Genomic DNA, 144,179 nt, shown 5'->3' with positions numbered 1-144,179 from the left:
TTACCTTCACCCCTACCAAGCCTAAACCCAACCCTCTTGAGAAAAAAGCCTTGAGGTGCCTGCTATGTGCCCAATGAATGACTGTTCCTGAGGAGGTTACCCTTGGACTATCTGTTGGGGCCAAGTAATATGCTGCAAAGTCAGAAGCTATTGTTTATCACAAGCCTCATTTCCTGTTATTTCTTGTTACATTGCCAAATTGAATTGCACAAGAGAAGTATCTCATTTATGATTAAAAAGTTTTACTTCCACAAAGTTTGACCTACTATTATTTTCATGTACAATTCATTGTTTTAAAAAATTGTTAGTGATGAAAATGTTCTTGATTACATTTATATCAGTAAATACAAACCATTTTAGAAATTACATTTTTGTAAAGTCCAAACAGTAGGAAAAAAATCAAATGAAGTGGGTATTAAAAATCATCATTATAGGGAAAAAAATCAAATGTAGTGGGCATTAAAATAATTTACACCGAAAAATGCAATTGATATTTATATTTTTAAGTGTAAATAGAGGTGTGTTGATTTGAATGTAGTATGTTAAAATACCACACATTTGTACTACATATTAAAAATACAATTTCAGTTCAATTTAATAACATACAAAAAATGCACTAGACAAAGAGAAATGTAACATAAGTAAAAATTTGATTCAAGTTTAGAACTAAGATTGATTAGACATTACCATTTCTAGTGCTATTGCTGAATTATATTAAATTTAAATCATTTAAAAAGATGTGGAAGGCATATGTTTATAATGTGTTAGTTTACTGTAAATAATTAAACACTCCTGTATGAACTCATTATGTATTTTTATATATGTCAAATGTTTCCCATTATCATAAAGTGAGCTTGCACAAATTGTGTGAAAAACATAAATAGTAAATGTTATTACAGGTTTGCACTTTGCGGAGACAGAGAAATGGAAGATTCTTAGACACCCCAAGGGCACAGACATGCACATGTATTCATTTTTTTCTCATAAATCTGTTTATTGAGGTTTTATTACAACAGTACATCATATATATGAATCGTCAGCATTTTAACACAATGCGTTATGAGGCAACAGTATTACTAACCACTGTTTGACTGAAATATTACATGGCATTACATTGTGAGTTACAACATACCCTGCAAACCACTCATGTGCCTGGTCTTATTCCTGGTCCATTTACAGACTGTGTCCAGCAGCACTTGTCCATTTAGAATACTCTACCAGTACTTTCTTAATGTGCCTTGTGGACCTAGTGTGAGGCGTTCTGCTTAACATCTAGGGATGAGCTCGTCATTTGGCAACATTTACTTGTGCAATGCTTTTACAAACATAGAATTGTGAGTTAAGTGTCATTGTTGAGTAGACAGATGCTATTAACTCTGTGTGAACTAACCATGCAAACCAATAACAACTATTGGTTGCGAACAACTACACTATTATTTTCACATACTTGCTTCCCGATCAAGCTGAGGACCAAACTGCATTGTTTTAACTTGTTGGCGGAGAGGTTAGGTCAGGCACCAGGCTTAATAAACTATGTCTTGCAATCTTCTAGCAGTGCATCAAAGCTCATCAATTCCCATACCTAATCACCCAGCACAGCACAACACTCCCCCAATGGGCACTCAGGCGAACTATTCTAAGCCTCCCTCCTCAGGATCCCCGCCTATGCCCCGCAATCTTATCATCATTTCTTCCCAGCCAGTCGACAGTGGAAATTGGTGCAGTCCCAGCGCCTCCTCCCTCCTCAGCTCTGTGCCCTCTGCTCCCGCCCATACCTCGAGGGAGCGTCTCCAGGTCTGCACCGGCGGTGGGTCCGGTGATTTCCACCTACAAGTCTCCAGTCGCCACAATGAGTCCCAGGTCCGTGAAGCGCACCTCCGCTCTATGCCGCTTACATCTATGGAACAACCCCAGTATGCATGCCTCCCAAGTAAAGGGGATCTGTCGAGCCATGCAGTCAGACAGATTATCAATTACCGCCATCCAGTAGGAGCATAAACTAGGACAGGACCACACCATATGTAACAAATCTGCACCAATCTCATGGAATTGGGGACAAGCCGCGTCCCGACGGGCAAAGTATTTATTCACACGGGCTGGTGTGAGATAGGCTCTGTGGACCAAGTAGTATTGTATGAGGCAAAATCTGGAATTGCGGGGTATGCTAAGGTGCCCTGAAAGAGCTGACCTCCACTGCGCCTCCGCAATTGGACCGCCTACATCCACTTCCCATGCCGCACGCAGCGCCCCACTTTCCAGGGCGGTTTGAATTTGCAGCCCATCTGCAAGCCAATTAATCAGGCGACGACTCCGACCCATCACTTGCAGATATTGTATCAGTAAATGGGTGGGGGGAGCCACCGAGATATCTACCCACCCAGTTCTCAGGGCCTGTAACAAGGAGTTGTATAATAGGAACTGACCGGGAGACAGTCCCAGGTCTTGAAGCCTAGCGAACGGGACTAACTGATCCTCTTCATAAAGATCGCCCAGAGTGAACAGTTCTGCTTCATGCCATGTCCGCAATTCAGATCTCCCATCTCCCCTCTCCTCAGCATAGCATCATCTCGACAGTTGCCCACACCCAGCTATCAATCGGGTATGTAATAGACGCATTCCAGCAGAACCAAAACATAACTAATACCATTAGAGCAGATAGACCACAGGTTACCGCTCAAACCCAACAATGAAAACAGTAGCGTGCAACCACACAACCACACATAATGTGTCTCCACTAATAAGAGTATGGGGTAGGCCAACCCCATAGAGGAGCAATTCCCACACAAGCCATACAGCCCAGCTATAGCATATAACAGAACGGTAGAGGGGAGCATAGGGGAGAGTCCACATCTTTCATCTGCATGGGGGCGCAGAGTGCTAGGAAGGGCATCATGTCATCGGCCGCACACACGGCCACTCTACATCAGACACTCCCTCCCGTAGACCGTATCCGCCCCGGTTCGCTTCCTCAAATCATACTGATGGGGATCTAGTTCACCAACAAGGGAGTTCCAACAGTATACAATTTCTCCATACAACCCAATAGTCTTTTAAAAGAGCCCATCTGCCGTGGCTGGTGTCACAGGGGGGACCCCAGCAAGGCTCAATTCCGACAGGTGGTCCGGAGTAGCAGGTCGGTCACTTGCCGGTTGTGAAGTTCAGGGTCCGATTCTGACGCCAATGGGGACGTGCTTATCGCCACAGCAGATTGAATTGCCTCTCTTCTCTCTTGCATTAATTGTTCCAGATCTGGTGCGCATGTCACAGGGCTAGCTCGGGTTTCACCTTTCCTTCGGGCACGCCTGGTCCGGCGGCACCCGCTCCGAGGCATCGGCACGGACCTCTCCACGACTCCACTCGTGGCCAGCCCTGATGACTCAAGCCACTCCCATGCCGCCTCAGGTGTGGTAAAGAAGTGTGACTTGTTCTCCGCCACGACACGCAGCTTGGCAGGGAATAGCAAAGAGTAATATAAACCGAGGGATCTGAGTTTGCGCTTCAGTGGCAGGTAGGAGGCCTGGTCTCTCTGCACCGCTAGGGTATAGTCCGGGAACAGCAAGACCTGCGCTCCATCCACACGGAGGGGTGAGGCGGTCCTCACAGTTCGCAGTACAACGTCTCAGTCTGCGTAGTGGAGGAGACGGATGATAAATGGACCTCGACCGCTTGGGGATTCGGTGGGCGCGCTCCACAGAAAAGAAGGGAGTGAGTCTGCCTGTTGGCACCAGACCCCTCAGCCAGTTCTCCGAGTAGGCCACTGGGTCTTGGCCCCCTGCACCTTCCGGAAGACCCACAACTCTGCTATTGTTCCTCCTGGAGCGGCCCTCTGCATCTTCTACTCGACGCTCCAACTCTTCCACCCGGGCCTGTACTTCCTCCATCTCTGATTTCAGGCGGGAGGTCGTCGGCGCCAGTTCATCCACTCTCACGTCAATCTTGCCAGTTTTGTCCACCAGCTTGCGATGGTCGGCGTACAGCAGGACAAGATCACTCGCCACTCTGTCTATCTTGGCTTCCAGCGATGCACGGGCGCGCTCCAATGAGTCTCCAATGCATTCCACTGCAGTGAGGACCGCATCTAATTTCTGGCTATCTTGTGCCACCGTATCCTGTGATTTCCCAGCACCAGCACCAGAGCGCAAGCGCCCCGTCCCGGCCATGCTCCAGGTCACAAGTAATCTGCTCCCAAGCCGCTACACACCACCTCGTCGGTCACTGTATCCTCTCCACACCTCTGACGGCCTCAGTCAAGGTGAGGGCACCGAACGGGTGACCTAACACCCGGGGGCGCATCCATACGGCAAAAAGGACCACCAGGTCCCGTTTCCAGCTTCACACCTCTGACCCCCAGGTGGGGCCAGCTCCGCAGCAATCAGCACCAGGTGTTGTTCCCCATGCGTTTCCCTCTTCGTTGTTGACAGGCAGCTAGTCGCCGAGGTTTCTCTGTATCCTGCTTTCGTGCGGGGGTCCAAGATGATGGGGCAGGCTGGGCCCGCTTGTCGGGTTCATCAGCTCTCCACCAACCGACAGCACGAGCAGTCCGCTCTACTGCCCCCTCGCCTTCAGTCGTTTGACACTCTCTTTAGTCTTGCGGGGCACTCCTAGAGTATACAAGTTGGTGGCAGACCAGGCAGGCTCCAGATAGGTGCAGGCGTGGGTCGGCAGCTCCACGGGGCCCAACCAAACCGTGAGCACTTCCCACTAGAAGCTTTTTATTTTTGCCTAAGCAAAGGGTCCAGCTCTCCGGAGGGTGCCCCCCACCCCCCTGCCACAGTCAGAGTTCCTTAAATGCTGCCTGGTCCCATCTGTTCTCTGGGACTCTCCACTGGGCCGTCCCGGGCTTACCCTCTGCTCCTAGTAGGACCCGCACGGATCGCGTGCCTGTTCTGCGTTCTTCTTCCCCCGGGGGTATTTCCTTACCTCCGCGGGGGACAGCCAACAGTAATGGATCACGCCTCAAGGTCGCGCCGGCACCGGAGCGCGCTCTTCACTTCTCGTGCTGCGCCCTTCCACGCAGCTGCGCCGCCCCGCGGCTCAGCCCTGCAGGCCCGGCTCGCTTGGATACGCCGTATCTCCGCCGCGTATCTGCTGGGGGTCCGTTTTCATCCCCAACAGGTTGCGGGGCCGTCGGGGTTCGGATTCAATTGCCCACCGGGTACTGCCGCTCCCCGTCCCACTCAGATAATGCCATATGTGCCGGGCGCGACGTGGAGCTCTAGTAGCTCGTGTCCGCCATGTTAGATGGCTTGGCCACGCCCCCCAACATGCACATGTATTCATAACACATATTCCTAGAATTGAGGGGAGTAATCGCTCTCTTACTCTCACTCTCTCACACGCACATACACCAACACAAACACACACACTTATTTGATTGGACAATGGTTTTCATGGATACCTATTCGCCAGTGGTTCAATGTAGTCAATGCTGGTGTTTTATTAGTAATATACATTGAAATCTGTTGGTTAATAACAGTGAAAAAGATAAGCATAATCCTGGCCTCCGTGTCCTTAATAGAAGTGAAACATTCCTTCTCGTCAGCTCAAAAATTTTTCATTTCCTCATTTACTACAGTGTCCCTCTGTACAAAATGCTTTCAGTTTTTAACTTCTAGCCCATCAAGATGGCCACACTTTTGGCATCCATTAAGAATGTTAGCACACTACTTGCTCCTTAGAACACTGTTGTAAAGCTGATGATCACTAGAAAGCTAACTGGCAGTCTGCTTCTGGTGTTGAAAGTGCATGTTTCGGTCTGCAGGTCAGAATGTTTTAATGAAAAAAGAGGGAGATATTCAGGAACTCTTTGAAAATGTGCCCTAATTTTGCTTTCTGCAGGACTAGCCATAATTTCTATGATAAAATGAACTCCCTCATTTGGTTCCTTTCTAAACGAAGTGGTTTAACTTTTACCAGTTTGATTATATGAAGATGGCATCCATTAAGCCATAACTAAAGGCCTAATTTAGGGCCTCATTACGAGGCTTGCAGTTCAAGGACCAACAGCCTTGTGGTGATGGTTAGACCGCCGCAACTGTGGCAGTCCGACTGCCACATTACAACCCTGGTCGGCAGATCAGCCATAACTCACTTTACCACCAGCCTTTTCATGGCAGTCACTCCACCATGAAAGGGTGGTGGTACGGGTGTGCTGGTGGTCCCCCTGTTCAGCACCCTTAGAAAGCGCACTGGCTGCTTTGTTCACATTCTGAAGGTGCAGTGTGCGATGAAATTGTTGTCCTTGGCTCTGTTAAAGGAGCCCAGGCCAATATTGTAGCACTATCCCTGCTGTAACACATATTACAATGTTCCTGCTGGTCAGCCCAGAAGGAACATTGTAATATGCTTGGGAGGCGATGGTGTCCTCCCCTGTGAGTTTGGCGGTCCTGTGATGGGACCGCCAAAGTCAGAGTTAGGCCCTTAAAGTTTGATGGATGGGTTACTCCGACACAAGTGAGACAGATATCCCATCCCCATATTACGATTCCCATAAGATACATTTGTGACAGAGTAAGGGCATTCGCCATTAGCCAACCTCTAAATCAGGCCCTCAGGTTGTTAGAGCTCGAGTTATTCTTTAGAACCGTCAGTGAGGCTACAGTAGAACACAGGGCAATCAACTGACAGGCTGCTCGTGTTGGAAGTTTATGTTTTACTCAGTGTTGCCACATTGAGCTATTTCCCACACAAATAGATAACATTTTCCCATTTGTGCTGGAATAACATGTGTCTGGTGACTGATTTTTCGGCTGGGTATTTGCTTTTCTGAAATGAGGTGGTGCCCCATCTGTGGTTTCACACTGAAGCTGGACACAGTGCCCTGAGCTCAATTGGTTGCTTTCCTCATTCTATCTGCCTGCTATTTAGCCTGCCCATCTCCCCCAGGCCAGCACTGAGCCAACAGTCTGTCACATGCTCACACAATAATGATAAAAGCAATTACATTAAGGTGCAGCAACACTTGCACATTAATGTAACTACTTGTACCATTATTGACACCGCCCTCCAGTAGTTTACGGTTGCATGTCACTCATTTAATTCTTGCGGCAAAAGCGATTCTGGCCCTGATTGAAGAATCGCCAAGTACTCCAGTGCATGGGAGGTAGGCGGGGCTGGTTCTCTAGAAGAGAATGGAGATTCAAGTTTGGCAGCAACTCAGTGACCAAGCCTGAAAGAGAAAGATTTATCTCCTCTTATATCTTTCCGGTCATGGTTGAGGGCCTGCCTGACATGAACAGTGATTAAGGGCTAAACTCAGGCACTGTAGGTCGAAGTAGCAAGATTCTAGCAAAATATCTGGAGCTCTGGGCGATGGCTGACTGCACTAGTACATATCAAGCACGGTGTCCATGCTGCTATTCATTTCCATCATAAGTCTTCTTGTGGCACATGTTTTCTAAATTACACTGCTACTGTAGTCAAAGAGAGCAAGTGCTTCAAATTGAAATTCTGAAGCTCAGGTACTCACTTTCCCAGAATAGTTATGTTGATTCTCCCTGGTTTAATGTATTGCACCAGCGTTGACTATTGTAGGTGCTCTCTCTTTGAAATTAAAGAAAAAGCGCATTAGAGTCAAGGCCACTGGAATTAAACAGCATGAGAGGACTAAATTATGTGGCAGGGTATGCTAAATTATGCCGCAAGAAAGTGCTAATTATGTGTGTTAGAAATGGGGTCTTTGGTTGACAGTCAGGTTACCCCCTGTTCAAGCAAGGACCCTCACTCTAGTCATGGTAAAAGAGAATCACCCTCAGCTAACCCGTGCTTACCCCCTTGGTACTTTGGCAGAGCAGTAGGCTGAACTTCAGAGTGCTAGGTGTAAAGTATTTGTACCAACACACACAGTAACTCAATGAAAACACTACAAAATGACACAAAACCAGTTTAGAAAAATAGGAAATATTTATCTAAACAAAACAAGACCAAAACGACAAAAATCCGCAATACACAAGTCAAGTTATGAATTGTTAAAGATTAAACTCAAAAATAGCGCTTAAAAACACAAAATGCTTCGATGAGGTGTTAACACAGAGTTGTGATGAAGTCGTTCCCAACAAGCCAACACCAGCGTCGCCGGACACGGAGTCCCATAGACCCCCAAGTACAGTACCTTTGGTAAAGAGTAAAAACAAGTCGATGTGCAAAGTCGGGGATCGCGGTGCCTGTGCGAAACCTTGAATCTGCGCACTTCGAGCGGCGGCGGTCACGACGTGGTGCGGCGACTTCCACGGAGTTGCGGACTTCAGCTGGGCTGCAGCGGCATCAGTCCTGTGAAGGTCATCGCATTCCAGCGAAGATCACAGAGTTGGTTGCAGGCGGCATCACCTGATTCAGCAGCAGCAGCGGTCCGAAGTCGTCCGAAGTCGATTTCCTTGGATTTCCACTATCTTTCCTTTCAAGGGCCCAGGGACTGGATAGGGTACCACTTGTCAGAGCAGGATTCTCTCCAGAGACTCCAGGTGCTGGCAGAGAGAAGTCTTTGCTATCCCTGAGACTTCAAACAACAGGAGGCAAGCTCGAAATCAAGATTTCTTCACAAGATGGAAGGCAACCAAAATCCAGTCTTTGCCCTCATACTCTGGCAGAAGCAGCAACTGCAGGATAGCTCCACAAAGTACAGTCACAGGCAGGGCAGCACTTCTCCTCAGCTCTTCAGCTCTTCTCCTGGTAGAGGTTCCTCTTGATGTCCAGAAGTGATCTAAAGTCTGTGGTTTGGGGTGCCCTCTTATAACCAATTTCTCCTTTGAAGTAGGCCTACTTCAAAGTAAAGTCTCTTTTGAATGTGAAATCCTGCCTTGCCCAGGCTAGGCCCCAGACACTCACCCGGGGGTCGGAGACTGCATTGTGTGAGGACAGGCACAGCCCTTTCAGGTTTAAGTGACCACTTCTCCCCTCCCTCCTAACACAGATGGCTCCTCAGGAAATGCAGACTACACCCCAGCTCCCTTTGTGTCACTGTCTAGTATGAGGTGCAACCAGCCCAACTGTCAACTTGACCCAGACAGGGAATCCACAAACAGGCAGAGTCACAGAAATGGTGTAAGCAAGAAAATGCTCACTTTCTAAAAGTGACATTTACAAACACACAATCTTAAAATCAACTTCACTAAAAGATGTATTTTTAAATTGTGAGCTCAGAGACCCCAAACTCCACATGTCCATCCGCTCCCAAAGGGAATCTACACTTTAATCAGATTTAAAGGTAGCCCCCATGTTAACCTATGAGAGGGACAGGCCCTTCAACAGTGAACAACGAATTTAGCAATATTTCACTGTCAGAACATATAAAACACATTACTATATGTCCTACCTTAACAATACACTACACCCTGCCCTTGTGGCTACCTAGAGCCTACCTTAGGGGTGCCTTACATGTAAGAAAAGGGAAGGTTTAGGCCTGGCAAGTGGGTACACTTGCCAAGTCGAATTTACAGTTAAAACTACACACACAGACACTGCAGTGGCAGGTCTGGGACATGATTACAGAGCTACTTCTGTCGGTGGCACAACCAGTGCTGCAGGCCCACTAGTAGCATTTGATTTACAGGCCATGACACCTCTAATGCCCTTTACTAGGGACTTACTAGTAAACCAAATATGCCAATCATGGATAAACCAATTAACAATACAATTTACACAGAGATCATACGCACTTTAGCACTGGTTAACAGTGGTAAAGAGTTCAAAAGCCAACAGCAACAGGTCAGACAAAATAGGAGGTAGGAGGCAAAAAGATAGGTGATGACCCTGCATAAGCAAAAAAGTCCAACAGTGTGGCATCAGTGTGCCACATTTTATAACATTGTTACTTCCCATTTTGTAATATTATTACTTTCTCACATTTACACTTTTTAACACTGTCTGGGCATAAGTTGAGCCTCCTTAACACCCCAATATAGCGATAAACAGAAAGGTAACCAGTCAACCTTTGCAAAGGGTGTTCCACTGGACAGCAACATGTGGTGCTGCGTTTTTAGTAACATGTGAACTATTTGAGTTTGAAAGAAAGTTTATTGCAGCAGATGATGTAAGAAATGCGGCACAAAACACTGCAGCCGCTCAACAACACAATTACACTGGCCCTAATTAAAATACTAAAGAGAGATTCTTTTGGATAGTAATATCTTTTTTGTTTACACAAACCCAACTAATTCATTATACCTTCAATTTGGGTGCTGTATTTCTCCAGACTAAACATGCTAAACATATAACGCATACCATAATGGATGATATGTGTCTCCTACACCTTGTAACTGTCATTGTCTTATGTCAATCTCCCTTGTACATTGATTTGCACACTCCTATAATTGATTGTATAAGTGTGTGAGATATAAAGCACTCTTACAGCCTACGCTCAGCCTGGGATTAGTAGCACTACAAAAGAAAATAAATAAGAAGTACTATTTAACCCCTTCTGTGCCCAGGACGTAATGGTTACGTCCTGAGGCACAGTGCTGCTGTGCCCAGGACGTAACCATTACGTCCTGTGCACAGAGCCCAGAAGGAGCGCTAGCGCTCCCTCTGTGGGGTTCCCCCCCACCCCCCTAAGTCAGGGATGGAAAGGGAAGCCCTTCCCCTCCCACCCCCTACCCCCCCCAACCCCCCCCAACCCGCCCCTGTGACGTCAGCGCGCGAGTGCGCGCTGATTAGTCACAGGGTCTCCCCCATCGCGCTGCAAGCAGAGCTTCCAGCGCGATTGAAAGAGAAATGCTTTTGCATTTCTCTTTCAATCCCATGGGGGAGGCCCCGAGAGGCTTCAAAGGGAAGGAAATGTATTTGCTTCCCTTTGAAGTCTCTCACAGGGTTTCAAAAGCCGGATTGCTTGCAATCCGGCTTTTGAAACCCCACTAGACACCAGGGATTTTTTTTTTTTTCAATGAAACTGTCAAAAGGGAGCGACCCCTTGGGCAAGGGTCGCTCCCAGGGGGGGCATTTTTTTTAGGAAGACCTTTTATTTAGGTGGGGAGCGATCCCTTAGGCAAGGGTCGCTCCCCTACGGGGCAATATATATTTAGGCCATTTCTGCCCCCCTTGGGGGCAGATTGCCCTAATTTGATGAGGCCAATCTGCCCCCAAGGGGGGCAGAAACCATTAGACACCAGGGAGTTTTTTTTTTTGCGCAAATTTCACGCAACGGGAGCGACCCCTTGGGCAAGGGTCGCTCCCAGGGGGGGCATTTTTTTGGGAAGGCCTTTTCTGCCCCCCCTGGGGGCAGATCGGCCTATTATTAGGCCGATCTGCCCCCAGGGGGGGCAGAAACTTCTAGGCACCAGGGATATTTTTTGTTTTTTTCATTTTGTTATGTTTTCTTTTTTTTTTTAGGTGGGGAGCGACCCCTTAGGCAAGGGTCGCTCCCCTAGGGGGCAAATTATATTTAGGCCATTTCTGCTCCCCTTGGGGGCAGATTGGCCTATTTTGATGAGGCCAATCTGCCCCCAAGGGAGGCAGAAACCATTAGACACCAGGGAGTTTGTTTTTATTGCGTGAATTTCACGCAAGGGGAGCGACCCCTTAGGCAAGGGTCGCTCCCTGGGGGCAAGGGGGATTATTTTAGGTCATTTCTGCCCCCCTGGGGGGTAGATCAGCCTATTTTGATTCGGCTGATCTGCCCCCAAGGGGGGCAGAAACCACTAGGCACCAGGGATTTTTTTGTTTTTTTGTTTTACAGATGGGGAGCGACCCCTTGGACAAGGGTCGCTCCCCTGGAGGGGCAAAATGTATTTGGGCCATTTCTGCCCGCTTTGGGGGCAGATCGGCCGATTTTAGGTCAATCTGCCCCCAAGGGGGGCAGAAACCACTAGGCACCAAAGATCTTTTTTTTGCGCCGTCACGCAAGGGGAGCGACCTTGTAGGCAAGGGTCGCTCCCCGGGTGGGGGGGGTAGGAGGGGGCAACATTATTTTAGGCCATCTCTGCCCCCCCTATTGGTATTAGGCCGATCTACCCCCAGGGGGGCAGAAACCTCTAGGCGCCAGGGCAAATTTTTTTTGTGTGTTTTTTTTTTTGTTTGTTTGTTTTTTTTTAGAGATGGGGAGCGACCCATCAGGCAAGGGTCGCTCCCCTGGGGGGCAAATTGTATTTAGACCATTTCTGCCTATTTTATCGATATTAGGTCAATCTGCCCCAAGGGGGCAGAAACCACTAGGCACCGGGGATTTGTTTTTTGTCGCCAATGTCACGCAGGGGGAGCGACCCCGTAGGCAAGGGTCGCTCCCGGGGGGGGTGGGGTTCGGGGGGCAAATTAATTTTAGGCCATTTCTGCCCCCCCTGGGGGCAGAAACCTGTAGGCGCCAGGGCAAATGTTTTTTTTGTGTTTTTTTTTTGTTTGTTTGTTATTTTAGAGATGGGGAGCGACCCATCAGACAAGGGTCGCTCCCCAGGGGGCAAACTGTGTTTAGACCATCTCTGCCCCCCTTGGGGGCAGATTGGTCGATTTTAGGTCAATCTGCCCCCAAGGGGGCAGAAACCACTAGGCACCGGGGATTTGTTTTTTGGCACCAATGTCACGCAGGGGGAGCGACCCCGTAGGCTAGGGTCGCTCCCGGGGAGGGGGGCGGCTGAGCTAGAGGCCAAAATCCACAGGTAGGCACTGTTTTCTATGAAAAAATGAGATGTGTCCTTGTTGTGTTTTGGGCCGTTTCCTGTCGCGGGCGCTAGGCCTACCCACACAAGTGAGGTATCATTTTTATCGGGAGACGTGGGGGAACGCTGGGTGGAAGGAAATTTGTGGCTCCTCTCAGATTCCAGAACTTTCTGCCACAGAAATGTGAGGAACATGTGTTTTTTTAGCCAAATTTTGAGGTTTGCAAAGGATTCTGGGTAACAGAACCTGGTCCGAGCCACACAAGTCACGCCATCTTGGATTCCCCTAGGTCTCTAGTTTTCAGAAATACACAGGTTTGGTAGGTTTCCCTAGGTGGCGGCTGAGCTACAGGCCAAAAATCTACAGGTAGGCACTTTGCAAAAAACACCTCTGTTTTCCTTCAAACATTTGGCTGTGTCCACGTTGCGCTTTGGGGCGTTTCCTGTCGCAGGCGCTAGGCCTACCCACACAAGTGAGGTATCATTTTTATCGGGAGACGTGGGGGAACGCTGGGTGGAAGGAAATTTGTGGATCCTCTCAGATTCCAGAACTTTCTGCCACAGAAATGTGAGGAACATGTGTTTTTTAAGCCAAAGTTTGAGGTTTACAAAGGATTCTGGGTAACAGAACCTGGTCCGAGCCACACAAGTCACCCCATCTTGGATTCCCCTAGGTCTCTAGTTTTTAGAAATGCACAGGTTCGGTAGGTTTCCCTAGGTGGCGGCTGAGCTACAGGCCGAAATCTACAGGTAGGCACTTTCCAAAAAACACCTCTGTTTTCCTTCAAAAATTTGGCTGTGTCCACGTTGCGCTTTGGGGCGTTTCCTGTTGCGGGCGCTAGGCCTACCCACACAAGTGAGGTATCATTTGTATCGGGAGACGTGGGGGAACGCTGGGTGGAAGGAAATTTGTGGCTCCTCTCAGATTCCAGAACTTTCTGCCACAGAAATGTGAGGAACGTGTGTTTTTTTAGCCAAATTTTGAGGTTTGCAAAGGATTCTGGGTAACAGAACCTGGTCCGAGCCACACAAGTCACCCCATCCTGGATTCCCCTAGATCTCTAGTTTTCAGAAATGCACAGGTTTGGTAGGTTTCCCTAGGTGGCGGCTGAGCTACGGGCCAAAATCTACAGGTAGGCACTTTGCAAAAAACACCTCTATTTTCCTTCAAAAATTTGGCTGTGTCCACGTTGCGCTTTGGGGCGTTTCCTGTCGCGGGCGCTAGGCCTACCCACACAAGTGAGGTATCATTTTTATCGGGAGACGTGGGGGAACGCTGGGTGGAAGGAAATTTGTGGCTCCTCTCAGATTCCAGAACTTTCTGCCACAGAAATGTGAGGAACATGTGTTTTTTTAGCCAAATGTTGAGGTTTGCAAAGGATTCTGGGTAACAGAACCTGGTCTGAGCCACACAAGTCACCCCATCCTGGATTCCCCTAGGTCTCTAGTTTTCAGAAATGCACAGGTTTCGTAGGTTTCCCTAGGTGGGGGCTGAGCTACGGGCCAAAATCTACAGGTAGGCACTTTGCAAAAAACACCTCTGTTTTCCTTCAAAAATTTGGCTGTGTCCACGTTGCACTTTGGGGCATTTCCTGTCGCGGGCGCTAGGCCTACCCACACAAGTCAGGTATCATTTTTATCGGGAGACGTGGGGGAACGCTGGGTGGAAGGATATTTGTGGCTCCTCTCAGATTCCTCAACTTTCTGCCACAGAAAATGTGACGAACATGTGTTTTTTTAGCCACATTTTGAGGTTTGCAAAGGATTCTGGGTAACAGAACCTGGTCCGAGCCACAAAAGTCACCCCATCTTGGATTCCCCTAGGTCTCTAGTTTTCAGAAATGCACAGGTTTGGTAGGTTTCCCAAGGTGGCGGCTGAGCTACAGGCCAAAATCTACAGGTAGGCACTTTGCAAAAAACACCTCTGTTTTCCTTCAAACATTTGGCTGTGTCCACGTTGCGCTTTGGGGCGTTTCCTGTCGCGGGCGCTAGGCCTACCCACACAAGTGAGGTATCATTTTTATCGGGAGACGTGGGGGAACGCTGGGTGGAAGGAAATTTGTGGCTCCTCTCAGATTCCAGAACTTTCTGCGGCTCAGAAATGTGAGGAACGTGTGTTTTTTTAGCCAAATTTTGATGTTTACAAAGGATTCTGGGTAACAGAACCTGGTCCGAGCCACACAAGTCACCCCATCTTGGATTCCCCTTGGTCTCTAGTTTTCAGAAATGCACAGGTTTGGTAGGTTTCCCTAGGTGGCGGCTGAGCTACAGGCCAAAATCTACAGGTAGGCACTTTGCAAAAAACACCTCTGTTTTCCTTCAAAAATTTGGCTGTGTCCACGTTGCGCTTTGGGGCGTTTCCTGTCGCGGGCGCTAGGCCTACCCACACAAGTGAGGTATCATTTTTATCGGGAGACGTGGGGGAACGCTGGGTGGAAGGAAATTTGTGGCTCCTCTCAGATTCCAGAACTTTCTGCCACAGAAATGTGAGGAACATGTGCTTTTTTAGCCAAATTTTGAGGTTTGCAAAGGATTCTGGGTAACAGAACCTGGTCCGAGCCACACAAGTCACCCCATCTTGGATTCCCCTTGGTCTCTAGTTTTCAGAAATGCACAGGTTTGGTAGGTTTCCCTAGGTGGCGGCTGAGCTACAGGCCAAAATCTACAGGTAGGCACTTTGCAAAAAACACCACTGTTTTCCTTCAAAAATTTGGCTGTGTCCACGTTGTGCTTTGGGGCGATTCCTGTCGCGGGCGCTAGGCCTACCCACACAAGTGAGGTATCATTTTTATCGGGAGACGTGGGGGAACGCTGGGTGGAAGGAAATTTGTGCTCCTCTCAGATTCCAGAACTTTCTGCCACAGAAATGTGAGGAACATGTGTTTTTTTAGCCAAATTTTGAGGTTTGCAAAGGATTCTGGGTAACAGAACCTGGTCGGAGCCACACAAGTCACCCCATCTTGGATTCCCCTAGGTCTCTAGTTTTCAGAAATGCACAGGTTTGGTAGGTTTCCCTAGGTGGCGGCTGAGCTACAGGCCAAAATCTACAGGTAGGCACTTTGCAAAAAACACCTCTGTTTTCCTTCAAAAATTTGGCTGTGTCCACGTTGCGCTTTGGGGCGTTTCCTGTTGCGGGCGCTAGGCCTACCCACACAAGTGAGGTATCATTTGTATCGGGAGACGTGGGGGAACGCTGGGTGGAAGGAAATTTGTGGCTCCTCTCAGATTCCAGAACTTTCTGCCACAGAAATGTGAGGAACGTGTGTTTTTTTAGCCAAATTTTGAGGTTTGCGAAGGATTCTGGGTAACAGAACCTGGTCCGAGCCACACAAGTCACCCCATCCTGGATTCCCCTAGATCTCTAGTTTTCAGAAATGCACAGGTTTGGTAGGTTTCCCTAGGTGGCGGCTGAGCTACGGGCCAAAATCTACAGGTAGGCACTTTGCAAAAAACACCTCTATTTTCCTTCAAAAATTTGGCTGTGTCCACGTTGCGCTTTGGGGTGTTTCCTGTCGCGGGCGCTAGGCCTACCCACACAAGTGAGGTATCATTTTTATCGGGAGACGTGGGGGAACGCTGGGTGGAAGGAAATTTGTGGCTCCTCTCAGATTCCAGAACTTTCTGCCACAGAAATGTGCGGAACATGTGTTTTTTTAGCCAAATTTTGAGGTTTGCAAAGGATTCTGGGTAACAGAACCTGGTCCGAGCCACACAAGTCACCCCATCTTGGATTCCCCTAGATCTCTAGTTTTCAGAAATGCACAGGTTTGGTAGGTTTCCCCAGGTGGCGGCTGAGCTACGGGCCAAAATCTACAGGTAGGCACTTTGCAAAAAACACCTCTGTTTTCCTTCAAAAATTTGGCGGTGTCCACGTTGCGCTTTGGGGCATTTCCTGTCGCGGGCGCTAGGCCTACCCACACAAGTGAGGTATCATTTTTATCGGGAGACGTGGGGGAACGCTGGGTGGAAGAAAATTTGTGGCTCCTCTCAGATTCCAGAACTTTCTGCCACAGAAATGTGAGGAACATGTGTTTTTTTAGCCAAATTTTGAGGTTTGCGAAGGATTCTGGGTAACAGAACCTGGTCCGAGCCACACAAGTCACCCCATCTTGGATTCCCCTAGGTCTCTAGTTTCAGAAATGCACAGGTTTGGTAGGTTTCCCTAGGTGGCGGCTGAGCTACAGGCCAAAATCTACAGGTAGGCACTTTGCAAAAAACACCTCTGTTTTCCTTCAAAAATTTGGCTGTGTCCACGTTGCGCTTTGGGGCGTTTCCTGTCGCGGGCGCTAGGCCTACCCACACAAGTGAGGTATCATTTTTATCGGGAGACGTGGGGGAACGCTGGGTGGAAGGAAATTTGTGGCTCCTCTCAGATTCCAGAACTTTCTGCCACAGAAATGTGAGGAACATGTGTTTTTTTAGCCACATTTTGAGGTTTGCAAAGGATTCTGGGTAACAGAACCTGGTCCGAGCCACAAAAGTCACCCCATCTTGGATTCCCCTAGGTCTCTAGTTTTCAGAAATGCACAGGTTTGGTAGGTTTCCCTAGGTGGCGGCTGAGCTACAGGCCAAAATCTACAGGTAGGCACTTTGCAAAAAACACCTCTGTTTTCCTTCAAACATTTGGCTGTGTCCACGTTGCGCTTTGGGGCGTTTCCTGTCGCGGGCGCTAGGCCTACCCACACAAGTGAGGTATCATTTTTATCGGGAGACGTGGGGGAACGCTGGGTGGAAGGAAATTTGTGGCTCCTCTCAGATTCCAGAACTTTCTGCCACAGAAATGTGAGGAACATGTGTTTTTTTAGCCAAATTTTGATGTTTACAAAGGATTCTGGGTAACAGAACCTGGTCCGAGCCACACAAGTCACCCCATCTTGGATTCCCCTTGGTCTCTAGTTTTCAGAAATGCACAGGTTTGGTAGGTTTCCCTAGGTGGCGGCTGAGCTACAGGCCAAAATCTACAGGTAGGCACTTTGCAAAAAACACCTCTGTTTTCCTTCAAAAATTTGGCTGTGTCCACGTTGCGCTTTGGGGGGTTCCCTGTCGCGGGCGCTAGGCCTACCCACACAAGTGAGGTATCATTTTTATCGGGAGACGTGGGGGAACGCTGGGTGGAAGGAAATTTGTGGCTCCTCTCAGATTCCAGAACTTTCTGCCACAGAAATGTGAGGAACATGTGCTTTTTTAGCCATATTTTGAGGTTTGCAAAGGATTCTGGGTAACAGAACCTGGTCCGAGCCACACAAGTCACCCCATCTTGGATTCCCCTAGGTCTCTAGTTTTCAGAAATGCACAAGTTTGGTAGGTTTCCCTAGGTGGCGGCTGAGCTACAGGCCAAAATCTACAGGTAGGCACTTTGCAAAAAACACCACTGTTTTCCTTCAAAAATTTGGCTGTGTCCACGTTGTGCTTTGGGGCGATTCCTGTTGCGGGCGCTAGGCCTACCCACACAAGTGAGGTATCATTTTTATCGAGAGACATGGGGGAACGCTGGGTGGAAGGAAATTTGTGCTCCTCTCAGATTCGAGAACTTTCTGCCACAGAAATGTGAGGAACATGTGTTTTTTTAGCCAAATTTTGAGGTTTGCAAAGGATTCTGGGTAACAGAACCTGGTCGGAGCCACACAAGTCACCCCATCTTGGATTCCCCTAGGTCTCTAGTTTTCAGAAATGCACAGGTTTGGTAGGTTTCCCTAGGTGTCGGCTGAGCTACAGGCCAAAATCTACAGTTAGGCACTTTGCAAAAAACACCTCTGTTTTCCTTCAAACATTTGGCTGTGTCCACGTTGCGCTTTGGGCCTTTTCCTGTCGCGGGCGCTAGGCCTACCCACACAAGTGAGGTATAATTTTTATCGGGAGACTTGGGGGAACATAGAATAGCAAAACAAGTGTTATTACCCCTTGTCTTTCTCTACATTTTTCCCTTCCAAATGTAAGACAGTGTGTAAAAAAGACGTCTATTTGAGAAATGCCCTGTAATTCACATGCTAGTATGCGCACCCCGGAATTCAGAGATGTGCAAATAACCACTGCTTCTCAACACCTTATCTTGTGCCCATTTTGTAAATACAAAGGTTTTCTTGATAGCTATTTTTTACTATTTATATTTCAGCAAATGAATTGCTGTATACCCGGCATAGAATGAAAACCCACTGCAGGGTGCAGGTCATTTATTGGCTCTGGGTACCTAGAGTTCATGATGAACCTACAAGCCCTATATATCCCCGCAACCAGAAGAGGCCAGCAGACGTAACGGTATATTGCTTTCGAAAATCTGACATTGCAGGAAAAAGTTACAGAGTAAAACGTAGAGAAAAATTTATGTTTTTTTCACCTCAATTTCAATATTTTTCTTTTTCAGTTGTTATTTTCTGTAGGAAACCCTTGTAGGATCTGCACAAATTACCCGTTGCTGAATTCAAAATTTTGTCTATTTTTCAGAAATGTTGCGGTTTCTGGGATCCAGCGTTGGTTTCATGCCCATTTCTGTCACTTACTGGAAGGAGGCTGAAAGCACAAAAAATCATAAAAATGGGGTATGTCCCAGTAAAATGCCAAAATTGTGTTGAAAAATTGGGTTTTCTGATTCAAGTCTGCCTGTTCCTGAAAGCTGGGAAGCTGGTGATTTTAGCACCGCAAACCCTTTGTTGATGCCCTTTTCAGGGAAAAAACCACAAGCCTTCTTCTGCAGCCCATTTTTCCAATTTTTTTGAAAAAAACAAAATTTTCACTGTTTTTTGGCTAATTTCTTGGCCTCCTTCTGGGGAGCCCACAAAGTCTGGGTACCTCTAGAATCCCTAGGATGTTGGAAAAAAAGGACGCAAATTTGGCATGGGTAGCTTATGTGAACAAAAAGTTATGAGGGCCTAAGCGCGAACTGCTCCAAATAGCCAAAAAAAGGCTCGGCACAGGAGGGGGAAAAGGCCTGGCAGCGAAGGGGTTAAATTATTGCTAGTGTCATTATTTATAATAATATATACATTTGACATCCTTCCAGTAAATGCATATCTTTTACATACAGGGGTTGAATAAAGTCAAAAACTTGCCTCCAAATCATAGGGCCTTATTACCGGTGTGATGGTCCAACCGCTAATGTAATGAGGCCCATTGATTCTGATAAGCACTTATGAAGTGATAACAAGATGAGTGTCTTTTCTCCTTGTTGCATTGGCAGCTAGATTTTAGGCTACTGATACTTCCTAGTTAGGATGAGATGCCAGCAAAAGGAGGCTGATGGCCTTTTAAGTGACCTTAATGTTGGTCTCTCCAGCTGGAATTGACAGAAAGAATCCCCTTACTCTACAGGCTGGTGCTTTGAAAGGAAAGCAAACAAGTTGTCAGTGCTGCTGAGTGAGTTCTAGTGTCAGCAAATTACACTGGACAAATGTATCATATTTCACTGATGCTGGCCCAGATCCTGACAAATACTTGGTGCCAGAACTGGTTGGGTACCATCATATCCTGCACTAATTAAATGGTAAATAAAAAAGAACAAAGTGAATTTCCGGTCCTGAAGAGGAAAGCAATGACGTGAGATATGCCGATGTAGTCAGTCGTGCCCCATCATAAAAAACAAACCAGAATCTGATCTGACCTAGATTCCTGGACATGACTCAGTTCACAATGTGCACTACACAAGAGTCATATGTTGCATGAAAATGAAACTACAGATACACACCTAATAAAAACAAATACTTCTAGGAAATTAAGGATGGAATGAAAATGAAGGTAAAATGTAAGCAGTGATTGCTTTGCAGAAATGAATGACCTTATTGTAATTGTATTTATTTGGCGCTTACTACATTGACACAGGAGTCAATGTGAGTCCGTTTGTTGGATTGAATAGAATATCGGTGGGATAGATGAGAGAAGAATCTTAAAATGTGCTGATTGGGAGATCATAGCAGTAAGGTGAGGTTTGGGATGAGTAAAAGGAGAGATAGAGAAGGGAAGAGTCTGCAGGAAGGGATTAGGAATAACATAGTAGTCAATTGAAGCTTGGGATGAGTCAAAGGAGAGATACATGAAGGAAGAATTCAGAAGGGTTGTTTGGGAGATAATAGCAGTAAAATAAGGTTTGGGGTGAGCCAAGAGGGACAGAGGAGGGAAGAGTCTAGAAAGGGTTAATTTGGAGATCGTAGTGGTAGAATGAGGTTTGGGATGAGTACAGGAGTGGAGATAGAGGATAGATTGAGAGAGGTATATGTTGAGACAGAGTAGTGCATTGGAGAGCATGAATGTTTTTTTCTCTTCTACAGTAGGAGTAAAGTAAATAAATATAGAGATACATGTCTACATAGAAATGTATATATGTATAAGGATGATAATAGATTGAGATTTAAAGTTGTATAGTATGAACACAGATGTTCAAGTGTGGAGGGGACCTTTGGACTACTCAAAGGACACTTGAGGTGTCTGCACAAGAATGGTGGAGCTCTCCAGTACTGCCAGAAGATCAGCTGCAAAATCATTCTTACATGTGCAATGTTACATAATGTTGCTATGAAGAAGAGTCTTCAAAATGTGAATATTGAATCTATATTCTGATCCAGAGGAAGGAAAACTGCAGCAACAACAGCAGTAGTATGCCTCTTGTGGTGCTAAGGGTAGAGCATGTCATACAGAGATTAGTAAAATGATTTGTACGGTAAGTAACAACAAAAGATGGCAAAGAAGTATCACACTACAAGTTTTTTAGTGCTTTTAAATGGAAAGAAGTCATTTTTTGTGGAATCGTGACACATTTTGGGGGTCATTCTGACCCCCGCGGGCGGCGGAAGCCGCCCGCCTGGCGGGAACTGCTAGAAGACCGTACCGCGGTCAAAAGACCGCGGCGGTCATTCTGACTTTCCCGCTGGGCTGTCGGGCGACCGCCAAAAGGCCGCCCGCCCGCCCAGCGGGAAAGCCCCAGCAACGAGGATGCCGGCTCCGAATGGAGCCGGAGGAGTTGCTGGTGTGCGACGGGTGCAGTTGCACCCGTCGCGATTTTCAGTGTCTGCCAAGCAGACACTGAAAATCTTAATGGGGCCCTGTTAGGGGGCCCCACGACACCCATTCCCGCCATCCTGTTTCTGGCGGTGAAAACCGCCAGAAACAGGATGGCGGGAAGGGGGTCGGAATCCCCATGGCGGCGCTGCTTGCAGCGCCGCCGTGGAGGATTCCCTGGGGCAGCGGGAAGCCGGCGGAAAACCGCCGGCTTCCCTTTTCTGACCGCGGCTTTACCGCCGCGGTCAGAATGCCCCCGGAAGCACCGCCAGCCTGTTGGCGGTGCTTCCGTGGACTGCCAGGGTCAGAATGACCCCCTTTGTTCTTTAAGCCAAAGAGATGCATTCAGACAAACAATTTACAATACAGTTTTTTGTTCTGCAAACAAACATAATAAGAAGTAAATTGCAGAATAAAAAACAAACTCATTAGAGCTTTCTTCTTCCTCTGCTTGCACTACTTTTTTCAACAGCTCTACAGACTATCACAAACATCAATATTAGGCGTATGTGTCTGTGTGCACCTAAGGTTTGATATAACAGGCACAGTGAGTCTACTTAGGCTTGATGCCTCTTCACTATCACCAACTCCTAAATCTACATGTCCTAATATAATCCTGATTTGTATATTTTCTAGGGCAGATATATTCTGCAATAAGCCATGTGCAATATCTCTACAGCCGTGACCCCCCTCAGTTTGTACATTTACAGTGCACCTGGATAAAGTAGTAGTAGCTGGTACCAAGTGGCTAATTCATCTAGTCACTAAATCGAACCACAGCATGTGTTGGTGCTGCCTAAATCGTTGCATTGTATGGCCTTTTTGAAATGTTGTTTCAAGTTTTTCCCCTGATTCAGTGAGTTTTGCAAAGTTTTAATTCATCAAAATTTGACCATCCTCCACCCAAATGTTCTTGCCCTTCAATCAGTAGGAACATTGTGTGATTCAAACACAATAGCTGACAATTTACACTATTTATATTTGTATCTGGCAGGTGCTGTATGGACAGGATTGAGGCCTCTAAACCCCAAAACAATGATGTTTCTGTACTATTATCCATAGCAAGACCTGCATTTTGAGAAGCTGTGGTTTTACGATAACACTGGGAAACTCTGCAAACCATTTGTTTGCCTCCCAAAGATGTTGGGGTGTTTTCCCTGGCTTTGGGTGTTTCATCTACTACATCTTCCATTTCAGGGAGTGGTAAAACTATGGGGGTCATTACAACATTGGCGGTAAAAGCCACTTACCGCCGTGCAGAAGACAGCCAACCCCCCGCCGCAGCCACGGAATTCCGTAACAGCTATTACGACCCACATCTCGAAATCCGACAAAATCCAGACACCCACACAAGTCCGCCACACCAAAGGTCAGTGATAAACTGGCGAAAACAAATCCTCCACCCTCACGCCAACAGAAATACGCCCATGCTATCATGACCCACGAATACACGCGGCGGTCTTTCAACCGCGGTATCCCATTGGCGGTACACACCGCCGCGCTCAAAATACACACACACATACAAAACACCGCCACATTGGACAATTCGAAATACACACACCTGATACACATACACACACCACTCCCACACACCCAATACAATATAAAACACATACCCACATCACCTACGACCACAATTACAGAGAGAAGGCCAGAGAGAGACACTACAAACCACTACCAAGCATCCACAGCACTACTTCCACGCACATAACATCACACACCACTATATATCACCACATTTATCACCACATACACCACCCCACACATCACCTACACCACCCCAAGGCACGGCAAAGACACCCCAGGTTCTCGGAGGAGGAGCTCAGGGTCATGGTGGAGGAAATCGTCCGGGTAGAGCCACAGCTATTCGGATCACAGGTGCAGCACACCTCAATTGCAAGGAAGATGGAGCTATGGAGAAGAATAGTTGACAGGGTCAACGCAGTGGGACAGCACCCAAGAAATCGGGACGAAATCAGGAAGAGGTGGAACGACCTACGGGGGAAGGTGCGTTCCGTGGTCTCAAGACACCACATCGCGGTACAGTGGACTGGCGGCAGACCCCCACCTCCTCCCCCACAACTAACAACATGGGAGGAGCAGGTCTTGGAGATTCTGCATCCTGATGGCCTCGCAGGAGTCAGTGGAGGAATGGACTCTGGTAAGTCAAATCTTAACTATTACATCCCCCACCCTACCTGCATGCTATCACAGACCCCCACCCTCGCCCCCTCCCCTATCACTCCAACTCCTCACTAATGTACTAATAACACAAACCACACATCCCAACACCAAGCCCTGCATGACACAACAAAGCATGGACACCCATCACTAAAGCATGCCCACTGAACATACCCAAACAAACCCCCTCAACCATCTTCACACAAGCCCCCACACAGGAATGCTAGCACTAGGGTACACGCTCACCCACCCATTGCACACCATGACACACACAGATGCAATAATCATGCTTTTACACCCCTGCAGGACCACTACCCAACGTCACCAGACAGGAGGGTCCAGACATCTCCACCCCACCCACAGAAGAGGCCCACAGTGATGACAGCAGCTCTGTCCACCTGGATCTAGATGACCAGCCCGGACCATCGTGGGCCTCAGGACAGTCGGTTCCCCACACCCAGTCACAGGCCACCACAGAGCTTCCACCCTCTTGTAACCCCAGCACAGCACCCACCCAGCGGGCCCATACCTCCGTCCCCAGGACACGTCAATCAGCTGTGTGTCCACCACTCCAGGGAACCCAGGATAACCCACCACTCCAACAACAACAGGGACCTGGGGGCAGTGGTAGTGGGCACACGGTCCAGGGGACGGAGGCCCAGGAACACAGGGGAACTGGGAGGGCTGCTGTGCGACAGGGGGCGGACAGGCCTAGGGAACCCACTCTCCACGAAGCCCTCTCCTCCATCATGGGAGCATACCACCACTCCCAGGAAACGATGGCAACGGTACTGGCCAAGTTTCAGGAGACCCAGCGCATGCAGGAGGAACAGTATTTGGGCTTCAGGGAGGAACTCAGAACCATCAGCTCCACCCTGGGCACCATCGTAGGGGTGCTGAAGGAAATACTCACCACTAGGAGGGACACTGTGGCACTCCAAGGGGCCCCTGACACTAGCATGGACGATGAACTACCCACCACCTCCGCCGGCGCTAGTGGGCAGGAGGCACCGCCACAGGACCACCACACCAGCACCCCATCCCCTGCAGATGGAGAACCACCCCGCAAGCGGTCCCTGAGATCCAGGAACAAGACAGAGCACAATGCCAAGACCCCGCCAAGAAATGAGACCACCCTGATTGTCATCCCACTGTCCCACTTTGTAACACTGTCCAAATTACAACTGCCCCAACTCCACTTCCTATGCCCATATGGGCAATGCACCTGTGAGACTAATAGACTGGACTCTGCCATGGACATTCCTCCACCATCACCCCAGCCCATTTAACAACCCCCCTCCAATATTTAGCACATCAATAAACACCCTTGAAGCACAGAACAATCTGGAGTCAGTCTGTGATTTCGAAAATGTGTATTAGCAATGACAGTGACAAAATGCGTTTTCAAATGTAATGTCAACATACCTATGTCACACATCTCAAGTCCATGAGGAATCTAAGCAGATGACACACGTTGGAAACCACACCTGTGAAACCATAAGGGAAATGTACAACTCAGTTACCATATACTGGTTGAAATCGACAGACAGGATAGAGGTAGAAGTGTGAAAGTACTCGTAGTAGGCAGGAATGTGTTCTCACCTGTGTGTCACTGGAAATATTTCTGGATAACTGAGTCCCTGTTGTCAATGTCTTCTTCCTCTGCTTCCTCCTCATCACTGTCCACAGGCTCCACAGCTGCCACAACACCGCATTCTGGACCATCCTCCTGCAGAAAAGGCACCTGTCGTCGCAAAGCCAAGTTGTGAAGCATACAGCAGGCCACGATGATCTGGCACACCTTCTTTGGTGAGTAGAATAGGGATCCACCTGTCATATGCAGGCACCTGAACCTGGTCTTCAGGAGGCCGAAGGGGCGTTTGATCACCCTCCTAGTCCGCCCATGTGCCTCATTGTAGCGTTCCTCTGCCCTGGTCCTGGGATTCTTCACTGGGGTCAGTAGCCATGACAGGTTGGGGTAACCAGAGTCACCTAATAACCACACCCGGTGCCTCTGGAGTTGACCCATCACATAAGGGATGCTGCTATTCCGCAGGATGTAGGCGTCATGCACAGAGCCAGGGAACATAGCATTTACCTGGGAGATGTACTGGTCTGCCAAACATACCATCTGTACATTCATCGAATGATAACTCTTCCGGTTCCTGTACACCTGTTCACTCCTGTGGGTGGGGACCAGAGCTACATGGGTCCCATCAATGGCACCTATGATGTTGGGGATATATCCAAGGGCATAGAAGTCACCTTTAACTGTAGGCAAATCCTCCACCTGAGGGAAAACGGAAATGACAGACCTTTGATTCACATTTTGAAACTAGCATGTGCCAAGCACGGAGGGCCTCATTATGACTCTGGTGGTCACCAGACCACCAGGGTCACGGTCGTCGTCAGACCGCCGCCAAAGTGGTGGTTCAACTGCAACATTATGACTGTGGCGAAAGCACCACGGTCGGCTTGCCGGCACCGCCAGGTTGCCACCAGTTTACAGCTTGGTGGTCTTGATGGTTGTAATCTGCCAGGGCAGCACTGCAGGGCCATAGCAAGGAGACCCTGGGGATTGCAAGTCCCCTTTCTGCCTGCCTTTGCAAGGCTGGTGAAAAGAGACTTTAGTGGGCCCACCGGGGGCCTTTGCACTGCCTATGGACTTGGCAGGGGCAGTGCAGGGGCTCCCATGGATAGCCCCGTCACACTTTCCACTGCCCCAATTAAGGGCAGTGGAAAGTGCTATGGGTGCTGCTGCATGCACCGCCACATTGGTGCTGGCTCGATTACAAGCCGGCGTCAATGTTAAGGCCCTGTTCACCGCCAGCCCTGAGGTGAACTCCTAATAGGGCTGGCGGTGTTCTGGCTGCACAGGCAGCCTGATGGTGGTACGAGTTTGGCAGGCGGCCTCTGCCCCCGCCAAACTCGTAATGAGGGTTTTCTTTCATCATAAGCAGTGGTTGGTATCACAAAAATGCTACATAAAACTCAACTATAACAAACATTTTCCTAGTACATGGTTAAAATAACAATTGTCAAACATGCGCTTGAATCTGTACTGTTATTGCAAGCTAACAACAATAAGGCCCTCATTCTGACCCTGGCGGATTGAATCCGCCAGGGCCGAGGGCAGCGAATGCACCGCCAACAGACTGGCGGTGCATTCATGGGCATTCTGACCACGGCGGTAACGCCGCGGTCAGAAACGGGAAACCAGCGGTCTCCCGCCGGTTTCCCGCTGCCCATGGGAATCCTCCATGGCGGCGCAGCAAGCTGCGCCGCCATGGGGATTCCGACCCCCTTCCCGCCAGCCTGGTTCTGGCGGTTTACACCGCCAGAACCTGGCTGGCGGGAACGGGTGTCGTGGGGCCCCTGGGGGCCCCTGCAGTGCCCATGCCGATGGCATGGGCACTGCAGGGGCCCCCTAACAGGGCCCCACATTGCTTTTCAGTGTCTGCTTAGCAGACACTGAAAAGCGCGACGGGTGCCACAGCACCCGTCGCACACCTTCCACTCCGCCGGCTCCATTCGGAGCCGGCATCCTCGTGGAAGGCGCTTTCCCGCTGGGCCGGCGGGCGATCTTTTGCAGATCGCCCGCCGGCCCAGCGGGAAAGTTGAAATGCCCCCCGCGGTCTTCTGACCGCGGGGCGGTGTTTGGGCGGTTTCCGCCCGGCGGGCGGCGTCCGCCGCCCGTCCGGGTCGGAATGAGGCCCTAAGTGTTAATATTCAGCTGACAGCAAGTTTTCAAGTAACCTAGGACACTGATAACATGCACTTCTAGTGCTCGCTGCCAGTCTGAACATCCAGCATCAACTATCAAAAGTAACCGGTAAGAAGCCTTTCAAACGTGTGCAGCACATTACTGCCTTTTATGAAGCTATTCCTCTTGATCTCTTCTTTTTTAGGATCGGCATCTTTGACGCTGGACTGTGAAATAAACAATTCAGAGTTAAGCGCAGAGGAGCAGAGAATCCCACTCTGCATTGGAAGACCTCTGACAGCAAGTAGTCACCTCAAGACTGGTGTGGCTTTAAATACCTGCTGCACCTGGCCACACCTAGTCTGAGCCATGAAGCTGCTGTACCTGGCCACACCCAGTCTGAGTCATGAGGATGCCACAAGCTCAGACAACAAGTTGACACGTGCCCCAGATTCTTACACAAGTTCTAAAACAAGTATTGGCTCAAATATACATTTCTCAAAGGCAACAACAATCATTGGCCCATGCAAGGGCAGGTGATTTGCTTAGGGGCACACTTTACTAAAAGTCAGATCGGAGTTCTTGAGCATATTCAGGTTTGCAGTCCTGACATGTTTAATAACAATTAAAAAAACATTATTTTAACAACTTACATAACGCATAAATAAGTTAAAACAAGCTATAAAATGAAGTTTTTCAAATCTACATGGAAAACATATTTTTATAGAAAATCCAGAACATTTTAAACAATTTTAAAACCTCACCTAGTCATGTAGATGGTCGATTTGAAGGTATCTATGTTGGAAACAACAACAGTGCTTTTGGCTGAATTGTTGTCTCAATAGGAGTTTCCATTGGTGGTAACTGTTGAGATGCATATGGCACACAACTAAGACACCATCACTCAATAAGGGGAAAACAAGCCTCATTCATGAGGCAGTCAATGTGCTTTGGCATCAGTAACAGGAATGCCTGACCAGACCCTTGACAGCAGTAAGTCCAACTGCATCCAATATTTGCAAGGAATATCTGTGACCAGAGTCCCATACAAGCAGAAGAGAGACAGCACAAGTGCCACACATATGAGCAGCATTGCACACATGACATTCCATGTACATGTCAGCCCATTTCCTAACTCCTGACACACCCATGCTCCTGGTATCAACCCACCATGCTGAAGAGGTCCCTGGAATGGTAATATGTGTACCCCGATATTCCCTCCTCTACACACACAGACCAACATTAGCAAACCAGTGTGCTACACCCTTCCTATGGTATGCCATTGTCATAGAACATCTGACTGCAAGGACGTCAGGTCAATTTATACACTGTCTTCTAGTTTCAAAGCCCTGTTAGCACATGTAGATTGCTTCCCCTGTGAAAATGTCTGTTGGCCCTTAGAATGCAAGTCTCACCTACAGGACTGGTGAGAAACAGATGCAGGCCACACCTGTGATCACCTCCATGCACACCACCCATTTAAAAAAGCACTGCCCCTACTGATGCCTGGAACAGCATAGGATTTGCCATTATGTCAAATACACCGTTAAGCATTGATACTAATTAAGCCGTGTAACACAGCCACTGGGTTCATTTGTCACCTTCAAAAACACAAGACATACACAGTTATACATGTCAACTGTCTAGTTTGTCCTCCAAACAGTCTCAGTCAGACCACTGATTATGTAACTTGTCAAGTAGCTGGATCCTGAATCACCTTGCATTCTGTCAGCCTGGCTGGGAACTGTCTGTGCATCACACTAAAGTATACCTGTGTCTACATATGTACCACACTTGCGTTAGCAAACCTCTCATTCATCAGGGGGCATTGGGCATGGGCTTCTTCCCTGCATACACAAATACATTGTATAGTATCATCTGCCTTTTAACTGTACCATTTGAGTTACATCCTCTTGGAAAAGCAAAATTCATGGCCCATCCCTTGTCTGGGTTGCATTTATGCATGAATGACAAAGTGTGACAGTGTCCCAGGGCCGTAGGCAGGGATTGGGTACGGGGCTTTCAGCACAACCAGCAACCTCTGATAATGTCCATGAATAATACACAAATGTCAGGACCAAGACAGTTCACACACAGAATCACAGTACGCACAACATAGTGATGGGCTGTGTGTGGTGAATAGCTGCAAGAATAATCAGCACAGAGGCTATGATGTTCCCAGATGCAATGGGAAGTGCAGAGGCCAACCTGTGTACAAATGTTGTAATGACACCTGCTGGAACATGACACCTGTGACATTATCTCACTCAGCACACCAAGGTTGCCCTGTTGCCTGTCTCATTACACGTCTTTGGTGACAGGGTGGGACCATCCACATGTTGGTTCACATGTCCACATCCACTTTACTCACATTGATCAACCAAGGATACTCAGTAGATACAGGAATAGCTGCCACTGACTCATGATGAGTCCTGGACCGAATTGTGACAAATTACACCCCAAAAAATATACAGGATCATCATTGGACCACACACATGAACAAGACACCTATGTGCAATTGATCACTGGAAATATGTGGACACGTGCTGTCTTGTATGCTGGTCCACCACAGCCACTTGATAGTTGGGGATCACTTCTATGGCCTCAACTGTGGTGTCATCATACATTTGAGATTCACCCTTGTCTGTCTGTGCAAACAACATGGTACCCACTTCCTCAATGCATGTGTATGACTCACTGTGGGATTCACCAAGTAGTGCCTAGGAAGCTCTTACCAATACTGTAGGACATAGGATGTAGAAAATGTGGACCATTGACATGAACAAGCGTCTGCCATCCATCTGGTGCATGCTATGTCACATGTGGTGTCTACGTGACCCTAAAACTTGGAAGTACACTTTACGGGTGTTGTTACATGTATGACTAACACATGCCCTGGTTCATTTCCAATATGACTTGCATCTAAGGATTGGACACATGTACGTCACATTCATACAAGCATATGTACAATTATGCTTCATGTGATACAAACACACTTGGTCAACAAACACATTAGTTGCCAAAGCACACAATTTGAGCCAAAGGCATTTAGGTATTGTACATATGTGCGTCATATGGCTATCCTCTCCTTATGCAAAACATGCCCAATTTGTGCAACACATATATGTAGGCCACACTTATGACCATCTATTGCATCAGCCAACCATAAAAATACTGTGAAGGGACTAGTGGATCATGTTCCGCTACAGTATGATGTCAAACATGTGAACATACACCATCAACATCATACTGTCTTCAATCAGCCTATCTCTGATGTATCCCAAATGTAACATAACCAAAAAACAAGTAAAAATGCCCCAAACCAGTTAATGCACTGTAATTTTGACGTCCCAGGCGTTATGCGTAATTTTTTGACTACCAAAACTGTATTTGCGTCATTTTTTTTGACGCACAGGAGTGAAATTTAGCCCGCATCCAGATATTTGTACAGTCCATGTACTATTATGTGGATGCGGATTAATTTTCACTTCTGTGCGTAAAAAAAAATGACGCAAATACAGTTTTGGTAAACAAAAAATGACGCATAATGCGAAAAAGGTGGGACTTTTCATACAGGAAGTGATGTAATAGGATATCCTGTTTACAGATCATGTACAGTGGTTGTACTTTCACTTTCACTTTGCAGTCTATGATCCTTCTAGACTGTGTGGCTGTGTAGAAAGTGTTGTCCTGAGATTTTGTGCTGTTTTTGTCCTGTGTGCTATCTGTATTGTCAATTTGTGAAATAAATATTGTTGGTGCATACTGTACTACTGTGTTTTGTCTACATTTGTCCATTTATCTTGTGTTTTTGTTGTTTGTGGGAGTCTGTTGTGGGTAGTGTTAGTTTGGGGATAGTTGGGCTCTTTTAGTGTTTCGCTTTACTTTTTTCTGTCTTTGTACCCCTACTTTCCCCCTTTTCCCCTTTCTATTTCTTTTACCCCTATTCCATTTCACTTCCAAGTATGTCTGGTAGGCCACGTCTTGGCAGGATGGGGGAAGAGGAGTTGGGGGGGTTGTTCTGGCTTGTGACGCATTTCTTGCTGCTCGTGATCCAGGCAGGGGGCAGGGTGATACAGGGGTATCCAACAGAGGCGCGCACAATCCGGTGGGGAAAGGTGCTGCATCACCTGCAGCGTGTGTATGCCAGCCAAAGGAGTGACCACCAGCTGAAGCACCGGTGTGCTGACCTCATCACCAGGGAGCAGGATCTCTTGGACCACCTGGGAATCATGATTGGTGGCACTGTTGGTGAGTACGAATCATGTTAATGTGCACGATTAAATGCTCTGTAGTGACATAAGGGGATTATTACAATGTCTGCCAGCTAACTTGCTGACTGTGTGTAATGCTGGGGAAATATAAAGGGATAATTGATGCAGTATGGCAAGGATCACAATTGCTAGCTGTCAGGTAGCACATGCTCAGCAAACTTACAGGTTACTTTTCCATGAAGGAAATTGGTGCAGCCTTTTTGTCAGAAAAGCTAACAAAATAGGAGCCAATCATGTCTATATAGGGTACTATTGACAGAGAAGTACAGATGTACCAACATTTAGGCCAACTTTGTTGACGCAATTGCTAGACTGACTTTACAATCACTACATGATGCAGAAAATGAGTGCTGCCTTCACGTCAATTGATAATAGCAAAGTGGCTCAAACATATGTCTCATGTGAGTCTTGTGAGTGTGGAAGGAAAGCATTCATGGAAGTACTATGAATGTGTGGGATTATTGTGTTCCTTGATCTTTTTTGATACATGTCAGTTCTGGATTTGAAAACATTGTGAGAAGGTGTAAGGTGCCCTCAGCTAACATCTTAAAATGTTTGTTGGAGTTAGTTGTGCCACAATCCAAATATGGATGGCAGTCCAAGTGCATGCACATGGCCTCACATCTCCATGGTTGGTGCAAATCACCATAGCTGGGCCACATCAATTGAATAAACTGTAACAACAGGATGGCTCACAAAAGTCCCTGCCCCTCCCTCTGTACATTGGACCTATGTGCAATAAATGTGTCATGGCCACAAGGCATGTTTGACTGGTAATGCAGTCCTCAAGTAACCAGGCTTTGGATGTCTCTCCTGGATGAACATGACGAGACGATTACACTCCATATTTTTTACTGCTCACCAATTACAGGGCAAATTTGCAACCACATGATAGTTAGGGCCAATGTATGTGTGCAGATATGTGTATAACTGTCACAGGAGATCCATGCTATGTACAAGTTGGCCGTAATATATCAGATGCAGTACCATCATGTCTGAATGGCTGCCATTTCCTTATTCAGCCTACACATTGTATATGTTTATGAAATTGTTGCGCTGTGCACAGATTTTGAGCACATTTCTTCCTTCCATACCTTACAGGTGGACCGGCACCCTACACTGTGGGAGAGGTGGCGACATTTGAGGACCCCGACCACTCCAGTAAGTGTTGATATGTCTGTTATGTGTTGTGTTTGCAGGTTATGGACTCGTGTGAGTTGGACGCATAGCAAGGTGTGATGCGTTGGGCAAGCTTTTCTCTTGTTCCATGAGTGGGAATGCAGTTCTCACATGTTTTGAGTTGGCAAATGCGTATCCAATGGTATCATGTAGGGATTGTAGGCCATTCCTGTAGGCCCCACTGTGAGTACAGGGTTTAGTCATGTGGATGACACTTGTATCACCAAAAGTCGCAATGGAAGTCAGCCCCGATTTAGTCAGCCTGTCAGACCCACATTCTCTAAGATTGGTACAGCAAATAGCTTTCCAATAGACATCTGCTTCCCTATTTACCTACGTTATTTTGAAACAGTAGGTAGAACCTCCTAGCAGAATGTACTTCCACATATAGTGCTACAAGTATGTGGAACTTGAGTGCAATGGCCTAGGTGTGCATGCAATTCATGATCATGGGTGTTCTAGCAACTCTGTGTCTGATGTAAGTCAGGCCTCACTGGAAGTATATGTTGTGTACCAAGTTCTGCATTTCCTGACATGTCTGACCCTATGAGTGCTCTAGGGTTTGCTGACTCCTAATTGTAGATAGACCTTACCTATGGTGTGTCTGTAGAGACAAACATGTGTGGAGTTTCTATACACTCCTAGGTGTACATGTTGTTGGCAAATTATAGTTGTTTATCCACTCCCCTCAAACACGGGCATGGGTTTGTGAATGGGGTACCTAGTACTGATGCTACCAGTATGTTACACATACATGTGAATAAGTGACGGTTTGGTTGCAAACTAGTATACACACTCAGGTTTAGCACTTGGTGCTATACTGGCAAGTCCAGTTACAACTTGCAGACCATGTGGCTTTAATTTTGCTTTCCGTACACTGACATTTGTAGCCCAGGTTTTGGCGGAGGATATGCAGCATGATTCTTAGCTGATAACTGGCAGAACTCAGATTGCAAGTCAAAGCCAGTTGTTACCCATCTTGTAGGTTATGGAGGTGTAGTAGATGTAATGTCTGATAAACTTCCTATGCCATTTCACACAATGCAGTTACTAATGTAGAATATCTGCATTTGTCTTCACAGCTGCTAACATGACTCCAGACCAGGTCCGTGAATTTCAACGCCGGGCCATGCGATATCAGCACATCCTGCTGGTGGAGTCGGGGTTCTGGAGGATGGCCCGGCGATATTGCCATGAACGGGCCTCCAGGGCATGGAGAGCCTTCCCACAGGGTGGGCCTACTTTGCCCACCACAGCCACCACCAGCACAACCACCAATCCGAGCCAGGTGGCCCCACCCAGGGCTGCCACTGTTGGTCCAACATCTGCTGGACTTCCAGGCCCCAGCATTGCCACCGGTGCAGGACAGCCCACTAGGCCTGGCACCACACCCACAGAGACCTCCTCCACCGCTACCCAGACTGCCACTGCTCCATCTGTTGACCCTGCAGCCTTCAACCAAATGGATCGTAAGATGGACAAAGTGCTGCGCAAGTTGAGCCACCTGAGCCGGGATGTGCGGAACATTAACCGGCGGGTTAAGTCCATTAAGAGGACCCTCTGGAGGGCCAACCTCTAGAATTTTTGCTATGGACATGATTCCCTCCCCTCCCTCCTCTTTCCTTATTCTTATAGTTAGTGGGTTTAGGGGGCTCAGTGTTAGGTTAGTATAGGCTGTTAGTTTCGTTAGTGTTAGTGGGTGGGGGGTCCTGCTTGTTTCTATTTTTACTTATTACATGTGTGGGTGGGTGGTTGGGTGGGGGGCTATGTTGGGGTTCTTGTGTGTTTAAAAAATAAAAAATAAAAAAACAAAAAAATACAAATAAAATCCCCAAAAATACAAAAAATATATATTTGTATTGGATAGTATAGTATGTGTTTAGGTTAGTATGTGTTGTCCTCAATGTGTCCCGTCTCATAACAGGGGTGGGGGGGTAGATGTTTATAATGTTTCGTTACATGTGATAAGTAAGTGTAGCTTAGGTTAGTTAGGGACAGTTGTGTGTAATGAGTAGTTAGGGTAGGTAAGATTTTTCCCTTTGTTTCCTCATCTGTGATTAGCATTTAATAAATATTTGGTTAACCCTTAATAGTATGTGTTGAATGGTACTTGATCGTGGGTTTGGATTCAGTGTACATCAATTTTGTACTATAACATCCGTGTCCTATGCTACAAACAAATCCCAACTGAGCTGTACGATTGGCAGCTAGCCCAGAGCTACCTTGCAAAGTGTTGACCCTTCGTTGCAACCCCCAATCACAGTTAATATGGATCCCAATGTGTTTCTGTTGATAAGTGTGTTTTGAAAGTCACAAACAGTGCTTCCGGACTTGGTATTGGGGAAACAGTTTTAGGTCTGACTGTAGTGTGATGATCAAGGACACCCTTATAAGATGAGTTCTCATTGGCAATCTTGTATTCTTGTCTTCATGACCCTCATACATCATTTGTGACACAATTCGGCATGATTACCTATTTGCATGTTAACTCAGACACCCTCATTTATGTAGTTTTTGTAGTGTTTACTTAGATTGGTTTGGCATGTTTATTGTGTTATTTTTGCATGTTGACAACATTTTGCGGCCACTATTTGATGACTTAGTTATCCCCTAAGGAAGCATTCTTCTGTCCAACACAGCATGGTGGTGTATGGTTTCCCACTTCATATGATTTGTCCCTCAGGATGGGCAGAGTATGATGCAATCATGGGCACTGTACAGAATTCTCTGACTACATATTATCAGGACGGTTGTACACATTACCCAGAGACAGATTTGTTGTGTAAGTGCTATTTATTGAAACGTGCTGTAGTGCTATCTGTACATTGTCCATGATTGTGAGTCCATTATAGTGACATCTTACATTGTGATCCAACACAAGGGGTTACGGAAATGTTTTTGACATGTTGGGGTTGATGTTTCAGACAGTGCAGAGGGACAGGATTTGGCAATGAGTAGGAGAGAGACAATCACTGGGCTGGGTGACAAGATATACAGTGGTTTGCAGAACAGTGCTTGAGGAAAGTTGTTGCAAGACTGGCAAGTTACAAAGCGCAGGACCTTGGTAAATGTGGGCCATGTGGCAGGGACTAGTGCTTCCGGGTCATTTTCCTTGTGAATGTGATCTGTTCCATGTCCTCTTCTTCTGATGTGTGTGTTGCCTGCTCTGTCCTTGTTGTTGTTGGTTGTGAAGGGGCAACACACACCTCAGTGTTAGAAGACGTGGAGTCAGACATCCCGGTCGCTGCTCCCTGTGAAGGTCTTATGGGCAGTACTGCAGCAAGGAGGGTCTGCTGGTTCTAGAGAATAGCAGCCACATCACGATGGTAGGCAGCCAGGTCGGCCCTGAGGGAGTCATGATTGCATGATTGCATTCGTGAATGCAGTGGAAGGTTTGGGGTGCGAGGTGTTGTGGCAACTCCCTTAATACAGTGGTGAATTCCTTGACAGTTTCTTGTAGTCCTTGCAGTATGGATGTTAGGGCTTGCATAGCTGCATAGCTGCTGCCTGGTCTGCAGATGACATCATGCACAAACGCATCCCCTCAAGGCTGGCTGCCATAGTTTGCATCCCCACCCGCACGTCCTTGGCCAGCTCCCGCTGTACTCCAACTACAGTTCTCTCAAAACTGGTGCCTGTGTCATCTGAGTCCTCAGCTGTATTGGAGCTGGCAGGTCTTACAATTGGGGTGGTGGGTGGATCCTCTGCCATGGCTGCTTGTTCTGTGCTCCTCCTTGTGACTGAAGGTGGCGTCTGGAGGGTGTCAAGGACCTTTTGGATAGTCTCCTGGGGAATGTTTATCAGCTCGTCATCCATGTCATCAGGGAAATCTGGGACAGGCATATCGGCAGGAGATCCATCTTCCTCTGCAATGAAACAGGGTACAATTAGTGTGTCTGTGTTGTGGCAATTTTGATGTGACGTGCCTGCCTTTTGATGAATTCACTTTGTGATCTTGTTTTGTGTTAATTTCTCCAGTCCTTCAGATGGGCATTCTTCCATGCCTATGGCCCACCTGTGTGTCACATGTATGTTATTGAGTTATCAGACTTGTCAGCCTCATCGCCTCTAGGTGTTGGTTTATGCCAAATAGAGAATTGCCACCTTCTTTTCCTACTCAGCCCTCCGTGTACATCCATTCTCATGGTGAGACCTTTCACTGGCTGTGGGTGTACTGATGGCCCTGGCAGCACACTTAAAAAACTGGACCTGCCCCAATCTCTGATCTTTCACATCCACTTAAATGTAATTGACATGTGGCATATCCTATGCATGGCAATGTTATGATCCAATATGGATGTTGACATTGGTAATGTGTCCTGCTGATGTTGGGGAATGTGTGTTACATTGGATTGCCCTGATAATCGTATCCTATTTCCTCCTCTGACTGTGCAGGTGTATTTCAGTGACCAGTTACATGTGTCCCCCCCTCAATGCTGTTGTCTGAGCAGTATGACATTTGGGATGTTGCATTGTTACCCAGGCACAGGATGGACCCAGACATATGCAGCATGAGTGTGTCCTTAGTGCTGTGTAGCTCCTATTGTTGTTTACATTGGCTGATGTTTGCGACAACTATGGGCATTGACATTTGTGAGTACTGGGGCCTTTGTCTTGTTTCTGGGGATTGTTGCAGTTGTCATCCTCACCCCCTAATTTAGGTGTGTATGATCCATGGGGAGGTTACTGCCATTGGCTACTTGAGCTGCACACAGAGCAGAGGTGGTAGTGGCAACTGTTGTTGCAGTTGCAATCCAGTTGTCGGTATGGTTAGAGGTTGTTAATAGGGCCCTAGTTAATGTAGGGGGTATGGTGGCTGACGTGTGCCGGGATGTCAGTTTGACGTTGTGGCCTTCCCTCCTGGCGTGGCTTTCCCTTTGCTCCATCGTTGGCATTACAGCATGCCCCCATGGGACTGTTGTTGGTGTTGTGTAATGGTGTGCCCCAGGTCTTCTCAGAACGGGCCATGCCCACATGCCGTGCCCCTTTACCCATGCCACTCCATGTATTAGATGACTTCCGTGCATTTAATGGTCGGTATCCCCCCGCTCACAGTTGACATTAGTGCATTTTAATTCCCCATGCGACTTACCCTGCATGTGCGTTGTCTTGTGGTAGTCTGCGCTGTCCTGTCCTTGAATCCCTGTGACGATCTCCTCAGGGATGATGGCTGCGACCATCTCCTCCATGTGGTCCAGGGCCTCCTGGTGTGCTGGACTCCCACCTCTAGTCTGCAGTGCTGCCTTCCCATTCCTGGCCATCTTTTCCTTGGTCCTGTGCTTGCAGTCATGCCAGCGTTTCCTGCACTCGATGACTGTTCTGCGTACTTCAGCCACACTGTTAATCTTGTCGACAATTTGTTGCCATATAGCCTCTCTCCTACTGATTGGCAACTTTGAGGTGACAAACAGTTGGTGCTGGTGTTCCGTCACCTTTTTAACCAGAATTTCCTGCTCCTCTGCACTAAAGCAACACTTTCTTTTCTTATTAAAAGTGTCCTGGTTCTTGTGTGGGTCATCCTGGCTGGTTCCTGGTCTGCTGTCATCTTCCTTGGGTCTGGAGTAGCATCTGGGATCCATTTTGGCTCTCCTCTGGTGAAATGGTAGTGTTTGCTGGTTTTTTTGACGCTATTGCGTCGAAAAAAATGGCGCATATCCGGTTTGCGGCGTCGTAAATCGACCCACTGTCATTTCCGCCGCGCAAACGTCGTTTTGCTTTACGACTTGACGCTGCGGTGTGCGTAAAAAATAATGACTCCCACCTGTGGTTTGCGCGGCCGTGCGTCAAAGTATAAATATGACGCCCGCACGGCGCACCAAAATGGTGATATTTTTTACACAAAACTGCGCCGTATAACTATAAATATGGGCCTTTGTGTTTTATAGGGGTACTGGAGGAGTCAAATGTTAGGGATAATTTCCTGCATGTGTTTTGTTGTTTACCATTGTTGTCTTAAGGAACTTTTCAGTGGATCTAAAGCAACTATGGGCAGATACGTTTGCTCACAGGTAACACCCCAAAAGATTGTAATGGTTAATGATAACATATACTCACAATACATGAGTACAGCTGACATGATTGATTGAAAGGCAGCTGTGACTTGACTAATAATTTTGAACAATTTGGCAGCCACTTTTCCTCAAGGTGTGGCCACTACAGTGTTCTTGACATCTGCCAATGCGTGACCAAAAATGTAGGCAAGACAGATGGATACTTTGTCACCACATGTGGACGGGTGGTGACTTCAAGAAGATCTAAGAGAAGTATTGTGATGGTGACAGCAGTAAGTCAAAACAATGTATGCACCTAAGTGTAATTTGCAAGTGTAATTGTAATTTGCTTGTGACTGTGTGACTATATTTTGTATATCTTTTAGTACATGCATTATAACATCACAAAACCTATTTGCTTTCCAAAAGTTTGGTTTTACCTCCTTCATTCATATAAGGGAAATTGAATGCTGCTTCTTCTTTTTCTGCACTCCCCCAGCTCTGTCTTTTTCTACCTCGCTAGTTAATGGTGCACACAACCCAACTTACTTTACGTTGCCTCCCACTTTGTTGTGATTTTGTTTTGCCTTTTCATTTACTGGCTCTCCATTGCAGTAGGTTGAATAGAATAGCCCTCTGAATACCTGAGTTGGACAGTAGTATGCAAACTATAGTGATAAATGCAGTACTTTATGATCTCTTTTTTGACTTCTTGAAAAGCAATTTTTACTGTGCTTCTCAGTCCAGACATTTAATTCTCTCCCACACCTCCCCATGTTTTGGAATATTTAATATTGAGATGGAAAATGTAAGACATTTCTTAATCTCAAAAGAATGGCTTGTTGGCATATCGTTGAGTCTTTTCAAACTTAGCAGCATTTAGACTAGACTACTTCCACTTTTGTGTCTGACAAATGTCGGAGAACACAAAATGTGTGTCTGGAAACATACACAAGAAGCTGGAAAATGTCTCCTTCATGGCAGTTTCTAGTTCAACTCCAATTAAGTGGCCTATATTATTGTCACCACAGTGGATAACTGTTAGACCTGACAGCCTTATGGAGGTCATTCCCCAACGTTATGCCTGACTCCCTCCATTTTTCGGACCCTGTTTTTGCTAGTTTAGGACTCTGCGCACTTTACCACTGCTGACCAGTGCTAAAGTGCATATGCTCTCTCCTCTAAAAATGGTAACATTGGTTCCAACCCAAATACCATATTTAGTTAACCTATACGTCCCTAGTAAAGTGCACTACATGTGCCCAGAGCCTGTAAATTAAATGCTAGTAGTGGGCCTGCCATTGCAAAGCCTGTGTGTGCAGTTTCACTACCACTTCGACTTGGCATTTAAAACTACTTGCCAAGTCTTAAACTCCCCTTTTTCTACATATGCATCACCCCTAAGGTAGGCCCTAGGTAACTCATAGGGCAGGGTGCAGTGTAAATTAAAGGCAGGATATGTACTTATGTGTTTTAAATGTCCTGGTAGTGAAAAGCATACAAATTCATTTTCCACTACAGTGCGGCCTGCTTTTCTCATAGACTAGCATTAGAATTGCCCTCATGTACTATTAAGTGTTAGATTCTGATCTGGAAGGAGTAGCCCTATTATGTTTAGTATTGCTAGAATGGTAATAGAAAATCCTTCTTACTGGTGAGGTTGGACTTTTTTTTAATTTATTTTTTTATTATTATTTTATTCATTTAAACACAAACCAAATAAACATACATTAATACAGCAGATCTCTCGACGAAAGGATAAGGATATATGAGAACCATTACAAATCGTATAACTACTGTGGAATCCCAAATCGCAGGCGGGTCTCTGCCAGTATCTCTCTCTATATGCTGATATCAAGAGATCCGTTCCAAAAAAGAGCCTCCACACCGGAGGAGCGCAAAGTCCGCCGCCCCAGAGTAGGACAAGGACAGACACACCCAATGGTATTAATCTGACATCGTCGAGCAGGAAGAACTGCAAAAAATAACAGTTGCAAAAACCTCTAAAAAGAGGCAGGTGGAGCACACATTCACATTGCGCAGGATTATCATACAACAAGGTAACTCGCATGATCCGAGGGGGAATGAAACGCGCAAATGGGAGACATCAGTCACACAGCACCCTCAGTCTGCGTCGCCAGATATTCATTTAGAGGGGCCCAGATATCTTTGGGGCGGGATCCCTCTGGCATAAGTTCCCAGAATACTAACAGCTGATCATGACAAAAAGCAGCATCTCGTAACCAATCAGACCTACGGGGGGCTCTCCCCCGGCCCCAGCACATCGCGACTCTACGCTTAGCCAGCAGCATGAGAAGGCCCACCAAGCGTCTATGCGGGCCCTGAACCTCGTCCATATATCCCAACAGCGCTATCTTAGGGGAGAGGGGGACCTCCACCTCTATCATTTCAACAATCGACCGTCTTATCTCCTCCCAAAACGTATACACTTTCGCGCACTCCCATGCCAGGTGAAAGAAGCCAGCGTCCCGAGCCCCGCAACGAGTGCAGCATGTATCCGCTAGCAGCCCCATGGAATGTAGTTTCTTGGGCGTATAATATAGTCGGTGCAGAAACTTAAAATGCAGCAGGCGCAGTCTATAATTCGGGGACAGTGTCCTCATATGAGCACAACAACTACGCCACATTGCCTCCGGGATAGGCTCCCCCACATCTCTCTCCCATGCAGTCCTAGAGGACACCACAAGGCCACTCCCCTGCTCCTGCACAGCATTATACAGCTTAGTTATCAGCTTGGAGGGGGATCTCGCGCTACAAAGTGCCTCCAGAGCACGAAACTCCAAGGGAGCATCCAGCACTTCAAAAAATCGATCTCGCAGCAAAGCGCGGACCCGGAGAGCACAAAAACGTTGCAACAGGGTGCCATCGCATTCCGAGAGTGCATCGGGAATATCCAACAGCCGACCGTCCACTACCCAGTCTCCCAGCACCGTCAAGCCAGCGTCTCGTAGAAACGCGCACACCCCTCCATCACGAAACATCTGGGCATCAGCCACTGCCATAACAGGCAGCGAAGGAGCAAAGGGTGCAGATATCCCAGCCCGCTGCATTAACGCTCTCCATGCTCCCGCAGTGCAGGAGACTGTGTCAACTCCTCCAGAACGGGGGGGAACCCGACCACCAAGCGTGCATACCAAGCCGTCAGGCCAGACAGAATCACTCTCCGGTGCAAGGTGTGGCATATAACGGGTCGGATTCAGCCAATAGTACGCAAAATGCGCCTGTGCACAGTGATAATATAACTCCAGGTCTGGGGCTGCCAATCCGCCCCGCTCAAATGGCAGCGTCAGTTTCTCCCAAGCGATACGGGACTGTTGCCCCGCCCACGCTAGCCGAACAAGCGCAGATCTCAGGCGCCGGAAATAGGCCTTAGTAAGTGGAAGGGGAAGATTCACGAATAAATACAAAAATTTAGGGAGTACCACCATCTTGGCAATAGCAATGCGACCAGTCAGCGAAAGTGGCAAAGCTTTCCAGACCTCTACCTTTTCCTCTAGCCATGTCAGCGCTGTCCCATAATTAGCAAGCCGAAGCGATTCCGCGTCGCAGCACAGGTGTATGCCCAGATAACGCACCGGTCCATCTGCCCAAACCAACGGGTATCGCGAGTCAAATCTCTCCACGCTAGTAGTCTTGGCAGGATCATTGATTTCGACCAATTAATAGTGACCCCAGAAAAATTCCCGAAGCGAACAATTTCATCTAATAAGATGTCTAATTTCTGCCCGGGGTTTCGCACGTATATCGCGATATCATCTGGATATAAAGATATCAAACAGGGCGTTGCCGGAACTGTAAGCCGCTATTTCTATATTTCTGTCGCAGTCCCGCCGCCAGAGGCTCCATCGCAGCCGCGAAAAGAAGCGGAGACAGCGGGCAGCCCTGTCGCGTACCCCGCGAGATCAGGAATGGGGCCGATACACCTCCGTTAAGGCGCAACCTGGCAGTGGGCAGGGTATACAGCAACCTGATCCAGTTCACAAAACGCGCGCTGAGACCCACCCGGTTCAGAAGCGCAAACATATATTCCCAAGCCAGGGAATCAAAGGCCTTAGCTGCATCAAGAAACACTGCAGCTACATCATCGTCTGTCTCTAATGATCCCAGCACCGCAAAGAAAGTACGCAGATTATGGCTCGTGGATCTCCCAGGGATAAAGCCTGATTGATCCGGAAGCACCATTCTAGAGAGTAGTGGCTGTAGTCGAGTCGCTATCATTTTTGCAAGAATCTTGTTATCAATGTTTATCATGGAAAGTGGGCGATACGAATCGCATCGTGTCGGGTCCTTCCCAGGCTTCAAAACAGTTATTATTAAAGCCTCCCGGAGGACCCAGTCGCCAGAGACTCCTCATACACCTCCAACAAATAGGGAGCAAGGATGTCCACATATTCTTTATAAAAAGCAGGGGTTAAACCATCAGTGCCCGGAGATTTATCTCCGGGTAGGCTTTGAATCGCCGCCGCCACTTCCTCTACTGTGAACGGCATATCCAGATACATCCTGTGTGCCTCCTCAAACCATACTAGCGCAATGTTTTCAAAATACTCCTTCATATCTGCCTCCCTAAGATCCACCGGTGGCGCGTATAGCTGCGAGAAATATTCTGTAAATACCTGCATCACGCCTCCCGATCCGGTCACCCTGCCGCCCTCAGTATCTATCGCCTCAGTAACGTAATTACTGGCCCAGGGGCCACGCAATAATCCCGCTAGTGTCCTCCCGGCTCTCTCACCCTCACCATATCTGCGAGCCTGTGCGTGTCTCCCAAGGAAACATACCTCTCTTAGAGAGGCCTCCTCATATAGGGACACCTCACGCCTGATTTCGGCAAGTACCTCGCTTGACCATGTCACCTCTAAGCGCCGTTCCAGATCGCCAAGCCTCCTTTCGATATCAGCCATCTCCTGGCTTAAAGCTTTCACTATCCCATGCTGCTTTGCAAGACACACCCCTCGGATAACCACTTTAAATGCCTCCCATACAGTGCCGGGGGAGTCCACCGAACCTCGATTCTCCTCAAAAAATAACCGAGCAGCCTCCCGTACTTCCTCTCGGAAGATGTCGTCCCGGAGAGCACCGCTGGGCAGCCGCCACATCACTATCGGTTGTAAGTCACTAGGTATCGCCAGGTCTAATAACACCGGTGAGTGGTCTGACAGCGTACGGGGAAGATGGTCTATTGCTCTAGTCCAAGCCTCCACATCTCTAGTGCCCAGCCATCGATCAATACGAGACCAACTGCTATGGAAGTAATTCAAGCAGGTGCCCTCGCGCACTCCTATATGTCTCTGCCTCCACAGATCCACCAGCGCACCGCTATCCATTACTGCTGTCAGAGATCTCGCTGAAGAAACATGTTGCATCCTAGCCGCACTCTCTCGGTCCAGCCAAGCATCTAGGACTACATTAAAGTCACCGCCCCAGATCACAGCTCCAGCTCCCAGCGACTCCACTAGGCGCCATATCTCCAGGAAAAACTCTGGGTCATCTACATTCGGCCCGTACACAGCCACTAGCCGGCAAGCCCTGTCCAACAACACTCCACTCAGTATTACGTATCTGCCATTGGGGTCAGAAATAATTTCGCGCGTACGCCACTGCAACCCCTTACGGATAATGATTGCAACCCCACGAGCGTAGCTAGAGTATGTAGAATAGTGAGCCTCCCCGACCCAGCCAGCTTTCAGCCTGCCAACCGTCGATGCCATTAAATGCGTTTCTTGTATCATACAGATGTCAATACCATGACGCTTAACATAAGCCATCACCAGCCGGGCCTTTCGGTTATCATTAAGTCCCCGCACATTCCTTGTCAAGCATCTCACAGCAGAGATAACATCATCCCCCATCCAGAACCGCAGTCATACAACACTGCACATGAACACAGCTCTCCACCTGCCAAGAACTTAACAAATAGGGAACCTGATACATTCCCCAATTAGCCCCATCCTCCCACCACCCACCCAGGCCCCCCAATCGGACCCTCGTAGTGACCCACCCAACCAACCCCAAAGCCCACACTGCAAACATAGAACAGGTAGCAACCGGACTCATCCGTGGGGGCAGAAGCCTGCCAATCGACTCTCCACCCAGGTGTTCTAGGGGAGAGGGGCCACGGGCCAAGCAACAGCTACACATCAGGGGTCAGATCGCGGGGTGTACCCACACACCTCCACAGCTTCAGACGTAATGGTGTCTCGCACATGACACTTAATCATTGTCACTGAGAGAGGCGTCCTCAGCACCCACTTCCCCCGACCCCCCCGCCCGACTGCTTGGGTAATCGCCTAGCGAACTTAGGTGGTCATTCTGACCCTGGCGGTCTTTGACCGCCAGGGCGGAGGACCGCGGGAGCACCGCCGACAGGCCGGCGGTGCTCCAATGGGGATTCCGACCGCGGCGGTAAAGTCGCGGTCGGACCGGCACCACTGGCGGGCTCCCGCCAGTGTACCGCCGCCCCATTGAATCCTCCACGGCGGCGCAGCTTGCTGCACCGCCGCGGGGATTCCGACCCCCCCTACCGCCATCCAGATCCCGGCGGTCGGACCGCCGGGATCCGGATGGCGGTAGGGGGGGGTCGCGGGCCCCTGGGGGCCCCTGCAGTGCCCATGCCACTGGCATGGGCATTGCAGGGGCCCCCGTAAGAGGGCCCCTACATGTATTTCACTGTCTGCTGCGCAGACAGTGAAATACGTGACGGGTGCAACTGCACCCGTGGCACAGCTTCCACTCCGCCGGCTCGATTCCGAGCCGGCTTCATCGTGGAAGCCTCTTTCCCGCTGGGCTGGCGGGCGGTCTGAAGGCGACCGCCCGCCAGCCCAGCGGGAAAGTCAGAATGACCGCCGCGGTCTTTCGACCGCGGAACGGTAATCTGACGGCGGGACTTTGGCGGGCGGCCTCCGCCGCCCGCCAAGGTCAGAATGAGGGCCTTAGTCTCCAGCTTTGGATCCGAGAAGTACAGCACTTTGCCTTCATGTCGCACCCTTAGTTTAGCTGGGTATAACAGGGCAAACCCAACTCCAGCCTGGCTGAGCAGGAAAGCTGCTCAGCCTGGCTGAGTCGGTAGGAAAGCCCGCCTCTGGGCCTGTACACCTGGGGTATAATCGGGAAAAAAGTTAATTTCGGAGTTCTTATATACTAGAGGTCTTTTCTCACTAGCTAACCGGAGCACAGTATCTCGGTCCCTATAATTCAATAGTCGTGCAATAATTGGGCGTGGAGGAGTGCCAGGAGGGGGGCGAGGGCCCAAGGAGCGATGTGCCCTCTCAATCACCAACAGCTGAGAGAGCTCGCCAGCAAACAGCTCTTGTAACATATTCTCGACGAAGTCCTCCATGCGGCCCATGTCGGTTGCCTCCGGCAGCCCCACGATACGGATGTTGTTGCGTCGGGACCGGGCCTCCAGGTCCTCATTTTTGTTTCGTATCACCTCCAGGAGACGCTCCATCTGCGCAATCTGTTCTCTATCACCACTGCGCGCATCCTCTACCTCAGATGTGCGAGTCTCCAGAGTCTCAAACCTGGCATCGTGGTCATCCACCCGGGCTCTGATGCGGTCAAGCCACTCCGATACATGGTCCAGCTTAGCGTCTATACCTGCCAAGCTGGTCTTAAGTTCCATGAACATGGATCTCACAGACATCTCTGGAGACTCCCCTTTGGCGTCTGCGTCTCCAGGCTGGGAGGCGGGAGGGGCACCGCGTTTTTCTCCTCCAGAGAAGGAGAGTTTAGACTGACGCTTATCTGCCTTGCCCATCTTGCAATACTTCACGGATAATGCAACTAGCGCCAGTCCAAGTGGACCTAACCAAGACTGCGGATCTCTGTCTCCGAAAATTCACCCGGACGGCAACTTCGTTCTCCTCACCAGGCCACCAGGCAGCCCTCAGGCGCACTTTACAGTCTCTCCGCCTCCCGGGTCAAATCCGTTTCCAGTATAGGGGTTCCACAAACCCCTCCCGCAGCAGGGAGTTCCACACAGCACAGGAGGAAAGGGGGAAGGGGGCCAGCCGGGCACCAGATTCCAAAACCAGGATGTTTAAGCCCCACGAGCCAGGGGAGAACTCAGGAGCACGCTGCCGTACCAGCCAGGGCCTCCGCCCCCAGCCACACCCCTCGCATCGCCCCTCACCTGGATTTGTGCTGCAAGGCAGTGCAGGGGTCCCGATGCAGTCCGCAGGGCACCAGCAATGTTCGTATGGAGGCAACCGGGGGCCAAACCGAGGTCCCCCCAGGTCGTCTCTCCACCAGGGCCCCGAATTCAGGCCCTCGCCTCCTCCAGTCTCAGCGCGCTCCGAGAGCACTTATTATCGACCGGGCCCAGCGCGCACCTGCCGGGGGCCAGGGAATCGGAAATCTCGGAAGAACTCTCTAGTTGAGGGTCGGAAGAGGCCCAGGGGGTCGGCGTCCCCAGCTGCCGCGCACACCAGAAGCAAACAGCAAAAGAAAGGGGGGGCGCGGCCCGAAGCAGCCGCCGATCAGGCTCCCCGGGCTCCCCCGCACTCCCGTCTCCTCTCCCCTCGGTCGGGAGCAGCCGCAGCGTCTCTCCTCTCCGCACGCACTGCAGGAGTCAGCGCGCGCGGGCGACCGCCGGCGCCAGGCCCCTCAACACAAATCCAGCTCCCGGGCACCCACAGCAGCCAAACCCGGCTCGCGTAGCGTCGTTGGGGTCCCCAGGGGGGAGTCTCAAGGGTCCGCTCCCTTCACCGCCGCCTGCAGGATAAGTTATATCGCTTAAATTGCCCGGCCCCGGCAGAGCCTCACAGTGTGGCGGCCATCTTGCCCGGTGGTCAAGCCACGCCCCCCTACTGGTGAGGTTGGACTTAATATTGTTTTTTTAGAAATGTCACTTTTAGAAAGTGGCCATTTCTCTGCGCTTACTGCCAGCTGTGCCTTACAGCCTGCCTCCACTCCACGACTGGTCCGACCTGGTTGACAGCTCCCCTTCTGCATACCACTCAGACAACAATAAACACAGGACAGTCAGCCACAGCTGCAATCATCTGAATACTGAATGGGTCTCCCTGGCAGGAAGGGTGGAGGGCCCCTCTCTTACACTTCAAAGGTCAGTGGCATACCCACACACAAAGGACTGATAACACCCCAAAGGAATCCTGGCAGACAGGACTGGCTGAAAGGGGGACTTGTGCATTTCACTTCAAAACTACTCTTTGAAGCTTCTCCCACTTCAAAGGCATTTTGGGTATATAAACTGGGTCTGTGACCCCACCAAGTCAGACACTTCTGGATCTACACCTAACTCTGTCAGACGAACTGCCTGGCTGCCCAAAGGACTCATCTGGACTGCTTTGCTGAGAAGGACTGCTGTCCTGCTTATTGCCCTGCTGCCTGCTGGCTCCTGACTGTGTTGGAAGGACTCTGCCTTCCCTAAAGGTTCTCGCCAATGGCTTGGATTGAGCTTGCCTCTTGTTCTGAACTCTCAGGGCCAAAAAAGACTTCATCTACTAGCTTTCAGCTAATTTGCCAACTTCAGCGGTGCCTGGAACGACTTCAGCGACACCAGCACCGACACTGCAGCTGCTCCCGCCCCGTGGACCTCACTGCACGCAACAACTGCGGCCTGCAATGTAAGTTTGACGTGGTCGTGTTGCTGCTGCCATCATACAGTAAGATTGCAACACTGCGACATTGACTCATCACATCTTGACCCACTGGATTCATCGACCCTGCAGGACACAAGAAACTGGTGCCTCACTACTGATGCCGCACCACCTACCCTTGCAACTGGATGGATCAAATGCCTCGCCTCCCCTGCCTCTCAGAAGGGAACCAACGCCTCACCTCCCCAGATGTCATAAGGGATTGACATTGATGCTTCACCTCCACGACTTTGCAACATCTTTGTTTTCTAATTTTCAAGGGTACTGTACCTTGGGGGGGGCCTTGCGTTGGATTATTGGGAACGACTGCATCAATGATGCTGTGATAGCTCGAATTGGAGCTATTGAGTTTCTATGCGCTTTAGTGTGATATAGGCCCGCATTATGAACACAGCGCTAAAAACCGCAGTGTTCATGCTAGCAGTCAAAACACTGACCGCCAGCACCCCCGGATCCCTGCCGGCCATATTAGGAACATTCCTGTGGGCCGGCGGGCGGAAATATTGTTTCCGCCCACGGTCCCACAGGAAGGCCTGGCCGGGACATTGATGGCGGCTCCACATGGAGCCGCTGCCAATGCCTCTGTGTGGCGGGTGCAGCTGCACCCGTCATGCAGATCACTGCCTGAAAATTGGGCAGTGACCTGCACATTGGGGCACTGCACCGGGGCCCTGCACTGCGCATGCCAGATGCATGTGCAGTGCAGGGGCCCCCAGTGGTGCCCCCGGTGCACCCCTTCCACCAGCCTTTCCCTGACAGGGAAACCTACCAGGGAAAGGCTGGTGGCTGAGGAATCATTATCCGAGGGGAAGCACCGCTGCCCTGTCGGATTATGTTTCCGACCGCCGCCAGGCTGCCTGACGGAGGCAGTCTGGCGGTGAGTGAGGGCTGCCAATGGCGGCCCTCATGGTGTACATTATAAGGCGGTGTGGCCCGCCATGCAGGCTGGCGGTTTTACCCGCCACCGCCAGCATGGCGGGCCACACCGCCATGTTCATAATGACTGCCTGAATCTTTAAAAATTCATAACTATGCTTGTGTACATTGGATTTTCATAGTTTTTACCTTATTTTATTCAGAACAATATTATCTATTTTACCAAATGTGTATGGTTTATTTTTGTGGTGTTTTCACTGTGTTACTGTATAATTTATAGGACAAATTCTTTATGAATTTCCTTCTAAGTTAAGCCTGACTGCTCAGTGCCAAGCTTCAGAGGGTGGGCACAGGATTATTTGGATTGTGTTGTGACTTACCATGACTAGGATTGTGGTCCCTACTTGGAGAAGGATGTATACCTGTGCCAACTAAAGACCCCAATTTCTAACAATAACCATAAAGTTTGCATGGTAACATACACTAACAGAGGAAAGTAAAAGGAGCAGCTGATTCCATCTCAAACCAGTTTCCTCAATCTATGTTCGTCTATTCCTTTCAAACCTAAATGATCTTAATCATCTCCTTTCTTAGTAGGCTCTCTGGCCCAACATATTAAATTGTGTCAAACAAGCCAACATACCAAGCATGTTGTACTGTATTGACATACAAGAATGAGAAACACAGAGTTAGAGAAACAAAGAAATATCCAGTTACATGATTGGCAAGTAGAAAAGTATGCTATGTGAACAAGTCTAATTTTGAAAAGTTACAGTCATTGGCTTAAATATAAATTGGGCTGCTAATGTAGCACACTACTAACCAGCAATACATATTGCTTTCACAAAATAAACTAGATTGTACAATTTTTTTTCCACAGGTATTACAAAAGTATGCAAAACACCCCCCATTTTTGGTCTCATGACAATAACAACCAAAAGAAAATTAGATATGAAATACACAAAAAAAGCAAAGCATTATGGCCCTGATTACAACCCTGGTGGTCAGTGATAAAGCAGCAGTAATACCGCCAACAGGCCAGCGGTAACAAAAATGGAATTATGACCACGGCGGAAACCGCTCACACAGACAGCCACTTTAACACACTGACAGCTACGGCGGTAGCAACAAGCACCGCGGCGGTAACCGCCAACTGCCAGGCAGAAGACACTGTATCTCCCACAGTATTACAACAGGCCTATAGGCCACCTTTTCTGGGGTGGTACCAATGACATCAAAAGCACGGCGGAAACAGTACACAGAAGGCAAAGGCCTCACCCCTGGAGACACAAGGAAGAACCACGTCACCATGGAGCCGGAGTTGCAGGTGTTTCCCATGCTCGTCTATCTCCTTCTTCGCTATGAACACCAACGCCGGCAAAGACGACCACGGTGAGTACTTCAGTCTAGCACACACACGCAACACCCCCAACACCATACACATAAACTGATGCAGCAATAAAAAATATTCAACCTGTACTCCTCAGGAATAATGCAAGGACTACAGGAATTGATTAAAGTGAGTGTAATAATATAAAATTGTAGAAAATCATTCTTCAAAATAAAAACAGTATATACATATATACAAATGGAGGAACATAGTCTAGTCCACAATGTCAGTGGGCCACGGGGCCACATCACATAGACCGAGGCCCCACTTGACTCCTGCAACAACACAGAGAGAACACCGCAGCGGCACCAGGTCGAAAATACACAGGCACCTCAGAGGGACGGGGAACAGGGGGGACCACAGCCAGAAGATGGTACAACACCACTGGTCCTGAAGGGGGCTACATGCCCTGTGCGATGTCCTGGGGAGTGCAAGGCCACAGTCTCTCTAGTGGGTGGTCTGCCCACTGCTTGGTCCTGAGGAGTGCAAAGCCACAGTCTGTCTAGTAAGTGGTCTGCCCACTGCTTGGTCCTGGGGAGTGCCAAGCCACAGCCTCTCTAGTGGGTGGGCTGCCCACTGCTTGGTCCTGGGGAGTACACAGCCACAGTCTCTCAAGTGGATGGCTTCTTCACTGGTTCTAGAGGGGGCATAGTGCCCAGTGTGCTTCATCCTGGCTAGGATGGGGTGAGTGGATGGCTTCTTCCACTGGTTATGGAGAGGGCATTGTGCCCAGTGTGCTTCATCCTGGCAATGATGGGGTGAGTGGATGGCTTCTTCCACTGGTTCTGGAGGGGGCTTTGTGCCCAGTGTGCTTCATCCTTGCAAGAAGGGGGTGAGTGAATGGCTTCTTCCACTGGTTCTGGAGGGGGCTTTGTGCCCAGTGTGCTTCATCCTGGCAAGGAGGGGGTGAGTGGATGGCTTCTTCCACTGGTTCTGGAGGGGGTGTTGTACCCAGTGTACTCCATCCAGGCAAGGAGGGGGTGAATGGATGGCTTCTTCCACTGGTTATGGAGGGGGGTGTTGTACCCAGTGTGCTCCATCCAGGCATGGAGGGGGTAAGTGGATGGCTTGTTCTACTGGTTCTGGAGGGGGCATAGTGCCCAGTGTGCTTTATCCTGGCAAGGATGGGGTGAGTGGATGTCTTCTTCCACTGGTTCTGGAGGGGGCTTTGTGCCCCGTGTGGTTCATCCTGGCAAGGATGGGGTGAGTGGATGGCCTCTTCCACTGGTTCTGAAGGGGGCTTCGTGCCCTGTGATGCAGCACTTGGACAGTGCAAGGTCACAGTCTCTCACCTCGGTGTCACACCCACAGGATTTGCAGGGTCCAGGATGAACTACAGTCCATGGAGGCAGGACTACACACTGCCCGCTGGTGGTGAAGGCTGCTCAGTGGTGGCAGCGGAGATGCTGGTGTTGGTGGTGGCAGTGGTGGGGGGAGGCTCCAGCCCATCCCCTGCAGCCTCAGACGGCTGCCTACTGGGGCTGCTAATGGTGCTGGCAGTTGGGGAGGGAGGCTCCAACCCATCCCCTGCATCCTCGGACGGCTGCCCGCTGGGGCTGCTGGTGGTGTTGGCAGAGGTGGGGGAGGCTCCAGCCCAACCCCTGCAGCCTCAGACAGCTGCCCACTGGGGCTGCTGCTGCTGGCAGTGCTGCAGGCAGCGGTGCTGGTGGCGGTGCTGGTGTCAGGAATGACAGTGGTGGGGGAGGCTTCAGCCCTTCCCTTGCAGCCTCGGACGGCTGAGCTGCCAAGGTTGGTGTTGGGGGCTCAGAATCTGTCCCAGCACCAGGCCTCCTGTCCTTCCTGCCTGCAGGGGCAGGCCCTTGCCCTTCCCAGCTGGTGGTGCCTCCTTGCCCTTCCCCTTGGCAGCTGGTGGTGCCTCCTTGCGCTTCCCCTTGGCAGCTGGTGGTGCCTCCTTACTCTTCCCCTTGGCAGCTGGTGGTGCCTCCTTGCCTTTCACCTTGGCAGCTGGTGGTACCTCTTTGCTTTTCACCTTGGCAGCTGATGCAGGCAGACTGTCAGTGCTGATGGCTGGTTCCCTGGAGCCTCTCCCACCTGCAGTAGCTACCGACACTACTGTGGTCGTGGGCTGGGTGGCTGAAGTGCTCGGCTGGATTCTGACCACCCTGGCCCGACGTGAAGGATGGGGGTAGGGGGTAGGAAAGAGGTCGACGGGGGAGAGGAAAAGCTTCTTAGGGACACTGGGACGGGAAGAGGGTGAAGGTTTGAGATTGGAGGAGAGGGAGTGGTTGTAGGAGGTGTCTGTCTGCTGTGTTTGGGTGCAGGTGCATGGGATGGATGCTGTTGTGAGGTGGATGGCTGTTGGGTGTCTGAGTGCCTGCCTTTGTGTACTTTGGGAGGAGGGGGCACAGACACAGTGGAAGAGGACACAGGGGGTGTGTGCATGGATGTGGGGGTGGTGACTGCCAGTGAGGGGTGTGTAGTGATAGGCGTGATGGTGAAGGGTGTAGTGGATGAGGAAGTAGTGCATGCATGTGTGAGTGTAGACGCTACTGGGAGGGTGGTGGACGACGACGAGGAGGGGGGCACAGTGGAGGCAGTGGATGTTGGTGTGTCTGCATCTGGATGGTGTTTATGTGAGTGCCTGTGGGATGGTATGTGGTGCTTGTGTTTGCCTGAGCCACTCCTGTGTGTTGTGTTGGGTGCATGCTGGTCTTAATGTGTGCTTGGGATAGGTTGGTGTTGAGGGGAATAGGTCTGGGTAGAGAAAGTTGGAGGGGGGAGGCTAGAGACAGGGACAATGGCTGCCTTCAGGGAGGAGGCCAGAGTCTGGATTGATCTCTGCTGGGCCGCAATGCCAGAGTGAATGCCCTCCAGGAATGCATTTGTTTGTTGCAAATGGCCTGCCAGCCCCTGGATGGCACTCACTATGGTTGACTGCCCAACTGAGATGAATCACAGGAGGTCAATAGCCTCCTCACTCAAGGTAGCAGGGCTGACTGGGGCAGGGCCTGAGGTGCCTGGGGCGAAGGAGATGCCCACCGTCCTGGGTGAGTGGGCACGGGAAACTCGCTGAGGGGCTGCTGGGAGGGCGGTGCTGGTACAGAGGGTGGTGGCTGTACCTGTAGTTGGGGTGGCCACAGAGGTATCCGCCACCACCAGGGAGCTTCCATCGGAGGAGGTATCACTGTCAGAACTGTCCCCTCCTCTCTGCGCCGTGGTCCTCCCCTTGCCCTCCGTCCCACTGGTCCCCTCACCGTCAGTGGATTCGCCTCATGGGCCATGTGGGATGCAGCTCAACTCTGTCGCCGGCTCCTCCACCAGATTATGCTAATGCACATAAGGACAGGGTAACAAAACAAAAAGGTGGGGTAAGAGACAAAGGATACACTTGGTCAATGGCTGCCCCAACACCACCACTGCTGTACATAGCACCCTCATACAGGGAACAGGCCTACACACTATGCAATGTACTACCAGTCACAATGCTAGTCACCAGCCCAAGGACAGGAATACCTAACACCAATAGCAGCATACCTGATACCCACAGACCCCTGTCCAGTAGTGGATGCCTACCAGCTTTGTAGGAGGTGATGTACCTAAGCCCCTGCCCAACATGGGATCTACCCTGCAATGTCCAGCCTGGCCTAGGGGAACCCACAGTCCCACATCCTCCACCCGTAGACCACCCCACCACGCGCAAGTAGTACATTTGGAAACTGTACTCACCCCCTTGTTGCTGATGTGATGCCCTCAAGCGCCCATCCAGCTCCGGATAGGCCACCACCAGTATGCAGAACATCAGGGGAGTCAGGGTTCGACGGGCACCTCTTCCTCGTTGCGAGGCCATCCCCAGATGGGCCTTCACCGTCTTCCGTGCCCAGCATTCCAGGTCCTCCCACAGTTGGTGACAGTGGGTGCTCCGCCTGTCGTGGATCCCCAGGGTCTGCACGTCCTTGGCGATTGCATGAAAGATACCCTTTTTCTGATGGGCGCTGACCTGCAGACAAATAAACATAGAAAAATGTATCAGCCATACCGTCCGGCCTGTTAAAATCATGTCTCACCATAGCCCTCCCATCTCCTTACGCACAGACATTGCCCACCATACATGCAGCACGCTGCCTAGGACCCTTCCATCAACCCCCCTTACATGAGGCCCTTGCACACAGCACTACATTCATTCATGTCCCATGCATTGTGCTCACAGTGTACTCACCTGTTGGTCTGGAGGCCCAAACAGCATTCGGTACTGGGATAGGACTCCATCCACCAGTCTCTCCAACTCCACAGCGGTGAAGGCAGGGGCCCTTCCCTCAGTGACTTGAGCCATGGTCAGATCCAGACACAGGTCACAGCAGCACTTGCAGTGTAGGTCCTCCCCTAATGAATGTCAGGTAGCAAGTGAGAGAACAAATAGAAAATGGCGGTCATGTCCACGGTGGTGCGTACCGTCACTGCCGACGTACTTCAGCATTGACCTGGGTAACCCATAGGGCCCAATGATAACCGATGAGGAGTTGCACGGCGGTACTCGCTCACCTCCCGCAACGGCGCACAATGTCAGTGGCATTACCTCATTTTCACATGTCCATCCACACAGGACAGACAGGTGCCATTTCAGGGGGGGCAGGCCATGGCACCTAACTGCGTCACAGTACACTTAGGCACCATTTGGGCCTATCCAAAAACATATTGTTTCTGTCACAACATGCAAATTCACTCCATGAATGTGCAGATAGTGTGCCTGGCGGACCAGTACATCTCCTATGTCAATGCAAAGTATCCTGGGTCTGTACATGATGCCTTTATCCTGAGGAATAGCAGCATCCCATGTGTGATGGCTCAACTCTAGAGGCACTGGGTGTGGCTAATAGGTGAGCCCATGTTTCCAACCCAGTACATGTTGGTGTATTGGTAAGGTGTTGGCCCTACGGGTTAGTGTTTGGCTAACAGGTATCCATCAATATTTGCAGGTGTCTCTGGTTACCCCAACCTCTCATGGCTACTGACCCAATGAGGAATCCCAGGACAAGGGCAGAGGAATGTTACAATGAGACACATGGGCGAACAAGAATAATAATAGAGAGGACATTCGGCCTTCTGAAGGCCAGGTTTCATTGCCTCCATCTAACAGGTGGTTCCCTGTGCTACTCACCCAAGAAGGTCTGCCAGATCATCGTGGCATGCTGTATGTTGCATAACCTTGCCTTGAGGCGCCAGATGCCCTTTCTGCAGGAGCATGAGGCTGGAGATGGGCGTATGGCAGCAGTGGACCCTGTGGACAGTGATGAAGAGGAGGCAGAGGATGAGGATGAGGACAACAGAACATCAATCATACAACAGTACTTCCAGTGACACACAGGTAAGACACTGTAATTTCACCTTCCATTGAAAGTTTTGTGTTGGACATTGTACATGGCAGGCTGATTTTCCCACTACTATGGCCACTTACTGTACCCTTTGGCATCTCTATTTTCAGATATCTGTGCCCCACTGTGGCCCTTGGTGTGTTGACTGCTGCCAACTATAGGTCATACCTATGTATACATTACCGTACATTAGAATTGCAATATTTACAGCTTGTTAAACAAATACATATTTCAATCAGTTGACAGACTCCATGCTTGTATTTGTTCTAAGGGTGTTTATTTAGGTGCTAAAAAGTGGACGGGGTATTGCAATGGGCTGGGTTGCTGATGGAGGAAAGTCCAGTGTAGAGTCCAGTCTATTGGTGTCACAGGTTTATTGTCCAAGGGGGCATAGGAAGGGAAGCAATGGCAGTTCAAGGTGGACAGGGTGACTGAGTGGGGCACAAGGGTGACAATCAGGAGAGTCTTATTTCCTGGCGGGGGTCTTGGCAATGTTTTTTGGCTTCTGCCTGTATCGCACGGACCGTTTGCGTGGTGGTTCTCCTTCTGCAGAAGAAGGGGTGCTGGTGGCCTGTTATTCCTGTGGCAGGGCCTCCTGTCCACTAGCGGCAGCGGAGGTGGAAGGCTGTTCATCATTTTGGCTAGTGTCAGGGGACCGTTGGTGTGCCACTGCCTCCCTCATGGTGTTGGCCATGTCTGCCAGCACCCCTGCAATGGTGACCAGTGTGGTGTGGATTTCCCTCAGGTCCTCTCTGCTCCCCAGGTACTGTCCCTACTGCAGCCGCTGGGTCTCCTGCAACTTGTCCAGTATATGGCCCATCGTCTCCTGGGAATGGTGGTATGCTCCCAGGATTTTGGTGAGTGCCTCCTGGTGAGTTGGTTCCCTGGGCCTGTCCTCCCCCTGTTGCACAGCAGTCCTCCCTGCTTCCCTGTTGTCCTGTTCCTCTGTCCCTTGAACGGTGTGCCCACTGCCACTGACCCCAGGTCCCGGATCATCCTGTGTTTGTGGGGTGTCCTGGGGTCCCTGTAGTGGTGGACACACTGCTGATTGAAGTGTCCTGGGGACAGAGGTATGTGCCCGCTGGGTGGGTACAGTGGTGGTGTTTCCGGAGGTGGAGGCTCTGTGGTGGTATGGGAGTGTGCCTGGGTTACCAACTGTCCGGAGATCGCTGATGGGCCAGGTTGCTCATCCAGATCGAGGCATCCAGAGCTGCTGTCATCACTGTGGGCCTCTTTTGGGGGGAACTCAAAGTTACTGGCACCTCCTCTCCGGAGACGTCGGGTGGGGGACCTGTGGGAATGTAAATGCAGTGTTATTGTTTCTGCGTGTGACATCTTGTGCGTGGGTGTCTTGCCCTCTAAAGTTGTTGTTGCCCTGGCAGATTTGCCTTTGTGTGAGTTGCTATTTGGTGGGCTAGGTGATTCTCTCCAGTGTGAATGCAGTGGTGATATGTGTCCATGGAGGTCTGTGATGGGGGTCCATGCATTGGTGTTGCATGCAGGGCTTGGTATTGGGAGGGATGGGTTGTGATGTTGGGGTGTGTAGGAGGTGGTGGAGTGATGGGTGTGTGGGTAAGGGTGGGGGTTTGTGATGGCATGCAGGTGGGGGTGTGATAGTAGTAAAGAGTTGACTTACCAGAGTCCAGTCCTCCTCCTACTCCTGCCAGGCCCTCAGGATGCATGATTGCCAAGACTTGCTCCTCCCATGTTGTTACTTGTGGGGGAGGAGGTGGGGGTCCACCGCAGTCCTCTGTACAGCTAGTTGGTGTCTTGCTGCTGTGGAACGCACCTTCCCTGGTAGGTCGTTCCACCTCTTCCTGATGTCATCCCTTGTTGTGGGGTGCTTTCCCACGGCATTGACCCTGTCCAAGATTCTCCACCATAGCTTCATCTTCCTAGCAATGGATGTCTGCTGCACCTGTGATCTGAATAGCTGTGGCTCTACCCGGCTGATTTCCTCCACCATAACCCTCGGCTCCTCCTGAGAGAATCTGGGGTGTCGTTGTGGTGCAATGGGTGTAGTGTGAGTGAGGGTGTGTAGGTTGATGTGTTGGGGTCTGTGATGGGAGGTGCGTGGATGGTGTTTAGGTGATGGTGGTGTGTGGCTGTGGTCTTGTCTGCTGTCTTGCTATCTCTCTTGTGGCACTTGTTTGTTGTCGTAAAGGTTGTGGATAGTGTGGGTGTGTGTTTTATAGTGGTGTGGGTGTGGTGTGTGTATGGGTGTCAGGTGTGTGTAGTTTTAATTATCCAATGTGGTGTTGTTTTGTATGTGTGTGTATTTTGAGCGTGGCGGTATGTACCCCCAATGGTTTACAGTGGTTGAATGTCTGCCTCAGTGATTTGTGGGTCAAAATGCTGTGGGCATAGTTCTGTTGGCATAACTGTGTGGGTTTTGGTACCGCCAATTTATCACTGACCTTTGGGCTGGCGGACATGTGTGTGTGTCTGTATAGTGACAGATTAGTATGTGTGTGTCATAATATGGGTAGCGGTAATTCGCCGCGGCGCCGGTATGTTGGTGGCGGTCGGCATAGCGGTAAGCGGGACTTACCACCAATGTCATAATGAGGACCTATGTCATTGGTTAATAGCACAAAGCGGGCTGTAAGCACAGCCTAATGCTACAAAATACAACCCTAGATACTCTGCTGATTGCTGGAAAACAATAGAGCTATATTTTTCCAAATAACATAGATATAGTTGTTGGTGGAAAAGAGGGCCTGATTTAGAAGTAGAAGGTAATGGTTCCACCACCAGTTGTCTGTCAGAAAAGCTGTCCACCGCCTTGGCGGTTTGGCCGCCATGTTTAGATATTGGCGGGATCATAGGCAAAAGAGCGCCTGAGTTGCACCGACTCTGACAATAATCTCTAGTAACCTCTGTGGCAGCATTGGGAATAGGGGTTGACAGCGTGACTCCAGCCACCTTTACCACTGAGTAGATTTCGATGTGCCTTACTGCCAAGCCAACTGTGGTGGTCCAACCTCTGCACCTTAGTTGGTGGATTAGAAGGGAAAAGGAGTACAGACATACTCTTTTTTCCCATTCCACTTCTGTTTTTTTGACTGGACAAGACCTTTCTGCTGCCACTGGATCGCAAAGAAAACACAACTCCTCCAATGCCGAACTTAAAGGTAGGGCCCTCTCATTGGCTGTGTGGTCACCGCATATGTGCTCGGGACCATTGCATTTATATACATGTCACAGTGATTATTTTAAATTACTGTGCCATGCATATGTCGGGAGAACTTTTTTGTGGCACATGGATGGGGACACAATGGTACATGACACATATCACACACATACACAACTGTCATTTTGGGCTCAGTATTCACTGCCAAATAAATGCTGCCACCACTCTTACATTCTATTCACACCCATTGACTATGTCCATGTGTGCACATAGCAAGGGGACCTGTGTCTTTGATGCTGTGCTTCTAGTTCTGTATGTGAATCATTAGGTCTACGTTTGTGTGAGATTCAATTGGCTGGTTGAGGCGGAGGAGTTGGAGTGGTTGATGTTGTTGTTTATGTATGTGTGCGACTTGCATTTTGTTTCATTGTTGTGTATGTTTGGTTGTGTGTTGTGTTGCTGTGTGCAACATTCAGGTAAGTGCTGTTGTTGTGTGGTTGTCATTGTCGTGATGTGTGCAGTTGTGCTTATGTATGTGTTGTGTGAATGTGTTGTGCAATGGATATACAGCAATGTGCGTTTTTGGCACATTTGTGTTGGGTGGTGTTCAAATGAAAAATGGATTACAGTGTGTATGTGGTATGCTATGAAGTATAGTGTGCATGGGGACACATATAGCTAAGGTTGAGTGTTTGTGCATGACTTACATCTATTCCATGGTCAGTGCCATTATACAATGTCCCTTGGGTCCAGCAATGGGCTCCCTCCGTCAGCAATCCACAACCAGTACACCGTCTGTAGGACTGTAACATCTAGATAGGGACGGAGGGAGCCCGTCAGCCTGATGGATAGGAAGAGCACTCTATCATGCCGGGCTGTGACTCAGCTGCAATACATCTAAATACAGTAGGCAAAACACCGTCAACTTGATAGTGTTTTCGGGTCCGCCACTGTGGCAGATTGGCGGTAATACCACCAAGATCCAAATGAGGCCCAAAGTTTGGAAAATCATACAGGGAAAATATTTAAAAATATTAAGACTTGTCTGACAACAATCAGGACTGTAACCATTGCTTTTGTATGTCTTTTCTACAACACATTTGTTTACATTCAACACAATGCCTGCAAGACAGTACCTGAGAAGCAAAACAGATTGTATTACAGAGAGAGGAAAAACAAAATCATTGAATACACAGAAGGAGGCCACCTACAGAGAACCAATACTACTGCTAAAACTACTTATAATGTTTTTACTGTTTCTACACACTCTAACAGTAGCAGTGAAAAAGATCCAAAGGAAACAATTGAAAAACAAGGCAACATTTACAGTTTACAACTCAAGCAAACAAAATAATGCTCAATCAAAAAAATACACTGTTACAAGAAAGGACAAGATTAGGAATATAACTGCAGAGCATCGTAAAATTGGTGTCCTCAAAAATCAGCTTCAAACACTTCGGCCCAAATTTGAGAGGGCCTAGAGCCTCCTTATGCCACATTAGTGTAATATTTTCATGCTAATGTGGGCCAACAAGACGAAAATCAGTGCACCAGATTTACAAAGTACCACTATGCCTGCATGGCGCCATTCTGTAACCCCTTTTGTCACATTGTGCCTGTACCAGGCATAATGTATGCAAGGGGGGGCATTCCCTTGTCAGAGGGGGCTGAAAAAATGGTGCAAAGAAATCTAAACGATTTCTTTGCACCATTTTGCTTACAATAGGCCCCTATGTACTGTTCAGGGTTGGCGCTCCCCATAAATAGTACATCAATAGAGTAAAAAATTCTGATGCTGTTGCCCCCTACCCTGTGTCATGGTGCGTTGTATTTTAAATACGGTACACACATGGTGGAAGCAGGGGGGCTAAGAGGCACAAGTAAAGTGGCACTGTACTGGGTGCAGTGCCACCTTTCTTAAATCAGCTCCTTCCTTTCTTAAAGAAAAACACTGAGAAACTCACACAGAAAAAATATGACAAATGTGAGTTGGGATTCCAAGCTACTAGTACTAGGGCACTCTCCAGCGATCGCGTCTCACTTGGAGTGATTTCTTTTTTCACAATATCCCTGGCAAGATTAGTGCTGGCCCAACACTGGCTTTTCATCAAGATCACAAAGCCTTTTCTCTGGTGGCATGAGTTTTCGAAAATTGATTTCCTTGAAATCACTTTAATTGACAATGATGAGAAGAGAGGGCTTGGTTAAGCAGTATTTAGGCCCCCCTGATGGTGATGCTTAGCCTTTTTCAAGCTGACAAAGACTGGTCATGTCCTTTAATTGACAAAACTCTTTCTTTCTTCACTTTGCAATGGTTTGTTAATCCGATGCACCCTGTATTTTGCTTTATTTTGATCATCATAGTACTTTGTTTCATAGTTAATGTACTTCTCGGATGATGGCTTGTGCTTCTTTTTGTAGTGTGATTCGTTTTGATTTCTGTGTACATCCTCTGTGGAATTCAAATCTACTCCAATAAAAAAGAAACTATGGGCCAAAGTTTTGCTAGCCTTGCACCGATCCAACTCCGCATTAGCGTCGTTTTTTTAAAATGCTAATGTGACGTTGGAAGGGGAAAAACGCTGTGCCATATTTACAAAAAGAGGCCCAGTGCTTGCATTGTGCCACTTTGTAACTCCTTGCACCACATTTTGTCTGCACCAGCCATAATGTATGCAAGGGGGTTATCCAGGGCTGGGGGGGGGCATAAAAATGGCACAAAGGAATCTATGATATTCCTTTGCACCATTTGTATCTGCAGTTTTTTAATGACTGCTAAGTGCAGGCATTAAACAGAGGCTCCCATTGATTTCAGTGGGCTTCTGGGTGCTTTACAGGATTAGCCTCATTATTTTTAATGCTAATCCTGCAAAGTGCTGGACTAACGTAAAAAATTATGACGTTAGTTACCCTAACTATGACCATGGAGCGTTGGGGGCACTAAGGGGTGCAAGAAAAGCGGCACTGCATTAGGTGCAGCGCCACATTTCATAAATCTGCCTTAATATTTTCAAAATATTGTTGAAAAAGCATTTCATGTGATAAGAAAACTTTTCATTTTCATTATGAATCCTGTAAAGGCCCTAGACCATTTAATTTCAACCTATAAAATATAAAAACTCCAGAAGAAAGAAACATTTAACCAGACTAATCTTTTGCAACAGTTTCCAGAAAACTTGGAGACCTAACCAAAGCACAGAAACATACTTTCATTAAGAAACATACCACCAATATAACATTTATGTACTTTCAGTCACTCCTGAAGGCTGATGTTATGAAGTCTTACCTAAAAATGTGAAAAAAGAATTAAAAAGAAAACAGAATATCTACTGACTATGCTATGTGGTGGAGAAAGATAAAAAACATATATGCATGGAATTGCACTTCTGTTTGTAATATTAGAGATTCATCCATTCAAAAGCTAGGCAAATTTAAAAATGAAACTGCTACCAACCTCAGATGTCTGACCACTTAGGGCCATTGCTAACCTACAATGACATTCTTTAGGTTGGCTCAGAAATCTCATATGTGAGACCACATTCAATGATACCAAAATGCTCCTGAATGTTTTCTCCAACAGTAAGAAAACGTGTACAGCCATTATACTCTATTAAAACATCATCATTGCAATTGGAACATCTAAATTATATTCTACATCACTCTAATTCTGGTTCAGCACAATTCAATAGTATCCATTCTAAAATCCTGGTTGTCTGAGAACAATAATCGCCCAGAGGTGGTCTTTGATCAGAATGATTTGGACAACCCATTAATGGACTTAGCCAATGACTAAATGTATATTTTTCAATTTCAAGAAAACCCTAATCAGATTTGCATTTGTTGCTGAAGAACACATGAGAAGAAGCAAGGAAAAATTATTGATCTCCTTGAAATATCAAGTAGGGGGATAAATTGGAATGCAGAAATCTAAGTTCCATTCTATTTGGAGTCCGATGTCTTTGAATACCATGACTAGACGATAACTTGATGCCATCATATGAAATTCAGAACAATCTAGAAATGTATCCAATTCTTCCAGAACTACAGCAACTGAATTTATATAAGAGCCATCAAACCATTGTTAGAATAAAACCACAATCTGGAAATTTCAGACACATGAATTATTATTGACACTGAAAGGAGAAGTTGTTTTCCGACCAACAGATTTTGGAATTGAATGCAAAACTGATAAACCTTCAGTGATTTTAGTCAATGGAGTACCTACAAGAGAAAAAAGGGTTTGACAACAAATAATAAGCACAGAAAAAGTTCAGAAGGCAAAACATTACCTTCAGAAAAACAACATATCCTATAAAAATGTTGATGTTGCTATCTCCATCTAGTCTACATACTTATCATTTGGAAAAGATGATCCATCCCGACAATTTGAACAGAATCATGAGGAACAAGCTGGAACAAAAAAGATGAATATTATACCATGCACATACTATACTCCAGAGACATGATGGGTGATGTTTTAGCAGCCACAAATTTCAAACAATACTCCACTGCTCAATAAACAGCAAATAATTCTGTTGGAGAAGTACGTGATTTATTTTGGTGAGAAGAGTATGTAGCAAGAGGTGTGCCTTACATTAATATGCTTCTCTGGATCAAAGATGCACTTAAGCTTGGATACGACTGTGATGAATCAATTCTAAATTTTATTTAATTTCTTGTCACTTGTCCCATCCTAGAAAAAGAGGAAAGCAAGAAATCCCTTGAGCAACTTTTACATGTTCAATCACATAAGTGTGGTAAATACTGTTTAAGAATATATTGGAACAAATCTAAATAAAACTCAAAATTTCACTTTGGATTCCCAAGACCAATTGTAGAAAAAGGTGTAATAAACAGTTTATTGTCATCTGTAAGTCATGTGGTTACTGGCAAATCACCCAAAAACTCTTACAATCTTAGATAACCATAATGCCATAGGCTGAAGGCATCAATGGTTGTTTATTATTATTTTAAAAGTTTTTTTTATTCAGTTTTATACCATAAACTATGAAGAACCATGCAACACAATCATCAGTGGTCACGGTAAATCATAAGCATTGTGCAGGACATTCCACTGGAAGAATATGACAGTATCCAGGAGATAAGTATCTAGCAGCAGATCACTGACACATCAAGGAAATATAAGGAGGTACAGTTATAGACAGAGCTCTCACCACCGTCCCTCGCATCTGCAGAACCACCGCTGGAGGCAAATCCTTCTCCTACCTGGCAGCCAGGACATGGAACTCCCTCCCCGTTCACCTTAGAACCACCCAGGACCACCTCGCTTTCAGGGGACGCCTAAAGACTTGGCTCTTTGAGCTGCAGTAACCCCCCTCCCCTAGCGCCTTGAGACCCTCACGGGTGAGTAGCGCGCTCTATAAATGCCTTGATTGATTGATTGATTGACAGAAGAGATGACATTGCCTCTACTTTTTCGAGCTAGTAACCTCCTCACTTAGGTGCAACTCTTCAGGAGTCCTAAATCTTTCACACAAGGCCTCCCATACATCTAAATCATCCACAGAAGCGGCCTGAGGGGCCATCGGCATGCTCTCCACTGTCATCAAGTAGGTTAATAGGGTAATGGCCGTCTCCCTATGCAGGATTTAGGCCAGAAGCCTATGAGAATTATCACCCTCTCTATGGAACTATTGGAGATATTGTTTCAAGGTGAACCTATTTAACCTATCCCACATCCAAAGTGTGGCAGCACATATCAGATTCCTACCCTCCAAAGCCTTGGATCAGACAAAACTCACTTCTGCAAGTCAGCCACTCCAGCCTTGTCTGTCTGGAGTTCCTTCTGCAATTGTCACTGCACTCCACATGTCAGCCACATGCGCTGCCCATGAAACAGGGCCTTGAAGGCCACCCATTCAGGTGCCCTACACGAAGTCAATTCCCAAATATGCTCAATATAATCAGTCAGTGCCTTTTACAGAAACCCCTTACCTGCCACATTTGCTAGGACATCACCAGGAATTGCCACACCGACTGTGCCACAGCACCACCCAATCACAGCTCACAACAGCCAGGAGTCTGATCAGACAAGAACCTTGCCACATGCAACATAGTCACCTGCTCATGCAGGGGGATACGGGCCACCAACAAATGGACCAGTCTGCTTAATGTGTTATGAGTGAAATGTGTGTGCCTTATGTAGTGTGCGAAGTGTGCGCCAAACATCCAATGCCCCACATTGTGCATCATCGCTCTCAAGGTGGCTTTGCCCAGGCAAGGGGGAACCTGTTGAGATCCCCTTCAAATAGACAATTAAAGTCCCCCACCCAGAGAAGGGGCACATCCACATCCTGAGCAACTAGATCCTGTATGCCAGAGGAGAAATTTGGGTCATCCTTATTTGGAGCATAGGTATTAAGCAGGGAAATGGCCCTCTTATTTAGCAGACCATGAATTAGCAGATAATGGCCCTCAACATGAGCCTCTGAATAGGTAAGAGAGAATGGGGTCTCTAGTACTACCCAAACCAAAATACCCCATACATGGAGTATGAAATGTGGAATACATGCCCTTTCCACTTCTTAGCCACCTTCTGTAGGAGGCTGGCCTGGTTTGTAGTGGGTACCTTGGGTACTTACACCTTATACCAGGTCCAGTTATCCCTTATTAGTGAAGTAGTAGTGTTCTAGCAGCTTAGGCTGATAGAGGTAGCTGTAACAGAGCAGCTTAGGCTGAACTAGGAAACATGCAAAGCTCATGAAATACCACTTATAGTTACACAGTACTTATACACAAGTAAAGACAATACTAAGTGTTACCAAAAAAAGGTATTTATTTGGGTGACACAGTACCAGAAATATATTAGAGACAATACTCCTTCTAAGTATTATACACAATATATACACTAAACACCAAAATTAGACAAGTAAATAGTCATAGAACCATGTAAACAATAGGAAATGCTATAGAATGTAATGGGAGAAAATAGGTCTAGGGGCAACACAAACCACATACTAAGAAAGTGGAATGCGAATCACAAATTCCCCCCTAGACAAGTGTAGTGTGTGCATAATCACTGGGAGAGTAAGAATACAGTAAAGGTAAGTAAATTATCCCACCCCAGAGCCCAGAAAAGCAGGAGTAAAGTACTGCAAGTTTCCTTAGGATACACTACACCTCGGGATTGGGAGTTTGGAAGCAACCAACCAAGTCTATAGACAACAACTGCTGGATTCCTGGACCTGAAGACCTGCAAAGGAAGGGGACCAAGTTCAGAAGTCGAAAGAAGTTCCAGGAAGGACAGGAGCCCCTGCCAACCCAGAAGAGGGTGCAAAAGAAGAGTCCCTGGTTAGTCCAAGACTGCAGGAATGCACCCTAGGAAGATGCCAGCGGGTTCCTGCATGATGCAAAGGATGTCCCACAACGTGAAGATCGTTGCAGTTGTGATTTCGTGTTGGAAGTCACCAACAAGCCTTGGTTACGACAAAAGTGGGTTTTGCGTCAAAATGGTACTGGATGGACCCAGGAGAAACCTTGGGCCTCAACTCTGTGTGAGGAGGAAGAGGGGGCTCCAAGCAACTTAGAGAGCCCTCAGTATTCCGATAGCACCTCCAGGAGTCCCAGAACATGGGGACAAAGGAGGTGCAAAACGTGGTTGATGCAGCAGAACAAAGGAAGGTCTCGCCGCTGGAGAACAACTCAGTGAGTTGAGCATCACAGGATGGATTGCTGGGGACCTGGGCCAGGCTGTGCATGAAGGAATTTTGCAAAGGGTGCACAGAGGTGCCAGGAGGAGAAGAAGCAGCTGTACACAGGGGTACCATCTCTCTCAGGGAAGGCAAGGTCTCACCTCCTCCAAATTGCATCAGCAGGACCTCAGGACAGTCTATGTTGATGATGTCTTCCCTCTGTGTCTTTAGGAGCGCACTCGTCACTGTGAGAGGAGTCCAAGGATACCGGTCGTCATCTTTGAAGGTGCCTGCTGGAACAGGGGAGTGACTCTGTCACCCCACGGGAGATTTCTTCAGTCCTTCTGGTGCAGGATGAAGACAGGGAGTCCCCAGAGTGTGCACACCATGGAAACTGTTGCAGTTGCTGACTTGGAGCTAAGGTTGCAGAAGAAAAGTATCCCTTGTGGATACTTTGTTGCAGTTACAGCAGTTCCTGGAGTAGGATGTGGTTGATCCGAGGTCAGAGGATGATGAAGTAGTTGCAGAGGATTCCTGAAGGAAACATGCAAGCAGAATCTGAAGAGACCCCACAGGAGAGACCCTAAATAGCCATGAGAGGGGGCTTGGTTACCTTATCAGGTAATGACCTCTCAGGAGGGGTCTCTGATGTCACCTGCTGGCACTGGCCACTCAGAGCCCTCAAGAGTGCCCCCACACCTTGCAAAGCAAGATGGCTAAAGTCTGGAACACACTGGAGGAACTCTGGACCCCACTCCTAGGGTGGTGATGGACAGGGGAGTGGTCACTCCCCTTTCCTTTGTCCAGTTTTGTGCCAAAGCACGGGATAAGGGGTCACTGAATGATGTAGACTGGTTTATGCAAGGAGGGTACCATCTGGGCCCTTCAAAGCATTGCCAGGGGCTGGGGGAGGCTACCCCTCCCCACCCTGTAACACCTATTTCCAAGGGGAGAGGGTGTAACACCCTGCTCTCAGAGGAAATGCTTTGACCCCCTGGGAAGAGGTGCAAACTCTCCCAGGAGTTAGGACAATGGCCTGGTTGGGAAGGAGGTCACATCACCCTCCCTTCCAGGAAGACTAGTAAAGTGGCACATCAAGGCAGAGAGCTTCAAAGGGCACACTGACTCTGGTATGTAAGCAGGATATTGCCTAGTACAGGACAAAGCTGTCCCACTGCTCCTGGCACATTTGCACCTGGGCAGGTTTGAAATGTATTTAGTTAGGAGGCACACACCCCTAGAAGGCCAGCCACTCCTCTAAGGTGGGCAGCCTGGTCTGTATAGCCAAGGAAGACTTCTGACATCTTGAAAAGAGCTTCTGTTAGAAAAGGTGCCATAACCCACCGGGTTTGGTCACCAGAGGGTGGGGATAAGCCACTGGGACTAGTAGCCCATTGGCTACTTGCAGCCACATCCCTAACACTCCTAAGTCTAGCTTTAATGGGCTCCCCTGGCACCAGAACCTCAGATCTGCATTAATGTGCAAAGAAATGACACAAGATGGCCATCGGGTCCTCTGAGGGATTGCCCAAATACAGATGGTGCTAATATTGGATTAATTGATTTCGATGTGCTCAACAATACATTTTCATACATGAACAAAGTTGCATCACCATCATTAGATTTCCCTGTTGTGAACCCTCTGTCAACCCCACCACATAGGTACATGATCAGGCAGGCTCTGATACCCAGGCCTGAAGGTTAATGACTGACAGGTCACAGGTGGGGTGACACTTACCTGGCAACCAAACATACAAACAGGAAAACTTAGATCAGATCCTACAGATAGGCAGCAACACTACAATGGTCTCCGGAGACTGGCCCCAATAAAACACACATGGCCAGAGGGATGGGTGCATTCCCAAAAACACCATAAAGTTAGATATCACATGTGGTTAGGTACACTTAGCCAATCAGGAAACAGCACACACAGCACACACAGTGACCATGAGCCTCTCAGGTCGGACATCTGGCACGTACTCGCTGGTCCACATTGTGTTAATGCCAGGTCGGGGCTCAGCTGCCTCCACTATCTGGAAGTGTAATTACGACTCCTTGACAACTGTTTGCATTTTTTACCAATAAAAGAAAGAATGTCTTTTATGGTTTTCTTGCACTCAGAGAAATGAATAAAAACTTGCTTCAATCTGATGTTCAACGAGAGACAGTCCTCAGACCTCGATTCTGTAACTGCTCTCCTGGCTGTAATGTTTAATTAAACAAACCATTTCTGTTTTGCCAGACCCTATTTTCTTTTGTTTTTTAAGGTACATTCTCATTCAAGCAACAGTGGTCCAGAGATTTGTGGAAAGTGTATTTCAGCACCCTGCCAAGTTACAGCAGGTTCCCAGTTTTCCACTGGACCACCAGAAGGGAAGATAGCTTCTCCTCCACCATACCTCTGCCAAGGCTTGTTGGTGGCCAGTCTGGTCATCACTACCTTTGCTCTATGCTGCAGCTCGAGGACAAACTGCAACATCTTCATCCAACATCACCTGTGGCTCAGTTGTTGAGATTTTGCATCCACTTCCTCACCTACCCTGTCTTCAGCAGCAAGGATAGCCATGCAAACCTCTGCACATGAGACAATGAGTCTGGGTGGAGTTGTCCTGCTTGGTGAACCTTGGCCCCGTGGTCCACCCAAGCTTAACCTCCAGTGGGTTCCCACAAACTCGATTTGCATGTAACCAAGGATCACAAGTACCATTTTTCAGCACCCGCAGCTCCCGCGTTCAGCACCAAGGATATCCACGACACCTTTGGGACCCGCACAACCTTAACTATGAATGGGTTCCTCTGAACTCACCCCGCAAGTGACATTGTGACTTTTCTCATTGACCACAATGGTGATTTGACAGCTTGCAAATGCACTGATTTTATTTCTGTTTTTAAATTCATAACTCTGGTTATATATAACTGACTCAATTTGTTTTGGTGTCCAAAATTATAAAAAAATCTGCTCTATTTTTATAAATTGGTGTTGAATTTCTTTCTAGTCATGTCAATTACCCATCGTCCATGTTGGTATTTTGAAATGAGTAACCCAAGTTCCTCTAGCAAAGTCTGGCTGCTCTTTGCCACACTACCAGGACTGAGCTAAGGATTTATTATTGTGAATATGAGGGACCATCTTTGAGGTATGTGAGAGTATTCCATGTACAGAGAAATAACACAGAATATCAGGCAATCGAACAATGAAGAATATGCCAACATACTGAAAGACATTCACCTTGGCATTGTGAAAAAATGAAGTTAAGAGTATGCTAAGGGAATGACATACAAGTAAAGCATTTCTTAACCCTCAATCAATGATTTAACAATCAGAACCCATGGTTCGTTTAATGCCAATTGTTAAAGAATGTGCTCAAATAAAGTATGAAGTGCTACATCTGGGAAAAGAAAAAATGGTATACCTTCTTTGTAAAGATAAAGTGGAGAAACACAGAACAAACATTCCTATGACCAAACTTTTAGCTACAAAATTACCAAAGATGGAAAAATCAGTTTCACATACTGTAGGATTGGAGAAAGATTTACATCTTTATGAAAACGGTTTTGTCATTTTACGTCAAAATTCACATGTAAAAGAAGGACTAGTAAATGGAGCCATGGGATTTGTAGTGGGCTTTGCAACATCTGGAAAGAATGAAAAGATTGATTTTATTGTGGTCAAATTGGTGTGCAACAAGATTCTTACTTCTGAAAGATTTATATACTTGTAGAGAACAGTTTCCTCTTTCTAGGCTTATGGAGTAATAATACACAGATCACAAGCACTAAGGTTAGATTATGCACTAATCAACATTGGCTGTACAGTATTGAAAGAGGAAATGGCATATGATTTTCTATCTCACAGTAAAAAAACTAACAAGACTATATATTACAGATTTTGATGACACAAGAGTTAATGCAAATAGTAGCTATGTGAGTGGATAGAGTCATTTGCAAAAGAGACAGGCTCCTCATCTTGGTCACTATCCCATTGTGGCAAAACCTAAACTGTCTTTCAAAATAAATGATTCAAACTACAATTACAAAGAAGAATTGGAACAAACTAACAAAAATAAAGAACATGAAACACACAGAAATTACAGGACATCAGTTTCAAAATCAGAATATCATTATTTGAATAGCAATGTCAATGTTAATCTACTTTTGTAATTACCGTCTGTGAAGACACTAATAAACCAGCATGTACAGCAACATTTCTGCAACATCTTAATAAATCTTCTTCTGCAAATTTTGTCAGACATGCACATATGACATTCCCCAAGCGGCATAAGAGATATGATAGATATGTGTACAGGTCCTATTCAGTTTCCTATCAATAAACAAAAGGATGCTCAAGAATTCTCTATGTCCTTTCTCGAAATATTACCTAATGACACTTGAAGAACCAGAACCTTTTGGGCCTGGCGGCGCAGGGTACGCCTAAAATCTCCTTGGATTCACCTGCCTCAACTAACAGAGACACGGGACACTCTGTCAGGCGTAAAAGATCAGATTTTATTAGCTGCAGCTAGTACAGTTGTCCAAGAAGTACACAAGGTATGTTCTCAGGAGACTGCCACTTTACTTTGTGGCGCACAATCTTATATACCGTATAAAAACACTTATTAACTACATACACTCCCAGAACACATAGAAAGGAGCCAGTAAGAATGATGTAAAGATAGAGCAGAGTCAATAGAAATGTCGGAAAACAAGACAGAACAAAGTATCAAGTGACTTAAGGTTGCCTCCCCTCCAGCTGTGTTTGTCACCCCTCCCTTGAACTAATTCATTAACCGATCCACAACGAAGTTGCATGTGGTGCGATAAGTTTGTGTGCGTTTGGAAAACAGTTGTATAATGAGAGAATACTAGCAAAGGACAGCGAAGGCCAGACGATAAGATAAGATCGGCGGAGAATAGTGTGAGCCTACAGATAGTTGAAACAAGGATTAGAAAACCAGACATGGATTAGTGTACTCGGTCAGACCTTAATACCAGCCTTGTAAAGATAGAGGCAGAAAGCTGTTTTGAACACCATGTTGCAGAATAAGCAGAAAAGGCAGAATGGACTTCGTTCGCTGTGCTGCCTGAGTGAAGGCAACATAAAATGGCGGCGGGCCACAAAATGACGGGTCGATACGATCGTATTAAAAATCGAATTTCCTCAGACCCTCCTTTTGCCAGAACTCAGGCAAGATACACAAACTCATGTTAATCTGAGTCGATGTCTATGGCCATGAGGTCATCAAGCTGTTGCTGTACCATCATTTTGATATTCTCTGTTCTTTGTGACTTGGGTTTGGGAATACATGCAGTAGCACATAGGTTACAGACGGCAGGACCGCAGTGCATACAAAGGCAACAAGAGAATATAAAAGCTAAAATTACTCCAAAGAATGTCAATACCTTCCAACCCCATTTGGACAGTAATCCCCAAAACCACTCTGAAAAGGACCAATCTCCTTCGTCCTGATGAATCGACTCGGAGATTATGTGTAACTTAGAGATAGCTTGGTATACTGTCGGAGCGTCATTAGGTATGAAAATACAGCAACTTGATCCGATCAATTTGCATACTCCACCACGGTCCGCAAGAACAAAGTCTAAGGCAACACGGTTCTGCAAGGTCATAAGACGATCAGCCTGTAGTTCAGCTGTAATGTTACTTAAAGCTCCTACAGAGATGTCTATGGTGGTTTCTACGACACGAACCAATTGCCTTATATTTCTGCTGTTGGCCATTGGACCCCAGAAGGGAAGAAATCCTTTGAGGAAATCTCCTCCCTCTTGTCCTGCTGTGTCTTTCGAATCCACAATCCCTCTGCCATATCTATTTTTATGATGGTTCGCAGGAGCGGTGTATGTAGGGGGAAGAAGAAAGGCTATATAACAAGTACCAGAAAAATCAGCTGGCAACCATGTATAAGCCCTATCGTGGCAAACGAAGTATGTACCTTGAGATGGTACTAACGGCGGTGAATTCAGGGCTGAATAAACATATGTATGGGAACATAAACTTTCTCTTTGTCCGGTGTTTGGAGTTCTACCATTTATTTGCAGACAGAAATTTCCTTGTTGGGGTATGACCTGTATCGGAGGAGATTTTCCTTGCTCAACCTTATCATTGAGGCTGGAAATGTAATTAGTTATGTTCCAATTGGTATATGCTTTTCTTTCATCTATGGAAGCTTCACTTTTTTCCATGATTTTAGCCATAGCTACCATTCCCTTTATCAATAAACTATGACTGAAATCTGAACCAACACTATGTGAACTGACAGGTTGTTTAATTTTACTTTGATATGCATTATTGAAAATGACAAAATAAGCCCAAGCGGAACCTTCATAGGAGAATGGAAGAACTAAATATGGCATTCCTTTTTCTACCGTATGTGGTATGAGTCCACACACCCAACAGTCAGTTGTATTGATCACTAACTGATGTTGATGTAACAACTGGACGAAGGAATTGTTAAAGTATTCAGTTCTTCTAATGAGTTCATGCTGGGGAAGAGTGTGGAATAGGTGCGGAGAGATAGTAGAAGGAGATGTAGAGGTAGGAGAAGAGACAACTTTTTGCTGCAGAGTAATAATGATCCAGTTTACAGATGCCAAAAGAATACACGACAATATAATGACGCATAGAGCAATACTACAACGACTACATATTTCTTTACAATTATTCTGTACATTTTTACTTTCTCTTTTATTTAATGTAGCCTCCATCTTTCTAAGTGGATGCTCACGGCAATCTTCCTCAATCACTGTAGTCACGATTATCTACCGTCCTATGACACTGTGAGGTCCTGCAGGCCTATTGCCACTTACTCAGGTCGTGACTAAGACTCCTACCGTGACCCTGCAACCGGGATAGAGTACTACATAGGAGAGAAAGTTACAAGTTCTTTGGTCTTGGTCTCAAAAGAATTTTGGCAGTTGATAAAGCAGTATTGTCCTTCAGAGGGTAGGCTTCTACCCATCTAGAAAAAGCACATACTACCACCAGAACATATTTGAGGTTGTTGCATCGTTCCATGTGAATATAATCGATCTGCAACACCTCAAATGGATATGTTGGAGGAGCAAAATGACCTGCTGGAGTTGGGGTTCCCTTTCCCGGATTGTACATCAAGCAAACAATACAATGTTTTACTACATTATTTGCACACTTTGGGATCCCCCTCACTTTGCCACACTGGAGCCAGAAGTCTACATATTCCTTTTGCACTTAGGTGAGCTGGACCATGTGCCATAGTAACTACAGGTAGTACATAAGCATCTGGTAACAGCCAACGTTGATGTTCTGATAATTCAACCCAACATCCCATCTCATCTAACATTCCTGTACTTTCCTTCCACTTTCTCAACTCATTCTCCGTAGCCTCTCCTTGAATTGATTTCACACTCTCTACTGTATCTTCACACATTCCCTTTTCTCTTATGCAGTTTGCGGGACCTGCAACATACATTCGACTTGTGTTGTCTCTGGCTGTCTTTTTCGCTACCTCATCTGCAAATGCATTTCCTCGACCAACATCGTCCACAATCTTTTTGTGTGCACTACACTTCACGATCGCTATCTGAGTAGGCATTGTAAGTGACTCAAGAAGTTCAGTCACTAATTGACCATGTTGTATCTTAGTACCATGGGAAGTAAAGAATCCTCTTTCCTTCCATAAACGCCCAAAGTTAAACGCTACACCAAAAGCGTATTGGCTATCAGTGTACACGTTTACTCTTTTTCCTTCGGATAACACACACGCTCTAGTTAAGGCTATCAATTCAGCTGCCTGAGCTGAATTATGTCTAATGCGTGCTGTCTCCACAATCGTATGCAAAGTGGTAATAGCGTAGGCTGAAACTGTATCTCCATTCGGGAGCTTGAAACAAGAACCATCTACCCATAGTGTTCCATCTGGATTCACCAATGGCGTGTCTTTTAGGTCAATTCTACCCTTAGTCTCTTCTTCAGTACGGAGAAAACAATCATGCTGTTCAGAGACATCTCTCTCTTCTGGAAGAGGCAACAAAGTAGCTGGATTCAGGGTATTACATCGTTTGATGTGTATGTGACTAGCCAAAAGCGTCAACTCATATCCGGACAACCGAGCACTCGTAAGATGCTGCGTTTTTGTCCTATTTAGTAAAATATCCACTGCATGTGGCACCATAACAATGAGAGTATTATCTAGCACTACTCCAGCAGACTGTCGGATAGAAATTGCTGCTGCCGCTGTCGCCTTAAGACAACTAGGCAATGCTTTAGCTACTGGATCTAACGTAGCTGAGAAATATGCGCATGGTCGCTGTTGATCTCCAAAACGCTGCGTTAAGACTGACAATGCACAACCCTCTCTTTCGTGGACATAGAGCGTAAAGGGCTTACTGTAATCAGGAGTACCCAATACAGGAGCAGAACACAAAGCAATACGCAAATCAGTAAAACTCTTCTGACACTCGTCAGTCCACGGAAGAGGCTGAGGCGTATTTTTTAAAGTTAGCGCCAACAGCGGTTTAGCCAATAAAGAGAAACTCGGAATCCACTGTCTACAATAAGAAGTAATGCCCAAAAAGGCACGTACCTCTCTTTGTGTGGATGGCACTGACATTTGTGCAATTGCCTGAATTCGTTCGGGGGTCAATCGTCGTCCCTCCTTTGACAAGAGATGACCCAAATAAGTCACCTCGCGACAGACATATTGTAATTTAGAAGGAGAAACCTTGTGATTTAGATCAAACAAATGACGCAACAGTGCAACGGTCACGTTTTTGCAAATCTCCTCTGAATCAGCTGCAACTAATAAGTCATCCATGTACTGAATGAGAGCGGCACCGGACGGTAAGGAAAAGGCATCAAGATGACATCTTAGAGCTTGACTGTAAACAGAGGGACTTTCACAATAACCTTGAGGTGCGCGTTTAAACCGGAAGCTTCGGCCTCCGAGGGAAAAACCAAAAATATCTCTACTCTCTTCGGCGATGGGAATACTAAAGAAAGCATTCTTTAAATCGATAACTGAAAACCAAGTCGCTGTAGAAGGTATCATCGTCAACAGAGCAGTGATATCTGGGACTACAGGAAACTGTGGTACGACAATCTTGTTTACCTCCCGAAGATCAATTACAAAACGATAAACAGGAGGCTGAGAAGGATCAGTGCGTTTAAGAACCGGAAGAACAGGACTGTTACATGTATTTCCTCTCGTTTCCTCAACCACACCCTTCTGAATCAAATCATGGACAATTTCCAGAAGTGCTTTCTCACCTTCAGTAGAGATTCTGTATTGCGGAATACGTGGCATTTCAGCATTGGGCTTAAGAGTAACAACATAAGGTGGGATCTCAAGACAACCAACGTCATTCGGACCCGTAGCCCAAAGCGTTTCGGGAAGAGAAAGCAATTCAGGTGGAAATTGATCTTTTGATAAGTACATTGGACTAGTCATTTTCTGTCCTAGAGTGAGGTATACACCAGAAGGTGAACAATATATCGTAGCATGCATTCTTTTTAATAGATCTAAACCCAACAGATTTTCACCACAACCATTCGTCAGAAGAAGCGGAGCTTCTAAATCATAAGGGCCTATTGAAACAGGCAAAGGGCAAGAAACTGGATTGCGAACAGGGGCGCCAGAAAATCCTACAGATACATTCGTTAAGCCAGACAAAGGTGCGCCAGGGAGTTTAGAATGAATGATAGAGCTTCTCATGGCACCAGTATCTAAAAGAAATGGCTCTGAAACACCCATTGTAGTGACATTAACATAAGGTCCATTCTGATCCACTGGAATTGACGTAACCCCCTTACTTTGTCCATGGCTGTCCTATTCAAAATGAAGACTTTCATTCCCTCCTTCAATATACTGATCCTCACTGTAATACTGTGTAGACCTTACATTTTGCTGGTCAAAGTAATTTCCGGAATTTGGAGGAACAAAAGAACGCTGCCCTTGGGTTAACACACCTCGACCTCTACCTCTATTTGCTGACTGAAGACCACCACGACCTCGTGAAGCAGATGTTGCTCCATTACGCTGCAACAATGCCGGACAATTGTTCTTAAAATGACCTTCCTCCCTACAATAAGCACATTGATTGGGACCTAGCAAAGGTCTTGGAATGAATGGTTCAGGCTTTTGATACAACCTCTGAAACTGCGGAGGCTGTTGAAACTGAGGCTGAACATGACGAGGAGGATAAGCCTGTTGCAAGAGAACTTTAGTTTTTAATTCTTTCGTCTTTTTCTCTTGTTTTTCCCTTTCTTCTTTGTCTCTATTTTCATAATATTGTGCAGTAGCCAATATCTGGGCGGAAGAAGAAACTGCCCATGAACTCTCGGAGTCTTTTAGCTTGTGTGATAGTTCAGGAAGCAAGTTATATACGAACTTATCCACAAATAATCGTTGTCCCCCTTCTGTAGCCATATCTTGACCACTGTGATCAATGAATGTCTCCTCAAATCGGGTAAAGAAATCGGAAACACTTTCATCTTTCTTTTGTTTACATGCTGCTAGCTTATCCCAATTAACTCTCAAAGCAGGCATCATTGTTTTCATTAATGTAATAATCCTACCAGGGAGTTCTGAGATCAAAGCGTCGGGTTTTGCACCACCTACTTGACCTCTATCTGCGGCAATAATAGCGTTCCAATCGCCGCCTAATTCTTGAGCGTGATCCTCTCTACGAATTTTAGCCCATATTGTCTGTGGAACTACATTTCCCATCAACATGTCAATATCTGCTAAATTCATAGTACATGCATCAACTGTTTGCGACAACTCTTTATAGTAACCAGCAGGATTTTTGCGTGAATCTGGTAGTGACTGTTTAAGTGCTAAAACTTCAGACCTTTTCCAGGGGACATGTATCCATATGCGCTGAAAATGCGCAGGAATAGCTGGATTAGCACCTGCTGCTGCAACTTCTTCCTTCCATATTGGAGAAACCTCTCTCATGGGATAGTTTTTCAGTACTGTCCTAACTGAAGGATCAGAATCAGGAAAAGTCTGTGAGAACAATAGGGATCTGAAAGAAATAAGTGTTCTGACAGCGTTTTCAACCTTAGGACCCACAATAAGTCCTTTGTCAAAGTCAGCCTGAACATCTAACAGATCCTGTGGGACCGAACCCAAATTCATATCCTCCCATTCTTTAGCGAGAGTATCGCACATAACTTTAAAAACATATCTCTGCGTAGGTGCATTCCATTGCAGAAAGGTGGACATAATATCAGACGTACTATATTGGGGACCCTTCTTGATCCATCTACAAGCAAGTGAGTCCAATTTTTCTCGCTCTTCGGAGTCTGGGAATTGACTACGAGACTGTCTTCGAGAAAAAGCTGGAGACACGTTTAAAGCTTCAAAGAAAGGTGATAAGAGACCAGAGACAGTATCAGTAAATCGCTTACGCGTAGATGGAGAATTTGACATAAGGATAGGGGACAAGGTATTAGGTGAATTAACTAAAGGAGCATTAGGAATTGCCAAAGGAGCAGAAGGCAAAGGAGTTAAAGGCAAAGCTGGCATAGGCAATACTTGAGGAGGCAAATGTGGAAAAGCTGGAGCAGGCGGAAGCACAACTGGCGGCTGAACAGGCTGTAACATCTGGGGTGCATTAGCACCTTGTACATAGGGCGGAGGCAATTTCAATAAGTGGGACATTAAGGAATCTTCCTCAAAATCTTTTCTTTTATCAAGGGAAGAGATAGGCAACGTCGGATAGCATTTATCTATTGCCATTCGATGCTGTCTGTCTGAAATTTCCATTGCATTATCTATTTCATCATCTTTGAATTGCTGAGCAGCCTGTATAATCGTCATTCCCTGTGTTTTCCTATCTCGTTTCGCTTGTTTAATTTCTCTCTGTTTGGCTTCCTTACGCCAAAGGCGAAAAGAGTCAAACATTGCCGGCCGGGCTTTTCTTTTAAATAACGTTGCTTCCAAATTATCTAGCACATCAGTTTCGAAACTACCATTTTCTGGCCATTTTAAAACACCATCTTTCTTTGTATATCGGGTCCATGTCTTATTAAAGGCAATAGGACCAACACCATGTTTAGAATAGAGCTCATATGTGGGAGTTCCAACCGAAGGAATCGGACAGGAGTCCTCAAGCTGGGAGTCCCTATTACAACCAAAGCAACAAAGTTTTCCAAACTTAGTCAGACCAGACATCTCACGATTTTACTGGCTGTTCACAAACATCAAGGGGGTAAAACTTTCAGTTTACACAGCACAAATGCACTTACCCCTCGGCTTTGGCCACTGCAATGGCCAAATCTAAGAACCTAAGGACAAAACAAAGACCAAAATTTGTGGGCGCGACCCACCAAATACTTAACTAAGGATGTCTTCTTACACCAACAGAGGCCCGTCTATCGTCTCGCTTTACCATACATCATCAAAGAAAGGGCCAAGGCAGGGCGGCAGTCAGGGCAGCAGTCGTCAGTAGCCGTCAGGAAGGAGTAACCGCGCTGAAAAAGACCTTCGGACCACTTCGACATACAGGGGTCGCTTGACGTGGCTCGCGATTCCTCCAGAATTTTCTTGCGGGGTTCCTCACGACCTTCAGGCAGAAACCGGTACCGCTGAAGCCGCCCCACGTTGGGCGCCAGTTGAAGAACCAGAACCTTTTGGGCCTGGCGGCGCAGGGTACGCCTAAAATCTCCTTGGATTCACCTGCCTCAACTAACAGAGACACGGGACACTCTGTCAGGCGTAAAAGATCAGATTTTATTAGCTGCAGCTAGTACAGTTGTCCAAGAAGTACACAAGGTATGTTCTCAGGAGACTGCCACTTTACTTTGTGGCGCACAATCTTATATACCGTATAAAAACACTTATTAACTACATACACTCCCAGAACACATAGAAAGGAGCCAGTAAGAATGATGTAAAGATAGAGCAGAGTCAATAGAAATGTCGGAAAACAAGACAGAACAAAGTATCAAGTGACTTAAGGTTGCCTCCCCTCCAGCTGTGTTTGTCACCCCTCCCTTGAACTAATTCATTAACCGATCCACAACGAAGTTGCATGTGGTGCGATAAGTTTGTGTGCGTTTGGAAAACAGTTGTGAAATGAGAGAATACTAGCAAAGGACAGCGAAGGCCAGACGATAAGATAAGATCGGCGGAGAATAGTGTGAGCCTACAGATAGTTGAAACAAGGATTAGAAAACCAGACAGGGATTAGTGTACTCGGTCAGACCTTAATACCAGCCTTGTAAAGATAGAGGCAGAAAGCTGTTTTGAACACCATGTTGCAGAATAAGCAGAAAAGGCAGAATGGACTTCGTTCGCTGTGCTGCCTGAGTGAAGGCAACATAAAATGGCGGCGGGCCACAAAATGACGGGTCGATACGATCGTATTAAAAATCGAATTTCCTCACACTCACCCATGTTCTGATCTCTTTTGCCTAAGGTACTCCTGGGAGCATGAGGTGCTCATTCTGAGTTTGGCAGTCATCACGAAGACCGCCGTGCAAACAGAAGCCATTACACCACCAGCGATGGTGGAGTGAAGACCGCCGCATTATGAGTGACCCACACAACACCTCCAAAAATAGACTGAAAAAACAACACCGTCAGCCCAACGACAGTATGAAGGAAGTGGCTGCACCACCACCACAGCCACACTGAGAAAATTCCGCTCGCCAAATTCCGATTCACAAATCAGAATCCCGGAACCAAACACGGCTGTAATCCATTAGCGGTCCAAACTGCTGCGGGGAAAAAAATAGCCACCACTACATCAACACTGCACCTGATGGTATAACACCAATAGCAACACCTGAAGCACATGCACACACCTGTCCACGGTGCTACAAAACACCCCCCCACACATACCCAGAACCCTTTGCAACTAAAAACCCTGACAGAGCGAGAGAAGAGCACACTGAAAGGAGGCACTGCACCTAGATACTACAGGCACCATCATACTAAGCACGCATCACTCAACACACCACTGCACACAAACACCACAGAGCACACTCACATACCATTACACATACTCACAACTACAAACAGCACATCTAGAATCCCCGAACACCGTACACACCCACCCACAACACAACCGCCTTGGCACCACAAAAAAAAAACCTGATTCACAGAAGAGGAGCTCAGGGTAATGGTCGAAGAAATAGTCCAAGTGGCCAGCATACATCCATTGCCCGGAAGAATGACTTATTGCAGAGGATAGTCAACAGGTTGAATGCAGTGGGGAACCATCCACGCACAAGGGAGGACATTAGGAAGAGGTGGAATGACCTTAGGGGAAAGGTACGGGCCATGGCTTCCAGGCACCAAGTAGCCGTCATGAGGACTGGTGGAGGACCCCCACCACCTCCCCTAAAAATGGCACCGTGGGAGGAGATGGTCTTGGCCATACTACATCCGGAAGGGCTGACGGGAATTGCGACTGGACTGGACACTGGTAAGTCTGCTGTACTCACTGGCCAACATGTCCCTGAGCACAGCATGTACCTCCACCACCTTCTCATCCCCTCAAACCACCCGAACATGCACAAACCCACTATTGGCCCTATACCCACACTTGCGTGCCACAGCACCCCACTGACGCCATTCCCTCACAGCCCTACCTAGTGCATGTATGCCTCATACAACAGTAAGTACCACAACTACTACAATGCAACACTCCTTACCCTTGCCTGACTTCTACGTCCATATAACATCTCTGCAACTGCACGTTAAACCATGTCACTCCCCATCACAAATATGTGGTAGGAATGCACATCAGTACATGGCAATGACAGTAGCAAGACAAATGTAAACTGTACTCCAAAATAGGGCCATTGCAACCTTCCACTGATGGGAACACAAGCAGTGGAATGGAAACTGTCAATGCCATTACTGCCCTTCAATTACAGTAAATGACAACATACAACCATTTGTGTCACTGCTACAATACCATCATCTGACACAATACCTCTCATCCCACAGGTCTCCCAAGTACTGAAACACAGCAGAGGAGTCCAGTGACAGGACCCCTAGGCCTGGATACAGCACCCAGAGGGAGGATTCACCTGTAAGTCTGGAGTCGGACCACGAACCTGGCCCATTAGCCATGAGTGGTCAGTCCACCACCACCAGCCTCACCATGCCCACAACTCAAACCACCTCCGCTGTGGCAGCCAGTGAACAGCAGAGCCCACCTTCCCACACCCATGTCCCAAGGCCACATCAATCATCAGTGTGCCCCAAGGGGGCAGGAGTCAAGGGTGCAAACCCAAAACAATGACGGTCCTGGTGTCATTCGGAGGGGGCACGGACACAGGGGGCAAGGGCCAGTGGGAGGTCAATCGTGGGACAAGGGACGTGTCAGGAATCCCCAAGGTGCCTCCTGCATTATCTGTCAGCATCCCCAAGGATTATGGTTAAATCACATCTCTGTTCTTGGTTAAACCTTCATGTTTCTAAGTAAACATAATTTGCTGTGTTGCACAATTGGTTTTATCAATGCTTGTTTTACCAATGCTTGTTTGCTAATGTGAGCAGATGTAGACATGTGCTTCTAATTGGGGGTGGTGATTCATCTCAACTGCTTTCCTGATTGGCTATAAATAGCAGAGTGAAGCATGCCTCCCTGCTTGGCTTTGTTGAGCTTCCTGATCTCAGCATCAGACTTGGCAGTCCAGTCCCTGTTGTCATCCTCGTATTCAGGACTTTTGAGGCAATTCTTTTCTTCGTTCCTATACCAGCTGACACCAGACATTCCTCCAGCACACCGGAAAAGACTGCAGCTAAGTGACTAGTATTGTTCTTTGAGTGCTGCACTTTCCTAGAACAACTGGTGTATTTCAGACCTCGTATTTTGGCAGAGTGCTTATCTTGAAGAGACAAATGCATTTCTGAAACTTCTACATTATTATTGTAGTTACTTACCTAAATGTGCTTCAGGAAATCTGCTTGAGCTCAAGTACTACTAAAAGTGACAGTGCAATTTTAAAAGAGCATGTACGTGACCTTTCATTCTCTAATAGCATAAACTTGGATTTAAATTGCGTCATTCATGCCTGTGTTTCAGGTTTGAGGAATTTGCTTTTTGAAGGGTTTTTCACACACAGAGTGAAACCAAACCAAACTGTGCCACCCTAACTGTTCGAACCCAGAGTGGACATTTGTATTTCTTGGATTGTTTTTATTCCTTTTAGTTTAACCCTATGCATGCAGGAAGGTTATATGTGATATAATTAATGCCCTTGTATGTCTTTCTTGTGCATGATAAGTGCAACCACAGTTCTAAGTATAGTGTGAAACAGTGAATCTCTGTGAAGTCAGCCCTAGTGTCGCAGTACTTATTGTTATGGTACTCAGTATGGGTTTTTGGCAATGCAATGTTAGTAATTGTACCAACAGTTATTATTATCCAAGAAAAGTGCTGGAGCATCCCAGTGTTCTTCTTTTGCTCCCGTACCCCTATCAGAAAGAGAGATTCAGTTTCAAGGAAGTTGAGTGCACTAACTCTACTATCACTCTGTCAACAACGACCTGCCCCCCTGAAGATACAGGGTGCCTGGCTGGACTGGCAAGACATGGCAGTGTTTTGTCTCTTTCTCTTCCACTCCCCCTTTCCTTTTGGAACACCTGCTGGGGTTTCTGTGTCCACCAAGAAGTGCTGAGAGGTGTTCTAGGAGGTCGGGGGCCTACCATCGCCCCTGCAGACATCCTGCTTTTCAGGTGAGTGGCCCTGTCTTGACAGGACGAGGCAGGTACAGGACGCGACTGGTCAGGAAGCTGTCTCCAGAGTCCTGGGAGCCTACCAGCAAACCCAGGACCCTTTGGGCCAGAAACTCACCACCTTGCATGACACACAAAGGTTGCAGGAGGAATTCCACCATGAAGCCAGACAGCAGTGCAGGCACACAATGCCACCATGGCCTCCATATTAGGGGAGTTCAAGGAACTCAACTGCATTCTCCGGACATTCTCCACCCAACAACAGGCCTCTCTCGGTAGTCAGTCAACACCACTGCCCTCAACATCAGCACCTGCTACTGGAATGGAGGCACAGGAAGAGGACCCACAGCACACCAGTACCCCTACCCCTGCAGCTGAGGAACCTCTCCCATAAAAGAGGTCACCCATCTAAACATCCTGCAGGACCTCAAGCCAAGACCAGTCCCCCCAACAGGAAGTGATCCCTCTTCTAAAATGTCACCCTTGTGTGCTTCTGTTACACCCTGTTGGCTGTCCAATACCAAGGTCATTATTCCAAGGCAAATGGACACAGGACCTATGAACCTAACAGCTGGACCACCCACTCTGATCATCACCTAGAGCACAACCCCACTCCCATGGACTGTGAAATGCTACAGTAAATAAACACCTGTTATCACATGTCATGGTGCATGTCCCTTTATTGTTTGTATTGCCAAATTTGTTACAGAACAACAAAAGAATACACATGCCTACACAACAATAATGTCAAAGTTACTGAAGTAGTGGGATACTCCAGCAGGTGTGTAAGTACATCCATATTGTTTTAGCATCCACTGTCAACTATGCCAACAGGCAGATCAGCAAGCAGGCTGCAAACAGAGACGTCACCTGAAGAGAGATAAATACATGGAATGAGGTACAATGTTGTAAGGAATGTAATCCCAGCAGCTATGTTACACCATATATAAGGGTCTGCATTGGCATTCACACACGTGTGGGACAGGAAAGTTGAAACATAGGTAACATCCTCAATTGCACAACTCCCTGAGAAGTCAGGAATAGGTACTTGTCACACAGCAGATGACAATGCATGACATGCCTACACAGCAGGACAAGACTGATAAGTCCCCCTAACATATCCCCAAACAGGCAGCCTGTGGACCCTAAACCTTTAGTACAACTAGAAGGCTGTACCGAAATGGGACCAGCATTTCACAAATGAACTTAGCAGCTGTGCATTTCCACTACCTCTCATGGTGAGTCACCTACCCTTCAAGGTCGTTAACCAATATGTAAGGCTCTAGTCACCACACATACCTTGATGCATGCAAATACTGGCTACAAATTGGCTTCAGCAATACATCTCCTACGAGCAGATGATATGTAATGCAGAGATACCTGTACATCAAGGAAAGTAGTGATGATTCACGTCAGTCCTGTTGTCATGTGCTTCATCCTCATCAGCCTCCCCCTCAGCATTAGAGTCACCAGCCACTCACACTGCTCCAGCATTAATGTCCCCCTCCTCCAACAGTGGGATGTGCCTTCTGAGGGCCAGATGATGGAGCATGCAGCATGCAACAATGATCTTGCAGACTTTCCCTGGATTGCACTGTAGGGCACCACAAGACACATGAAGACAATGAAATCTAGCATTCAAGAGACCGAAAGTCCGTTCAAACACACACTTCGTCCAGCCATATGGCTCATTGTACCTGTTCTCCCCTAATGTAGTTGGATGTCTCACAGGTGTCAGGAGCCAGGGCAGGTTGGGGTATCCAGAGTCACCTGTGTGGAAAAGGAAACATGGCCATAGGTAACATTGCTAGGCGGACTGCTGAATGTGTCATCAGGGGTATGAACATCTGACATGGAGAGCAGTACACATACCTATGAGCCAGGCCCTGTCTCCCTGTAGCTATGACATCAGTGCAGGGAAAATGCTGTTCCTCAGGATGTAGGAATCATGTACTAATCTATGGAATTTAGGCACTAAACTGGCGGTAATACTGCCATAGGTCGGCAGCCAAAAAAATTGAATTATGACCATGGCGGAAACCACTCACACAGACAGCCACTTTAACACACCGGCAGCCACGGCGGTAGCAACAAGCACCATAGTGGTAACTGCCAACAGCCAGGCGGAAGACAATATACCACCCACCCATTACAACAAGGCAATCGTCCAACTTTTCCGGGGCAGTACCAAGGCCATCAAAAGCATGGCGGAAACAGTACACAAAAGGGAAACGACTCACCTCTTGATACTCAAGGAAGAACCACGACGCCATGGAGCCTGAACTACAGGTGTTACCCATGCTGGTGTACCACCTCCTACACCAGGAACACGAACGGCGGCGAAGACGACCACGGTGAGTACCTCAACTAGCACACAAGGGAGGGGGGAGGAAACAGAGAGTGACACACACACACACACTACCAACACCCCCACCCTCAACACCATACACACAAACAGATGCAACAACATTAAATGCACACACCATACCACACAGGAATAACGCAAGGACAAAAGGAAGTGAGTAAAGTCAGTGTAATAATATAAATTTCAATAAATACGTCCTCAAAGCACAAAACAGTATCTACAATATATACAAATGGAAGGACACTGCCCAGTCCAAAATGTCCGTGGGCCACAGGGCCATATCACATAGGCCAAGGCCACATCTTACTCCTGCCTCAATACGGAGAGAACACTGCTGGGGCATCAGGTCGAAAATACACAGGCACCTCAGGGGGAAGGGAAAGGGAGGGGCACCTCAGATGGAAGATGGAACAACGCCACTGCTCCTGTAGGGGGTCACATGCCCTCTGTAATGTCCTGGGGAGTGCAAAGCCACAGTCTCTCAAGTGGGTGGTATGCCTACTGCTTGATCCTGGGGAGTGAGAAGCCACAGTCTCTTAAGTCGGTGGTCCTCCCACTGCTTGGTCCTGAGGAGTGCAAAGCCACAGTCTCTCTAGTGGGTGGTCCGCCCACTGCTTGGTCTTGGGGAATGCAGATCCACAGTCTCTCAAGTGGATGGCTTCTCCACTGGTTCTGGAGGGGGCATTGTGCCCAGTGTGCTTCATACTGGGAAGGATGGGTTGAGTGGCTGGCTTCTCCACTGGTTCTGGAGGGGGCATTGTGCCCAGTGAGCTTCATCCTGGCAAGGATGGGGTGAGTGGAGGGCTTCTCCACTGGTTCTGGAGGGGGCAACATGCCCTGTGATGCAGATCTTGAGGAGTGCAAGGTCACAGTCTCTCACCTGGGTGTCAGACCCACAGGATTTGCTTGGGACAGGCCGCACTACAGCCCATGGATGCAGGAATACACACTGTCCGCTGGTGGTGATGGCTGCTCAGTGGTGGCAGTGGCGGGGCTGGTGGCGGTGCTGGCTGTGGTGTAGGGAGGCTCCAACCGTTCCCCTGCAGCCCTGGACGGCTGCCCACTGTGGCTGCTGCTGATGGCAGTGTTGCTGGTGGCGGTGCTGGCAGTGGTGGGGGGATACTCCAGCCCTTCCCCTGCAGCCTCAGACGGCTGCCCACTGGGGCTTCTGCTGTTGGCAGTGGTGCTGGTGGTGGTGCTAGCAGTGGTGGGGGGAAGCCCTTCCCCTGCAGCCTCGGATGGCTGAGCAACCATGGTTGGTTGTGGGGGCTCTCGCTGAGTTCTAGCACCATGCCCCTAGCCCTTCTTGGCTTCAGCTGGGGACGGCTCCTTGCTCCTTTTGGCAGCAGCTGGGGACAGCTCCTTGCCCTTCCTTTTACCAGCTGGGGGTGCCTCCTTGCCCTTCTTTTTTGCAGCTGGGGGTGCCTCCTTGCCCTTCCCTGCAGCTGTTGGGGTGCCTCCATACCCTTCCTTGCAGCACCTGTGTGTGGCTGCCTGGTGCCCGGGATCCTCTCCCACCTGGTGTAGCTGTGGACACTACTGTGCCCTGAACTGGGTGGCTGAGGTGCTTGCCTGGGTTTTGACCACTCTGGCCTGACCTGAGGGATGGGGGGGGGGCTAGGGAAGAGGTTAATGATGGAGAGGAAAAGCTTTATACAGACACTGGGGTGGGAAGAGAGAGAAGCTTTGGGAGTGGAGGAAGAGGGAGTGGTTGTAGGAGGTGTCTGTCTGCTGTGTTTGGGTGCAGGTGCATGGGCTGGATGGTGTAGGGAGGTGGATGGCTGTTGGGTGTCTGAGTGCTTGCGTTTGTGTACCTTGGGAGGGGGGTGACAGACACACTGGGAGACGACACAGGCGGCGTGTGCATGGTTGTTGTGGAGGTGTCTTGGTGATGCTGGTAGTGGATGGTGGTGTAGTGCATGCAGGTGTGAGAGTAGATGCAACTGGGAGGGAGGTGTGGAGGCAGTGGATGTTGGTTTCTCTGCATCTGGATGGTGCTTGTGTGAGTGCCTGTGGGATGAAATGTGGTGCTTGTGTTTGCCATGTTCACTCTTGTGTGTTGTCCTCGGTGCATGCTTGTCTGCCTGTGTGCTTGGGATAGTTTGGGGTTGAGGGGAATAGGATTGGGTAGAGGAAGTTGGAGGGGGAGGCTAGAAACTGGGACAATGGCTGCCGTCAGAGAGGAGGTCAGAGCCTGGATTGATCTCTGTTGGGCTGCCATGCCAATGTGAATGTACTCCAGGAATGTCTGTTGAATTTGGGCTGCCAGCCCCTGGATGAAATTCACAATGGTTTACTGCCCAACAGAGATGGATCGCAGGAGGTCAATAACCTCCTCACTCAGGGCAGGGCCTGAGGTGCCTGGGGCGAAAGAGATGCCCACCCTCCTGGGTGAGCGGGCACGGGAAACTCGCTGAGAGGCTGCTGTGAGGGCTGTTCTGGTACAGGGGTTGCGCCTGTACCTTTAGATGGGGTGAGCACAGAGGTGTCCACCACCACTAGGGAGCTTCCATCGGAGGAGGAACCCGTGTCCAAACTGTCCCCTCCTGTCTCTGCCGTGGTGCTCCCAGCGCCCTCTGTCCCAGTGGTGCCCTCACCATTGGTGGATTCGGCCTTTTGGGTCCTGTGGGATGCAGCTCCCTCCATTGCTGGTGCCTCTGGTCTTCTGCCAGATGATGCTAATGCGCATAAGGACAGGGTGACAAAACAAAAAGGGGGGAGACAAAGGATACACTTGGTCAATGATGCCAGCAACACCACTGTTGGCGTACACGACACACACACACAGGGAACAGCCCTACGCACTAGGCAACGCACCAGTCACAATGCCAGTCACAAGGCCATGGATAGGGACAGGTAAAGCCAATTGCAGCATACCTGAGACCCACAAACCCCTGCCCAGTAGTGGATGCCTACTAGCTTGGTTAGAGGTATTTTACATCATACCCTACCCAACATGGGACCTACTCTGCAATGGCAGGCCTGGCCTGGGGGCACCCACAGGCCCACATCCCCCACCCGGGTACCACCCCACCAGGCAGAAGTTGTATATTGGGGAACTGTACTCACCCCCTTGTGGCTGCTGTGATGCCCCCAAGCGCCCATCCAGCTCCGGATAGGCCACCGCCAGTATGCAGGCCATCGGGGGGTCAGGTTGGGAGGCCATCCCCAGCTGGGCCTCCGCCGTCTTCCATGCCCAGCATCTCAGGTCCTCCCACCGTTTCTGACAGTGGGTGCTCCGTCTGCCGTAGACCCCCCTGGTCCGCACGTCCTTGGCGATGGCACGCCATATACCCTTTTTCAGGTGGGCGCTGACCTGCAAGGAAATGGACACAGGGAAAGGTATTAGTCCGACCGTCCAGGCTGTTACACTCATGGCCCACCATGCCCCTTCCCATCCCATTTAGCACAGACATGGCCCACCATACATGCTCTATGCTGCCCAGGGCCCATCCACCAACTTCCCCCTACGTGAAGCCTTCACACACAGCACTCCATGCACACACACCCCATGCATCGTACTCAGGGTGTACTCACCTGTTGGTCTGAAGGCCCACACAGCCTTCGGCACTGGGGTAGGACCCCATTCACCAGTCTCTCCAACTCCAGCAAGGTGAAGGTAGTGGCCCTTTCCCCAGTGACACAAGCCATGGTCAGTTGCAGACACAGTTCACAGAAGCACCTGCAGTGTAGGTCCTCTCCTGTTGAAGGTCAGGTAGCAAGTGAGTGAACAGATAGAAAAAGAAGTGACATCACCATTGGCTACTGTACCCCATAGTGGCCAATGTTAACCAATGAGGAGTTGCACAGCGGTTTTCGACTGCCTCCCGCAATGGCACACAACGTCAGCTGAATTACCTCATTTCCACCTTTCCCTCCAAGCAGGACAGGTGGACGCCATTTCAGGGAGGGTGCAGGCCACGTCTCCTAAGTGCGTCATAGTACACAAGTGCACCAGTTGGACCTCTCCATCAAAATACTGTTACAATCACAAGATACATTGAAGTGTAGTGGTTGGAAATAAGAGATACTTTCCAGCTGCTCACCATTTTTCCCCATAGATTGCAACCACTGCGGATGAATAGGAGATGGAGACATCCCCCGTGTACAGACCCCTGTGGACTTGGCAACAATGGAGGAAAGGCACATTATCCTCACCTACAGACTGGACAGGGCCACAATTACAGAGCTGTGTGCCCTATTGGAGCCTGACCTGATCTCTGCTATCCTTCACCCCACCGGGATCCCACCTCTTGTGCAAGTGCTATAAGTGCTCCATTTCCTGGCAACTGGCTCCTTCCAAGTGACAGTGGGCTTTGCAGCAGGAATGTCTCAGCCAATGTTCTCAATAGTACTGACCAGAGTGTTGTCTGCCCTGATTAAAAACATGCGCAGCTACATCGTTTCCCCCAGGTGGAGGATGTGAACACAGTGAAAGCTGATTTCTATGCAATGGGACATATTCCCAACACTATTGGGGCAATTGATGGTACACATATTGCATTTGTCCCCCCTCCACCCCCCCGGCAAAATGAACAGGTGCTCAGAAATCGAAAAAGCTTTCACTCCATTAATGTGCAGATGGTATACCTGATGGACCAGTACATATCCCATGTGTAGGAAAGTACCATCTTGCCTGGCATGTTACCCCCATATTTTACATGTATGTTAGTTTGTTTTTGCCTGTCTCACTGGGATCCTGCTAGCCACGACCCCAGTGCTCATACTTTGTGGCCTGAATGTGTGTACCTGCGTAGTGACTAAGGGCCACATGTATGTATGTTTGGTTTTGCAACTTGCAATTTGCGAGTCGCAAAGCCTTATGCACAAAAGTATCCATTACACTGTTAGTGATTTGCAAGGGGGTCGCAAATGCCCACCTCATGTATAATCATGAGGTGGGTCGCAATTTGTGACCCCCTTGCGAATGGCGGACCTCACAGGGATGGTGGCCGGAATCGGACAGCAGACCATTATATCTGTGACTGCTTTTCAATAAAGCAGTTTTTTTAATGCAGCCCATTTTCCTTAAAGGAAAACGAGATGCATTACAAAAACAAAAAATGAAATGTTTTCTTTTCATTTTTTCAGACCAGGCACAGTGGGGACCCCTTCCCTTTTGCGAATGGGTTAGCACCCATTTGAAATGGTTGCTAACTGCTATTGTTTTGCGACCGCGTTCGTGGCTCTCAAAACAATCCTACATTGCACTGCGAGTCGCAATTAGGAAGGGAACACTCCTTCCTAATTGCAAGTCGCACACCCATTTTGCAATTCGGTAACCAGGTTACCGAATCGCAAAACGGGGTTTGTGCATCACAATGTGCTTTTTGCACGTCCAAACAGCCAAATTCGCTGTTTGTGAGGTGCAAATAGCTACCTACATGTGGCCCTAACTGTGTCACTGAGGCTCTGCTAACCAGAACCTCAGTGCTTATGCTCTCTCTGCCTTTAAAATTGTCACTATAGGCTAGTGACCATTTTCACCAATTCAAATTGGCACACTGGAACACCCTTATAATTCCCTAGTATATGGCACCTTGGTACGGAGGGTATTGGGGTTCCAGGAGATCCCTATGTGCTGCAGCATTTCTTTTGCCACCCATGGGGAGCTCAGACAAATCTTATACAGGACTGCCACTGCAGCCTGAGTGAAATAACGCACACATTATTTCACAGCCATTTTACACTGCACTTAAGTAACTTATAAGTCACCTATGTCTCTAACCTTCACTTAGTGAAGGTTAGGTGCAAAGTTACTAAGTGTGAGGGAACCCTTGCACTAGCAAAAGTGCCTCCACATAGTTCAAGGCAATTTTCTCCAGACTTTGTGAGGGCGGGGCGCCATTACACGCGTGCAATGCATATAGGTCAACACCTATATGTAGCTTCACAATGGTAACTCCGAATATGGCCATGTAACATGTGTAAAATCATGGAATTGTCCCCCCATGCCAAATCTGGTATTGGGGTGCCAATCCCATGCATCCCCGGGGCTCCACTATGGACCCCGGGTACTGCCAAACCAGCTCTTTGGGGTTTTCTCTGCAGCTACCGCTGCTGCCACCCCATAGACAGGGTTCTGGCCTCCTGAGGTTTGGGCAGCCCAGTCCCAGGAAGGCAGAACAAAGGATTTCCTCTGAGAGAGGGTGTTACACCCTCTCCCTTAGGAAATAGGTGTTAAGGGCTGGGGAGGAGTAGCCTCTCCCAGCCTCTGGAAATGCTTTGAAGGGCACAGATGGTGACCTCCTTGCATAAGCCAATCTACACCGGTTTAGGGAACTCCCAGTCCCTGCTCTGGCACGAAACTGGACAAAGGAAAAGGGAGTGACCACTCCCCTCTCCATCACCACCCCAGGGGTGGTGCCCAGAGCTCCTCCAGTGTGTCTCAGACCTCTGCCACCTTGAATCCAGAGGTCTGAGGGCACAAGGGAGGCCTCTGAGTGGCCAGTGCCAGCAGGTGATGTCAGAGGCCCCTCCTGATAGGTGCTTACCTGACTAGGTGGCCAATCCTAATCTGAGGGCTATTTAGGGTCTCTCCAGTGGGCTTTTCCTCAGATAACGACTTGCAAGAATTCACCAGAGTTCCTCTGCACCTCTCTATTCAACGTCTGCCAAGGATCGCGTGCTGACTGCTCTAGGACGCCTGCAAAACTGCAACAAAGTATCAAGAAGACTACTAGCGACATTGTAGTGCCTAATCCTGATGGCTTTCTAGAATGTTTCCTGGTGGTGCATGCTTTGGGGGCTGCCTGCCTTCCTCCTGCACTGGAAGCCATAAAGAAATCTCCTGTGGGTTGATGGAATCTTCTCCCTGCTCCAGCAGGCACCTAACTTCAGCGGTCACCGGTACTCTGGGACCCCTCTCATCATGACGAGCATGGCCCCTGGAACACAGATGGTAGACCCAAGTGACCCAGACTGTCCAGTGGTCCAACTGTCCAAGTCCTTGCCTCCCCTCTCCAGATAGTAATCCTGTGCACCGCGAGAACTGCAGCTGCTAGGGTTTCTTTGCACTTTTGCAAGAAATCTTTTGTGCAAATACTAGCTCAGGTCCCCAGCACTCTGTCCTGCATTGCTCAACTCGCTGAAGTGACCACCAGCTTTGTGGGACCCTCTTTTGTAGTGTTGAGATGATCGACGTGCCCATTCTTCTTGAACCCATGTTGAAGGACTTCTGTGGGTGCTGTCTTCTTGTGCATGGGCTCTCTGTGTTGCTGAGGGCCTCCTCTGTCTCCTCCCCCAAGTGGTGACATCCTGGTCTTTCCTGGGCCCGGCAGTACCTTTTTACTTCAACCTCAACCTTTGCAGCCAGCATGGGTTGTTTGCGGTCTTTCTCCAAACAAACAACTCTGCATCCTCGCCATGTGACATCTTCTGCACAAAGAAGAAGTTCCTAGCAACTTTTGTTGTTGAGGAATCTTCAGCTTCTTCCAACCAGAGGCAGCCATTTTGCACCTTCATCCAGGGTTTAGTGGGCTCCTGACCCCCCTGGACACTTTCACGACTCTTGGACTTGGTCCCCTTCCTTTGCAGGTCCACAGGTCCAGGAATCTGTCTTCAGTGCTTTGCAGTCTGCTGTGGTCTTTGCAGAATCCTCTATCATGAGTTTAGTGTGTTTCTGGGGAAGTAGTAGCACTTTACTCCTACTTTTCAGGGTCTTGGGGTGGGGTATCTTGGACACGCTTAGTGTTTTCTTCCACTCCTAGTGACCCTCTACACACTACACCAGCCTAGGGGTCCATTTGTGGTTCGCATCCCACTTTCTTAGTATATGGTTTGTGTTGCCCCTAGACCTATTGCATCCTATTGTATTCTACAGTGTTTGCACTACTTTCTGACTGTTTTACTTACCTGATTTTGGTTTGTGTTATTTTGTGTAGTTTACTTACCTCCTAAGGGAGTATGTCCTCTGAAATATTTTATGGCACATTGTCACTAAAATAAAGTACCTTTATTTTTAGTAACCCTGAGTATTGTGTTTCCTATATGATATAAGTGGTATAGTAGGAGCTTTGCATGTCTCCTAGTTCAGCCTAAGCTGCTCTGCCATAGCTCCCTCTATGAGCCTAAGCTGCTAGAACACTACTAATCTACTAATAAGGGATAACAAATGTGATGGCTGACCTCCAGAGGCACAGGGTGTGGCTAATAGGTGAGCCCTGGTTCCCACCCAGTATATGCTGATGTGTGGGTGTGGTATGAGCCCTAAGGGTTGGTGTGTGGCTAACAATTGTCCCTCGATATTTGCAGGTGACTCTGGTTACCCCAACCTATCATGGCTACAGTCCCCTGTGAGGAATCTCAGGACAAGGGCAGAGGAAAGTTACAATGAGGCACATGGGCGAACAAGAAGAATTATTGAGAGGACCTTTGGCCTCCTGAAGGCCAGGTTTCATTGCCTACATCTAACAGGTGGATCCCTGTACTACTCATCCAAGAAGGTCTGCTGGATCATCGTGGCAGGCTGTATTTTGCACAGTCTTGCTTCACGGCGCCAGGCGCCTTTTCTGCAGGAGGATGAGGCTGCAGATGGCCGTGTGGCAGCAGTGGATCCTGTGGACATTGAAGATGAGGAGGCAGAGGATGAGGATGAGGACAACAGAAGTGCAATAATTCATCAATACTTCCAATGGCACACAGGTAAGGCAGTGTAACTTCACATTTAATTGACAGTTTTATGTTTGACAGTGTCACTGGCAGGCTGGTTTCCCACTTCTATGGTCACTCACTGTACCCGTTGGCTTCTCTATTTGTAGATATTTGTACCCCACTATCACTCCTGGTGTGTTGACTGCAGCCAACTACAGGTCATTCCTATGTATACATTCCTGTACAGTTGATTAGTAATGTTTAAACCTTGTTAAACAACATGTGTTCCTGCAACTTGTCCAGTATCTGGCCCAGGGTGTCCTGGGAATGTTGGTATGCTCCCAGGATCGCGGTGAGTGCCTCCTGGAGATTCAGTTCCCTGGGCCTGTCCTCCCCCTGTCGCACAGCAGTCCTCCTAGCTTCCCTGTTGTCCTGTGCCTCTGTCCCCTGGACCGTGTGCCCACTGACCCCAGGTCCCTGATTGTCCTGTGTTTGTGGGTTGGCCTGGGGTCCCAGTAGTGGTGGACACACTGCTGACTGACGTGTCCTGGGGACAGAGGTCCGCTGGGTGGGTGCTGTGGTGGTGTATTCTGAGGGGGGAGGCTTTGTGTGGTGTGAAAGTTTGCCTGGGTAACCAACTGTCCAGAGATCTCTGATGTGAAAGTTTGGTCATCCAGATCCAGGCAAGCAGAGCTGCTGTCATCACTGTGGGCCTCTTCTGGGGGGGCTGGATGTTGCTGGCACCTCTTCTCCGTTGACAGTGGCTGGGGAACCTGTGGGGATGTGAATGCAGTGTTCTTGTTTCTGCGTGTGACATCATGTGCATGGGTGTGTTGCCCTCTATGGTTGTTGTTGCCCTGGCTGATTTTCCTTCGTGTGAGTTGTTATTTGGTGGGCTAGGTGATTCTCTACATGGGCATGCACTGGTGAAAGGTGTCCATGCAGGTTTGTGAGGGGTGTCCATGCATTGGTGTCACATGCAGGGCTTGGTATTGGGATGAGTGGGCTGTGATGGTGGGGTATGTGGGAGGTGGTGAAGTGATGGGAGTGAGGGTACGGGTGGTAGGGGGGTGATAATAACAGAGATTTGACTTACCATAGTCCAGCCCTCCTCCTACTCCTACCAGGCCCTCAGGATGCATGATTGCCAAGACTTGTTCCTCCCATGTTGTTAGTTGTGGGGGAGGAGGTGGGGTTCCACCGCCAGTCCTCTGTACAGCTAGTTGGTGTCTTGCTGCTGTGGACCGCACCTTCCCTCGTAGGTCATTCCACCTCTTCCTGAAGTTCTTGGGTTCTGTCCGACGGCGTTGACCCTGTCCACGATTCTCCACCATAGCTCCATCTTCCTAGCAATGGATGTCTGCTGCGTCTGTGCTTCAAATAGCTGTGGCTCTAACCAGATGATTTCCTCCACCATGAACCTCAGCTCCTCCTCAGAAAATTTGGGGTGTTGTTGTGGTGCCATGGGTGTAGTGTGAGTGGTGTGGGTGAGGGTGTGTAGGGTGATGTGTTGGGGTGTGTGCTGTAAGGTGCGTGTGTGGTGTATAGGTGATGGTGGTGTGTGTCTCTGGTCTTGTCTGTGGTCTTGCTGTCTCTTTCTGTTGGCAATTGTTTGTAATGATAAAGGGTTGTGAGTAATGTGGGTTTGTGTTTTTTAGTGGTGTGGGTGTGTTGTGTGTATGGGTGTCAGGTGTGCGTAGTTTGAATTATCCAATGAGGTGTAGTTTTGTTTGAGTGTGTGTATTTTGAGCACGGCTGTATGTACCACCAATGGTTTACCACCATTGAATGTCTGCGGTGGTGATTCTTAGGTCATAATGCCGTAGTTCTGTTGGTGTAACGGTGTGGGTTTTGCTACCACAAGCTTATTACTGACCTTTGGGCTGGTGGACTTGTGTGTTTGGCTGTGTAGTGACGGATTGGTATGTGTGTGTCATAATATGGTTGGCGGTTATCCACCGCCGTGACGTTAGGTTGGCGGCAGTCAGCATGGCGGTAAGCAGGATTTACCGCCAATGTCATAATGAGGGCCATAATGTCATGTTTATTACATACATTCAGATATCACTGTAATATTGTAGTATGAACATACCACCTTCAGCCAATGCAGATGTGGAACAGTTGTGAGGTGGCTTCAGAAAATAATTTTTTTTTTACTTTCAAGCTCCCCTACCTTAAACTACAAAAAATACTTTATGTGTGAATAAGAGACGTACAGTTCCTGCTTAGTACAATTGGGTGAGCTATAAGCAAATGACATAATAATGTTTAGAAAGCCATAAGTACAATCAAATTCTGTTATGTAAAAGCAAAAGCAGGGATGCCCCTCTACTGTGTGCCGCAGTACGCTACTTTGTGACAGAGTACAACAAGCCTTTAGACTGTGCTGTATGACACAGCACTCTGTCCTGCATTGCCCAACTCTCTGAGTTGGACTCCGACTTCGTGGGACCTTCTTTTGTTGTGCTGAGATGACCGTCGTGCTCAGATCTTCTGAACACCTGTTCAGCTGCTTCTGCGTAGGTGCTTTGTGTTGTTGAGCACCCCCTCTGTCTCCTTCTCCAAGGGGCGACCTCCTGGCCAGTGGGACTGCTGGCAACAATCAAAATAAGGGTGTAGTTGGGTTCACCTATGGGTCCATCATAGAAACTGGGGTAGTCAGTCCCAAGACAGTTTCTGTCACACCTGGTGGCAATGGCCTTGCCGCACTGGCTTCTTGTCCCCTGACAGTGGATAAGTACAGGCAGACAATAAATGGTGTTGAGGCTCAGGCTTACAGGGACACAGGTGCCAGTATCACTTTGGTGACTGAAAACCTAGTGTCTCCTGCACAACACATCATTGGACAACAAAACAAGATTATTGATGTCCATAACTCCACTAAGTTATAATTCAGTTTAGTTGGGGTGGAGTTACTGGACCTAAGCAGGTGGTAGTATCACCGAGCTTACCTGTAGACTGTCTCTTAGGTAATGACGTAGAGGCCTAAGGTTAGGCTGAGGCAGAGTTTAATACCCATGTAGCCATGCTGGGTATCCCTGAGGAATTGCTTCCTCTCATTTCAGCTGAAATGAAAAAGCAAAGGAGAGAAAAAGGCCTGGAAACTCAGGATCCTTTTCCAACAACAGGTGAAAAGGGCATCAAAGTATGCCCTAACCACCCTGCCATACAGGATACCATTCATGTGGTGGGAGAAACCTCTCCTGGGGTGGCACCTGTACCAAGGGAATCATCAGCTAACACAGCTGTACTCTCTGAGGTAGAAGTACCTCTCTGTGGGATAAGTAATATTGGTGAGAAAAAGTGCACCATTTTAGTTAATATGGAGCATCCCTACAACCCTCTCAGAGAAACTTTAGTGCAGCAACCCTGCACTGACTCAAAACACTTAGGACAGCAGCCCTGCCCTAATGGTGAGCTTAGAGGACAGCATCCCTGCTCTGCTCCAACTCAAGAGAAACAGCAAACCTGTTCTCTCTTACAGCCATATGGACAAAGTTTTTACCCAGCTATGACTTTACTGAGACACCATCCCTGTCTGGCATTTTCATCCGTTGATATAGGTCCAGTGGACATTTCCCACTGCTCTAAACTAAAACATACTAATAGGAACTCTAAAAATATATATTCACATTGCTGGCTAGCTAAAAAACTTCAAACAGGGTGGTTCACATCCCCACAGGAAAGTAACCATATAGTGGATGATAGAAGGAGTAACCAATCTATTACAAAGCTACTCTCCACTTATCACCACTTAGACAATAAAGAATCAACTGGCCAACGTTAGCCTTATGGTCCTTCGTTTGGGGGGGGTTGTGTAGGAAGGTAGCCTCTTTCTAGCCTTGTTACCCCCCACTTTTGGCCTGTTTGTGAGTATATGTCAGGGTGTTTTTACTGTCTCACTGGGATCCTGCTAGCCAGGGCCCAGTGCTCATAGTGAAAACCCTATGTTGTCAGTGTGTTTGATATGTGTCACTGGGATCCTGCTAGCCAGGACCCCAGTGCTCATAAGTTTGTGGCCTATATGTGTTCTCTGTGTGGTGCCTAACTGTATCACTGAGGCCCTGCTAACCAGACCCTCAGTGTTTATGCTCTCTCTGCTTTTAAAATTCTCACTGCAGGCTAGTGACAAATTTTACCAATTCTGATTGGCACACTGGAACACCCTTATAATTCCCTAGTATATGGTACCTAGTTACCCAGGGTATTGGGGTTCCAGGAGATCCCTATGGGCTGAAGCATTTCTTTTGCCACCCATAGGGAGCACAGACAATTCTTACACAGGACTGCCACTGCAGCCTGAGTGAAATAACGTCCACGTTATTTCACAGCCATTTTACACTGCACTTAAGTAACTTATAAGTCACCTATATGTCTAACCCTCACCTAGTGAAGGTTAGGTGCAAAGTTACTTAGTGTAAGGGCACCCTGGCACTAGCCAAGGTGCCCCCACATTGTTCAGGGCCATTTCCCTGGACTTTGTGAGTTTCGGGGACACCATTACATGCGTGAACTACATATAGGTCAATATCTATATGTAGCGTCACAATGGTAACTCCAAACATGGCCTAGTAACATGACTAGGATCATGGAATTGTCCCCCCAATACCATTCTGGTATTGGGGGGACAATTCCATGCATCCCCGGGGCTCCAGCATTGAGCCTGGGTACTGCCAAACTAACTCTCTGGGGTTTTCCCTGCAGTTAGAGCTGCTGCCAACCCTCAGACAGGTTTCTGTCCCCCTGGGGCCTGGGCAGCCCAGTCTCAGGAAGGCATAGAAAAGGATTTCCTTTGAGAGAGGGAGTTACACCTTCTCCCTTTGGAAATAGGTGCTAAGGGCCTGAGAGGAGTAGCCTCTCCTGGCCTCTGGAAATGCTTTGAAGGGCACAGATGGTGACCTCCTTGCATAAGCCAGTCTACACCAGTTCAGGGATCCCCCAGCCCTGCTCTGGCGTGAAACTGGACAAAGGAAAGGGGCGTGACCACTCCCCTGACCAGCACCTCCCAAGGGAAGGTGCCCAGAGCTCCTCCAGTATGTCCCAGACCTCTGCCATCTTGGATGCAGAGGTGTGAGGGCACAATGGACACCTCTGAGTGGCCAGTGCCAGCTGGTGTCGTCAGAGACCCCTCCTGATAGGTGCTTACCTCTCTCTGTAGCCAATCCTCCTCTAAGGGCTATTTAGGGTCTCCCCTGAGGGTTTCTCATCAGATAACGAATGCAAGAGCTCACCAGAGTTACTCTGTAGTTCCCTCTTTGACTTCTGCCAAGGATCGATCGCTGACTGCTCCATGACGCCTGCAAAACCGCAACAAAGTAGCAAGAAGACTACCAGCAACATTGTAATGCCTCATCCTGCCAGCTTTCCCGACTGTTTCCTGGTGGTACATGCTCTGAGGGCTGTCTGCCTTCACCCTGCACTGGAAGCCAAGACGAAATCTCCAGTGGGTCGACGGAATCTTCCCCCTGCCAATGCAGGCACCAAACCTCTGCATCACCGGTCCTCTTGATGAGCGTGGGCCTGGAAAACAGGAGCTGGATCCAAGTGTCCCCTACAGTCCAGTGTCCCTTCTGTCCAAATTTGGTGGAGGTAAGTCCTTGCCTCCCCACGCCAGACAGTAATCCTGTGTCCTGCGTGAACTGCAGCTACTAGGGCTTCTGTGCACTTTTGCAAGACTTCCTTCATGCACAGCATATCCCAGGTCCCCAGCCCTCCATCCTGCATTGCCCAACTCGCTGAGCTGGACTCTGACTTGGTGGGACCCTCTTTTGTTGTGCTGAGACAACCATCATGTTCAGATCTTCTGAACGCCTGTTCAGGTGCTTCTGGGGGGGGGGCTGCCTGCTTCTGCATGGGCTCTCTGTGTTGTTGAGTGCCCCCTCTGTCTCCTCCTCCAAGGGGCGACCTCCTGGTCCTTCCTGGGCCCTGGCAGCACCCAAAACCTTCAACCACGACTCTTGCAGCTAGCAAGGCTTGTTTGCAGTTTTTCTGCATGGAAACAACTCTGCATCCTCCAGTACACCATGGGACATCTTCTGACCAAAGGAGAGGTTCCTAGGCACCATCCGTTGTTGCAGAATCTTCAGCTCCTTCCACCCAGAGGCAGCCCTTTTGCACCTGCATCCGGGGTTTAGTGGGCTCCTGCCCCCTCTGGACACTTGCGTGACTCTTGGACTTTGTCCCCTTCCTTTGCAGGTCCTCAGGTCCAGGAATCTGTCTTCAGTGCTTTGCAGTCCATTGTTTTCCTCGCAGATTCCTCTATCTCGACTTTACTGTCTTTCTGGGATAGTAGGGTAACTTTACTCCTACATTTCAGGGTCTTGGGATGGGGTATGTTGGACACCCTTAGGCCCTGATGTATACTATTTTTGCGCGGCATTAGCTTCATGTTTCGACACAAAAGCGTCGTAAATTTACAAAATACTGTTGCATTTTGTAACTTTGCGCCACTTTTGTGTCAAAACGTGACGCTAATGCAGCGCAAAAAAGTATAAATCAGGGCCTTAGTGTTTTCTTACACTCCCAGCGACCCTCTACACGCTACACTAGGCCTCGGGTCCATTTGTGGTTCGAATTCCACTTTTGGAGTATATGGTTTGTGTTGCCCCAGGCTTATCGTCTTCTATTGCATTCTATTGTGTTCTACAGTGTTTGCACTACGTTTCTAACTGTTTGCTTACCTGATTTTGGTTTGTGTGTATATTTTGTGTATATTACCTACCTCCTAAGGGAGTATATCCTCTGAGATACTTTTGGCATATTGTCACTAAAATAAAGTAACTTTATTTTTAGTAACTCTGAGTACTATGTTTTCTTGTGATATAGTGCTAAGTGATGTAAGTGGTATGGTGGGAGATTTGCATGTCTCCTAGTTCAGCCTAAGCTGCTCTGCTATACCTACCTCTATCAGCCTAAGCTACTAGAACACTACTAATCTACTAATAAGGGATAACTGGACCTGGCACAAGGTGTAAGTACCATCAGGTACCCACTATAAACTAGGCCAGCCTCCTGCAGCAGTTTGTCCACCACTACAGGGACCCCAGGAAACCCCACTAACACAGGAGGATCAGGGACCTGGGGTCAGTCGCAGTGGGCACATGGTTCAGGGGACAGAGGCACAGGACAACAGGGAAGCTGGGAAGACTGCTGTGCGACAAGGGGAGGATAGGCCCAGGGAAATGACCCTCCACGAGGCACTCTCAAACATCATGGGAGCATACCACCATTCCCAGGAGACCATGGGCACGGTACTGGCCAAGTTGCAGGAGACCCAGCGGCTGCAGAGGGACAGTGCCAGGGGATCACAAAAATCTGCACCATCCTGGTCACCATAGCAGGGGTGCTGGCTGACATGGACAAGACCATGAGGGAGGCAGTGGCACAACAAAGGGCCCCTGACACTATCCAAACTGAGGAACAGCCTTCCACCTCCGCCAGCGCTAGTGGACAGGAGGCCCCACCACAGGACCAACAGGCCACCAGCACCCCACCTTCTGCAGAAGGAGAACCACCCCACAAACGGTCCCTGCGATATAGGCAGAAGGCAGAGAACATCTCCAAGACCCCCACTATTAAATAGGACTCTCCTGATTGTCACCCTTCTGTCCCACTCTGTCACCCTGTCCACCTTGAACTGCCATTGCTCCCCTTCCTATGCCCCATTGGACAATGCACCTGTGATACCAAGAGACTGGACTCTACCCTGCACCTTCCTCCACCATCACCCCTGCCCCTTGCACTTACCCCCATACTATTTAGCACAAAAAATAAATACCATTGAAATATAAACCATACGGGAGTCCTTGTAATGATTGGAAAGATGTATTCTTACAACATTCTCAAAGCATTGCAACGTCTATGTTCATTGAATTATACCAATGTATGACAGTTGGTGGGCAGCAGTACATATAGCAGGAGCCAGAATGGGGCACACAGAGCTGAAAAAAGGGAATCCAAAGGGAACAGTCAGTGACCATAGACAGAGGGTAAGAGGCTGCCGTGTACAATGTCCAAAAGATTACTGAAAAGTAAAGCTGAGTTACAGTCTCTTACCTGTGTGTCAATGGAAGTACTGCTGTATAATGTTTGTTCTGTTGTCTACATCTTCTTCATCTGCCTCCTCTTCCTCACTGTCTACAGGCTCCACCGCTGCCACAAGACCATCACCAGGCTCATCCTCCAGCAGAAAAGGCATCTCGCATCTCACGGCCAGGTTGTGCAACATACAGCATGCCACGATGACCTGGCACACCTTCTTTGGTGACTAGTGTAGGGATCCACCTGTCAGATGGAGGCACAGGAACTTGGCCTTTAGGAGGCCGAAGGTCCTCTCAATAATCCTTCTTGTTCGCCCATGTGCCTCATTGTAACGTTCCTATGCCCTTGTCCTGGGATTCCTCACTGGGGTCAGTAGCCATGAGAGGTTGGGGTAACCAGAGTCACCTTTAAATATCGAGGGACAACTGTTAGATACACACTTACCCTTAGGGACAACCCCATACTCAGATCTCAACTTATACTGTGTGGGGACCTTGACCACACCCGGTGCCTCTGGAGTTGAGCCATCACATAAGAGATGCTGCTATTCCTCAAGACATAGGCGTCATGCACTGAGTCAGGATGTTTGCCATTCACATGGGAGATGTACTGGTCTGCCAAGCACACCATTTGCACATTCATCGAATGATAGCTTTTTCTATTCCTGTAGACCTGTTCATTTCTGCTAGGAGGGACAAATGCCACATGTGTACCATAAATTGCACCAATGATGTTGGGGATATGTCCCAGGGCATAGAAGTCAGCTTTCACTGTGGCCAAATCCTCCACCTGGGGGAAGATGATGTAGCTGCGCATGTGTTTCAGCAGGGCAGACAACACTCTGGTCAACACGTAGGAGAACACTGGCTGAGACATCCCAGATGCCATGGCCACTGTTGTTTGAAAGGAACCACTTGCCAGGAAATGGAGCACTGACAGGACCTGCACTAGAGGGGAGATTCCTGTGGGCTGGCGGATAGCTGACATCAGGTCTGGCTCCAACTGGGCACACACTTTGTGAATTGTGGCACAATCAAGTCTGTATGTGATGATAATGTGTCTGTCCTCCATTGTCGACAGGTCAAACCAGGGGTCTGTTCACCGCAGAATGCTGCCATCCACATCATCTGCCTCAGCGATTGTAGCCTACGGAGGAGAACGGTGAGCAGAAGGTCATTTACCACATAAATAACACAACTGTTTTTGAATTTATGTCACAGAAGCAGTGTGTGAATTTGAGAGTCAGTATATGTGCCAATATGTGCTGTGACGCAGTTAGGTGCCATGCCATGTGCGCCCCTGAAATGGTGGCTGCCTGACCTGTGAGGAGGGACAAGGGGAAATGAGGTAACTGCGCTGGTGTTGTGCTGCGTCGCAGTAGGCGGTCAATGACCGCCGCAAAACTCCGCATTGGTAATGATTGGGACCTATGGGTCCCAGGAGCCAATGGCGATGTTCACCGGCGGTGACGGTACACACAGCAGCAGAAATCACCGCCATTTTCTAGCTATTCACTCACTTGCTATCTGACCATCAACAGGAGAGGACCGACACTGCAAGTGCTGCTGTGACCTCTGGCTGGAAGCAACAATGGCTAGAGTGTCTGGGGAAGGGCCCCTGCCTTCACTGCAGAGGAGTTGGAGAAACTGGTGGATGGGGTCCTCCCCCAGTACACGTTACTCTACGGTCCTCCAGACAAAGAGGTGAGTACACTGTGAGCATGATGTGTGGACAATGCCTGTTTGGAGTAGTGTGGATGTAAGGCACATGTTGGGGGGTTGCTAAGCCATCCTGGCCTGAATGCTGCATGAGAGGTGGTCAGTGTATGTGCATCAGGGCATATGTGGGAACTGGTGGGCAATGAGTATGACGGTCCGGATGGGTGAGTACTTACATTTTCTGCTGCCTTTTCCCTCTAGGTCAGCGCCCACCAGAAAAAGGGTATTTGGCATGCCATCGCCAAGGAAGTGCGAACCGTGGGGGTCTATCACAGGCGGAGCACCCACTACTGCAAGAGATGGGAGGACCTGCGCCGCTGGACAAAGAAGATGGCGGAGGCCCAGCTGGGGCTGGCCTCCCAACGTGGAAGGGGTGCTCGTCGCACCATGATGTGCCGCATCCTGGCAGTGGCTATCCGGAGTTGGATAGGTGCTTGAGGGCATCACAGCAGCCACAAGGGGGTTAGTACAGATTCAGAAAGCTGAAGTTGCGCGCTTTAGGAACTAGCTGGGTGGGGGATGTGGGCTGTGGGTGTCCCTAGGCCAGGGCGATCAAGGCAGGGTAGGTCCCTTGTTTGCAGGCTCTGAAGCACTCCTACCCCAATGGTACAAGTGGTCAACTACTACTGGGCAGGGTCCTGCAGGTGTCAGGTGTGCAGATGCTGGAGTTAGGCATTGTACCCCATGAGCTGGTGACTACCTTAGTGACTGGTTGGTCATGGCCTAGTGCATAGGCAGCTCAGTGTGTGTTGTGTATGCCAACAGTAGTGGTGTTGCTGGCACTGACCAAGTGTACCCTCTGTCTCTCCCCCCCCTTTTTGTTTTGACACCCTGTTCTTGTGTGCATTAGCATCATTTGGCAGGGGAGCAAAGGCACCGGCGATGGAGGGAGCTGCATCCCACATGGCCCATGAGGGCGAATCCACTGAGGGTGAAGGCACCAGTGGGATGGAGGACGAGGGGAGCTCCACGACGGGGACAGGAGGGGATACCAGTGACAGCGACTCCTCCTCTGATGGAAGCTTCCTGGCAGTGTCGGACACTTCTGTGCCCACCCCAACAACAGATACAGCCACCACCCCCCCACCAGCACCGCCCTCCCAGCAGCCCCTCAGCATGTTTCCCGTGCCCGCTCACCCAGGAGGGTGGGCATCTCCTTCGCCCCAGGCACCTCAGGCCCTGCCCCAGTCAGCCCTGCTGCCCTCAGTGAGGAGGCTATTGGCCTCCTGAGATCCCTCACTGTTGGGCCGTCAACCATTCTGAATACCATCATGGGTGTCATGAGGCATTTGCAACAAACAAATGCATACCTGGAGGGCATTCATTCTGGAGTGGCGGCGCAACAGAGAGCACTGATGGCAGTCATTGTCCCTGTGTCCAGTCTCCCTCCTCCAACTTCCACTACTCTGACCCAATTCCATCTACCTCACCCTATCCCAAGCACACCTTCAGACCAGCATGCACACACATCAACACACAAAAGTGGCTCAGGAAAACATAAGCACCACACATCATCACACAGGCACTCACACAAGCACCATACCCATGCACATATACAAACCAACATCCTCCACTGTGTCCCCCTCCTCCTCTTTGTCCACCTCCCACTCAGTAGCATCTCCACTCACACCTGCATGCACTATATCATCAGCCAGTGTCTCCATCACCAGCACACCCATTACAACACACCCCTCATGAGCCATCACCACCACCACAACCATGCACACGTCCCCTGTGTCCTCTCCCAGTGTGTCTGGGAGCCCTCCTCCCAAAGTACACAGATGCAGGCGCACACCCACCTAACAGCCATCCACCTCACAACAGCCTCCAGCCCATGCACCTTCACCCACACTCAGCAGACGTACACCTCCTAAACCATTACCTCTTCCGCCACTCCCACACCCCCTTCATCTTCCCATCCCAGTGTGTCAAAGAAACTTTTCCTGGCTAACGTTGACCTCTTCCCTATGCCTCACCCACCCCCCCGTCCGTCCCTTAGGGCCAGGATGTCTAGATCCCAGGCCAGCCCCTCAGCCACCAAGTCAGCATCCACTGTGGTCACTGCAAGTCCGAGAGGATCGAAGGGGCACCCGTCAGGGCTGGCAGTGTGCCACCTACCAATGCAAGAGACCAGCAGATTCCACCACCTGCCAAGGTTAAGAAGGGGCTGGCATGCAGCACGGACAAGACACACCACCCACCCAGCAAGGCCTCATCCAAAACAAAAGAGGACAGTGCCAAGGGCCCAGCAGCAACTATCAAGGTGGGGAAGGGACAAAAAAGCAAAGGCAAGGCACTTCAGGGCTCGGAGCTTCCAGGTGAGGGACTGGTGACCACCATTTTTCCTGACAGGCCAGCAACCTGTACCACGGTAAGCACCGACGCAACAACCGCCACCTGCACCGCCATCTGCACCTCCCCCTGCACCGCCGCTGCCACAACTACAGTAACCAGCATCATCCCCAATGGGCAGCCATCCGAGGCTGCTGGAGACAGACTGGTGTCTCCCTCCACTACTACCAGCACCTGCACCACGGGCAGCACTGGCAGCATCTCCGCCGCAGGCACTGCCGCAGACACCGCCATATGCACCGCCACATGCAAAGGTGGTGCCACTACACCGGACATCAGCAGCATCCCCAGTGGGCAGCCGTCCAAGGCTGCAGGAGATGTCCTGGACCCTGCACCCACCACTTGAGGCACCACCACCTGACACTGCACTGGCACTACCAGCAGTTTGCAGCCTAAGTCAGTTGTCTGTCTCTGCATCCATGGAGTATCATGCTACCTGTTCCCTGCACATATCGTGCCTCAGACACCCAGGTGAGGGAATGTGAACTGCCACACTCCAGGTGCAGCATCACTGGGCACAAGGCCCCCTCCAGAACCAGTGGAGAAATGTATCCACTCACCCAATCCTTGGCAGGATGAAGCAGACTGGGCACAAGGCTCCCTCCAGAACCAGTGGAGAAATGCATCCACTCACCCAATCCTTGGCAGGATGAAGCATACTGGGCACAGAGCCAGTGGAACATGTCACCCCCTTGCATTCCAAAGGACCTAGTAGGGGGCTAACCACCCACTTGAGAGACTTGAGAGACTGTGGCTTTGTACTCCCCAGGACCAGGCAGTGGGCAAACCACCCACTTGAGAGACTTGAGAGACTGTGGCTTTGCACTCCTCAGGACCAAGCAGTGGGCAAACCACCGCTTGACAGACTTGAGAGACTGTGGCTTTGCACTCCCCAGGACATCGCTGTGGGCATGTTGCCCCCACGAGGAGCAGTGGTGTAGTACCATCTTCCGGCTGAGGTGCTCCCCTTCCCCCTGAGGTGCCTGTGTTTTTTCGACCTGATGCCCCTGTAGTGGTCTCTCCATTTTGAGTCAAAACCAACAACATCAAAAGCCTGGCGGAAACAGAACACAGAAGGGAAAGTACTCACCTTTAGAGACACAGGAAACAATCATGCCGCCATGGAGCCTGAACTTCAGATCTTCCCAGTGATTTTCTACGTCCTGCTCCACCACGAACATCAACGACGGCGAAGACGACCACGGTGAGTACAGTCGCCTAGCACACAGGGAAGGGAGGGAAGAAAAAGAGAGTGACACACACACGCACAGCACACACCACCACCCCCAACACCATACCACCACCCCCAACACCATACGCACAATCAGATGCAGTAATAAAACATAATTACCCTGTACCCCTCAGGAATAATGCAAGGACAACAGGAATTGCTGAAAGTGAGTATAATAATATAAATACAGTAGAAAATAGGCAGGCACCTCAGGGGGACAGGGAACGGAGATGCACCTCAATCGGCAGATGAAACAACACCACTGGTCCTGGTGGGGGGTAACATGCCCTGTGCCTGGTCCTGGCGAATGCAAAGCCACAGTCTCTCAAGTGGGTGACTTGCCCACGTGCTCTGGAGGGTAAAACATGCCCTGTGCTTGACCCTAGGGAGTGCAAGGCCACAGTCTCTCAAGTGGGTGACTTGCCCACGTGCTCTGGAGGGGGCAACATGCCCTGTGCTTGATCCTGGGGAGTTCAAGGCCACATTTTCTCAATTTGGTGACTTGCCCACATGCTCTGGAGAGGGCAACATGCCCTGTGCTTGGTCTTGGGGAGTGCAAGGCCATAGTCTCTCAAATGGGTAACTTGCCCACTGGTTCTGGAGAGGGCATCTTGCCCCGTGCTTCTGATCCTGGGGATGATGGGGTGAGTGGGTGGCTTATCCACTGGTTCTAGAGGGGGCATCATGCCCTGTACTTCTGATCCTGGAGAGGATGGGGTGAGTGTGTGGCTTACCCACTTGTTCTGGAGGGGGCATCGTGCCCTGTGCTTCTGATCCTGGGAAGGATGGGGTGAGTGGGTGGCTTACCCACTGGTTCTGGAGGGGGCATCCTTCCCTGCGCTTCTGATCCTGGGGAGTGCAAGGTCACAGTTTCTCAGCTGGGTGTCATTCCCACAGGATTTGCACGGGGCAGGCCGCACAGCAGCCCATGGAGGCAGGACTACAGACCATCCGCCGGTGGTGACGGCTGCTCAGTGGTGGTAGTGGTGCTGCTGCAGCCGCTGGTGGGGGAGGTTCCAGCCCATCCACTGCAGCCTTAGCTGGCTGCATACTGGTGGTGGTGTTGCTGCTGGTGGTGGTGGGGGGAAGCGCCATTCCATCCCCTGCAGCCTCATACGGCTGCCCACTGCTGGTGGTGGCAGTGCTGCCCCTGCTGCTGCTGCTGGTGGTGGGGGAAGTGGTGGGGGAAAGCTCCAGCCCATCCCCTTCAGCCTCGGATGGCTGTCCACTGCTGGTGGTGGCGGTGCTGCTGCTGCTGGTTTTGGTGGGGGAAGCTCCAGCACATCCCCTACAGCCTCAGACGGTTGCCCACTGCTGGTGGCAGTGCTGCTGGTGCTGCTGCTGCTGGTGGTCGTGGGGGGAGGCTCCGGCCCATCCCCCGTAGCCTCGGATGGCTGCACAACCATGGTTGGTGGTAGGGGCTCCAAATGAGTCCCGGCACCAGGCCCCTTGTCCTTCCTGGCAGCACTTGTGGTAGGCTTCTTGCCCTTCCTGGCAGCACTTGGGGCAGGCTCCTTGCCCTTCTGGGCAGCGGCTGGGGCAGGTTCCTTGCCCTTCCTGGCATCAACTTGGGCAGGCACACTTTCTGCGAGGCTGGCTGGTGCCCTGGATCCTTTCCCACCACGAGTGGGTGTTGAAACTACTGGTCTCATGGACTGGGTGGCTAAGGTGCTTGCCTGGGTTTTTGGCACCCTGGCCAGACTTGAAGGATGGGGGGGAGGGGTAGGGAAGAGGTCAATGGTGGAGAGGAATAGCTTCTTAGGGATACTGGGGTGGAAAGAGGGAGAAGGTTTGGGAGTGGAGGAAGAGGGAATGGTTGTAGGAGTTGTCTGTCTGCTGTGTTTAGGTGCAGGTGCATGGGCTGGATGCTATTGTGAGGTGGATGTCTGTTGGGTGTCTAAGTGCTTGCATTTGTGTACCTAGGGAGGGGGGTGACAGACACACTAGGAGAGGACACAGGGAACGTGTGCTTGCTGTTGTGGCGGTGTCTGCCAGTGAGGTGTGTGTTCTGCTAGGTGTGGTGGTGATGCTGGTAGTGGATGATGGTGTAGTGCATTCAGGTGTGAGTGTAGACGCAACTGGGAGGGAGGTGGAGGAGGAGGAGGAGGGGGACACAGTGGAGGCAGTGGATGTTGGTATGTCTGCATCTGGATGGTGTTTGTGTGAGTGCCTGTGAGATGATGTGTGGTGCCTGTGTTTGCCCGTGCCACTCTTGTTTGTTATCCTGTGTGCATGCTCGTCTGCCTGTGTGCTTGGGATAGGTTGGGTTTGAGGGGAATGGGATTTTATAGAGGAAGTTGGAAAGGGCAGGGTGGAAACAGGGACAATGGCTGCCATAAGAGAGGAGGTCAGAGCCTGGATTGATCTCTGTTGGGCTGCCAAGCCAGTGTGAATGCCCTTCAGGAATGCATCAGTCTGTTGCCTTTGGGCTGCCAGCCCCTATATGGCATTCACAATGGTTACCTGCCCAACAGAGATGGATCGCAAGAGGTCAATTGCCTCCTCACTCAGGGCAGTAGGGCTAACTGGGGCAGGGCCTGAGGTGCCTGGTGAGAAGGAGATGCTTACCCTCCTTGGTGAGCTGGCACAGGAAACTCGCTGTGAGGTTGCTGGGAGGGCAGTGCTGGTACGGGGTGGCGGCTGTACTTGTATTTGGGATGGGTACAGAAGTGTCCACCTCCACCAGGGAGCTTCCATTGGAGGAGGTATCTGTGTCTGAACTGTCCCCTCCTGTCTCCGCCATGGTGATCCCCTCGCCCTCTGTCCCACTGGTGCCCTCACCGTCAGTGGAGTTTGCCTCCTGGGTCCTGTGGATGCAGCTCCCTCCGTCACAGGTGCCTCTGCTCCTCCGCCAGATGATGCTAATCCACATAAGAACAGGATGCTAAAACAAGAAAGTGGGGGAGAGAGACAAAGGATACACTGGGTCAATGACTGCAACAACAGTATGCGGGCCATCAGTGGGGTCAGGGTTCGACGGGTACCCCTTCCTCTTGGGAGGCCATCCCCAGCTGGGCATCCACGGTCTTCCGTGACCAGCATCTCAGGTCCTCCCACCGTTTCCGACAGTGGGTGCTCCACCTGCCGTAGACCCTCAGGGTCAGCACATCCTTGGCGATGGCACAACATTTACCCTTCTTTTGATGGGCGCTGACCTGCAGAGAAATACACACACGAAAAGGTATCAGTCAGACCATCTTGCCTGTTACACTTATGGTCCATCATAACCTTTCACATTGCCATTTGCACACACAGGGCCCAGCACACAAGCTGCACACCTCACAGGGGACATCCACCAACCCCCCTACACGAGGCCTTCACACACACCACTCCATGCATTCATGTCCCATGCATCGTGCTCACAGTGTACTCACCTGTTGGTCTGGAGGCCCATACAGCAGTCTTTGGTCAGTAACTCGCTCCCCCACGACCGCAGCACCACCTTGCTGTGTCCGTGTCCCTGACCCCCGCCCACGCTGCTACTCGCATGTTCGAGGCCCTCCTCCACCCGCAGGCACCCGCCTGCGCCTCATCCCTGGTGTCTAGTGGGCTTCTGGTAAGCGTCGCTAGACTCGTGTGCATTGTGCCGTTTTCCTTTTTTTGTGACTGTTTTTCTGTGCCTTGTTTACAGCGTTTTATTGTGCCACTGTTTACTGTGCCTTGTTTATAGTATTGTACCTTGTGTATAGCGTTTTATTGTGCCACTGCTTACTGTGCCTTGTTTATAGCATTGTGGCTTGGTTATAGCGTTTCATTGTGCCACTGTTTACTTTTTTTGTGCCTACTCACTTTTGCGACTGTTTTTCTTGCCCCTTGTGCGCTCCCCCGCCGGCCTCTGAGCCGCGTTTCCCCGCCGTTGCTTTCCCCGCGGCCCCGCCCCCCTCGCACTCCCATTCGCCGATCCCTCCCGCCTCCCAGCTGCTCCTCCCTCCCTTCTTAAAGGCGGGCGCGTGCTGCGGGCACGCGCCAGAGGCAAGCCCATCCGCGCCCATCCGCGCCTGGACCGCGCCAAGCGCCACCCCCCCTGGTCCGCACGACCCCCACACCACCAGACGCATCTACTCGCCCAACCAGCTCAACGCCCTCAACCCCAGCCGCCTCACAACCTGCTTCCAAGCCTCTCCGAGGAACACCAAAGGACCCTTCTCCTGCCGCGCCTGGAACCTCACCTGAGACAGAACTAGGAAACCCACAACAACCGGTACCAACCACCTCCACTGCATACTCCTCAACACATGTTCCGCACGCAAGCACGCGATTGAACTCTGGGACCTGCTCGACACCATCGCCCCAGATGTAGCCTTCCTGACCGAAACCTGGTAGAATGACGCCTCAGCACCTGACATCGCCATAGCTATCCCGGACGGCTACAAGATCACCAGAAGAGATCGCGCCAACGGAATCGGAGGAGGAATAGCCATCGCCCACAAATCCACCCTCAAAATCCACACCCACACGGACGACACCCTCAAGACCGCGGAACACCTGCACTTCCGAATCCACACAGACCCCAACACCACTCTCAGAGGAACGCTCATGTACAGACCCCCTGGGCCACGAGCACCCTTCAGCGACTCCATCGCCGACCTGACCAGCACCCACGTGCTCCCATCAACAGACTACATCCTCCTTGGAGACCTCAATTTCCACTTGGAGAACAACAATGACACTAATACCGCATCTCTGATCGACAACCTCTCCAACCTCGGCCTCAGACAACTCGTCACCACACCCACCCACATCGCCAGACACACGCTTGACCCGATCTTCTCCGCAAGTACCCACGTCACCTTCAACCACACCACCGAACTGCACTGGACCGACCACCCCTGTGTCCACTTCACCTTCAAGAAGAATATCAAGCACCACCGCACCCAACAACCCCCCCGCCGTCACTGGGGCAAAGTCACCGAAGACCAGCTAACCAGCACCATCGCCCAGAACCCACCCCCGACTCCACCGACCCAGACACCGCCGCACTCAACCTCCGACGGTGGATCTACGACTGCGCCAACACCCTCGCTCCACTCAAGAGACCCACCGCCAACCAAGAAAGGAAAAAAGCCGCCTGGTTCACAGACAAACTTCTCACCTCCAAACGCATCTGCCAGAAACTACCTACCTATGACAGACCAAGGACCTACACGCCTTCAGGAGACTTCTTAAGACCTGGCTCTTCGACCAGTAGCAGCTCCCCCCCCCCTCAGTGCCTTGAAACCCTAACGGGTATGTAGCGTGCTCTACAAATTCTGTGATTGATTGATTGATCTGTACTGGGTAGGACCCCATCCACCAGTCCGTACAACTCCGCTGAGGTGAAGGCAGGGGCCCTTTCCCCAGTCACACGAGCCATGGTAAGTTCCAGACACAGGTCACACCAGCACATGCAGTGTAGGTCCTCTCCTGTTGAAGTTCAGGTAGCAAGTGAGTGATCAGATAGAAAATGGCAGTCACGTCCGTGGCGGTGCATACGGTCATCGCTGGCGTAAATCACCATTGGCCACTGTACCCCATAGAGCCAATAATAACCAATGAGGAGTTGCACGGCTGTTCCCGACCGCCTACCGCAACGGCACACAACGTCAGTGAAATTACCTCAATTCCACCTGTCCTTCCACACAGGACAGGCAGGCACCATTTCGGAAGGGGCAGGCCCTGGATAATAACAGTCTCACCTTTAAAATTTGGACATACAGGACAAATGCCACTTATACATTCAAATTTAACATCATGCATTGCACTGTTGTGGCTATGATGCACAGTTTGTGACCAATTCCTCATTATTTTGCCCCGTAGATTGCTACAGCGGCAGATGAACAGGAGATGGAGACATACCCCCATGTACGGACCACTGATGGACTTGACAACAATGGAGGACTGGTACATCATCCTCACCTATAGACTTGACAGGGCCACAATCACAGAACTGTATGTACAATTGGAGCCTGACCTAATATCTGCTATCTGTCTCCCCACTGGGATCCCCCCTCGTGTGCAAGTCCTATCTGTGCTCCATTTCTTGGTAACTGGTTCTTTCCAAGTGACAGTGGGCTTGGCAGCAGGAATGTCACAGCCACTGTTCTAAATAGTGCTCACACGAGTCTTGTCTGCCCTGATTAAACACATGTGCAACTATATTGTTTTCACCCAGGTGGAGGATTTGGCCACAGTGAAAGCTGACTTCTATGCAATGGGACATTTCCCCAACATCATTGAGGCAATTGATGGTACACATATTGCAGTTGTCTCCCCCCCCCCGGCAAAATGAACAGGTGTTCAGAAATCAAAAGTTTTCACTTAATGAATGTCCAGATGGTGTGCTTCGCGGAAAAGTACATCTCCCATGTCAATCTAAGTATCCAGGGTAGTGCTTGATGACTTTATCCTGAGGAATAGCAGCATCCCAAATGTGATGGCCCAACTACAGAGGCAAAGGGTGTGGCTAATAGGTAAGCCCTGGTTCCCACCCAGGATATGTCGGGGAATGGGTATGGTGTGGGCCATATGGGATAGTGTGTGGCTAAATGTTGTCCCTCGATATTTGCAGGTGACTCTGGTTACTTAAACCTATCATGGTTACTGACCCCTGTGAGGAATCCCAGGACAAGGGCTGAAGAACATTATAATGAGGCACATGGGCGAATAAGAAGGATTATTGAACGTACCTTTGACCTCCTGAAGGCAAGGTTCCGGTGCCTCCATCTAACAGGTGGATCCCGGTGCTACTCACCCATGAAGGTCTGCCAGATAATCATGGCATGCTGCATGTTGCACAACCTGGCGATCAGATGCCATGTGCCTTTTCTGCAGGAGGAGGAGACTGGAGATGGCCATGTGGCAGCAGTGGACCCTGTGGACAAAGATGATAAGGAGGCAGAGGATGAGGATGAGGACAACAGAACTGCAGTAATTTCAACAATACTTGCAATGACACACAGGTAAGCCAGTGTTACTTCACATTTCATTGTCATTATTCAGATTATCTTTGGCACTGGCATGCTGTTATTTCCCACTTCTATGCCCACTCACTGTACCATTTGGCAACTCATTTTTCAGATGTTGGTGCTCCACTATTGCTCCTGGTGTGATCACGGCAGCCAACTACACGTCTTTCCTATTTGAACATTAATGTACAGTTGAATTGCAATGTTTGAACCTGGTTAAACAAATACATACTAAAACAAGTTTAACATACTCCATACTTGTATTTTTTCAAAGAGTGTTTATTTAAGTGCTAAGAAGTAGAGGGGCACGTGCAATGGGCTTGGGTGATGATGGGGGAAATGCCATGGTATTGTTCTAGTCTATTGGTCGCACAGGTGCATTATCCAAAAAGACATAGGAAGGGGAACAATGGCAGTTCAAATTAGAGAGGGTGCCAGAGTGGGACACAAGGGTGACAATCAGGAGAGTCTCATTTCCTGGTGGGGGTATTGGCAATAGTCACTGGCTTCTGCCTGGTCGCAGGGAACGTTTGCGGGGTGGTTCTCCTTCTGTAGGGGGAGGGGTGCAGGTGGTCTGTTGGTCCAGTGGCAGGGCCTCCTGTCCACTAGCGGCAGTGGAGGTGGAAGGCAGTTCAGATGTCTGGCTAGTGGTAGGGGCCCGCTGTTGTAAGACTGCCTCCCTCATGATGTTGGCCATGTCTGCCAGCACCCCTGCAGTGGAAACCAGGGTGTTGTTAAAGGCCTGCAAGTCCTCCCTGATCCCCTGGTACTGTCCCTCCTGCAGCTGCCTGTTCTCCTGCACGTTGGCCAGGATCTGGCCCAGCGTATCCTGGGAATGTTGGTATGCTTCAAAGATCTCGGTGAGTGCTGCCTGGAGAGTTGGTTCCCTGGGCCTGTCCTCCCCTGGCGCACATCACTCCTCCCATTGTCCCTGTTGTCCTGTGCCTCCGTCCCCTGAACCGTGTGCCCACTGTCACTGATCCCAGGTCCCTGAATGTCTTGGGTGCGAGGTGTAGCCTGGGGTCCCTGTAGTGGAGGACACATTGCTGAATGACGTGTCCTGGGGACAGAGGTAGGGGTACGCTGGATGGGGGCTGTGGTGGTGTTTCCTGATGGGGAGGCTCTTTGGTGGTGTGTGACTGTGCCTGTGTAACCGGCTGTTCTGAGGTCCCTGATGGGCCAGGTTGGACATCCAAATCCAGGTGACCAGAGTTGCTGTCATCACTGTGGGCCTCTTCTGTTAGGGGACTGGACAGTGCTGGCACCTCTTCGCCGCTGACATTGGCTGGGGTACCTGTGGGGATGTAAATGCAGTGTTATTGTTTCTGTGTGTGACATATTGTGCATCTGTGGGTTATATTTGCCCTGGCAGCTTTCACTTGTGTAAGTTGGTATGTGGTGTGTTGGCTGATTCTCTCTGGTGTACATGCTTTAGTGATAGGTGTCCATGCAGGTCTGTGAGTGGTGTCCATGCATCGTTATGGCATGTAGGGCTTGGCATAGGGATGAGTGAGATGTGATGGTGGGGGGTGTGGGTGGTGGTAGAGTGATGGGAGTGAGGGTGAAGGTGGGGGTATGTGATGTCATGCAGGTAGGGGGGTGATAGTAGTAAAGAGTTGACTTACCAGAGTCCAATCCACCTGCTACTCTGGCCAGGCCCTGAGAATGCATGATTGCCAATACTTGCTCCTCCCATGTTGTTAGTTGTGGGGAGGAGGTGGGGGTCCACCACCAGTCCTCTGTACAGCGAGTTGGTGTCTTGCTGCAATGGAACGTACCTTCCCCTGTAGGTCGTTCCTGATGTCATCCCTGGTTCTTGGGTGCTGTCCCACGGCATTGACCCTGTCCACGATCCTCCACCATAGCTCCATCTTCCTTGAAATGGATATCTGATGTACCTGTGCTCCAAATAGCTGTGGCTCTACCCTGATGATTTGCTCCACCATGACCCTTAGCTCCTCCTCTGAGAATCCGGGGTGTCTTTGTGGTGTCATGGGTGTTGTGTGAGTTGTGTGGGTGACGGTCTGTAGGGTGATGTGTTGGGGTGTGTGATGTGGGGTGCGTGGATGGTGTATAGGTGATGGTGGTGTGTGGCTCTGGTCTTGTCTGTGGTTGTGGTGTCTGTATCATGCCAATGGTTTGTAGTCGTAAAGAGTTGTGGGTAATGTGGGTGTGTGTTTTATAGTGGTGTGGGTGTGTGGGTGTGGTGGGTGTATTGGTGTCAGGCGTGTGCTGTTTGAATTGTCCAATGTGGTGTTGTTTTGTATGTGTGTGTTTATTTTGAGCGCAGTGGTTTGTACTGCCAATGGTTTACCTCCGTTGAATGCCAGCTGTGGTGATTTTTGGGTCATAATGTGGTGGGCGTTGTTCTGTTGGTGCAATGGTGTGGGTTTTGATACCTCCAGTTTATCACTGACCTTTGGTGTGGCGAAATTGTGTGTGTGGCTGAATAGTGACGGACTGGTGTATGTGTGTCATGATATGGTGAAGGGATATCTGCCGTGGCGGCGGTATGTTGGCAAACGTCAGCGTGGTGGTAAGTGGAATTTACCGCCAATGTCATAATGAGGGCCAAAGTGCCTGATTTAGATGTCAGTGGAGGGGAATACTCTGTCACAAACATGCCTGATATATCCCATCCACCTTATTATGATCCCATTATATCCTATGGGGTAGTAATACGGCAGATAAGATATCCGTCATGTTTGTGAGGGTGTATTCCCTCCACTGACATCTTAGCCATACCCTTAATTATTACTCCCTTAGCCAGAAAGATACTGATGCAGCCATACCCACCATCAGAGAAGCACTTATTGCTCATCCTTACAGCTTCACATTATCCTTCCTAGAATGTCCACTACTTTACCTACTATTTCACATATTTCTTCACATTTATTGACTACACTGCCTCCTGACATAATTTTACCTCAGTTTTATTACCATCAATTAAAACCTAACTGTGCCTTCCTAAGCACACAGGATCTCACATTCCATCTTTGAGGCTGTAAAGAGACAAATGTCTTCCAAATTAAAGCATTATTAATTAAAACTGACACCACCTACATCTTTATCACTGGTTGCCCTAAAGGAATTACTATAAAATGTATGGTAATTAACACAAGATCTGCACACATGCCAGATTGCTGAACCCATTACATCTCACATTCTGGATCTAATATTCATTTTCAAAATGTAGTGTTCCCCCTCTTCTCCACTGCCACTTTTTACCCTATTAACAGAGGCCACTGTCACCCTCATAAAGATAGACTTTACAAAATTGGATGGTCACTGCTCTTATCAGCAATAGATAGATTTGCACAATAGGAGACTCTGGTGGTCATTCTGACCTCGGCGGTAAAAGGCGCCTACCGCCGGTCAGAAATCCTCCATAATTCCGCCGCGGTCGCGGTAATCCGCCACGGTCATTCTGACCCGCAGCAGCCAAACCTCCGAAAATCCGACAGCCACAACAGACCGCCAGACCAGCGGTCGGCGGAAAAGTGGAGGTGACCAAACCTCCACCGTCACGCCAACAGAAATACGCCCATGCCATTCTGACCCACGAATCCACGCGGCGGTCTTTCAATCGCGGTTTTCCATTGGCGGTACACCCGCCGCGGTCAGAATACACACAAACGAACAAAACTCAGCCACATTGGACGATTTGAATTCCACACACCTGATACACATACACACACCACTCCCACACACACAATACAATATAAAACACACACCCACATCACCCACAAACCCCTTCGACTAAAATCCAAAAAGAAGCACTGAGAGACACAGCAGCGATCACAGAACACCATCACACAGAGGCACACTACACCATCACCCACACAATATCCACACACAAAACACCACACACCACCACACTCAACACACTTAACTACACATACTCCACCCCACACATCATACACACCACTCCATGGCACCCCAAAGACACCCCCGCTTCTCAGACGAAGAACTCAGGGTCACGGTGGAGGAAATCGTTCGGGTAGAGCCCCAGCTCTTCGGCACACAGGTCCAATACACCAGCATTGCCCGGAGGACGGAGCTATGGCAGAGGATTGTCGACAGGGTCAACGCTGTGGGACAGCACCCCAGAAATCGGGAAGACATCAGGAAGCGATGGAACGACCTACGGGGGAAGGTGCGTTCCATGGTATCCAGGCACAACATCGCCGTGCAGAAGACTGGCGGAGGACCCCCACCTCAACCCCCACAATTTACAACATGGGAGGAGGAAGTCTTGAACATCCTGCATCCTGACGGCCTCGCAGGAGTCGGCGGAGGAATGGATTCTGGTAAGTTGAAGCTTCAATACTGCTTCCCCCCCACCTGCATGCCAAATCATACCCCAACCCTCACCCCCATCCTCGAACCCCACCCTCACCCCCACCCCCATCCTCACCCCCACCCTCACCCCCACCACCATCCTCACCCCCACCACCATCCTCACCCCCACCACCATCCTCACCCCCACCCCCAGCACACCTATTCCCTGCCAATGTCTCACCATCACAACCCACACATCCCAAAACCTAGGCCTGCATGCGTCCACTAAGCATGGACACCCATCACCAAAGCATGCCCAATGCATATACACATCCCCCCCACAAGCCACCCTCACCAAAGCCCCCACACACGAATGCCAGCACTTGGGGACACGGGAACCCACAGATACACCCATATGGCACACATTGAAACTATAACCATACCTCTATACCCCTGCAGGACCCGACCGCCAACACACCGCCACGGAGGGCCCAGAATTCTCCACACCCCCCACCCAAGAGGCCGTCAGCGATGACAGCAGCTCTGTCGACCTGGACACTGATGACCAGCCCGGACCATCGGGGACCTCTGGACAGTCGGTTCCCCTCAGACAGCCACAGGCCACTACAGACCCAAACCCCTCCGGGAACACCAGCACAGCTCCCACCCAGCGGGCCCATGCCTCTGTCTCCAGGGCGCGTCAATCAGCGGTGTGTCTACCACTACAGGGCACCCAGGATAACCCACCACCCCAACAACAACAGGGACCTGGGGGCAGTGGTAGTGGGCACACCGGCCAGGGGGCAGAGGCCCAGGGAAACAGGGGAACTGGGAGGGCAGCTGTGCGACAGGGGGGGGACGGGCCCAGGGAACCCACTCTCCACGAGGCCCTCACCACCATCATGGGAGCATACAACCGCTCCCAGGAGACGATGGCGACGGTACTGGCCAGGTTCCAGGAGATCCAGGTACTGCAGGAGGAACACTATCGGGGGTACAGGGAGGACATCAGAGCCCTCACCTCCATCCTGGTTACCATGGTAGGGCTGCTGCAGGAACTCATCAACACCAGGACGGACACTCAACAACAACAAAGGGCCCCTGCCACTAGCCTGGACCAAGAACAGCCAACCACCTCCGCCGGCGCTAGTGGACAGGAGGCCCCCGCACAACAGCAGCCCACCAGACCCCCACCTCCTGCAGGAGAAGAACCACCCCGCAAGAGGGCCCTGAGATGTCGCAAGAAGACAGAGTAGGATGTCAAAACCCCCGCCAGCAAAGGATACCACCTGATGTCGTCCCACATTGTCACCCTGTCCATCCTTGAACTGCCCATGCTCCATCTCTCCACAGGCCTATGGACAATGCACCTGTGTGACTGTTACTCTGGACTCTGCCATGGACATTCCTTCATCATAGCCCCCACCCACTTGAAACCACCCATCCCATTTTGAGCACTGAAATAAACACCTATTTTGCACAAAACTATCTGGAGTCTGGCTGTGATTTCAAAATATTGTAATTGACATGACAGTGCAAATATGTCCTTGTACATAGTGAAGTCAACAAACAGCTGCCACAAAGCTGTAGTCCATGGGGAAACGAAGCACAGGACTCGTAGTGGGGACCCCAGATCTGAAATAGGGAGGGAAAAGCCACAACTCAGTCATCATACACTGGGGCAAATAGACAGGCAGCAGAGATGCAGGAGAGTAGTTCACATTTACTAAATTATGTTTGAATTGTTACCTGTGGCCTATTGGAAGTACTGTTCAATGATTCTGTCCCTGTTGTCTGTTTCAGCCCCGTCGTCTTCCTCCTCGTCACTCTCCACAGGTTCCACAGGTTCCACAGCTGCCACAACACCACCGTCTCGACCATCCTCCTGCAGGAAAGGCACCTGGCGGCGCAAAGCCAGGTTGTGAAGCATGCAGCAGGCCACGATGATGTGACACACCTTCTTAGGTGAGTACATTAGGGATCCACCTGTCATATGCAGGCACCGAAACCTGGCCTTTAGGAGGCCGAAGGTGCGTTCGATCACCCTCCTAGTACGCCCATGGGCCTCATTGTACCGTTCCTCTGCCCTGGTCCGGGGATTCCTTACTGGGGTCAGTAGCCACGACAGGTTGGGGTACCCAGAGTCCCCCAATAGCATACACAGTGTCTCTCTAGCTGTTCCATCACGTAAGGGATGCTGCTATTCCTTAGGATGTAGGCGTCATGCACTGACCCAGGGAATTTGGCATTTACATGCGAGATGTACTGGTCAGCCAAACACACCACCTGGATGTTCATGGAATGGTAACTTTTTCTGTTCCTGTACACCTGCTCCCTGTCTCTTGGGGGAACCAAAGCCACATGGGTCCCATCAATGGCACCAATGACGTTGGGAATATGTCCAAGGGCATAGAAATCACCCTTCACTGTAGCCAATTCGCCCACCTCAGGGAAAAGGATGTAGCTCCTCATGTATTTCATCAGGGCAGACAACACTCTGGATAACACCTTCGAAAACATGGGCTGAGACATCCCAGAAGCAATTCCCACTGTTGTCTGAAATGACCCACTTGCCAAGAAATGGAGTACTGACAGGACCTGCACCAGAGGGGGAATCCCTGTGGGTTGGCGGATGGGGGACATCAGGTCGGGCTCCAGCTGGGCACACAGTTCATGTATAGTGGCACGGTCAAGCCGGTAGGTCAGGATAATGTGGCGTGCTTCCATTGTCGACAGGTCCACCAGCGGTCTGTACACGGGAGGATTCCTCCTTCTCCTCGCCAAACCCAGCGGACGGTGCCTAGGAAGGACAACATGGGGCACACAGTCAAGCAACCCACAGGTACGTACTCACAGCTTGCACAGTAAACGATCCTCTATGCAGTGAATGGCGTGTATGAGTGGCTATGCAAGGCCTAGGCCTGTGTGACGCAGTTGAAATTGAGCAATGTGGACCCTCGAAATGGCGGCTGCCTGACCTGTGAAGTGTGACAATGGGATGTGAGGTCAATGCGCTGGCGTGGCACACCGCAGCAGTCGGCGGTCGAAGACCGCGGCGCGAAGCCGCATTGGTTAACATTGAAGCCTATGGGTTTCAGGAGCCAATGGCGAAGGGCGCCGGCGGTGGCGGTACGCACCGCCGCGGTACGCACCGCCGCGGGCGTGACCGCCATTTTCTATCTACTTATTCACTCGCGACTTGAACTTTCACAGGAGAGGACCTATACTGCAAGTGTTGCTGTGACCTCGGTCTGGAAGGGACAATGGCTGCTGCGCCTGGGGAAAGGGCCCCTGCCTTCACTGGAGAAGAGTTGGAGAAACTTGTGGATGGGGTCCTCCCCCAGTATGCGCTACTCTACGGTCCTCCAGACCAACAAGTGAGTTTAATTCAATATGGATTTGGGGCCACTGGCTGGCTTGGGGGCCTGGCGGGGGGTCTGGCGGGGATGGGGGGCATGTTGGGCCTGGCGGGGGGCCTGGCGGGGGGCATGGCGGGGATGGGGGGCATGTTGGGCCTGGCGGGGGGCCTGGCGGGGGGCATGGCGGGGATGGGGGGCATGTTGGGCCTGGCGGGGGGCATGGCGGGGATGGGGGGCATGTTGGGCCTGCGGGGGCCTGGCGGGGGGCATGGCGGGGATGGGGGGCATGTTGGGCCTGGCGGGGGCCTGGCGGGGGGCATGGCGGGGATGGGGGGCATGTTGGGCCTGGCGGGGGGCCTGGCGGGGGGCCTGGCGGGGGGCATGGCGGGGATGGGGGGCATGTTGGGCCTGGCGGGGGGCCTGGCGGGGGGCATGGCGGGGATGGGGGGCATGTTGGGCCTGGCGGGGGCATGGCGGGGGGCATGGCGGGGGGCCTGGCAGGGATGGGGGGCGTTGGGCCACTGGCAACGAAAATGCAGACAAACTTGAACGTGGTATTTCTCCCTCCCTGTACGTGTCACATAGGTCCGCGCCCATGAGAAGATCGGGATTTGGCGTGCCATCGCCAAGGAAGTCCGGACCTTGGGGGTCCACCATCGACGGGGCACCCACTGCCGCAAGAGGTGGGAGGACATCCGCCGCGGGACCAAGAAGACCGCCGAGTCTCTGCTGGGGATGGCCTCCCAACGTAGGCGGGGTGCCTGCCGTCAACTGACCCCCCTGATGTTCCGGATCCTGGCGGTGGCCTACCCTGATTTGGATGGGCGCGTGAGGGCAGCACAGCAGACACAAGGGGGTGAGTACACGCATAATCTACTCTGTCGTCGCGCAGTGGAGGTGTCTGGGTGGGGGAGGAGGGCTGTGGGTCCCCCTAGGCCAGGGCGATATCTGTAGGCTGGGCACCCCCGTAAGCCCCTGTGTCCCCAGCCACCACCCTCAGTAGTGTGTCAGTACAGCCATCCCTGGGCCGTGTCATCCATGGGTGCAGTTGTCAACTCTAGGCGTGTAGGGCATGTTCCACGGAATGCGTAGCGGACCCCAAGTGCGCAACTTAGTGCAGGGGGCATCTGTGTCTGTCATGTCCGCTAACTGTACCGGTGATCCATGTACTCAAAATCTCTTTATTTCTCTCTCCCCCCCCCTTTTTGTTTGTCTTTCTGTGCTTGTGTGCATCAGCATCATCAGGCGGAGGAGAAGTGGCATCGGGGCAGGAGGGAGCTGCATCTCACATGGCCCAGGAGGGCCATGCCACAGAGTCTGACTGGACCAGTGAGACGGAGGGCGAGGAGAGCTCCACAACGGGGACGACTGGACCCTGCAGCGACACGGACACGTCCTCGGAAGGGAGCTCCCTTGCGGTGGGGGCAACATCCGTGCCCCCCGCCATTACAGGTACAGCCGCCACCCAGCGCACCATCTCCGCCCTCCCAGCAGCCCCTCAGTCGTTCGCCCCGTGCCCGCTCTGCCAGGAAGCCGGGCATCTCCTTCGCCCCAGGCACCTCAGGCCCTGCCCCTGTTACCCCCGCTGCCCTCAGTGAGGAGGTCATTGACCTCCTCCGAACGCTCATTGTTGAGCAGACTACCCTTTTGAATGCCATCCAGGGGGTGGAGAGGGAGGTTCATCGCAGCAATGCGTACCTGGAGGGCATTCATTCGGGTCAGGCTGCCCATCAACGATCGTTCCAGGCTCTGGCCTCAGCACTGACGGCAGCCATTGTCCCTGTCTCCTGCCTCCCTCTACTAACTCCCTCCTCCCAGTCTCCTGTTCCTCTGCCTGTCCCACCCACACCATCAGACCAGCCTGCACACACCTCAACACCCAAGAGCAGCTCATCCAAACATAAGCACCACAGATCACGCAGACATTCACACAGGCAACATTCCGATGCAGACATGCCAACAGTCACTTCGACCTCTGTGACCCCCACCTCCTCGTCTCCCTCCTCCCTCCCTGTGACGTCTACACTCACACCTTCATTCACCTCACCATCAGCCAGTGTTTCCATCACCAGCACACCCACCAGAACAGTCCGCACACGTGCAGTCACCACCCCACTGCCATTTACACGTCCCCTGTGTCCTCTCCCACTGTGTCTGTCACCCCCTCTTCCACACCACACAAACGCAGCCACCCACCCACCCAACAGCCATCCACCTCACGACAGCCTATCCCTCCTGCACCTGCACCCAACGACAGCAAACGTGACTCACCTACAACCACATCCTCTCCCTCCACTCCCATTCCCACTGTACCTATCACTCTCCATTGTCCCAAGAAAATCTATCTCTCTACTGCTACCTTCTTTCCTGACCCTGAGCCCCCCCCTCCTTCTCGTCGGGGTAAAAAGAGCACCTCAGCCACCACCAGCCCTGCAGCACCCATGACAAGGGTGCAGGGGTATTGGAGCCCACCAGCCCGCATGTCTGGATCTTCGCCCAGCAGCAAGGGGACAGGCAGCCCACCCCCTGGGAAGAGGAGCAGAAGGCGGAAGGGCCGCCGCAGGAGCCCGGGTTCTATATCCCCCCAGGACACTAGCCAGCCACCGTCAACAGCCACAGCTCCAAATGGAGGAAAGGGCCACAGACTCCCGACTAAGGAGGGCAAGGGCAGCAAGGCGGAGAAGTCAGGCAGCAGGCCTGCTGCCCATGGAGGACCCGTCACAGCTGCCCAGGAGGAGCCCACAACCCCCATAGCCGCTGCCCAGGGAGGAACCGTCACAGCTGCCCAGGGAGAGCCCACCACCCCCATAGCCGCTGCCCAGGGAGGACCCAGCCCAGCTGGCCAGGAGGGCCCCACCACCCACAGCCCAGGTGGGCATTGAAGGAGCACCATCCCCGCTGCCCAGGAGGGCACCACCAGGCAATGAGCAGTTGGCCATAGAATGGCCGCCGTCTCCAGCACCGCTCCGCTGGGGACCGCCGTCTCAAGAACCGCTGAACTGGGCCCTTCAAGGCAAGAACCGCTGAACTGGGCCCCGCCGGCTCCAGCACCGCTCCGCTGGGGACCGCCGTCTCAAGAACCGCTGAACTGGGCCCTTCAAGGCAAGAACCGCTGAACTGGGCCCTTCAAGGCAAGAACCGCTGAACTGGGCCCCGCCGGCTCCAGCACCGCTCCGCTGGGGACCGCCGTCTCAAGAACCGCTGAACTGGGCCCTTCAAGGCAAGAACCGCTGAACTGGGCCCTTCAAGGCAAGAACCGCTGAACTGGGCCCTTCCAGGCAAGAACCGCTGGCCCTTTGGCAGACGTGGCAGGGCAGGATCTGTCTCGGGCAGGGCTGCAGGATGTCCTCTGGCCAACATGCCTCCTCCAGTGGCAGTGGAGTCTGTTATGGACTGTTTGGACTGTGGCTTTGCACTCCCCAGGATGGCCCAGTGGGCAGGCCACCCACTGTATGGACTGTATGGACTGTGGCTTTGCTCTCCCCAGGATGGCCCAGTGGGCAGGCCACCCACTGTATGGACTGTATGGACTGTGGCTTTGCTCTCCCCAGGATGGCCCAGTGGGCAGGCCACCCACTGTATGGACTGTATGGACTGTGGCTTTGCACTCCCCAGGATGGCCCAGTGGGCAGGCCACCCACTGTATGGACTGTATGGACTGTGGCTTTGCTCTCCCCAGGATGGCCCAGTGGGCAGGCCACCCACTGTATGGACTGTATGGACTGTGGCTTTGCACTCCCCAGGATGGCCCAGTGGGCAGGCCACCCACTGTATGGACTGTATGGACTGTGGCTTTGCACTCCCCAGGATGGCCCAGTGGGCAGGCCACCCACTGTATGGACTGTATGGACTGTGGCTTTGCTCTCCCCAGGATGGCCCAGTGGGCAGGCCACCCACTGTATGGACTGTATGGACTGTGGCTTTGCACTCCCCAGGATGGCCCAGTGGGCAGGCCACCCACTGTATGGACTGTATGGACTGTGGCTTTGCTCTCCCCAGGATGGCCCAGTGGGCAGGCCACCCACTGTATGGACTGTATGGACTGTGGCTTTGCACTCCCCAGGATGGCCCAGTGGGCAGGCCACCCACTGTATGGACTGTATGGACTGTGGCTTTGCACTCCCCAGGATGGCCCAGTGGGCAGGCCACCCACTGTATGGACTGTATGGACTGTGGCTTTGCTCTCCCCAGGATGGGCCAGTGGTCATGGAGTCCCCTCGTGGATCTGGCGTCGTGTACTCAAGTGGCTGAGGTGCCCCCCCTTCCCTTCCCCCTGAGGTGCCTGTCCTTTTTTCTTTCTGATGCCCCTGCAGTGTTCTCTCCGTGGAGTTCTTGTCGTGGGACTGGGCCTTGCCCCTTTGCTCAGGACCCCTGTGGTCCACGGACAGTGGTTGGACTACATATAGTTGATGTATATATTTTGTACATAGTTTATTTATTTATTTGGATTACTGCTGTCCATTTTTCAATATATCTGCCCGTTTAGGATCTCTTCTTTTGGTCTTTGCATTATTTCGGAGGGGGGGGTTTGTGGGTTGTGACAGTGATCTGTGGGAATGCATTGATGTGTGTGTTGTAGTGGGTGTGGGTGGGTGGGTGTGTGCCGGTAATCTTTTCCCTCCCCTGTGTCGTAGGTGCAGTACTCACCGATGTCTTCCGCGCCGCCGGGCGTGCTCCTGGTACAGGAGCAGGTATAGGAGTGCGGGGATGACCTGTAACTCGGGTTCCATACTGCCGTAATCTCACGTGGAGTATGTGGAGGTGAACGTTTTCCCGTTCGTAGACTGTTTCCGCCGTGTTTTTATCGGCGGTGCTCCCGCCCCGGAAAAGGTGGCGGATTGGTGGGTCGTGATAGGGTGGGCGGTACATTGTCTGCCGCCTGGCTGTTGGCGGTGACCGCCGCGCTGTTTGTTTGTTCCGCCGTGGCGGTCGGAGTGTTAATGCGGCGGGCTGGGTTGGCGGTTCCCGCCAGGGTCAGAATTGCATATTTTGGACCGCCGGCCTGTTGGCGGGTTGGCCGCCGCTTTATCACCGACCGCCAGGGTCAGAATGACCCCCTCTGTCCTTTTCCTCCTTCCACCGCTTTTCAGTAACCACCAGACTGAATCAAAGCAATACTATCTGCCTTCTTTAATATCATTTGCCATCCCCAAGAACGTAATGCTACACTCTTTGAAAAATGTAATAATCTCATTACATCCATGATGTTTCACAATGCAGCCAGTGTTTTCCTAGGAGACATCAATATTCCTAGGAATATCAGCAAAATCCTATCTCCTTCAGAACTAAAAGAAATTTGTATGCTTCATATTCTTTCTCAACTAGTCTCCATACTGGCTGACTATAATGTTAGCACTCTGGATCTTATATGTTTTCCTCCAACTCTCATCCTTGGTAATGCTTTTAAACTCAATTGGAAAGACTGCATTGCATTTCCATTCAACTTTACCTTACTGAACATTTATAACAGAGTGAAATATCCAATGTAAGTTATGCACCAACCAATAAAAATAATTTCCGTGAATTGACTATATCAAGAACATATAAAACCTTAAAAAATCTGTGATCATCCCTCTTTCCACTAAAAACGTCACTAATCACCACCACCATTATGCTGTAAATTCTATTGATGCCTGCCACCCCAATATTCCTCAGGAAGAAGCCTTCAACACTCAGCTGCATCACATAATTTAACATCAGTGCACAACTAGAAAACTAGAGACAAACTGGGTAAAAATATAAAACCTCTGAAAAGAACAAAGACCTTGTTACCTTCACCTATGCAAAGTATTTCAGTTAACCAGTGAGTCACTTTAACCTTGCTCCACACCATTAAAGACTATTAAACACTGCATCCATCAAACTAAAAAAACAAGTTTTCTAAACTCAATTGCCATCACAAACAACATTGTCAAACCCTCCAAGAACATTCTAGAAAGGTGCTCCAAAATGACTCTCAATCTCTCCGTACACCACAAACAAGCATTCAAACATGGTCACCCTTTGCTTGCTAGACATTTAGGGCTTGATTATGACTTCAGTGGATGAGATACTCTGTCACAAATGTGACAGATATATTCCATCTGTTGTATTACAAGTTCCATTATATCCTATGGAACTTGTAAAACGATGTGCAGGATATCCGTCAAATTTGTGACGGAGTATCTCATCTGCCAAGGTTGTAATCAGGCCCTTGGTCCTTTTGCAAATTAGAGTTTCTACTAAACTCTTAACGTATACTGGCAACCCTTTTCTCATAATATACCATGTTCAGAACATAGCCCAATTAATTTGCAGAATGATATATTCTTCCTGTAGATCATGACATGTTCGCTTCCACTCTTAATTTGGGACAGATCATACCCCTACTAAACCTACTAAATTCCTTCGAATCTAGCTTTCTCCCCAAATGTAGAACAGAAAAAGGTACCCTCCAATTACTCAATACACTGTTCTGTATATTGACCAAGAGTAATATCTGAATTTAGTGTTTTTGGACCAATTAGCAGCATTCACTTCTGTTGTCCAAAAAACTTTACTAAACATCCTTTCGATCAGAATGGGGACTGAAGGTCACGTACGGAAATGTTTCTCGCTTGCTAACACTGACTATACACATTAAAGTCAGACCTTATGCCTTTGCTAATGCTTGGTTTTTCAATTACAAGAAGACCCTCAACTCATCTGTAAATGCGTTTCAGCCAACAGGTTAAGTGCAGTGTAAATGAGGAAGTTTCCAAGTTAATGTATTATTGCCTAGCTTGGTGAGTATCTGGGTGTATGTGTGTGTGCAAATGAGTGTGTGAGTGAATGGATGAGTGTGTCTGACAGGGTATCAATCAGTGTCTGGGTGAGAGTGAGCCTGTGAGTTATTTTCCAAGTGAATGTGCTATTAAGTGCCAGGGTAGAGGAGTACCAAAGTGTGTTGTAGGGGGCTGAGTATGTGTCTGAGTGTCAAAGTGTGAGTGAGTCTTCAAATGGATGCTCTGAGTGACTGCACTGGTTAGTGTCTGGGTGAGTGTGTGAGTGCCTAATGAAATAGTGTCAGTGAGCTGTGAACCAACTAAAGCTCCCAGTGCAGTGTGTGAGTTTTATAAAGTATGCATTTGAGTGTCTGGATGGATGAGAATCAGAGTTGAATGAATGACTGTGAGCTGATGTCTAATTTAAACAGAATGACCAAATGAGTAGATGAATGCTGAGATTAGTGTGATATTGTCTGAATAGGTGAATATTTGGGTGTATTTACCTGTCAAGCACGCCAAGTACAATTTGAGGAAAGAAAAACAGGTAGTAACGTACAACAATGATTTACATAGAAGGGTAATCATAGCAGTGTCTTTGATTAAAGCAGGAGTAGGCAGAAGCAAGCCTTCTTTGATTTACTGGAGAGAGAAAGCACAGATGTTGATGAATGAGTTCCACTGTATGGTATCATTTGCATTGAGTACTCAACTGGGAGATTGGATCATAAGGTAGGTTTGCTGTGTAGAAGGCAAGACATCTACTGATTAATATAGTGATTATAATGTTTACACAAGATTAAAAATAGAATGAAGCATGAGAAGCATTCACTTATACTGGCTGTGGTCCATAGCATTTTTGCTTGGATTATATTTTATAAAAAACAAGTGCAGAGTCAAGTCAATAAGGATCAGTATGCTCAGGATTAGGCGGGGTAACAGGAATTGGAAACCCTACAGAAAAAGTAGTGGTGGCAGAGAGCATAAAGGAGTGGACATACCAAGGGAAAGAGGGAGGGGAAGGAGGGAGAAACCAGGAAGCCAGAAGAGGAAGGCGAGAAGGGCACATAGAAGCAACAAGAAACAGACATGCATGGGCACACAGAAATAGATGAGAAGGAGCAACACGGGGTGAAAGAAAGAGAAGAAGAGAGATATAAAATAGTCAATGCAACCTCTCCTTTAGAGGAGGAAAGGTAGGTCCAAAAAGCTAGTAGCATGTGATGTGAGAGACCTAATCCTCTGGGTTGATCATAGAAGTGATTGGCAAATTGTCAAGCCAATGGTTGAAAGAGGCTCATTCATTAAATAGTTAAAGCATCTCACCTGTATTGAAAGCAATAGCTTTTGCAAGCCAGCTGTTTTATCAGTTCAGACGTAAAAATAGGCCCCTTCACATATCCCTCCACGCCTCTACTCTTTGATGCACCACTAGTTTCAATCCTTTCTGAATCCCTATTCAAAATTTACATGGAACAACTTCAATCATAGTCCAGGGAAAAAGCTCATGATCTATAAATGCAGAGATAATTGCCCACTGTACTCTAAAAGTGCAATCCTCCAGGAATACAATTTCTAAAATTCTTCCTTGAAATGCAGCCAAACATATATGCTTCCTACTCTTTGCTCTCAAGACTTCACAGTTCCAGCTGACAAAATGCCCTAGAAAAGTTGCCAGACCTTGATATTCCACTAGTAGTGGTTCAGTTGTGCAAAATCATTATGCTTCATCATTAACCAAAATTGTTTTAAAAAATTCCACCTTTCTAAACATACTGACACTAGCTTTCTTCACCTTTCACTCAGAAAATCCAACCACCCATTCCTACCTCGGACCTTAGAATATACTTACATGCCTTTGTTCTCTCATACCTGGATGATGGTAAATCAATGGTAGCTGGCCTCTTCAGTTTGGCCTTCGCTACTTTGATGCTGCAGCACACATCAGCAATAAGAGATAGGGATGAGAAATATAATTTCCACTCAGAGACTGGATCTCCAATGAAGCAAGAATTCACATTGAAATGGTTAGTATCCACAACAAAACCTTTTCCTCTCAACCCAGGAAGGTAAATAGAGACAAGAACATATCATGCCTACTTCTTGAAATATCACAAAACCTAAATTCAGTGCCTTTCTCTAGCATTGAGACTCTGGCAATGGTTACCAGCCTCTGTAAAGATCTCAAAACAAATCTACTTTGATTTCTCTACATTTGTTAACGAGCCTGCATCGATATATGATGTTGTGTTTTCTTGTTACACTTAAGGTACTCTGTTGCCCCTGTGCCCAGGAATCACTGTGTATCAAATCCTTAACCAATAAATTAATACAAAATCTCAAATCAAATCAAATCAAATCATTAACATTTATAAAGCGCGCTACTCACCCGTGCGGGTCTCAAGGCGCTAGGGGAAAAAGGGGGGGTTATCGCTGCTCGAACAGCCAGGTCTTTAGGAGTCTCCGGAAGGCGGAGTGGTCCTGGGTGGTCCTGAGGCTGGTGGGGAGGGAGTTCCAGGTCTTGGCCGCCAGGAAGGAGAAAGATCTCCCACCCGCCGTGGAGCGGCGGATGCGAGGGACAGCAGCGAGTGCGAAGCCAGAGAAGCGGAGGGGGTGGGTGGGGACGTAGAAGCTGAGGCGTCTGTTGAGGTATTCCGGTCCTTTGTCGTGGAGGGCTTTGTGTGCGTGGGTTAGAAGTCGGAAGGTTATCCTTTTGCAGACTGGGAGCCAATGCAGGTGTCTCAGGTGTGCGGAGATGTGGCTGCTGCGGGGTACGTCGAGGATGAGGCGGGTCGAGGCGTTTTGAATGCGTTGCAGGCGATTTTGGATTTTGGCTGTGGTCCCGGTGTAGAGGGTGTTGCCGTAGTCCAGGCGGCTCGTGACGAGGGCGTGGGTCACGGTTTTTCTGGTGTCGGCGGGGATCCAGCGGAAGATCTAGCGGAGCATGCGGAGGGTGAGGAAGCAGGCGGAGGACACGGCGTTGACTTGCTTGGTCATGGTGAGAAGAGGGTCCAAGATGAAGCCGAAGTTGCGGGCGTGGTCTGTGGGGGTCGGTGCGGTGCCGAGGGCCGTGGGCCACCAGGAGTCATCCCAGGCGGACGGGGTGTTGCCAAAATCTCAAGACACATTTACAAAAAAGCAGGGGTCAGCACAATTTAAGATTAGAATACATATTCCTGACATGTGGCCATTAATGTGTTCAAAAGTGTTACATCCACCAAACCTCAGATTCATAGCTCATGGCCTTACACATTGCTTCACCCCGTTCAAGTTACACTTCATTTTAAAGTCTGTGTTGGTTCGCTTCACAGTATTCATCCATTACACTATTTTACTTCTTTTTCTTTCCCAACTTCAAAGGTTAGCCCTCCCCTTTTGGATTTCTTACTTCTAGTTTGTAAATTATTTATAATCCTACTGCTAACAGTTCCAAAGTTGAGTTGAGCTAAAGGTTCATTTCAAGCCCACTTGCAGTTGCTCTACATACTCAGAACTTTTTTCTGTTGAAACTTCAGGTACTAACACATCTATTTTTTTTGTATTCTCAGGTATAGATATTACAATCAAAACATGTAAATAAATAGCATTTTATAGTGCAACATAGAGAGAAATCAAATTCTGGATCGTCTGTTTGAACAGGTCATGTCCTATGGCATAGCCTCGTCCACTGAGTCAATCTGAGAGAATTGTGAAATGGACTATAATCATAGTATATATTACATATAGTACATTGAACATGTCTTGACAGCATAATTAAGTGCTTGTCTGTAGTTCCCCTTAAATTACCAAAGCAAAATGTTTAAGATACTTCAAAATGCTGCCAAATGGCTGTAAACCTCTTTACGTTGCCTGTTCTCTTTGCTTATTCTTCCTCTAACTTCTTAGTTCTCTACATCTTTTTCCACCAGTTTTAAATCCGTGGAACTGATTGAGTCTGCCAATTTTGCAATATTAAACACTGAGCTACTGGGAAAGTGATAGTGAAAGAATATTGCTCATATTTACCTACTTCCTGTGACTTTTTAAAAATACCAAATAAATCTATCAATCAATCAATCAGTTGTTGTAAAGCGTGGCTACTCACCCGTGAGGGTCTCAAGGCGCTGACGGGGAGGGGAGGGGCCTCATCCGAATAGCCATGTCTTGAGGTTTTTCCTGATGGTGAATGATGGGTTTTGTCTGAGGTGCAGGAGGAGGTTGTTCCAGCTCTTTGCTGCCCTGTAGGTGAAGGATCGTTCGCTGGTGGTGGTTTTTACGGATGTGACGGATGGTGGCCAGGGCCATCTGGGAGGAGCGGAGGGATCTGGTGGGGGCGTGGAAGGAGACACAGTGGTTTAGGTAGTCTGGTCCTGCATTGTGTGTGGCCTTGTACATGTGTGTGAGTAGCTTGAAGGTGATTTGTTTCTCGACTGGGAGCCAGTGGAGGGTCCTCAGGTGTTGGGAGATGTGTTCTTTCGACACAGTCCGCCACCGCACCCTGCTAACCCGTCTCCACGAAGCCGGCATCCAAGACAAAGCCCTCAACTGGATCTCATCCTTCCTCTCCGACAAAACCCAGAGAGTCCGACTCTCACCCTTCCGCTCCAAAGCCACCAACCTCATCTGCGGCGTCCCCAAGGCCCCTCTCTTAGCCCAACGTTGTTCAACGTCTACAAGGCCCCCCTCGCACAACTGGCCCGTCATCACAACCTCAGCATCATCTCCTACGCCGACGACACCCAGCTCGTCCTCTCCCTGACCAAAGATCCGCTCACCGCCAAAACCAACCTCCACGAGGGACTAAAATCCATCGCCGAGTGGATGAACAACAGCCGCCTGAAGCTCAACTCCGACAAAACGGAAGTCCTCATCCTTGGACGCACCCCCTCGGCCTGGAACGACTCCTGGTGGCCCACCGCCCTCGGACCCCCACCCACCCCAGCCAGCCACGCACGAAACCTCGGCTTCGTCCTCGACTCTGCCCTCACCATGTCCAAACAGATCAACGCCGTCTCCTCTTCTTGTTTCAACACCCTCCGCATGCTCCGCAGGATCTTCAAGTGGATTCCAACAGGAACAGGAAGACGGTAACTCAAGCCCTCGTCAGTAGCAGACTTGACTACGGCAACGCACTCTACACAGGCATCCCAACGAAAGACATCAAACGACTCCAACGCATACAGAACGCATCCGCCCGCCTGATCCTCGACATACCCCCCCGATGTCACATCTCCCCCCACCTGAAGGACCTGCACTGGCTCCCTGTGGATAAAAGGATCACCTTCAAACTCCTCACCCACGCACACAAGGCACTACACAACACCGGACCCACCTACCTAAACACCAGACTCAACTTCTACGTCCCCACACGTCAACTCTGCTCCGCCAACCTCGCCCTCGCCATCGTCCCCCGAATCCAGCGCAAGACCTCTGGCGGCAGATCCTTCTCCTTCCTCGCCGCCAAAACCTGGAACTCTCTCTCCACCTCACTACGCCAGACCCAGGACCTCCTCACCTTCAGGAGACTCCTCAAGACATGGCTCTTCGAACGCTAGCAGCACCCCCCCCACCCCCAGCGCCTCGAAACCCTGTCGGGTACATAGCGCGCTTTATAAATTCACTGATTGATTGATTGATTGATTGATTCTCGGCATGGGAGGTCAAGGATGAGTCTGGCGGCGATGTTCTGGATGTGTTGTAGTTTCTTTATGTTTCTAGTCGAGCTAGCCTCAACCTCAATCTCAGATTTTAAACTACTGTTTATTGCCTTAATTAGCTCCCACAATTACAGAATCAATTTGGGGCAATCCAAAAATATATTGAGCCAATTCCCCTTCCGCCCTTGAAGAGAACGAAAGCATAGAAACTGATAGGAACAGTTTATGCAGAACCTCAGGAGAGTAATATGTCATCAAGCAGGCAGAAATTACTTTCTTTTTTAGTTGGCTGCCTTCAAAAATGTATGTCCTAATTCAGAGATTAACTGCCAAACCTCTTTTGAGGTCCTGCATTGTGTTTTCTCAAAGTTCTGCGAACTCCGTAGTGGATTTACTAGCTAAGTGCTCACTTAGTACCCTTTACCAGTTGCCTGTACCAATTAATTCACTTCTAATTAATGCCCTCCATGCTGGGTGTTCTTGTATACTAGTTGTTGGTATAATAGTACTCAGCAAATTGATAATCTGAGAAAAACTCAGGAAAAGTCTAGATTCCAGACCTTCGAGACATATTGAGACCTCCTCCCATGCCATATATCTTTCTCTGACTAAAAATAATTCAGCTCTCTGAAACCTTTAGTACTCCACAACTACTGAACTTGATAGGTTGAGACCAAAATAATTGTACTCCTGTGATTTAATTGGACTATAAGCTAGTGGTACTTGATACATTCTACAGAAGAGTTATATTATCTTTCTGAGGTCATGGATGTACTTATAGCGAGATTGTTTGGCAATTTCGCAGTTTTAATAAATGCTGGGAGATTTATTGTTGACTCCGCAATCACTTCCAATGATCCCCAACATTTGTTTACCATCCAGAAAGCATGCTAGCATATCCTGCAATGCTGTCTGGCAATATACTTGGAAATGAGGGAGCACCAAGAGCCCTTGGGTTCTATCAAGCTGTAGGGTTGAGAACCTCACCCTCTGGGTTTATTCCTCTAAATTAAACTTCACACCATGAAACATTCATAATGATGCCTCTGTAGCAAGTCTCTTCATTCCCGCCTGCTGATTGTTACAGGCATTAATTTTGAGGGTCTGGTCACCATGCTGCGGATATGGATGCCCAGAGAGGCACCCCTGAAGTGGAGTTCTGTGTGCCTTAGGGGGAGTAGTACTAGGTGCTGAAGTTTCCTGAAAAAGCTTGCTCCAACAGTAACCCCCAGATATGTTGAGACTGTAATTGCGTTGCGTTACAAGATAGCCGAATTGACATTTCTGCCAGGGTTCATTTAGAAAGACGAACGAAATGTAGTATTGAAACAACCAGCGCCTATACATTTGCCATCATGTGCTAACAAAGCTTGATTTCCTGTTGCTCTCTCACTTTTCTGCTTTTTTTGTCTCTTGCGGGGAGCAACCAAAAATTATAATGGCACCAATATTTAGCATCTTTTGTTGCACAGTCACAGTCTCAGCCACTCCCCCTATCTCGGTCAGGCTTATGTTGCTCCCCATTTAGAGCTATGGGGGTTATTCTAACTTTGGAGGAGTGTTAATCCGTTTCAAAAGTGACGGTACAGTGACGGATATACCACCAGCCGTATTACGAGTTCCATAGGATATAATGGACTCGTAATACGGCTGGTGGTAAATCCGTCACTTTTCCGTCACTTTTGGGACGGATTAACACCTCCTCCAAAGTTAGAATAACCCCCTATGGCCCTCATTCTGACCTTGGCGGTCGGCGGAGAGGCGGCGGTCGGACCGGCGGTCAGAAAAATGGCATTCTGACCGCGGCGGTCACCGCCACGATCGACCGCCACTTCCCCACTCCGACCGCCACGGCGGTCATGACCGCCGGGCTGGAGTTTGCGCACTCCGGCCCGGCGGTCGTCCCAAGACCGCCAACGGTATCATGACCCTGCCTACCGCCGCGGTTTCTGGCGGTCGGGAACCGCCATGCGAACCATGGCGGTAGGCACTATCAGGGCCAGGGAATTCCTTCTCTGGCACTGATAGGGGTCTCCCCCACCCCCCACTACCCACCCGAGTCCTCCCCCCACACCCTCCACCCCCCTGCCACCCCCAAGAGGTGGTACGAACCCCCTCCTCACCCCCACCCCGACATGCACATACATGCACCCCGACATGCACACACCCCCAACATGCACATATACACACCCCCTACACACACATACACAACGGGGACACATACCCGCACACATACATGCAGACATGCGCACCTGCCGAACAGCACACATTACCCATAGACACAGCAGCACCCCCCGCCCGCATACACGCACTCACACACCCCCTCTACACACTCACACGCACACCCCCATGCACGCCCACATCACACAACACCCCCCCTCCCCCTCCCCTCACGGACGGTCAACTTACCTTGTGCGTTGGTCCTCCGGGAGGCGACGGGAGCCATGGGGAGGTGACCGCCAACAGAACACCGCCAACAGAAGACCGCCACACAGATATGTGGGTCGTAATTCTGTGGGCGGTGTTCTGCTGGCGTGGCGGTGGAGGTTGACCAGTCTCCACTTTTCCGCCGTCCTCCAGTGTGGCTGCTGCCGGTTTCCCGGCGGAACGCTCCCAGCGGTCGGAATGCGCACAGCGGCATACCGCCGCGGTCGGCGGTCTTCACCGCGGCGGTAACTTGGCAGTCTCGCGAAAAGACCGCCAAGGTCAGAATGAGGGCCTATGTCTCTTGCCGGCTCCATTTGCTGGTGAGTTCAGGCATTCTCATGGAGCGTTTTAAACAGTGCAATACCTTTGCACCCAGTCCCCACAGCATTGCTCCCAGTAATGTGCTACTAGCGATGTACACATCGCGCGCGCATCATGTGTTGTCTTTCTACACCGATTTTCTCTCTGGTCGACTCTGTGTTGTGATGAGGCTCTACCGCAGCTCCGCCTCCATGCTGTCTTGCTATCGCTCTGCTCCGCTATTACTCCACGGATCATCCGAGCTGCCGACTACGGTCATCTCATCTCGTTGCCACCTCGTGTCTCACTGCTGTAGCGTCTGCCGTCATGGTGGGGCGTCCTCCTATCTGTAGACTCCACCTCTGTTACAGGAGCATGAAGGGATCTCCAAGTGAACCCCGTGTCACACTTGACTTGTCAGCTCGGCAATAACACATCTTGAGGCTTTTCAGAATTCCTCAAAACAATATTTTATAGCTAGCTTCTCTGATCTTCCTAAATTAATAAGGACTGATACCAGGTATTGAACATCTTGCTTTTACCTCCCATTTTTTATTTTGCATCATTTTAGCTGTATGTTCATTTTAGTCTTTTGAGCAATTTGCCCGTATACTGCTACCTTTTGCAGTTAATGATTTAAGATGTAATTTTCATACCTTGATTGTTTTTTTTATACAACACCACATTACCCTTCAATACTAGTTGACAACTTAACCAAATGTTTAGAAACATAGAAGTGACTACTAGGGAAATCCCTCTAGAAACATCAGAAAATTCAAACCATTGTAACCTGTTTGGTCCCTGGCAGAGGAGTACTTGAGTTCACCAACATGTTTCAAAGGTTTTCGATTAACATCGGATTACAATTCAGAACAAACCAATTGGCTTGGAAATTACTTTATCAAGAAACAGCTATGTGTTTATTGTCAGTTGAAATTCCATGGCTTTGTTCGATCTTATAGGCCTTCTTCTGTCTAACATAAGACCTGCTTAAAGCCCTTCTGCTGGAAGGCATGTTTCACTTGTGGAGATTTCGGTGTAGAACGTTCTACTTATTCTCTCTGTGTAATAATATTGTTGGCATATATCAGTGCTATTGCATTTCTTATTACTCTTCATAACAATATGCTGCACTGATAAATGAGAAGTTCATTTTAAATCCAAAATCATTTTAAATCAAACCAAACTCCCAACGGAGTGGGCTAGAAGGACACTGACGGGCTTGATTGGAGAGGCAAATTCCATAAGAAAGTGGCTCCAGGGCTGAAATTGAAGCTTGCTATGTAGATCTCCATCAAGACTAAAAGAAAGCTTTAAATGTAGACATTGGGCCTGATTTAGAGTTTGGTAGATGGGATTACTCCGTCACCAACGTGACTGAAGGGTATCCCATCTGCCGTTTTACAATCCCATTATAGCCTATGGAGATCGTAATATATATCCATCACGTTTGTGACATAGTAGCCCGTACACCAAAACTCGAAACCAGGCTCTTTGTGCCCTGTAATTGAAAGCAAGCTTGTTAGGCATCTGGAGATATTATTGAACTCAAACACTGAAATGTACACATCAGGCAACATAACTGGAACTGCAGTTTGACATGCAGGCATTGAACATTACAAAATAGAGGCTTGGAACACATACACTGTTAATTAAAATGAAGAACATGATTCTTGTTAGATTCTGTATTAATAGAATTGGAGTCACTATTTTTCAAAGTAGTTTTTGGTAATCATAAATTACAAAATTAAAGGTTAGTTACCACAAATATACCAATGTGTTGTGTAGTTTGCTGCCAGTGCTTTCATTCCACTATCACTTAAAATTTGCATGCTGTTAAAGAACAAGCAATACATGGTTTTGCTTTATGGTGACATTTTCTGATAATATAAAATTGGGGAATACTAAAGACAGGAGAAAAATAACATATATAAGAAATAAGGTCATAGGGAAACTGCACAAGTGCGCATCATCTGTGATTTAAACAGAAACTATAAATGTAACCACTATTTGTTTAAAAGTACAGGTATAGTCATGGTCATTTGCAGTGTTTGCTGAGGTGTTTTTTGTGTTATACAAGAGGCTCCTTCCCATTTACCCATGCCTCCACCCATGTCACATAGTTAACCTGTAAAATCATTCCTTTATACAATAATTTATTGTATTCTGTGCCACTGACTATAGCTCATTAAAACTTCACTGTCTCTTTGAAATATTTTCAGATTGTCCCTAAGTGGAAAACATACTGGTGTAAGTCTATCCTCTGTTTGGTCATTCACAGGATTGTCATTATCTGTTTCGCATCTCAATTATTTTTATTAAAAATATCACAGAAAAAGTAGTAATACCCACTATGATAACATGAGTCAAGAAGTATAAATAATAATAGTGTGTCACCATAACCCAGCAGTGTCAAGTCTCCAACAGACTTCTACTAACCTTACTCCTTCTGGTATCACTTGAAGTCTCAGGCATCCACAAAGAATGTTGTTGGTGGGGCAATGGTCTGGGGCTAGAAGAATGTGAAGGGAACTAGTACTTCTTAAAGAAAGAGTGGTTCGCTTTTGGCACTTACCCACAACCACCATGTTCGGACTACTATTATCTGTTTTAGATTTTTCATGATTGTATTTCACTTTTTTAAATTGAAAGTTATTGTTTTGATGACCATTACCCTTTTCTTTGTTCATTCTTTATCCTTTCAAAAGAAAGCTCAATTCCAAAGCAGTATGCAATACTTATTTATATTTATCCTAGATGCAGATGCCCACAAATCATTAAAGATCTGGTCAATGCCCCACTGCCTAATTCTTAATTTAGTTGCAAACACAGAATATGAACATAAGGACATATTTACAAGGAGCTTGTGCTGCCACTGTGTCATTATCTTTGATGCTCCAGCAGCACATTCTTTACTCCATATTTACAAAGCAACACACTAGGTCAGTATTTTGTAGGCCTGTATCAAAAAATACGTGCACTAGAACCAGCTGTGCCACACAGTTTATAGTGTATGTAGGGTAGATGTTCCTTCGTAAATTCTTACTCACAACTGACATAGTCATATCTATGAGTTTGGCAATGTGTGACACATCTTTTAGATGCATCATACCAGCCTGGAATATGTCAAAATTCCTATGCCTCTGTAACCCAGGAGTAGGAAATGAAGCAGCGGATGTGTGATAGGAATCTGACCAGCTGAAGTTCAGATAACACACTGTAATAAGTAATGAAATCACATCCCCTCAACTAGTTATATGTCTACACATCTAGCAGTCATGTTGTAGGGCCTCTTGACCAACGTGGGACCATGGCACCTGATATATTATTATCCACTGCAGTAATGCAATGCAACGCTGTGCAGTCCATGTAAGAGACAGCCAGGATTGCCACGTATCCATATAGGAATAGGGCCCCAAATCCAGCTAAGTACAATCCAAAGCACAACAGGCAATCACATCAGGTAGGTAACACATGAACTGCTGCTTTACATTACAACATACACTTGTACCCGTTCACATTAAAGTGTCACTCTATGTCACACATACTTGGGTATCTCTGTACAACTCAGTAGACTATGACCACTAGAATGTGACACATAGCCACACTTCATACTTGTATGCATTACATAAAGGACCAAGGTAATAGAGTCCAAGGTGAATTTTCCACCATTTCACACTCTATTAAGTTGTTCCTGACATGTTATGCTACTTGTGTCAGTCAGAACCGATGCATGGCCAATGGTTTTTGACACATTGTTGAAGTTTTGCGTGTCATAAGCTCAACTTCAAGTATGCACCACTTTTGGGCCTGATGCTTTGTAGTATCCTTCCCACAGATACATCCGAATTTCTGACAGATCCTTGGGATCTTACACCATGGTGCGCTGTACTGTAAATACTATTCATCCATGGCATTGTAAACTGTCCTACCGCAGTGCAAGGTATTTTGACGCATCGCTGCTTTATGGCAAAAATGAGATTTCACTCTACCATTTTTAGGGGCACAGAGCAGGCATTAAAAGGAGACACACCATTATTTTTAATGGGCCTCTATGTACTTTGCAGGATTAGCACCAACATTTTGGTGCTAATTCTGCAAAGTACAACAATAGCGTAAAAATTTATGACGCTATTGTCCCTAAACTGAGCCATAGTTCAACGTATGTTAAATATGGCGCACACATGATGGCATTAATGGGAGCAAGAAAAGTGATGCTTCATGACATGAAGCACCACTTTTCTTAAATCTGGGCCTATATATATATATATATATATATATATTAATAATATATATGTGACCTACTGGCAGTCACCAGTAGTTAGCTATAGTTAGGACCTAGTTTCCATTAAAAAACATATTTTGACTTCCCTATATCTTTGACACCGTTTGATGAATCTTCACAATTATTTTTTTTTAAAGTGCCCTCCCTGGTGATTCTTGTTACGCATGGAAAGTTTAGGGGTGATCCGTCAAGCGGTGACAAGAAAAGGGGGGGGTAAAAAAAGCTGTCTTTCCCATGTTAATTCCAATAGGACCTCTAGACACAACTACAGCCCAAACCATTAGATGGAATTACACCAGATTTGGCAGAAAACTACATTTTGGTAGGCAGATTACGCTTTCCCTTATTTGGTATAAATCTATTTAGTAGTTTTTGAAATATTAAAGGAAATCCAAATTTGTATATCTTGGCTTGCTAATAATTCGTGAATATTCACGAATTTTCACAAATACATGTGCGAAAAGAAGCACTGTAAATGGCTGGAAGCAACCTGACCAGAAAGTTGCAGCCGCCATTTTATTTCACGGGCCACGGTCCCCAGGGGTGAAAATCCTAATTGAAATTGGCATAAGGGGTCAGGATGGAGGCACCCTGACCGCAGGGTTGTGAAGCAGGTGTGTTTTAGGGGAGAATTATGGGTTTAAAATAATTATGAGCCACTGTTAGAAATCGGGTCTTTGGTTGGCAGTCAGTATACCCCCTGTCCAAGCACGGACCGTCACTCTAGTCAGGGTAAAGGAGAATCACACTCAGTTAACCCCTGCTCACCCCCTCGGTAGCGTGGCATGAGCAGGCATGCTCAACTTCAGCAGCAATGTGAAAAGTATTTGTACCAACACACACAGTAACCCAGTGAAAACACTACAAAATGACAAAACACAGGTTTAGAAAAATAGCTAATATTTATCTAAACAACACAAGACCAAAACGACAAAAATATGACATAGACAAGTCAAGTTATGAATTTAAAAAGAAAAAGAGTCTTAATCCTTAGAAAACAGTGAGAATGCTGTTAGTGCACAAAAGTACCTGGGTAGCATCAAAATAAAGCCACATGGGCGTGCGCGCATCATAAAAGGCCAGCAATGCATTGATTACTCACTCGTAAGCGAGACCGTGCGTCGCTACTCCTCCGGTTGGGTCGGCGTTCGTCATTTCTTCTCTCCCACAAGAGAGCAATGTGTCGATCTAGACGGGCACTTCGGGTCCAGGTAGGCTTTGCGTTGATTTTCGTGCCCAGTGATGTTGCGTTGAAATCCGGTAGCATGGTGTCAAGAAACTGCACTGCGTGGGCGCTTGCGTCATTAACAGCCGCTCCTGCTGGTGTTGCTTGTCATTTCTCCAGACGCGTTGCGTCGATCTTCCAGCTGCCTTGCAGATAAAGCATCGATTTTAGCCGTGAGGCCGGCTGCGCGTCATTTATCAGCCGCAAGGTGGGTGGTGCATCAAAAGCTTCCACACACGGCAGTCTTTGCATGGATTTTCAGTTCTTAGCTTCCAGCTTCACCTCTCAAGGGTCCAGGAACTGGCAGGGCAGAAGTATCAGCAGATAGTCCAGGTGCTAGAAGGGTAAGTCTTTGATGGTCCTAAGACTTCAACAACAGGGGGCAAGCTCAGTTCAGGCCCATGGAGATGTTTCTCCAACAGGAATGCAAAACAAAGTCCAGTCTTTGTTCCCTTTCACAGACAGAAGCAGCAACGGCAGTATAGCGCAACAAAGCACAGTCACAGGCAGGAACAGCACTTCTCCTTAGCTCTTCAGCTCTTCTCCTTCTGATTCCAGAAGTGATCAAATTTTTAGAGGTTTTGGGTACTCTTATGCCTTTGAAGTAAGCCTACTTCAAAGAGAAGTCTCTGTTGTTCATAAGATCCTGCCTTGGCCAGGCCCAAGACACACACCAGAGGGTTTAAGACTGCATTGTGTGAGGGTAGGCACAGCCCTTTTTAGGTGTAAATGAACACTCCTCCCCTTCCTCCCAGCACAGATGGTTCATCAGACTATGCAGTCTACACCCCAGCTCCTTTTGTGTCACTGTCTAGAGAGAGGTGCAAACAGCCCAACTATCAAACTGACCCAGATAGGGAATCCACAAACAGGCAGAGTCACAGAATGGTTTACGCTAGAAACTGCCTACTTTCTAAAAGTGGCATTTTCAAACTAACAATCTAAAAACCAACTTCACTAAAAGAGTGATCTTAAATTGTGAGTTCAGAGACCCTAAACTCCATAATTCTATTGGCTCCCAAAGGGAATCTGCACTTTACAGTTATTTAAAGGCAGCCCCCATGGTAACCTA

Source organism: Pleurodeles waltl, chromosome 5, assembly GCF_031143425.1.
Source record: "Pleurodeles waltl isolate 20211129_DDA chromosome 5, aPleWal1.hap1.20221129, whole genome shotgun sequence".
In the NCBI taxonomy this organism is placed as follows: Eukaryota; Metazoa; Chordata; class Amphibia; order Caudata; family Salamandridae; genus Pleurodeles; species Pleurodeles waltl.
The sequence above is the reverse complement of the archived record's forward strand: the minus strand, read 5'-3'. Positions refer to the sequence as shown.